The 119,450-nt window shown below is 30.9% G+C and overlaps 3 protein-coding genes and 2 long non-coding RNA genes across 8 annotated transcripts; 2 read left to right on the forward strand and 3 right to left on the reverse strand.

The window, feature by feature from the left end:
* Positions 1 to 19,141: 19,141 nt before the first annotated feature.
* LOC121121364 (uncharacterized) lies at positions 19,142 to 38,972 on the reverse strand. The gene is made up of 4 exons (XM_040716256.2): positions 38,791 to 38,972; positions 30,496 to 30,797; positions 20,034 to 21,810; positions 19,142 to 19,962 (listed from the first exon to the last, which is right to left on the reverse strand). The coding sequence occupies exons 2-4, from the start codon at positions 30,735 to 30,737 to the stop codon at positions 19,264 to 19,266; spliced, it is 2,718 nt and encodes a 905-aa protein (XP_040572190.1). The 5' UTR covers positions 30,738 to 30,797; positions 38,791 to 38,972; the 3' UTR covers positions 19,142 to 19,263.
* A 22,738-nt stretch (positions 38,973 to 61,710) lies between these two features.
* LOC121121387 (SET and MYND domain-containing protein 4) lies at positions 61,711 to 96,192 on the reverse strand. Its single transcript, XM_040716283.2, has 10 exons — positions 96,001 to 96,192; positions 94,255 to 94,376; positions 85,152 to 85,320; positions 83,400 to 83,626; positions 83,226 to 83,338; positions 71,760 to 71,862; positions 67,655 to 67,799; positions 64,499 to 64,888; positions 64,100 to 64,440; positions 61,711 to 62,214 (listed from the first exon to the last, which is right to left on the reverse strand). The coding sequence occupies exons 1-9, from the start codon at positions 96,061 to 96,063 to the stop codon at positions 64,132 to 64,134; spliced, it is 1,641 nt and encodes a 546-aa protein (XP_040572217.1). The 5' UTR covers positions 96,064 to 96,192; the 3' UTR covers positions 61,711 to 62,214; positions 64,100 to 64,131.
* A 169-nt stretch (positions 96,193 to 96,361) lies between these two features.
* LOC121121388 (uncharacterized) lies at positions 96,362 to 98,590 on the forward strand. Of its 2 annotated transcripts, none has more exons than XR_005865434.2 (3): positions 96,362 to 96,659; positions 96,896 to 98,037; positions 98,091 to 98,590. It is a non-coding gene; the product is annotated as an uncharacterized lncRNA (long non-coding RNA). The 2 variants fall into 2 exon arrangements; XR_005865433.2 differs by having other exon boundaries at positions 96,896 to 98,018; positions 98,091 to 98,589.
* A 132-nt stretch (positions 98,591 to 98,722) lies between these two features.
* LOC121121389 (uncharacterized) lies at positions 98,723 to 102,751 on the forward strand. Its single transcript, XR_005865435.2, has 3 exons — positions 98,723 to 101,106; positions 101,276 to 101,406; positions 101,468 to 102,751. It is a non-coding gene; the product is annotated as an uncharacterized lncRNA (long non-coding RNA).
* Positions 102,752 to 111,313: 8,562 nt separating this feature from the next.
* On the reverse strand, positions 111,314 to 118,036 carry LOC121121245 (uncharacterized). Of its 3 annotated transcripts, none has more exons than XM_071890238.1 (4): positions 117,891 to 118,036; positions 117,773 to 117,832; positions 112,075 to 112,862; positions 111,314 to 112,018 (listed from the first exon to the last, which is right to left on the reverse strand). In XM_071890238.1, exons 3-4 carry the CDS (start codon positions 112,858 to 112,860, stop codon positions 111,620 to 111,622), a joined length of 1,185 nt encoding a protein of 394 aa, XP_071746339.1. In that variant the 5' UTR covers positions 112,861 to 112,862; positions 117,773 to 117,832; positions 117,891 to 118,036; the 3' UTR covers positions 111,314 to 111,619. The 3 variants fall into 3 exon arrangements, with proteins under 3 accessions (XP_071746339.1, XP_071746340.1, XP_040572069.1); XM_071890239.1 differs by having other exon boundaries at positions 117,921 to 117,986; XM_040716135.2 differs by having other exon boundaries at positions 117,773 to 117,905.
* Between the last annotated feature and the right edge of the window lie 1,414 nt (positions 118,037 to 119,450).

The raw sequence follows: 119,450 nt of genomic DNA on the forward strand, positions 1-119,450 counted from the left end.
TAAGACACTCGTCATTTTGAGAGTTGAAGTATATAAAAATAATGCCACAAAATGAATAAAAAACTTTTCTTTATACCTAATATAAACTTATGACATGGTCTTATGCGATAAACTTGCATATTTTTTTTAATTTGTTGAATAACAATTACATCTTGTAATAAGTTATACAATTTAAATATCCTCACGTTCAAAACAAAAAGTTGGGTAGTTAATCAGAACTAAAAGATCAGTAACTATGATCAAGGGCGTCCACATAATTATATTGGTGCTTGGTTTTTTGACTCTTTTTTTAAATTCTAAAATTAAATTTATTTTGAAAAAAAAATTAAAAAATTAAATTTTTAGGAAAATTATTTCAAATTTTAAATTTTTGTGAAAAAAAAATCAAAAATTAAACTTCTGTACAAAAAAATTCCCAGTTATTCATAAAAATATTTATTTTTTAGGATTTTTTAAAAGAATTCATAGCTTAATAATATGACCAATATATATATATGGGCCAAGGGATCAACAAGAAGAAATACTATTCCTGTCCTTTTGGAAACTGAGTACTTTGTTTAACATTCAAACATTCACCAAAGTTTAGTACGATGAATAAGACTGTTATAATTACTATTTGTATGATTATAAAAGCGTTTTCATTGATTCTCTGTCTTTTTTCGTATTTGAAATATTTCCATTTTTTGGCTGAAAAATTATAGAAAACGAGACTCTTCTTTAAACCCTTATAGCTTATTCGTCATTCATAGTGATAAGGAATATTATAGCTAACATTATAAAACAATATTTAATTTTTATTTAGAAAAAAAAAAGAAAGCCCATTTAAAAAATATGTATATTCAAAGATTTTCGTTCAATTTAGTATTTTTTGATTGAACCTATTTTTTATGGAGGTGTACATGTAAAAAGATACCATCATCTTTTTTTCCCCAGTCAAATGCATAAAATTGTATAGTTGTTAAAAATTACAAAATAAATAAATAAATGGAGTGGAGAGTAAACCAATCAAATTGAATAAAAGCTGTATACAGGGATATCCTTCTGCTCCATTTCTTTTTATTGCTGCGATTGATGAGATTATAGTAGAGATTTCGAAAAAGTATGGCGGGTTTGGAGTATATGAGATAAGCATCTCATTGACTTATATACAGATGATGTTACTATGATAGTAAAAGCAAGTTTAGAGGCTCAATTAATAAGGAGGCTTGAGGTACTATTAAATTTCTTTGGACAATTTAGGAAGAGGTCTGGTCTGGAGTTGAATTTGAGTAAAACTGTTATTATGCCGATCGGTTCATAGAGTCCTGCTCAAGAGCTCAATGTTGGGAATTTAAAAAGAAAGATTTATATATTAGGCATCACATGGGAGAGTAATGGTATCAACGGAGGTAACTGGAACCAAATTAAGTCAACAGTAGATCAAAAAATAAACCTCTCGAAGAGGTTAAATATACAAAAAAGAATAGACCTATACAATTCTCGTGTTATTCCCGTAGTAATTTATAAAGTTACAACAAGTCCTTTAGTTGCAGAAAAGGCGATTATGGAGGAAGAGGTATGGCTTGGTAGACTCTTCTGTAAAAACATCATCAAGGCCATAAAAAGACCAAAATCTAAATGTAAATTTTTGTAGACATGTCAGAGAATCCCTCACTGGAATGGAGAAGGACAATTACTGAAACCAGAATATATATAAAAGGCTTATGATGGGAACCAATCTTACTAATGATGTCATCACGTCACTATCTCATGTAGTTGGTGCGGCTCAACGAGTTATCTGAACTTATGATCATGTCTTTAATGAAGACTCAACAGTAGATATTGTTTGGAAAAATCTGAGTAAGAAGTTTTTTTGTAGGAAATTAAAGTACCCATCTATTTTGGAAGGACATGCTATTAGCAATTTTATTTTAGCTAGGAATTATATTCACACCTCAGATCTATTCAATGACTGGAGATTCAATTTTCCTCTTGAGAGGAGTTCAGGTCTCTATATTATGCTATTCCCTTGGCATTTGAAAATGGTATTGCCTAATTTTGAAGGTGGAACAGATATACTATGTGATCTACATAGGAGACGATTGAGTCTCTCTGAAAACTGGAAGAGCAGAATCAAGTCATCGTTGAGAGGAATTAATGCCGGAAAAAAATTCATAGGCCAATTACAGATCTCTGCTAATTGTATTATTTTCTCGAGGCCATGTAAGGACTCTTGTAAGATATTCAATGACACAGTCCATGCGTTTGTAGATTGCTCGCCTATAATCATTCTCATGCAATTTATAAAATTAAATGTAAAAGGTTCGATGGGTGGAGATGAAAAGTTTCAGAAAGCAATTGTGATGTTTGAACTTACGCAGAGAAATAAAGGAGTTTCATCCGAAACCAAAGCAATTGACTTTGCTCTGCTAAACTCAAAAGTTTTTACTTATTGCGAGCATGCTGACGTTATATGAACCGATTGTTGAGGAAAAAGTGAGGGATATAATTTTGGCTGCATATGTGAGGTATGTGGCCTTATCACTGAAAATTCCAAACATAAAACCTTCTCATAGTATTGTAATTTTATCGTTCTAATTTTATAAATTACATTTAATTTGGAGATTTTATTTATATATATATATTAATATTAAGGAACCGAATAAAAAATAATAATAAATAATAAAAAATGGAGTTTTCTACAGTTATTTGAAAACTCGTTAAATATTTCAAAGTTGTTAAAAGATCGGAAGAAGTCCCCTTTATACAATAAAATATAAAATGTATTATCGTTAAAAGTTTTGTTTTCAGTCCATATATCTCACAATTGTTGTGTTCTTAAGAACTTGTTTTTAATCTGTAAGCATAAATTATCGTGAGAGTCTTAGCTTATATCGCCTCTACTTTAAAGTCCTTTTCTCCTCTCATTGTAGGAGCAATGAGCCAATCTTATGCCTTGAGACTTATACCAAACCTATCAGTAATAATACTCTCCACCATGGATAACAGATATCTTATACGATCACAAAAATTCCCAGGTTCGTTACCCAAAAAACATCCAAGGTTCGTTTTATTTGACTTGCTGGTGTATATCGAGGAAGTCGCCAGCCCTTACTGAAGCCTCTTCTCTGACCATGTAGTAAAGGGGTTTGAGAGTATTATTCATGTGATGATTGCTTATTCTTCCATATTTGGGTTCTTCCAGTGCCTTGCCGCCAACAAACTTATTGTTCTTTTTTTTTTTCGGTCATGATATTTTGTTTTTTCCTTTCCACTGAACCAATTCCAATAAAGAAGGGGATTGGCGGGCCTTGTTGTAGGAAATTAGCAGCATGATTCAAGGAAGTGACCCCTGCATGAAAAATCAAATTGGCAATGTTTTCTGTCAATCTTTTCAGCTTGCTTGTTGATGTTAGGGTATGTTCTTTCTGCTACTGACCGACAGTTATAAGGCGTGGGTTACAGTTGAGGGCTTCATCAGGACCTAAGGCAATAAGAGTACCAACCATTGAACTTTCCCCAAAAACTGTCATTCTATTCCAAAAATTACCCATGGTCCTTATCATTTTAAAAACTTCATAAGGTCCAGAAAATATTTTGTCCAGGTAATAATCATTCGAATGCGTATCTGATTTTTTTTTTTTTTGCCCAAATATCTTCCCTTTTCATGAGTTTTCTTAGCAAACTAAGGTTTAGATTTTTTCAGAATACTTTTTACGTGGACTGAACTCAGCCCCAGCTATTAAGTGAGGTAATAAGGTGGTAATTTTCGATAAATTGTCGTTTATTTCCCTCAAGAAGATATTTTTTTGCGACAATCAAATTAATTTGTTGCATTTTTGGAAAATCTTGTGTATCTACAGAGGTGGACAATTTTTGGGAATTACCAGTTTATCTCAGATTTGGAGTTTTTCTAATTTTTTAATTTTCAACGAAGTATATCCAATAACTATACTCGTCATTTTCTTTACAATTTTTTTCGTAATTCTCCATAATGGCATGTTCTTGGTAAAAGTTAGTAGAAATAGAGAGTTACTCCATAAAGCGTGTACACTTGATGTTTGACTTCCACCAATCTTTTTAATAGTGACGTCAAACAGCATGATTGTTTGCTTGTTTTTTCAAAATCTGTCTATCATGTCCAGCAGTAAGTACGATACATCAAATTGAAAATTCTAGCAAGCCCAATTACATGATGCCCTAACCTTGTATTTCAATAAACGTTGGGTATATCTTAGAGACTGCAGCACCAAGGAGAGTGCTTGAGGAAGGAGGATGCGTACCAAAACTTTGGAAATGACGTTTCAAGTTGGGTTTTTAGAGAGGTGACTAATTCTGTGTGAGTTATATTTATTTTCAACCCTTATGCTCTTTCGAATTCGGCAAGTTCATCCATAACGTTTTTTAATGAGCCTTGGATTCGCATTGTGATCTTGTTGTAAAAATTGTGAGATTATCTGCATATAAAAGAGTCTTAAATGATTTATGAGTCATTTTTAGACCTTCCACGGACGGGATGGTTCGAATTGAGTTTGAAATAAAGATCAAAGAACAAAGAAGGGAGGATCGCCATGTTTGAATCCCCTTTCTATTAAAATATTCCTATTGTATTTGGTAAATCAAGTCTAGTTAAATAGTATCTAAGAACACAAGATATCACACTGATGAATGTTGGAGGAAGACTGCTACTGTATAATTGACTTATTATGAACTCCTAACTAATTGAATCAAAGGCTTTTTTGAAATCGATTCAATTTGACTTACCTATTTCGATAGCCTCTTGAATGGATCTTGGAACGTCTTCTGCTAACCTGCCCTTCCTGAATCCCTGCTGTGCTGGAGGTATGATCAGTTGGATAGTCAATGTAATTATTTTGTTAAGGATTCTAGTGAGGATGTTATACAATTGAAAATAAGAGTTAGGATACCAGTATTCATGAATGGAGGCACAACCTCAGTTTGAAAAATTCCATAGTTGACTTTTTCTAAGACTTTGGATATTGGCTTATTAAAGAATGGATGTAAATCAAAAGGGAGACCGATGGTATAAGAGAAATACACTTTTTCTCATAATCTACAATATATTTACTTATTTCATTTTGTGAGATTTGTAGTTTAAGTTACTCCATAATTGTTTTTGTTTTTTTGTATTTTTAAAGAAGTTCCCTTTATTCTTCTTTGTGGTTCTAAGTCATTGCAAAACAAATAGAAGTCATCCTCAACACCAAGATTGGGCACCATCAAAAGGTTTTTTTTTACAAAATCGAAAAATTAAGAACATTTCTAGAAAATAAGAGCATCCGTAACTGATTGAAATAAATTTCGAGCAATTATTGTAGGAGACTTTCATAAGGCGTTTGATTTCATAAAACACAAATACATTCTTAGGGCTGTTAAAACGTTTCTCCCATAATGCTTCTTTAATCCAGTTGTAGCTTTGCTTTATAATGGATCATCCACTATTAATATCAAGGGTGACTCTAGTGAACTAATCATTCTCAAAAGAAGGTGTAGGCAAGGATGCCCTGCGCCACCTTTACTTTTATTTCGGCAATTGAATAACTTTTTCAGTACCTTCAAAGAAAATATGGTTGCTTTGGAATTTTTTTCAAAACCAACAACCACTAATTGGATGTGTATGCCAATGATATTACCCTATTAGTTGAAGCAAACTCAGATAGACAACTAATCAGGAAAGAAGTTCTTCTGGAAACGTCAGATCTGGACTAAAAATTAATTAAGATAAGACTGCTAAAGACTGACAAAATTTTAGTTTTGGGCATTGAATGGCAGAGAGACGGCGAAACACAAGATAACTGGATGTCACTAAATTCTACATCTACAAAAAGTAAAAGAATGGAGAAGTTTAAATATTCTCAGACGGATTGATTGTCTCAAATACAGATTTCTACAAAAAAAATTATAGGAACTACTCTATTTAATGAAGCTATTGGAACAATATCCGTATCATGGGGTGCTGCACATCGTATCCTTTGGCCTGTAACACATATACACCGATTGACATGATTCACCGGAACACATCAAATAAATATTTCTTCCCAAAATACAGAGAGACCCCGTTTCCTGGAGGATCTATTCTCCTGTTTAATTATTTGAACTAAATTTTATAGTTCTGTGCATCAACACGTAGTGAAAGGTTTTTCGGGTTTATTTATTTGATTATCTTTTTAATTTGATTCAATAATGAAAAGGTTTGCTTTATCAACTTTGCCCTTCTAAATTGAATAGAACAGACTCAAAGTGGTCTTTAGTAACAGTTTTTCTAACACTACCAGTTTTCTTGGCCTTTGGATTAACATCAACACATACATTTAAAAATTCCCTCCGTCCCACTACTTGCACTATCATAAAAAATGGTAGTTTAATTAACTTTAAGCCCTTCTAAATTGAATTTAACACAAAGGCAATACGCGTGACGTGATTATAGTATATATAGGTAAGTAGCAGTTTTAACATATTGTTTAACAATAGTTTTCCTTAGGAGATGAAAAGGACCTCTTCGTGCGTTTATTTTTAATTTGAGGTTTCTTGGTTGGAACTTCAGGATTCTTTTCTAGTACCATATTCCAGTCGTTTCTGAGTGGAGCATTTCTGTTGTGTCAGTTTCAATCTTTTGGTCGGCAGTAGGTGAGGTTGGTAAAAAAGAACTAACTCTCAGTCCTATCTTGCGTCCTCTTTTGTTGAGTCGATGAATCTTCTTCTCATTTTTGATTTTTATTCGGTGACAATCATTCCCCAGACAGTAGATTATCTTCTTCTTCTTCTTCTTTTTGGACTTCGTCACTTTGAAAGTGGCCGGCAGTTCGTTTCTTCTCTTTCTTCGTCAACATCTTCTTCTTCCTATAAAACTAACAATCCATAATACTTTCAATTCTTATATGAATACAAATTTCCAATCTAAATTCAGTTTCATATTCTTTGAATGTTGTTATATTAAGGACAGAACATTTACTTCCTATTTGTCCATACTTTAGACATTAGTAACCCTATATTTGTTAGAATGTGGCGGGTAACTCTTCCTATTCTATTCCTCCCTTATAGGTACAATTGATGGGAGTATCCTAGAATGTTTTATCTCATACGTTAGTCTCCAAGAAAGAAATTTATTGAATACTTTCGTAAGTTCTTCCTTCGCATATAGGTACCAACATTGTGCACCATTTCGATATTGCAAACTTTAGGTAGAATTTACGTAATTTATTAAGGCATCTTAAAACTTAGTCGGTTCTTTAACGTGCTCAAATCTAGATGTGATGTTTATCATAACCTTTCAGGGTGATGATAATGAACCTTACAGTCGTTGATTCTTAATATTTCATCTTCTTTTAAACGTAGTCCTACTAATATGTACTTTCATGTATTGTCGAACATTTGGAGTAAACATCTTTTGATGTCCTTCTAATTGGTAGAATTGATATTGTTACAGAAGTGTAAGTATTTATTGTTTTTAATCCGAAGTTAATGGTATTTCACTGAAATGCTTACGCAGAATTTAGCACGCACTTATTATCCCTTTTTATTATTATCCTTACTCCAAAAAAAAAATTAAAGTGAAGTGGAATAATAATAAAAAAACGTATAAATTATGCGTGTTGAATGAGTGCGTAAGGTCGTATGGTAGAAATACAGCAATCATATAATCCGGCTAGCCAGAATTTTCAATAGGATGTACCCTACCGACTAGAAGGTAAGACAGACAAATTTTGGTGTCATACAGTATAACAGCAGTACCAAAAAGCAGGTAAGGAAGGAAATATGTAGCTACTCTTGGTAACAGTTATACTCTTTGACGGCACTATTAAAAAGCGTGTGAAGGAAGTGAAGCATCAGTCGGAAAAGCGCTATGGTATAACCTTGTATTTCTATTAAACTTGATTGAACCCCCCTTCAGACTTATTAATCGTATATGAATATGACATTTTCACTTTTTTTATTATTTTCCGTGTTCCCTAAACGGTTTACCACATCTTTATTCGTTAATTATCTTTCCATATTCTTTGTACGTCTCGCTCCCCGCATCGTTTCCTCTGTACCTGCCACTATAATACTTCATTTAAGTTCATCTCAGAAAGGGCTTTAGCCCTCCTCAAGGAAATTTTGTTTAGAAAGTTTGTTCGTCAGGATGAAAAAATTTAGCAGAAAAATATATGTAAAAAAAAATTTAAAGATTTAAAAAAAAAATAAAGGTAATTTTACCCAAATTAAGTAGCAGAGGAAAACACATTATACCGGGGATTATTTTTTTCTCATATAAAACATTCTTCAAATTGTCAGGGTACCATATTGATTTTCAATTAATTTTTTTTTGAACATGCTAATTAGACCAGTTCAAATGTTTACTTTTTTTTCAAAACCTTTTAATATTTGACTTTTTGCCGTTCTCCAAGATTATAGTAACTAAACATGGCAGTCATTTGAATTTTGGACCGCGGCTATACCTGTCGCACGGGTCTTAAAAATTTATTGTTGGTGGCTCTAAACAAAGGCACAAAAAAAATGTGATTGCTTGTATTTTTGGAATATAGCTCTGTAATGGCTTATCGTATAGCATTGATATAGGTATCAAATCTAAGCCAATAAACTTTGCTTCAATTTGTATAAATATGTTAATAACTCTTTTATTTGTGCCCATGATATTATGCTTGCTTTTATTTTTCTATTTTTTCCCCGTTCTAATTAGGTATTCTCCAAAGTTATTATTATCTTGACGTATATGTATACAAAAATGGAATAAATACAAAAATAAATTTATTCTTGAACAAAGCAGTAAACAATATCTCTGCTCATGGTCGATGATAATCGTAGTTGCAAAGTCAATTATAAGTTTTATGCCTCTTTTAGCAATATCATTTGTCAATTTTACTGACTTTACAAACCCCCATGTTTCTCTATAGTTTCCATTATTTTCTCAGCTATCAACCGATGTAATAAGCCAGGCGCTTTCAACCCGAGAGTGTCAAAAAGAAAATGTAAGACAGGTCCTACAAAGTCAGTGACAGATGTAGCTGAAGTGATGACTGGAAAAACTGACTGGCATTTTCTATTATATTCCGGATTTTTGGTTTTTGATAGCTGGATTGCCAGCTTTTGTTCATAAGTGTTGTTATGCTCTCATGTGAACTGAGTAAGGTGAATGGTATTAATTCCTGAGTCAGATACCAACCATGATTTCTAATTTTCTACAGAACAGAGGTTGCAATAAGTTGATAGTGAAACATGTTCTTAATCAATTGCAAATTGGGGATAGGAGCAATGGTGGCAGATTTTGCTGTTATCCAGTGCTTTGTTTAATATAAAGGCTTAGCTTAATGATGATGCCTTTTTCATATTTTAGTCGATATGAAAATATTAACATTTTTATTGAAAAGATATTCTTAGCCATTCAACGGACTTGATGAACTGCACCGAGCTTGGTCCAATGAATATCTCAACTAGCTTTCTTACTGAGAATAATCATACACAGTTGTTTCTCTGAAGTCTGCCTTTGGAGATGTCTTCTCTAGAAAAAATTGTATGCCATGAATTGATTTTTTCATCATGGGGTCCAATTCTTTTTCATCTTTGGCTAAAACCTTTGGATTGTCATTATTAAATAAGGACTAAACTTCTTTTACTTTACCAAATATTGTATTGGTTAGAACCTGACTTTAGCCAAAAAATAGCCTCCAATGCTCCCCCAATTATCACCTCTGATATATGATGTCAGCAAGTGAAGTAGAAAACTTTTTGCCCAAGAATGTCTTCAATCAGTTTTGCTGTTCCATGTTTCCAATATGTCTAATGTAGCCTTACATTGTTGAAGTGCAGTGGAACTTGTTATCAAATGAACAACGACCAATTACCCTACTTAATACTGTGGATCACCTGAGACGTGTACAGTGAGATTATTAACAGAGCAATTCTTACGAAGAACGTCCCTTAAAAGTTTTCCATCCCAGTGTAATATACATTATTTTGGGGGATTTTCCTTCAAACTATTCATGTATTTTTGGATATATATACGTCCAGATAATAATAACTTAGGAGAATACCGAAAAAGACAAAGAAAAAATGGGAAAAATATAAACACTAGTATTTTTTTATATTGGGTAAAATTTACTCATGGGTACAAATAAAGGGTTAATAATATATTTATACAAATTGAAGCACAGTTTATTGGCTTTGATTGGATACCCATATCTATGCTATATGATAAGCCTTGTGAATCTATAGTTAAAAGAATACAGACAATCACGTATTTTTTCACTTTTTTTAGAGCCATCAACAATCAATTTTCAAGGCCCATGCGGCAGGTATAGCTGCGGTCCAAAATCCAAATGACTGGTACATTTAGTTTCTATAGACCTTGGAGAACGACAAAAAGTCCACTTCTAAAAGGCTTGAAAAAAAATAGAAATTGAACAGGTCTAATGTCCATTATTTACAGGATTTTCATCATAAAGGAATAGGATATGCCTTAGAACAAGTATGTTATATAATTCTAAAAAAAAATAGATTTGAAGGTAATATTTAACTGTACTTGAAGTAGCTTTTTTTTATGATTTCAGTGATACAGTTTTTATTTTAAGAATGGAGTAATTTTATATCTTCGATAGCCTCCATCCTCTCTACGTATCTAATTTAATATTATTATTTCTTTATTGTCTACGACTTACATCTTATCTTCATTTTATTTTTTCACGTTATGAGCAATGTTAATAGAAACGTTTTTGAGACGATAGGAAAAGAAGAAGAATATAAAAAAATGAGATAAGAAATAGAAAAATTTACGTAATGTTCATTTAAAAATAGCCATAAAAACTTGGATGAAGCCATTTAACTCGCATTGACCTATAAATTATAAAAAGATAGTAATGGAATAAATATCATAATGCACATTTTTCCTTATTCTATTAATAATCTTCTAGGTATGCGTCTATGAAATGAAACTTTCGGCTATTGGTCCCTAAGTGTCGCCATTTAGACATTATAAACCTTTCCGAAAATATAAATGCTTATTTCGACAAGTGTCAACAATATTAAATCCTTGTTTGTATAGTTTCATTCAATTTCATTGAATGAAAATCATTGATTTTCTGTTAACAATTGAAGAGAAACGCTTCTCAAGCCCATCAAATGCTTGTGGAAGCTTACAATGGACCTGCTCTAAGCAGAGGACAGTGCTTCATGTGGTCTGAAAAATTCCAAAGTGATGATTTTGACGTGAGAAATGAAGAGTACGGCCGGCCACCTAAAAGTTTGAAGACGCCGAATTCCATGCATTGACCTTCTACAATCCGGTCAAACTGTTAACAACAACAATTGAACAATTTGAGCCATGTTATACGCCAAAGACGCCCAAAATATGAAACCAGGCAACACAAGGTAATTTTTCTTGATGACAACACACCACCGTATTGCTCTATAGCCACCCGCCAGCTTGTTGAACCGTACAACTTAGTTATACGGTTTACTTCCCATACCTGGCGCCTTCTGATTATCGTTTGTTTGCATCGATGGGACATTCACTCAATGATTTACGCATCGATTCTCACGCTGAAGCCAAAAAATGGATATATGGCTGGTTTACAGCCAAAGACGAACAATTTTTTTTAGAAAGGCATCCATAAATTGTCTGAAAAAAAAATGTGTGCCTAGCGAAGGTGCATACATTGAAAATTAAATTTATAACCATTTTTCACAATAAACGTTCAATTTTTTTTTTTAAAGTCTTATTTCATAAGGAGTGCATTCTAGTTCATCAATAAATTATGAAACTTTAAGAAACTTTATTTATAGAGTAATTCAATAGTTATTATATTATTTTTCTTCCTTATATTTAACAATTATAATTTATAGAAATACATTCATAAAAATTTACCTTTATATTATATAAATAGAAATTTCCGTTTGTTAGTCGAATACGTTTATCTTAAATTTAAATAATGAATACTTTTCAATACTCGTTTTTGTGAATTACATGAATGCCTAGAAAAAAAAATATTGAATAGTTTCCCCTATAAGGACGAGTGTATAGAATTCTTCCTTACTTAGTGATGTTTCTGATTGGAATTATTTGCTAAATTGTGTCAATTTTTTTATTCAAAAAAAAATATTGAGTTGCTCGTTATTACCTAATCTTTAAATGATATTATTGTTTCATCTATTACTCAATTACTACTACTTTTTTAATAGAGTTTAAATTGTAAAATTTGGGATATTTTTGTATGTTTGAAGGTCTTTAGAGCTTATAAACACTCATTTTTTAAATTACCATATGGATAAATAGTATGATAATAAAGAACACCACAGAATAATTTAAGTGAAAATTGACAAAACTACATTTTATTCAGAAAAAAAAAAGTATTCAAGAAAAAATAAATGATTTTGAAGGGTCTGAGAGTTACGTTTTCGAAGATGAGGGATAAGTAAAACTATGAATAAATTTAAAGTGTAATGTAATTTTAAAACAAAACAACATCAGAGTATGATATCGAGACTGATAGGACCCTTCCAATATGGCTTGAGAATGATGCAAATATGGAAGAAGTTCTAATACTCAAATGCCAAAATTTGGAACAAAAAGCTATGATAAGCTGTATCAATATGCGTCCACATTTGGATTACCTCAAGAAAAAATTTGTGGAGGGACCCCTGTCTCAAATACTTTGTTTAATAAACAGTTTGCTCCATTTAAAGGGAAATCAAGTATAAGATATTACAAACCGATTAAGCCTCATAAATGAGGGATTAAAATATTTGCTTATAATATTTGATTATATATAGTTATAAACAAATAATTATAATTATTTGTATTGCAAAACATACTATATTTATTATTGAAAAATATATACGATTGAGGGGTAAATAACGCAAATATTATTAGTGTCAGCTTAATAAAATTTTGTCAGGTGAAAGATCATATCCTAAATAGCCCCCAATATTTAGCTGTATGGTGTTAAAAAAGTTCTTGGAATACCAGATCATGAATAAAATGTAATTACAAATAATTTAAAGGGCTTAGACCCTCATGAATAAAACAATACATCATTGATAGAAAACAAATAAATAATATAAAAAATAAAATAAAAAGTAAAAACAGGTATATTAAACTACATAATTTTATTATTCTCCTATTGAGATTTCATTGCAATTAATGGACAACAAGACCTTTATCCTATTATACCTTAGTTCAACTATAAAAATTGAACGTTTTAACCTATTTTTGTTTTTATATTATTAAATCAATATAAGGGTTAGCAATCCTCAGGTAAATAAATCAATTACCATTTTCAACAATCAAACCTAAATATAAAGAAATACTGTCATCTAAAGAAACTGTCATCTTCATACTTTATACTACGACACACAATGAACACTTTAACAAAAGATGCAATGTCTGAACCGACAACATCAGGTATTTGTTGTATCAATAAAACTTTAACATTCATACACAAGTAAATATAAATATCTTCAACAATCGACCTACTGAAAGGATGCGAAGGAAGAACAAAGACCCCACTTGTTCACTGCAACATAAAACTAGTGGATGAACCAAAATATCTAATAACCCCAATATACATAAAAAATTATTTAGTACAACCTTTCTAAGGTTCTCTATTGTTGAATAAAAGAAAATCCATTACAAAAAAAACATTAAGGGACATTGAGAGATATATATAAATCAGATTACACTTAAATAAATTAATCTAATATAGAAATCCTGTATGATCTGATTGTAGTAACGATTATCTTCATAATAGGTCTCCAAGCTGAAGTCATATGCTTGATTCACTTGCAACGAGAGAAATTTAAACAATTTGCCAAATTTTATGAATTAAGGAAATTTTTATCTAATGGTTCAGTCAATTCATACAGAAATAAATATATAAATGGTTTTTGTATTTATACATGTATAAAGAAATATCCTTTAAATACAGGGTAAGGCAGCAAAAATGTGGGCGCGAGAGATGGAATAAGAAATTCATCAATAAGTTCTGAATAATAAGCCAAATATAATCTTAACATAAGAAGAAGAAAAGGTTTTTTGAAAAAAACTTTTTTCACTCAATATTCACTTTACAAACTTATTTTTAAATAAAAAAACTTAATATCTACCATTCCATCTTAAATATTATAATATATGAGCAATTGAATGGTTACCTTATTTCTAATCATAAATTTCTGGAGGTTTATATCCCATTGATGGTTAATATGTGCTTAGTGAAATTCTGTTGGAGGATAGTTGAAACATTTCAGTATTTTGGCAAATTTTCAAAACAAAGTATTTCAAAAAATAAAAAAAGTTCAATTTAAAGAAATCACTTCCCCCTGCTTTACAGGCAAAATAATTGTAGCACATTCTATGTTTTTAACATACCTACATACATTAGCATCTTGGCTTCGTAAGACCCAGAATATGGTTTATCTTGTATATGATAGCAATTCACTATTCCACGATATTCTTACATATCCCATGATGTGAGCAATCCTTTTCGATTGACTCTATGTCAAACACAAATATATTTTTACACAGGAGCAACAGAAAGAACTTTTGAAAAAATTCATAGAAAACATTATCTGAATATTGTTTAAACTTTCAAAGTCATGATAATAACGTCATATTCCGTTATTATAATGAATATCATACCTCACCTGTTGTACAAGTTCAAATAAATTAATTACTAATTATATTTGAAATATTTAAATTCCATACTCATGGTAACTGGATCTTTTCATTGTTTTGATCCTGGAATCTCTTTCCCTAGGAAGGAGTCCCCTCTACTCCCGTATGACACCTGATAATTTTCATCGGATGAATTTTCATTCCGTATCCCTTTATGAAATACGTAATTCGAACATCTGAATGAATTATCAAGTATAGAAGTATATTCCTTCGATTCCCTTTTCTTATTTTAGTCCTAACCCTTGGAGGCATAGAAGCCAACTTCTATTGTCTTATTGAACAAATAATGATTTTAGGCCTTAGCAATTGTCAAATTAATTTAAAATTGTAATACATAATAGTTTTATGGTTATTATTTGATATGGTTGTAGTACCTAATTAACATATCTTTATTTTATGTTTCACATCCAGAGCATTTTAGCTTAATCTGAAAGTAAATTGCCTCCGTCCTATTTTTAAGCCTTTTAATACTTATTGTGAAATGGGGCCACCTGTTATCATTTACTTATCTATATTATGCAAATTTTGAGAGGTTAAGAGTCATTTTTTTATAATTATCCTACGTCCAATGTTGTAAAACACATCATTACAATTTATCCATGCATGAAAGACATTGTAAATTGTCTTCTTGACTTGACATTCCCTAATTCAACATATATATTTTATCCCTTATTAATAGCATTTACACAACAACATTTATCATTTTGTAAGTCATCTTTATTAATTATATTTTGAGTTAATTTGTACGAAAATATATCATATGAACACAAGGATATCTCAGATACAAAAATAGCAATACAAAATATGATTTTTACAAGAATAGATATATATTAATATGTATATATATTTCTAGTTAATAGTTTATGTTAAATTTTTCTTTATATTACATTCTTTGTGTATGTTGAACTTGAATATAATCTCATTTTATGCTCGAGCAATAACTTGTCATCATATGCACATCCCAACTTCCTCTGCCTCGTTTTTTCATCATTATTAAATTTTGATGATATGTCTTTCTTTAAATCACTGACATCACCAAGATTATGAAGAAAGCTTTCAATATGACTATGAATAAAATGAACTTTGTCACTCATTTTATATTACATTGCTTCCATCAGTATATGCTCTTAATCTTTGTAGCTTGTTTATTTGTGGTTTCCCAGGAAGTTATCAACATAATTGAAAAAAAAAATTAAAGTATTTATTTCCACATTTGTGATTTTATTAAACAAATCTTCATCTCTGATGAGTTTTATACTTTAAGCCCATCAAAAACAACGTATTCCAGGGAAAAACTTTTTATCTTTCGAATGTATAAGACATTAACTTTGGGCCTAGACAATATTTTTCATTTAACTGTGACGATTTCTGCTCCGATGTTGTTTATTTCTAATTCCAAATCAAGTTTCCAATCATTTAATTCTAGCTGATCAAATTCTTTAAGGTAATCTGATGTATCTTCTAAAAATTCGAAGTATAGATCGTTTCTTTCTTCAACGTCGACTTGATTTTCTAGAAGAGGTTCATATGTTTGTACCAGAATTTTATCAAAATGAGGGAAGATTCTCGTCAAGTTAATTCGTAAATCTAGATACAAATTAACTTAATTTACAACTACAAAAATCAGGGACAGTGTTTTTGATTAAACGAAAATACGAAAAAACGTCAGATATCTTATCCAAGAGATATGACTGAAGAAAGATAGAGGGAATCGAAGAAAGGTTCTTGATCATCTATCTCAAGAGATGTTCCAAGTCGGATTCTGTATTCTACGAAAGATTACGCGATAAAAATGTATCCTAGAAAAACTATTTAAAAGAGTAGAATTGATTATTTCTTTGGGAAGGAGATTCCAGGATTGAAAGCATAAAAAATATGAATATAATGTTTATTATTTGCTTGTACACAGCCATAAAAATAGGATCACTCAAAAAATACAAAATCCTTCAATATTCTTATTTTTTAAATTGATCAAAAATATGAGTACAATATCTTGACATATACGTTAATTGAAGTATATACTTATGTAAGCATCTTTAAAAAAAGATTGAGAAATAAAACTATAACAATAAAATAAACGATATACGTTGGTTCATTTAGAATACTTTTTATACTGTAAGAAACAATCGACGATTGAAATTTAAACTATAGTTCAAATAAGAGGGATACTATCAGCATTAACAAAGTTGAACCAGGTTTAGGGATCTTGATTGTTTTTTGTTTCATTATTGGTGCTTGTTTAGATATAATTTTTGGTCTATACATAATATGCACTGCGGCATAAACTTTATATCAAATGTATTCAACTTTTCATGGAACGAACTACAGAAAAGAAGCTAATATTATGAAATAATTAAAGACAAGATTTCCTGCAAAAAAATTTTTTTCCTCAGGAATTTTTTGTGGGAGTAAAACACCGAAAAATACAAGGTAAATGGGATCCCGGGAGATAAACTAAATTAACTACACTATGGGAAAAAATTAACTTAGGAATTAAACCAATGGATTGTTTTTTTCGAGATTAAATAAGAGTCATATGTTTAAACATTTTTTGAACAACTGTCAAATCTATTTATTGTCTCTATGTAGTTCACATACCTGCTTATTTTGAAATATTTGAGTTTAAAATTTATCACATTTTCATGTTGAAACGTTTAACAACTATAGTAATTTTTTTATTTACCTTTAAATAAGTGAACAACGGGTTGGATCACCAAGCTAATTTTTTTTTGCCATACTGTTGTTACTACTCAAAGATAAGTAGGATTTTTTTAATGTTATGCTCCGCCAAATGTCTGCAGTTACCTTTGTGTAAAAATTGAACAAGTTGACGATATTAAAATGCAAGTGTAGTAGTATTTCGGCGTCTAATTTTTGTAAAATAGATTTTTTTGCTTACTTTAGATATCTCTTAAATGAATAAATCAGTAGGGCATGAGCAAATTAAAATACATCATTTTCTGCAAGATGGCGTTACTATACTCGTGTTTTTAAACAACGATCATGCCCTATTGATCTGAAAGTTTTAAATCTAAGGGGTATACACAGTTATATCCAAAAAAAAATTAATTAGATCATTTTGAGAGAGATAATAAGTGGTCTATTAAAATCTGAACACTTTGAATTTTAAACTTCCATAAGACATAATTTATTAATTAGCAACAAAATTATTACTATAAGTAAAAGTGTGTCCGAGATCACTTAATCATTAATTTAGCAATGATGGCTTCAAGGTAGTAACAGAAGACCTGGCACCCGTAGTGCTCTGTCATGGTATCCCAGTGCTGGCTGGCAGTGGCTTTGACGGCTTCGGTCTTTGGATAAAGGACACTCCATATTTTCCTCTCAGGATACACCAAAAAGATGTAATCGAGGGGATTGCCATCAGGGGGGGGGAGTCAAAAAAGAGTTCGAAAGAACTCAAACTACTCATTCAAAAGAGTCTTGCAATGGAAGATATCGGTCTCTTCTTTTCTATTGTGAAAAGGCGCCTCTTTACCCTCTCAAGGCTCTTATCACCCACTTTTTGGTAGATCTCTATACACTCTCGTGTGAAACCACAATACCTTTTGCATGAGCTCCATGGACTTGAAGGACTGGCCTGGACTGTTGTTTCTTCAACTCTTCTAGGTCATTGAATACCTTTTTTTTAGAAATCAATATTTTTTTTTTTTTTTAATTGTAAATTTATTTATTTCAATTTTAAAGTTAAAAGAAAAAAACCACTTTCCTGCTCAAATAAGAAGTGACCTTTTCTCGTACTCAATTTTACTTTGAGTGTGAAATAAAACTTTTTATTTTGTAACCACATATCTATATGCAAAATCCTGACCTTCAATTTATGAAAAAGTTTGGATGTCAAATTAATGGTGGTGATGATAAGATCACCTCTTTTATTAAGACTCGTGAATATCTTACCATTTTTAAATTTGCTCCAACTAATAATGTGGACGTTAAACGATATTTTAGTTTGTGTAAAACGACTTACTTTAATTACTTTGAATGATCCCTATTAAATTGTAATATTGCTCAATTTTGAAATTGTGAGTGGCCATTTTCATAATTTTAGCGTCTTTTTGTTTTTTTTGCTGAAAAATTGCTTAAAAATCTTAAGTCTATTTATCATATCCTTCCTATGTCCAGTTTTTGGGATAGTCTTTCATTAGTTTCTAAATAATTCCCAGATTCTGGAATCAATTATCAATCTTTCAAATATTGTTCCTATTATTTATCTACAACAAAAAGAATATGAGCAAGGAAGATCTGTTTTTTTTTTTCTATGGAACATGTCCTTTTTGTATACAAATATATTTAATCTAAATAATCTATTCTACACAATGTTCAGTCTACAAATTTTGATATTCTGTTATACAATTACTTACTTTTTTAAATGATGAACAGTATTTGCACATACTCGAAATGAATACTCTATAATATATTTGTTAATTAGAAAAATAATGTTATATGACTAATTGATAGATTTCTACTTTTTTTATTTTACTCGAGAAAAACTTATCTATTTTTTTATACAAAATAATACAAATTTGGAAAAATAACTTTAGTCTATGGAATATTTAATAATAAAAGCGCTCATAGGATCAAGACTTCTTCGATATACCTTTGAGCGTATTAGAAGCGATCTCAGTGATTGATTTCTTGGATTTTTTATCCTTGCCTTTCTTTTTGGTTTCTTCCTTACCATTGACTCCTTCCTTCGATTCGGATTCTTCTTTCTTTTTTCCCATCCCTAAATTTGTGAGTGCTAAATAAGATTGGTGATTCTTGGGCTCTTGGATCCCTTCTTGATCCGTGCTTTGATCACTTTCGCTTGTAGCTGGTACTGCACCATTTGCTTTATTACTTTCAAGTTCCTCTAGCGGTGACTCAGTAATAACGGAATTTCTAGGTATTGAGGAATCATTTCGTTTAGGTGAGGCATCCTTGACTCCATTCCCCTTGGATTCGGGTATTCGTGTTGGTGAAACTGGGGATGTAGCCGTGTTGGGGGGAGGAGAAAACAGGAGTCTATTTCGACTTTTTCGGGATTTCCTAGAGCGAATACTACATTCTGCAACGGATTCATCTCCATCATCAACCAGCTCAGCATTTTCTGCGTCACACAGACGTCTTGAAAACGCATTTAGTGTGTCCATACTTGATCGGAGCAACATTCCAATGAACTGTGTGTAGCGACTGTTCTTATGGTCTGTGATTCCTGTTGACGTGTATGCATAGATTTGAATTCTATCTCCTTTACATACTTCAAGTACGATATTTTGTCCAATCATAGTTTTACCCTGTTTAAAGAGAAGACAAATAGTGAACGTAACTCTTGATATAAAATGAGATTAAAATTGGACTGACATACCTTATTTTCCATACCATCTTGATCAAATAAATTTGAAACATCCTTTCCATTCTTCCTAATGGACAAAAGACACTTCTTCATGTCATACGTGCAAACTGATATCAAAAACAGATACACTCCATCTTCGGGAACTAAAAATATCCCTGATTTTGGATCCATATGATGCCCAATATTTACATTCGTGCCTGTAAAAGTAATGTAGTCCTCTCCCCCCGCGGAGTAAGAGTCATCTCTATACGCATTAAAGAGAACTGAGCAAGGCTTTGTTGCAAGATCAAACAGCAATTGACATTCCTTGTAAATACTATGCTTCAAATTATCTATATGCCTTGATGCTGACTTTCCGAATAATGCCATTTTACCCTGTAGCTCATTTGTATCGTTCAAACGATCGCTATTTACTTTATCAAGCCTCTTATTCAGATCCAAATTCTCTCCATCAATTACTTCTCTCAATGCCTGTCGTTCCTTTATGATTTTTTCTTCGATAATGTTTCTGTCATTCTTCTGTATATTTAGCAATTCCGTATTATCCGACTCTCTAACATCCGCTTCTTTCTTGATCTTTTGATAAAGCTCTGTAATATCACTCTTTCCTTGTTTTTCTGCATTGTCGAGTCTTTGTTGCATTTCCATTTGTTCTAATCTTCGCATGTCATGCTCTTCATTTAACTTTCGAGTCAAATTATCTCTATCTTTATCAATTGATATTTGAAGCTCCTTCTTTTCGTTTGCCATTCGTTCCTTGATGATGTTTTGCTCCTTTTCTCTATCTGCCTTCTCACGTTTCATTAAAGCTATTATTTCATTGGAATCCTTTTCCAATTGATTTAATAAGGTTTTAGCGTCTGATTCCATTTGATCTCTCAAGTCATCTCTATCTTTTTTTATATGTGCAGTTATGAGCCTCAACTCTTTTCGCCTGTCGTCTTCATCCTCCTCCATCTTGGTTGTAAGAGACTTCTTTTCTATTTGTATTTTGTCTTCCAATCCATTTGTTTCCATATCAATCTTTTTCCGAATGTCTTTACTTTCATTGTCAATTTTCTCTCTCAACTCCTTTTTGGTAGCAATAATGGAGGCAGATAGATCCTCATCTGAAAGTTTAATTCTTTTAAGTACATCTTCCTTGTCATTTTTCATTGATTCGTTTATAGTCTGTACATTCACTTCTAGAGCATCCCGAACACCTTGGATTTCCTTCACACGATTTTCATTTTCTCGTACTAAAATGTCCTTTAATCCATGAATTTCTCCTCTACGAAGCTCATTTTCATTTTTAAGACGGTCAAACATTTGAGTAATTTCATTTCCCTGTTCTTTTTTCGATTCTTCTAAATTTTTTTGAATTTTTTCCGCCTCGATTTTTCGTTTTTCCTCCTCTTGTGCCATTTTTTCATCTAGTAATTGTGTTCCAACCTTCATTTGCTGTGCTAATAATTCCTTGTCCTGTTTCATTTTGTCTTGTAAGGCTTTAGTATCCTTTTGTCTCTCTTCATTATCTTTCAACATCTTCTCTTTGAGAGATTGAGCCTCTTTATCCAATTTTGCTTGAAGAGCTCGATTCTCGGCTTCAACCTTTTTTTTCATTTCTTGTGCATCATTTTCCAAATATGCCTGAAGTTCCTTTTTCTCCTTTTCCATTTTTTCCTTAAGGGCATTTGCCTCTTGAATTCTCTTTTCATTCTCAGCATTTAAATGCTCGTTGATTTTACCTATTTCAGCCTTGCGATTCGTATTTTCATTCTTCATGTTTGATTCAAGATCCTTCAGTTCCCTTAAAATGAAATTGAAGGATTACTTTTATGTAAATCTTTATATATTTTTACTTTATCTAAATTGATAATTAAACTCCCTTTTGAAGGGAGTTTAATTATCAATCTAAAATCAATTTAATCAATCTAATTTAATTTATCAATTTAAAATCAAATTCAATTTAAGCCCAACTTTTCGGATTGCAAATTGATTTTTTAAGCACCCCCCAAAAAAAAAAAAATACTTTTTCACCATTGAATGTGTTTTAATCTTTTGTCAAAGTAATAACAAAAAAATCACGAATGTTATGATCATTTAAGCCTTTTTATGCTTAAAGCAATCTTTTTAATTTAATAAAGTAGAGTTTTAAGATCATATTACAGGTCAAATTCATCTAAATTTTTATTTAAACGTGTATAATAGGGGTACAATTTTTAAGGTGACCTAAAAGTGTTAGCCTTTAAGGGCGTTTTTCGACTTGTATAGCCATTTAAAAATGACTTTTTTTAACAACATTCCATATTTGTAAAGGGATTTAAAAGTTTTCATTTTAAAGTTAGGTTGTTGAATTTCATAAGTTCAAAAAAGACGGATTTTTTATTTTCCAAGAGTGCTTAAAATTTCATTTTGCATCCTAAAAGTTGTAATTTAATTTGCTCATTTTTATGATTTAACATTGGGGGAGGGGGTCTACAGTCTAGTTACAGGTCTAGTAATAAATTATACAGTACTTATACTTTGTTTTCAAAAGGACATGATCTTGTTGTTCCCTTGTTGTATATATATATTGGCCATATTATTTTGTCTATTAATGAATTTTGGCTATCATATAGAAATGCAAATAAATTATAAAGCTACGCTTTGAATAAAGCATGACTAAACAATATTATAAGACAGTATCGAATAAAATACAAGGAGTTTAATATTATGAAATATATTTGTTTGATTCATTTTAAAAATTGGGAGGAAATATTATGGCAATAATAGTCAGAGAGTAAGTAAGTTATACAGTTGGTATGATTTACTTATTTGGCTAACTACCAAATTATTTAGGGGATTTGTTCTTAAGATTGTCCCCATCAGCCAAACGATGATTTCTGACCCGACAGACAGTGTTTTGTTAAAGAGAACAATAAAGGTGATTTTCATATTTTTTTCGGTTTTAGTATATGAAAAAAAACTATTTAAATCGTTTTAATCCCTTTTTTTGTTTCTTTTCGTTTGATCGTTTGAAATTTATTAGTGTAATGCGTAGATTGAGATACATAAATAAAGTTGTAAATCATCAGCATTTTTTTAGTGTGCAAACTTTGTTGTCTTTGGCAGCATGAGAATTTTTTTTTTTATATATATATAAATGTTATGATTATTCTTTCATTCTTGAGGAGAGATGATCTAGGTATAAAGTCAATACAGGTGCGTTTGCTCATAAATGATGGTGAGCAATCCTAATAAGTCTTTGGAACTCTTTTGGAATCAGAATATAATTGAGGATTGACAATTTAGTAATTCCTGCTTTGTCTTTGCCAAATACGTAATGGAATTTCATATTATTTCTTTCATCTTCTAGCTAATATAATGAAACGTCATCACAGTAGGACAATCTCCTTACAGGAGTGACACCACAGGGAAGGGCTGAAGGGGCTGTAGCCCCCCCCCCCCAAAAAAAAAGGAATTTTGTATTCTGCATAGAAAATGTAATATATTAAATTTAGATAGATTTTTTTCCAAAAAATATAATAATCTCTGAATAGCTATAAATTTTTGAATATTTGAAATATAAGTTTAGTATTTTTTTTTTTTAAATATTAAAGTTTTTTATAAAATCTGCATTTCTGTAAGATTTTGTGAATAACTATGCATTATAGAAATTTCTGACTGAAAAATTTAATATTTGAATTTTTCTTTTAAGCAATTTAATATTTCAATATTTTTTCGAAAAAATTTAATTTTGAAAAATAGTTATCTACTTTGGAGAAAATGTAATTTTTTGTGAATAGCAATGGATTTTTGAAATTATTTTTCGAAAAATATAATTTTTGATTTTTTTCCCCGAACAATATTATTTCATGAAAAAAGCTGTCTATTTTGGAAAAAACTTTTTCCATAAAAAATTTCATTTTTTATTAATGAATATGGATTTTTAAAATTTTTCATCAAAATTTTAACATTTGTAATATTTTTTTATCAAATTTTTACATTTGAATCTTTTTTTCATAAAATTGTGTGTTTAAGATTTAATTTTAGAACTTTTTTTTCAAAACATATTACAAGTTTTAATTTTTGTAATTTTTTTATTAATAGCTCTGCATTTTAGAAATTTTTCTCCAAAAGATATAAAAATTTTAACTTTTTTTTTTAATTTATACTTTGAAAGAAGCTCTCTCTCTCTATTTTAGAAAACAAAACTCAAAAAAAGTTAAATTTTTGGGAATAGGGATGGATTTTTGAATTTTTTGTTCATTAAATTTTATATTTGAAATTTTATTTTTTTTAAATTGCAGTTTCTTTTATTCATAGCTATGAATTTTAGAAAACTTTTAGAGAAAAAGTTTGATATTTAAACTTTTTTTCCAAAAATTTTATTTTTTGTGTACAGCTCTAGAATTTTGAAATGTTCTAAGAATAAGTCTAGATTTTTGAAATTTATTTCCTAAGAATTTAATTTTCCATTTTTTATTTTTTTAAATTTAATTTTTCAAATATTTGCCAAAATATTCTAATTTTTGGATTTTTTTTTTTTGCTACCCCCCCCCTCACACACACACATATAATCCTTGGGACGCCTATGTCTTTCAATTACCACTTCAATTTTTGTTTCTTATTTGGGTATAACAAAATTATGATTATGATTTACACGCCAATGCATGAGGACATAGCAGGCCATATATAAAGTGCAGTGAGTTAATAAAAAATGTATTTTCAATTCCTTCATATTATTTTTTTATAAATACAAAAATTCTAGTTTAGCTTAACTATGGTAAACAAGATTAAAAATTTTGAGAATACATTAGTATCCATAAAAAGCCATTTTGTCTTTGTTAATACCATTGTTGGGGACTTGCGACTCAAATTGATCACACAATCAAAAAGCCACAACTTGATAATATTCGAAAGCTACGACTCGTGACTCAACTTGGACTCGAAAACCACGACTCACAACTCGACTTGGACTTGAAAGCCAATCAATATATTGTTATCAAAGTTGTCAATATGTAATTCTCCTTTTGATTTACACTCAAGAGAATTTAGACTATTTTCGCATTCCTAATTATGGACTTGAAATGATTTCAAAATAAATATATCGACAAAACTGGAAAAATATTCTAGGACTTTTTTTTTTACTACGATCGTGTATATTGAAACAAACAAAACAAAATCGGATCAAATTTTTAAGATGATCAAATGAAATTAACAAAATATAATATAAAGAAATAAACAAAACGATGAATATGCATAAATATAAAGTTTTTTGATGGTTTAACAAAACAACAGGAGTTAAAAAAACAGACATTTACAAAAATACTAATAGACAACATAATTATATAGGCATTTAATTAGTATGGGCATCAATTGACAAAATATACATCTTCACAAAAACCAAATAAATAGGCTATTTAAAACAATTATTATAAAACCAAGCATCATGGGGTGTACTCAGATTAGCTATATCATGAGTATTAAAGCATATAGCCTCGTTTATATCTTTTAAAGCCAGATAAGTACTCAGGGATCCTTATGAAAGATGACTTTCATTTTTCAACTAGAGGATGAATAATAAAAACTTATTAGTAATGAACATGCTCCATACATGTTCCTTGGAAATTCTCTAACACATCAGAGAAACTCATTGTGACAGTCTATATTATAGTCTCGATACCATATTACTTCCTTTAATGCTGAACTATGTGCAAAAAAGTTTGCAGGAATATTGGTGATTAGATTGTTGGAAAATTTGCAAGTTTCTAAATTGGAGAGGGGCGTTAAAAGACCCTTGGTATTAAGTTATCTGACGTAAGAGAAATTAAAGTGAGATTTCGTAGTCCAAACAAGGATTTTCTCTCAACCTTTAAAAATGTAACTGAAGCAATTTTATGGTATTGAGATTCTGGAGATTTCTGAAATTAGGAAATTGTGGTAAGTCAATGCCAAATCCTTCGAAATTTATGAGATTCCTTAAATGTATAAATGCATCGAGTGAATTAAAGGTAAATCCAGGATTGCGGAGCATTAAGCACTTTAAATTTTCCATTAGGTAACATTTAGGTAGAATAGATGGACTTATATTTCGACTGGATTTAAAATAGTTGATTCCATTGCAAGGGCGTCGAGTTTAGTTATTTTGAGTATAATGAAGAAATGAGAGTAGGTCAACCCACAATTTCGAAGGTTTTACCAAGGGATCCTGCTTCATTGAAGAAACGAGTAACTCTGTCACTAACTTTTTTTAAAGTGATAGGACATAGGCTGAATACAATCGTATACCGATATCATCCAAATCAATTTATAGGGTGAAGAACGATTCATTTTTGTTCTTATAATGATTTAAAATCTTCTCATTTAGATAAAAACAGTTGTCTCGAGTATTTATTTAAAGCTTATGAGTAGTTTTAATAACTCCTATTATTTACAGATGATCACACCCGAAATGAACAACGTTGGTTGATATTTCAAAGACTATTTAAAGTAAAATAATGATTTTTGGAGTAGATAAATAACCCATTAAGCCCAATTAAACTATAACACAAATATAATTAGTGCTTATATACAAGAATATATACTCTGGGCCCAAGTGTATATGTACCTATACTGCTCTAGTACTATAAAAAGATATGTTTTTGTGGAGAAGAATCTGTATAAATATCTGAGGAATGAATAAAATCTACAATGTTCATCATTCTAATAAAACACACCCACAAAATTATTTGTTATAATAAATACTTATTTGAATTTAAAAAAGCTTTCTCATAAGACTTAAGATGAAATGAATGTAGTCATTATTTATAAGAATACCATTGAGCATAGATAATTTCTTCTGGAACAGTGGCAACAACAAAAGTCAGTAAATACATATGTATTGCTCTACCAGGAGGTATCTGTATATATTGGAGGGTATCATTCAATACGAAAATTGAGATAACAAAGTTTTAAGCCTGCTAAAAGTTGCGTCTTGGCAATAGAAATGAAAGCAGATAAATAGATTTTGGGTAGACCCCCTCTGACCCACTTTTTTTATCTTCTTCTTCTTCCACTTTACTATCAAGATATAAACACTTTACTTTTTTAATCAAATGGTGTGCACACAAGAATTTATGGCTCTTTGCACCCTCGGAAAATCCTTTGACATTTTTTTAGTAAAATAAGGTTATTCGTTATATGATAATACACATATTTAAAAAAAAGTTAGTTTTTTATAAGAAGCATGACAAAAAAGTTTTACTTCAAACGGAAACTCAGTTCTTGATGACGTCACTCAACTTTATTTCTTCTGTTCTTAGTCAGTTCTAGTACTGACACTCCAAAAGACGGACAGTTTTAAGGACTGGTTTAACGGGACTGACAAGAACTGTCCTAAGAACAACCAATAGTGGGTGACAACAAACCCTAGATTAAAACAAAAACTATCTGGACTACACCTGCATGATCCGGTTCCAACCGTCGGTCCTTTTGTATTTAATTATTTGGGTGTGAGATAAGGAGGGGAAAATTGGAGTTTTTTTTTTTTTATACTGTAAATTTTTGTTAGTTCTTCGATGGATTAGACGGTTTTTTTAAATGAACTATTCCTTGTTTAATACAACTATACTATAAGACAATTAATTTCTTACTACATTGAAACAAATAAAAGCGTATATTTTGTATCTTTTTTGAGATACAATATATAATTTAAATATTAGTGCTGCATGGTGATTTCGTGCATAAGCTATTTTAAGCCTTAATATGGTTTGTCCCAAAAATAGTACAAATGTTATTTTTTTTACAATACTGATATGAGTAACACATTAAAACTTCAACAAAATACTTTGGTACTAATGTGTTAAATATTGAAAAGTAGGTAATTTTTATGGTGTAAAGATAGAACCAGTATACAGTACAATATCGCCCGACAGTTTAGGCTGCTTCGTACACATTGACAACTGTCTTTCAAAGTAATGTGGTAAGAAAAACAAAAATTGTAGAAAAAATATATTTTTGTGATAATATATAACCATAAAGCTATTTTATTAAATATGGATCTACATCTAAAAGTTTAGCACATAAATAAATGTTATATTATCCAAGGAATGCTTAAATACACGGACTCTACTGATTCTGCCCAACATATTATTTTATGATTGCCAAACATTTGAGCATTTAGGATTCTTTACTCACAACAAATCATGTATTTCCCTTTTTTATGCTTTATACTTGTTTCATGTTGCCTTAAGAGACTCAAAGAAAAAAAACATACGTGTATTGTCTCAATGGGTGGGGGTGAGGGGGGTAGATATTTCAACTTTAATTCTGATAGGTTTAATTTTTTCACCGCGCCGTGTTAATTTTTATGTCCTGTGGCAGTTGTATTGTCTTTGCCCTATGTAAAAGTTCCATTTTTCTTTATTGAGGTTGCGTGGAAGGGTGAAAATAATTCAGATACAATGTTTTTTGGTCTCATTTTTATTTCAACTGCCTTGTCGCTTCTTTTCTTTATGTACCTTAAGGGGCATTCCACGTCAAATCGATCACTTGTCAGACAGCACCATCTACGATTTATTTGAAATTTTGCATAAATCTAAATATTGAATAGAAACTCAAAAATCTAAAATTTTAGTATTCTATGATCTCCATATCAGGAGTTAGAGGCTCCTAAAGTTCAAGCCTCGAGGCCAGCACCCATGGATTTAAACAGCTATTTCTCTTGTGTTTTTAATTATATCGATCTAATAATTTAAACAGAATTGCATAGATATTTACACATTCATTATTCTATATTTTATACTTTTACTCAATAAAATGACTCTTTGATCTTGGGGTCATGAGGTCAAATCTTTGAACTTGAAAATTTCAAACATGGTATAATTCAATTCTTTTCAAGTTTTCATGAAATGGCTGCCAACATGTATTAATTAATTTCAAAAAAGTTTTGGGGCTACTTTCAAATTTCGGCCAACGCTATAAGCGAAATACTAGAATGGGATGTACAAAACTTGGGTACAATATTCGAAAAAATGGTATAAATATAGAATAACCAATGTGTAAATATCTATCCAATCTTGTTTAAAATAGATCGATAGCTGTTTCAAAAAACATTGGTGCTGGCCTCGGGGCTGGAACTTTAGGAGCTTTTAACTCCTGATATGGAGGTAAAAGAAAACTAAAATTTTAAATTTTTGAATATCTATTCAATGTTAAGCTATATGCAAAATTTAAAAAAAAATTAGAGATGGGACCGTAAAATATGTCCCTTTTTTCCTTGATTTGGCATGGAATGATCCTTAAGTGTCAACGTACGTGCTTCAACTTGCCATATAGTTTATTTTTTGTTTTTTAATTATAACAATAATATATAACTAAACAATAAATCAATTATCATCATTTCACTCTCAAATGAACCACAATTTTTGATAAAATATAAAGTGTTTAAAAATGCATATTTGAATATTTAAAAAAAAAATGAATGAACTTGGAAAAAATTACTCCGAGATGGTAAATTCAGAAAATTTGTTATAAATCATGATAGGATGAACTGGCCATACTTCAATTGAAGTAATGTGTCAACTTACCCGGTGTTTCTCTTCACTCACATTTTATGATGATAAATATGGCCAAATATTCCGTTTAGGATAAGTTTGTTGTATATGCAGGACATGTGTATATAATTCGTATGTCTCTCTGACAGTTAAAAATAAAATAATTATATTTGGTCGATTGCCAAACAAATTACAAATATCCTTACCAATCTGAAGATATAATTGAAACGGCTTCCAATATCTATATTATTAGATCATAAGTTTCTTAGTAAATAAAATACTAATATTTAGAATTGGATTGGAGTATTACTCGAACTCAGAAAAGAATTGATATAATTAAAGACTTTTTTTTTTTTGTAAATTACTCAAACTTGTCCAAAATATCTTTTGAAAAACTTAAACTAGTTGTAACACAAACAAAAATATTTTTTTATGTAACGGACAATCTTAACTGTACAGACCATGGGTAAGGGTATATTTTTATCTTATTAACTTAATGTTTTATTTAAGAATCTAGTAAATATTTCGTGGAGCTTAGAGTTATTTCTTGATAGCAAACTCTTACTCGATTTTAGAAGCTCGAAGTAAAAGATGAGTTTAATCGCCAAACTCAAACTCAACTTCATATCAATCACATAAATATCCTACATGACCAAACTCCTTTACTTTCACTCGAATCCAACTCTATTAGTGTAAGAAGTAATATATTTTTTTAAATATCCTGATTACAAATGATTGATGTTTGTTTATTATTTTAAAGTACATTTTTTTTTTTGGAAATATATCTACTAGCTTCCTAATAATCGAATTCTTTCAATGAGCTCCAAATCATTCTGTATTTTTAACACTCATCACTTATATATGCCCCGAGAAATAGCTGAATCAATAAATGATTACTGATTTGTTGTATTACTTTCATTGTTATCTCCATGAAATGATTCCTTTATATGTAACTGCTGATAATTATAGCCTGTTACCTGATTCTTTCAGCATGTTCCTTCTTGAATCCCTCCTTAAGGTCATCTACATGTTTGTCAACTTTTGCATCCAGCTTTTCAATTTCTTTCGCAATGCTTTCCTCAATTCCTTTACATCTCTTCTCAGCCGCACTTTTTATGGATTCATTATCCTTCAATAGGTAATCAAATATCTCGAATAAGATATGAGAAAACTTATCCACCTCCTTAACACGGAGCTCAATGTCCTTAAGATTTAACATCCTTGGACAGGTTTTACGTTATTCGTCTTCAAATCCAATGTATTGTAATATTATGTCAACCTAAATGTGGGAGAAAATATAGAGGGATAATTGTGTAATATTTATATATCAATACATAGCCAACTAGTACAAAAATAAAATATAAGTTGGTATCTTCATTATTAACTCAATATGCTCCTAAAATATTGGGAAAAATTGGATCATAAATAAATAAATGTTCAAGTAGAGAAAATTGTTTATTTTAAACTTTGGAAAGTCATTGAGTTATTGTTTTGAGACTTTTCTAATTGGTGAGTGATTTTTGTCACAAAATTAGATTATTTAATCTCAGGGGATAAAATATGTCAATCGTATACAAAAACATGCATCTTACTGATCCTGAGAGGTTGTAATAAAGATATTTCGTTATTTTAGAAACAAAAATATCCTATTGGGACATTTCAAAATTGCATAAGAGAGGCAAAATAGTTTTTTTTTAATATTCAACTTTATGTTATAACATTTTTGTTAGGAAAAACACAGGTGAAGGAGAAGGCGAGAGTAAGACATATGATACTAATGAATTAAGACCCTTTTGTTAATATAAGCTGCCAGTTATATAGGATTTTGGAGGAAGAAAAATAATTATTGCTATAAAGAGAAGTACCTTCTACATTTTAATTCATTAATGCATGGAAAATATCTTAATTACATTTGAATTGACATATATTTATTTAAACCAAAGATAAGCGAGAATGCTTACTTGAGAGGGAGAAGAATTTATGACCACTGAGACATATTAAATAATGGACAAAGCAGGAGAAAGAGCACACGCAGCACCCGTTTTTCCTTACAAAAATGTCAACTCTAGTTACAACTCTCTGATTTATAAGCTTTCATCCCTGCAGTGTCCAATACGTATTAGTTTAGAGATCCTCCAATTTTGGCCGAATATCTTGCTCTAGTATTTTTGTATTTTAAAGTTGTTTTTTTAGGAACGACAATTCTTGGGGATTTCTGATGACTTTTTTTAGAAAATAAATTTCAAAATGACATGTAATTACCAAAAAGACATATCTTGAATTACTTGTAGAGCACTTCTGCATTGAATGGTCTCACTTAAGAGTCACTGTTATAACTAATTGATAAAAAGTTTACCAGATAGGACATTGTTAATTTTTTTTTGGCTATTCCTAGAATATCACATACATACCAGAACATTATAAGTTTACAATGACTAAAAGCGTCAATAAACAGTTAAAACCATAAAAATACTAAATGTTGAACCCAAGTTTGATAAAATTTACATTTAAGGTACTTGGCTTTATTTTTAGTGATATAATGATGTATACTGTTGCTGTATACTTCAGGATCAAAGCATTTTCTACCTTTGAACTTCTTATAATTACATTGATAAAAGTCGCAATAATGAGAGTAATTAATACAATATTTTTACGAACTATTCAAGATAAGTTGAGCTCTCTAGTGATAACTGAATTTGTGAAATTTGATAAAAGAAGATATTTTTATCAAAAAGCAGCGATATACAGAAAGAAAAAAAATGAAATGTGACCACTTTGGTTCATGTTGAAATAAAAGGTAACGTCTTCATTATAACGAACAATTCTATGTTATGCATTATAATAAGTTTCATATAATGATTTATAGAAAACTATATAATAGGAAAATACCCGTTCCTACCCTACATAAAAAACAATGCATGCAAAGCCGGTAACGTTATGTCTTAGAGCACGCTTATTAGCGTGCAAGTACTTTGTAAGCATTAGGTCGATCCAAGTTAGATATTTGGAAACGTTTCAAATTGAATACGTCATCCATACAACTGCAATATGCCGCATTTCTTGTTCTTTTTCATGATGTCAAAAAAAAAGAATATCTTAAGCTTACACCACTAATTATACTTAAAAAATAAGAATCCAATTTTACTTAAACGTACTTATACAATATTTTACGTAATTTTAAAAGCAGGGCTTGGAAAAATATGTTAAAAAAATTTACAAAAATATGTTATAAGGATTTCATGACCTATTTTTCATATATTAAAATCTGAATTTATAAACTTTGACGAAGAAGGATTTTTACTTTATCTCTCACAATAATTTTTGTGAATTCAAATACAAGTAAAATTTTATGGAGGTTGCATAGTTATTTATAGAGTAATTTGTTTCACCCCCAGTAGTCTTATTGGACAAAATAATATTATCGTTTATTTGGCTGGGTGTACTCAACCTACCAAGCATTCCCTTTCACAAATTGAAGGGGGTACTATTTAAAAAGATATTTAACATTTTATCGCAAAAAAGTAAAAATATTTACTTTTTCTCAAAAAGATAAGAAAATATGCTGTTTTTGAGCAAAATCAATAAATATGTTGTAAAACTTATGATCTCATAGTTTTACATATCCTGTTTATTAGAAGAAAAAAAACTTTATTCCAGATCAACTTGAGGAACATCTATTGAAAAGACGTTCTCCATCATCATCATCTTCTATGAAAAAATTATTGAAGTTATTGCAAAAAGGAAGGATTACTTGAGTATATTTTGCTCATGAAATATGTTTATGTATACAAAACAAAGCTTATAGAAGTTTAATTCAGGGTGTGCCAACATAACCTCCTTTTTCCAAAAGGCAATTAAACAAATTTTAAAAATGAAAGAAGTTCTATTTTTTGTTTCAAAATGTTAGTACAGACATAAAGTTATTTTTTTTTTTTTTTTTTTTTACACACACTTATAATAATAGTATTAGATATTTGACGTCCGCATTGCCCATACACCAAATTTCGGTATTTTAATACCCCGTAATTTTTTTTTTTTTTACAAATTTTAAATTATGAAAATGAATTTAAAAATTTGGATTTTCATATATTAGTAAATTGAAGCAATTAACTCATTGTCATAAATTGCACTAAGAAAACTCAGGAGATAATGGGAATTAATGCGATTTAAATAAATATTCTTTCAACCCACTTTTTAGAAATATTTATTTTCCACGGCAAATGCACTCCAACTCCAAATTATGATATCCTTTTTTAAATCCAAAACAAAAATCGTTTAGGTATAGATGGGCAATTTTGTCGATGTTTACCAAAAAGAGTGTAGATACCCCTGTGGATATGTGATTTTTAATTTACTTTCTTGAACAAAAAGAAGACATTGGATATTTATTAATCCTTAATTATATCCAGAGAGATAGCTGTTGAATATAAGTTGTGTACAAGTTGGGATTTTATACCAGATGGGTGTAGCATTGCCTTTAAGCGAGCAAACTCAATTTTCGTCTAGATTTTTTGATGCCTTTATGTCCTTGAAGTATTTTAGTGAAAAAAATCAAAATGGATTGCAAATCCTTCCTCGTACCACTACTCCCACAATTACCATTTCAAAAGTAGACGTGTCCTTTTTACCGACTTCCAAATTAAATAGGAAAAGCTCATATTATACAATTTTATACACAGGATACATCTCATAAAGTGACAGTAATTTTATAGCCTTAATTATGCATTATCTATTGGTCAACCGTAAAAAAAAGTTTGTATTCACAACATAAGTGACAAAGAGTTCTTGATTTAATCCTATCACATGACGATCTTAAGACGATGAAGGAGGTCATAGGCATCTCAAAAAGCACGATTTTCAAATCCAACAGAAAAGTGAGAGTATGGGATTATTAAACATGCTCCTGGGGGAAATTGTGCACATGCCAGGGGTGATGGGAAAGTAATGCCGCCTCATTTCTTTTTGGTAAATAAACCAAAACTCAATTCGGAGGTATACATTGCTGTTTTCCAGGATTTTGTTGTTCCTTAGATATGGAAGACCTATACCGATGGGAATTATGTATTGCACCGAGATAGATCCCTCCCGTCACACCTTCAATACCACCTAAAGATACTGTTTGGAGGCTATTGGAAATAACAGATTCTGACATAAGGAGAAATTGCATCCAAAATTAGATCCTTGGCTATTATTTTAGAAATGTTGTGGTGAGGAAGGCTTTTGGAGCACGTGATCCAAATGTTGAAACCTAGAAGGTCTACATTTTACTGGAATTTGCATAAATTGATTCAGTATAAATAATTTTTTGCATGGCATATATTCTGGTCTCATTTGGACAAATGTGTTGTAGCAGAAAGAGAAAAATTTCAATATCGATTATTTTTGTATATGTCTAAAATATATAATTAGTATTTATTAATTAATTACAATATACAAATGTTTTGTTTTGTTTTTCTGTCACTTTGTGATGCAGAACTTGTCTATTTGAAACAATATGTTTAACATACTTTAAAATCAGCAAATATATTTTTTAGGCCAATATGTTCTTTTACCTATTTTAAATATTAAAGAAATAAATAGATCATATCAGGGTTTTTATCCCGTTAAGAACCCGAAAATGTTGAATGATAAAAAATTATGAGATAAATAGTTTATTTCTTTAGTTGTAACGGTGAAATGTAGAAAAATATGTGTTTCACTCATATCCGGGTCATGTTCCAAACAAAATTAATCAAGAGTTAAATAGGTTGAATACAAGATATAATAAATGTTGAGAGCTGAAGGAAGTAATAATTTATCTTTACACATATCGGGAGGTAATACTATGGAACTTTAGACACGTTGATTAATCCCTGCATACAGCTTAACTTCATTTTCTTTGAAGAAATGGAGTGAAAAATGACGTTTTCAACCAATTTTGCCTTTTATAGTCTCCTCATGTGGAAATATAAATCATGTGTGAATATTCAAGGTCTCTAGAACTCTTTGGATAAAACCATATATGTAATTTTTTTAAATTCGTAAATATCATGAAAACAGGGATTTCGCGAGAAGAAATGGATATTCTAGATATATTACTTTCATGTAAAAATGTAAAGAAAACATCTATTCTCAGATAAACAAGCCATTAGGGTTTAACTCCACTTATCGTGTAATGATATCAGTAGCGTGTACCAATATTTTTTGGATTCTGAGACCTAAAGTTGTGTAGGACTCCAGTATTTTGAATATCACTGACTCCGAATCCAACACAAAAAAATTTAATAATATATTTTATAGCCTATATAAGTGATATTGTGTCATTTGAGTCTAGAGACTATCAATATAGATCTAATTTATAGTTATTAGTTAAATGTAGTCAATAATTGTGGCAGGTATTAAGAAAATCTTTGGAATATAAAATAGTCAATAGGATGAACAAATTAAATTAACTGTATCTAAATCAATCTATTGCTAATACATTCATCAGTTTCTGGACTTAATTTATGTTCTTGTAACTGAGGAACAACAATACAAAACAACCTCTCACTATAACGTTAATGTAGAAATACATAAAAAATATATATTTTCGTAATAGACAAAATAATAATGTTAACATAACATGTAGACAAGGATTTTCTAAAAACTTTTTCGCTCAATATGTCCACCTTCACCATCAATCACAGCCTGTACACGTCGCCTTAAGGCCATGCAAGATTATATGACAAACTCCTCTGACAAGTTATCCCGTGTAGCCACTATGGAGGACTTCAGTGAGTCCACATTTAGGCCTGAGGACCTGTTGGTTTCCCTCTCCGGGGTGCCCCGTATAGAAAAGTTAAGTGGGTTCAAATCTGGTGAGGATGGGGTCATATCTCTTTGGACCAGAACCGAGCCATGTTATCTGTACAGAAGTATTGGCACTTGGGAGACGTGTGAGAGGGGGCACCGTCCTGTGTTCCCACGTAGTTACCCTACATATAGTTGGTCTTTAGTCATGGCAAGATGGTACACCTAAGCAACTTATAGTAGGCCTTCTTTCTGATTTTCTGTCGAGGCTTGAAAAAGAACGGATGCATCATATTTCCATAAGAGGCCACAACGCCGACAAACATTACTTCGGCCGGATATTTGGTGTAGTAAACCTCTTCTTTTGTTTCGATAAGCCAGTAATCGTTCCAGCAGTTGTGGAATTGAGTACACCATTGCCCCATTTGCCTTGATCCAAGTAAGGATGTCTTGCACTCCGTCGGAATGGCGTGTAGTTTTTGTGAAATAAACTAATTCCAAGTTGTGCATTATACACCTCCAGATGGTCCTAGGAGACACAGAGAAGTCATTAGCGAGGCGAATCATCGACTTAGTGGGGTCCTCCTTTATATTCTTCTCCAAACTTAACAAGAAATTCGTATCTCTATTAAAATTATGCCCTCCCCTCCAGGAGAGATCCTCTCCATTTTTTCCCCATCTTAACCAACTTCAAAACCAGGCTCCTAGAACACTTAAAAATGTCTGTAATCTTCATCACATCAACTTGAGCATCTAGGAGATCTGAAATACATTACTCTTTTGTTTGTTGCTCGCTCATGATGATGAAATGACTGAATGATTAGTATAGTTTGTTTATGTAAAAAGGTAAGCGGTAACAGACTATCAAAAATATTCACAAAACATTTCATAATAATGAAAAAATAAACATTAATTACTAGTCCACGTTTCACTGCCCTATCCTGTACATTCCTATTTCTTTTCCCAAGGATACTCTTATACTTTTATAAATAGCACTGTCAATATATTACTATGTACATTATACAATTTTACTATGAACACGGTTGATATAAACCCACATATTAAAAGAATAACAATACAATACATACATTGAACTAGTCCTTTAAATGGATACCATATATAAACACATTTTGAATATATGTATATAGTAGACTGTTTTGTCTTCAAGGGAATACTTTTTCCCCTGCAAAAAGACTTTCCCTGCGGGAAGCAATCAAATAATTGACTTTGACAAAGTTTGAATTCTAGAAGGCCCTTTTTAGCGTGATACAGGTCGTGGAAACTTGAAAAACTGTGCCTGCTCTAATTGGTCGTTCCATATTAGAAAATTATTTTTCTGATAATTACAATAAAACTCAAATATCAATTTTTAAAAAATATATAACGCTAGTGATGTGATAAGTGATGTATATTGTGAAGTTTGCCTAGCGTACATTGAGGATGAAATATTAAGAAGTTTTTGTAAGATTTTATTTGATATTTTATTGGAACTGACTATGAATAGTTTTGTGAAAAATAATCTTAAGAAATTGGATATGGAAATTTATTCATGGAAATTATTAGAGAGACTATGAATATGAAAAAACGCCTAATGTCCAATTAGAAGTTTCCATAGACTTTCATGACAGAATCATCAATTTGATTGCATATATAAGTTTTGTGACAAAAAGTCTCACAAATATTACTTAGACGATCATTTATGATCTTGTTGGAATAGATTGAGACCAGGACTTGGCATATACTAGTTTGGCCTTACATAAATTTATATTTACTTAAATAATATATTAGTAAACGTTGTCAATAAGTTGATCACAAAATAAAAAGAGAAATTTAAGAATATTTATAAGTCTGTTTTTGGCGTTGTCACTGGCACAATTCAAAATGGTCGAACAGATCCATCTGCAATTTAGCAAGTGGACGTATAAAAGCAACAAGTATGTTCCTATTATATTTTCTTGGGCCTTTGAAGTTATGAAGAGGCTGTTTTTATTCGAAATAAGAACTCTAGATTATTTTTTTTGGAAAGGGTTATTACATGACAAAAATGTCACAATTTTTGACAAAATATTACAAAATTTAAGTCAAAGGGAGGGTGGGGGTTTCAGAACTGATAAACTTTATTTATAGGATCTAAATAATGTATTTGCCTCCCTGACTGAAAACTTAACAACGTCACAGGTGGACATTTTACAAAAAAAAACAAGAAAAAAAAGATTGAGTAATTAAGTTAAGAACATATTCACAATTATAATATTTTATGTGCAATAAAAATTTGTACACACTTGAGCCGGGCAAAAAAAAAAGAAATTATTTTTATACTGCAAAAATAATTGAGTGTTCAGGAATATGTGTGGTCAGTTTATGTGCTTTTAAAGATTGTAAATGCTATATATACAAAATACTTTTATCATTAAAACTACTCTAGCAGAAAAAAAAAATGCATGGCAATAAAATACAATAGCAGTAAATACCCCCCAATATAATTCAAAATGCTCGTATCTTACCTTAACAAATACTTTTTATATTCTTTTTCAGGGAAATGAAAAAGACAACTTTTTTATCCTTCTCTCTCTCTTTCATATGTATTCACTTGAGAAAATTTAAAGTAGAAGAGGGGAGGAAGGGAAAATGACAAAAAAGTTACTCTGACCACCGAGTCGCACACAACTAAGAAAATGTGTAGAATAGACATATTTAAAATTGTATTTATTATTAAAGCCGATCAAGAAAAGTAACAGGGATTGCCAAAAAATTACTAACAGGGGGCGCAACTTTCCTAGGAGTGAACAGGAAAGTTGTTGTTGTAGTAGTCGTAGTATTAGTAGTTATTATTATTGTTTTTGAAGGGGAAAAAGCTGGAGTCGGGAATGGGGGAAAATCCTAGAAATCAATAATTAGGAATCACAACAGGTGGCGCTTCTTTTGGCATAATCATCAAGTGGAAATTCGTAGTCAATACTACACTTCATGAAGTGTATGTACATAGAAAGAAAGTTTTTTTAAGGGGGGGGGGGATAATGAAGCAGGTGGTGGAATTTTTAATTTAATAGGGCATGTCAATAATTTCTTCCCTTTCTCCCTCCCTTATTAGTTTTCCTTTGCTTTTTAGGTAATCATCTATTCCGGGGAGACTTTTTTTTTCACATCCTTAAATACAAAAAGCATTCGGAAAAAAACGAAGAACTAAAAATAAATAACATAGTTGTGAAAGCAGTGTGCGGGTCAAGATTTATAAAGTGTTATTTGTAGTACTACGTATGAATGTACATATGGGGTTCGGCTTGAAAATCTTTTACCGGTCTGAGATCAAGTAAGTTTTCATTGGAGAGAAATCGGCCATTCCTATGCAGAAGTTGGACTTCATTTAAAATTCGGTTTAGAGCAATTCTTTAGAGTGATAACCTCATGTGCATTTGATAAAAGTAAACATTGACCTACAATAACGTCATATGAAGTTCAATGACTTACATCAATCATGTTTGGAGAACTCTTTAAATTGATCCAGGATTTGAAAAAAGTGTATTTTGGACCTACAGTCCAAAATGAAAATAACTGTCGAAATTTTTGTCGAAAAATTGACTTGAGACCAAACTGGAACAAAAATCGTCTCGGCCCTAATCTCAACACTAATTTATAAAATACCAATGCAATAGGAAATTGTAGAACTAATGTGAGGTTGACGTGTTTTTTTTTTTTTTCTTAAAAAACAGCAAAAAAATATTATCATTTTTAAAGCCATGAAATCTTTTAAGTGATCAATAAAATATGTACATATTTTATTGATCACTTATTCTCCATTGCATATTTTTTAAGCTTTTTTCAATTTTAGATATTCTTATACTTTTTTGAAAGTTCAATTATTGAACAATAATATCATTCAATAAATTAGACTTAGAACTACCTCAAAAATTATACATTTATTCAATGAATGGTGGGAGTATCCGGTATTTCTCAGAGTTATTAGATGTCGACGAACAAACAATATTTCCTTTGTTAATATAGATTGGCTTCATTACTATAAATAGAATATAACTCCCCAAAAAATCCTTAGTCTTACCGAGTGGTTCATTAAAATCTGAACTCTTTGAATTTTAAACTTGAACAGGATATAATCAATTCATTTATAATTGAATTTCAACAAAATGAATACTATAAATAGATTAATCATTAATATAGCAGCCATTAGGTGACGAGACAGGGTGGAAGGCCTGTGGGGATGACTGACACTGCAGGTCATCCTGTCGACATGAAACCAAATGATTTAGCCGAGGAAGTTAGCATTTGGGATGTAGGGGGCCCAAAAGTGTCAAAAACGAATTAAAAAAACTCCAAAAATAGTTCAAAAGAACTCAAAAAGAAAATTCGAAAGAACTCAAAAGAGTCTGGCAACGAAGAAGATTGGTTTCTTTCATTTAAGGTTTTAAAAAAGGCCCCTCCACCCACATAAGGATCTTACCACTCACTATTTCGATAACTTACAGGACAGTCTGGTTTGAAAACCTGAGATCTGTTACATGGGCTCTCATGGACTTGAAGAGATTTTTCTAGGCTGCTTCCTTTAACTCATTCGGGTCCAGTTTGACTTTTTTGACAGAGATCTTCTACATTTAAACGTTTCGGACTTACTCAGCTTTATCTACACACGCTCGTTGATAAACCTTGTACAAAGACATACATGTGTTGTATCAAATATGACCTAAAGTGCTGGATATACTTTTTTGTCGTTGAAACCTCAACTGTATTTTTATGATCTAAAACTGTTAATTTAAGTATTCCGTAATACTACTACGTGTGCTCATGAAAGATGAAGAGTAAAAATAAGGATTCGCTAGGACTTTGTGTCCTTGTTGGACTCAAGGTAGTAGTAATGATCGACATCTTAGGCATTCTAGGCTAAACGTTCTTGAAATATAATAATTGTGATTTTTGTATTTACTTTCCTCTCATGGCTGATTGCAGCTGATATTAACAAATGGCATGACGGCTTAGGCTGATCCTCTCCCAAATATTCTTCAAATTATCAGGATTACCACATAAATTTTCTGTTTTTCTCATTTTTACATACTGACGAGATATTTTTTATGCAACTTTGAGTATCACTCTTCTTTCCTTTTCTTTTTAAATATGACAGAATGAGCTATAGCGACACATGTTAGTTGTAAAAAATAATTCTTCCCATACGATCTTTATTAATTGCTTTATTAATATAATTAAGAAAGTAAAAATTCATAATATAATAAAATAGTTGTTCACAGATAAAAAAATTACATTTGGAAAAGGCTATTTTTATCAAATATAAAGGGCAAATACTCAAAAAGTTTTTTTTATACGTCCATATTTTTATTTCTCACATTTTTATGGCAAACTTTTCATGCAAAAGTTGCTAATTAAACCATTTTCTACACTTTTTATTGAATATGTCCCTCTCCATTTTGAATGATGGGGTCAATATGGGGACGAACAGAATCAAAGTAGGTCTTGATGAAGTACAGAAACAATTTTTTCTACTTCTCCGTGATCATTGTGTTCAGGGCATCGACATTTCGGGTCAGAAGTCTTGTTTGTCTTGCCCTCCAAGCCGCTCAAAAGAGCAAAGTCGAGAGTGTTGACGTGGGACGAAAAAGAAGGCCAGAATTCTGCCAGCCAGAAGGCAGCCATATAATTGTTCATTATTAATATTTTAAATTTTTTCACAGAAATTTTATATTTGAAATCAATTTTTACAATTTTTTTACCGAAGTTTTATATTTTAAATCAATTTTTACAACTTTTTTCTAAATAATTTGCAATTAGAAATTAATTTTTTTTAAATCTAATATTAAAAATGTAATATTTAGAAATTTTTTCAAAAAAAATTATAATTCAAAATATAATTTTTGGAATTTTTTTTTATCAATTTAATAATAGAAACTTGCTTTTTGGAAAAAAAAATTCCAAAAATTAATTAATTTTTTCTGAATAGCTACGGATTTTTTATTTTTTTCTCAAAAAAATTAATTTTATGATACATTTAAAAACAATTAAAAAACACACCTCACCCCCCTCCCACACACAAAAACCAAACAAAATATAATCCTTGGACGCCATTGATAATGATAAGAACTTTAAAAAATACTGTTTAGGTTGCCAGCAACAATAGACTCGAACCGTAAGTTTATTTATTTTTTTTTAATTCATAACCCTACTTCATACTTACATTTTCTTCTTATTATATTGCTCACCACAATTTAGACGATATTCCTATCTCTAAAATTAAATTATTTAAAACAATACTCAATGTAGGATGTATTTTTTCTTTTTTTGACCTGCTAAGAGATAATGTTTCTTTCTTTTATTATGTCAGGGGGGCCAAAGTTTCCTGGTTTTTTTGTCTAAAACTCCTATGTAACACAAAAAAAAAAAAAAATCAAACTTAAGTTCAAAAGACTAATAGCCGACTAAAAATAACAAAAAATTATTTTCACAGAAGTAGAATAGCTTTGTCTTTATTGATTCATATCAATCTCCTCTTACTCCCAAATGTAAATATGGATGAATTAAGTCATAATTAATTATTAAAATCTATTATATATAACTTATTACCAACTCTTAATAAATAAATAGAAATAATATTAACCTTGATTGCAACCAATAACGTTAAACATAATATATAACTCAAATATCCACTCAATGTGAAGCACATTAAATAAATATAAACAAAAAAATGTTAATGATGTTTTTGTTTTCTTATTTTTGACTGTAAAGTACTCTCTAAATAATTAAGAGCGTGATAATTTGTTTGATTGAGTACAAGAAAAAGTAAATTATTAATGCGTAAAAAGCACATAAATAATAATCATGTACTTTTTAGAGTTGTTATTTCACATTTACATGAATATTAATATTAGGGGCGTCTGCTGGGGCAGAGAGTTTAGGTTCCTCTTCAATTTCAAAAATTACCTCTGAATTTACATAGTCGTATTTCCAGGATACTAATCCCGTGGACAACTACATACTTTCCAAAATTACTATGACCTATTGGAGCTAAAATTTCATTTTTGACGTGCATCATTTTAAAAAAATCCGTTCTTTTCACAAGCCTGGATAAGAGCTCAATAAATACAGCTTACAAGATTGTATCAAAGCAAATAGAAAATCTTTGATATTTCCTACAAATTCCATTGCCGTGCAGCCATTTTTCTGTTCCTCCATGTCAAACGCCCGGTTAAGGACGCAAATAGCTTCATAAGTAATTATGTTAGAGCACATAAATTGATGTTAATAGATCTGGTGTTATGTTAGAATTTTAAATTTTGGCGATTTCACCCCATCAAGTAATTAGAACCACATTTATTCCAGAAAAGACAAAAGTTTCTAGAACTGTATTTTTTGAAGAAAGGAAATGTGGCCTCCTAGCTCGCTGGATCTGAACAGTTTCGACTACTATGTGTGGGACGTCTTGCAGAGAGAGTCCAATTAACTGTTGACTCCGTGCCAGCTTCCATTCTCGAGACAGTAGTGGGCAACATGATCAAGGAGTTTGTGAGGATTTAGGGCTCTCTCAATAACCAAGGATAATGAAATTAATGGACTGTATTACTAACTCTATAATAAAATACTAGACAATAATTTCATACGTGTTTCGGTACTGAGTTCTATATTTTGAATGAATAATGTAATAAAAAGAACAGAAAAAACTCTACATTCCTTTTTGGAGGAAAAAAAGGATTGGATATAATCAGGATTGCCAATAGTTTATTATATGGCCGGATATGCAAAAGGATCAAATTCCAAAATACACCCCAGAAAATGACGGTTTCGTCAGAAAATGACATTTATATCTTTCAAAGAAGTCTCACTAATTGAGTGAAGTGTAACGTCAGAGAAACAATACGCTAATGGCTGTTACATCTACATTATATTGACAAATTATACCCTAGATAACTATATAATTTGTGTCTAAGTTACTTTCTTTTCATACCATTACTCGGACCTTTAGTAGAAAAAGAAATAATCCAAAAAAAAATAACCATATGTTTATCCAGTATTTGTAACTCGGGTATGGAATAGAGAGACAAGTTGTAAGGTTGTCTGACACCCAAAACAGTTTTATGTTTAATCGTTGCCTTTTATTAATTGTATCCTATACATCGTCTTTTCTTCCTCAATTCTCTGATATCTCTTCTTAATTGTAAGGAACTATTTCTTCAGACATGGTAGCTGTTTCCCCAGGAATGGCTTTATACTCTTTGACTTCCTCTTTGTGTCAGGGTCAATCTCTAAGAGGAGATTAGCACTCCTGAGTTGAATGTACATTCAACTTAGAGACCGTCAACGTCTGTTCTTGATTTCCAGCACGTCCACATTGATTTTTCGATTTAGATATCGCCATTTCTTTTTCAGGAACATTTGACTCTAATAGTCTAACGTTCCTCAAAAACAGAAACGACAAATTGGCGAAAATTTTTACGCTCAATAAGACAAATTTTCTCCTATTTGTTAGATTTAGTGTCCTTGAAGTGAGAACCTCGTCTTTGTTTTTTTTTTGGACTTTAGTAATCCTTGCTAACTTCCATGATTTTTTCTCGAATGATTCAGGTTTTAGGATTGCTGTATCATTCTTTTTGATTGAGTTAGTATAAGACTTCAACCCTTTTTGCTAATAAATATACATTTAAATTTTATTGTCTTCATCTTTTCCAAAAACCTTTAATGAATTTTTTCCTTGACAATCATAATTTACCGTAGGGTGACGTGGACAAAATTGATTCATTTGGAGTGTATATCCCACCTTTTTTGACTACCGTGAATCAGGAGGATTGGAGTTAAAAGCTGAAGGTGATGGGGGATCCTAACCGGAAAATCCCAATTATTATTTATGATACTTTTAATTTCTATAATTAGAGTTTCTAAAAGAAATCTTAAGATAAACATATTTGATTCCAATTTTTTTTTTTTTTTTTATTCGAAATGGATATAAATATTTTTGTTTTATCTATTGTTGCAAAAAAAATGGAGCATTTTTGAATACAAAGTAAATCGTACAATTTGTGGAATTAAACAAAATGTTGGTTGGTGATTAGTTTTTTCTTTTAACTGCGTTGAAATTGTTCCTACGATTACGTTTTGAATAAATTCATTTTAATTATCCTCATGACAGCTTAGCTCCCAAAAATTCTTCAAATATTTAATATGCATCACAGGGAATAAGGCACCACACATTTCATTCTTCTTTCATTTTGTGTATCGAGAAAGAGAGAGAGAGAGGGGGAGCTAAAGAAATGCACTTCTTTTAGAAGATATTAAAGAAATTCAAAATATGTACATATTAAGAATTTAAAAAGATACATCGTTTTTTTTGTTATTGTGAAATTGTGGCTTTAATCAATCAAATTTAGTTATGAAATATTGAAAGGGATTCATAAATTATGTACATTGTATATATATATATATATATTTTTTTCAGTAAAAAAAAAAGCACAAATATTAATTATTTTCCTAAAACTATGTCATGGATAAATTGTATAATTAAAAATAAAATAAGTATATTACCGTATAAAATGTTGTTTTACTGAAGCACTATAACTGGTAGGGGGGAGGGTGGTAGGTGTGTTAATTTATGAAAATGACCAAATTTAATTTAAAAACAACTTTTCTAGTGACGACATAATACATATTTTGATAGTATTTTGGTCAAAAAAAAAAAAAAAAACGGGCGCCACACAATAATGCATGTCACGAGTCGATAAACTTAGAGAAAATCTATCCCCTCAAATGACAATACAAGTAAACCTCCTTCTCGTAGCTTTAATGTATTCACTTATATTGACAAATTTTTTCTTTTGTTTTGTCAGTTCCTCGGCCCATTTTTAACCCTATTAGAAGGCAGAATTTCATATTCAGTATAGGTAAGAGCTGTTGAAAAGCAACAAACCTTCGTCTTAGCAATTCAACAACTGACAAATTTATTATTTGCAGATGATTGCACTGTCATTTTGAGTAGAAAAAGCATCACTGAGAATGCTTCGAGGCTTCACAGGCTACTGGAAAACTTTCAAAAGAAGTCAAGCCTGAAAATAAAGCATGGGTCGCTGAGTCAAGCGTTTTCACGTAACGTCAATGTAGTTAACTCGGTCATCATTTCGAGCTCTTAATTAACCATGTTTTATACTAATAAAAACCCTTCTTGATTCATATTAAAAAAAAAAGTCAACTCTTGCTATGTATTTGTACGTCAAAATGGGACGAGAAATAAAATGAATTACACCTTACTGTCTATCAAATATTTATAGCTCTAACGCCTAGTATTAATATATATTAAAAATATGTTATTACATCGTTATACAATCTTATTTACATGTTGAAGGTAAAGATTAATTATTCCAATGGACAGAGTAATAAATTTTTCTTTAATGAGCCCACTTTTCTCGTCCCTAAGAACTTTCCAGAACCTTTAATTCACGCAAAAAAACCTACCAAATCAAAAAATCATTTTCTTGTTCATCTGTATTTACTCCTCAAAGACAAGATTCATCTAAGGCAGAGTCATTAATAGTCAGAAACATTGATCCTGCAATCCAAGGTTTAGTTTCACCTGCAAAAAAGGGATGACTGCTCTCAAGCAACAAGATTAGTTTTGGAAAATCAGCATCAATAGTTAATGTTATCATCACTCTGTACTCATTTTTAATAAACATTGGACCGATCTTAGCATCGACTCTTCAGGCTTAATCATTCTCCATGATCAACGCATAATAGTACCATAGAAATGCGAAAAACAAATTCTCTCTGAGCTTCAACTCTGGCTTGGCATTAATAGCGATATAAAACAAATGGTTTCCTCAGGTTCTAAATTTATAGAAGGATCATCTTCTCACACTGAATAACCTCTATAACAGCAATTATCTTTTTGTCCGTTTAAATCTGTATCCATGGATTTCTTAGAAGCTAAAAGAAAAAAATACATAACAATATTCGATCGTTATTCAGGATGGTGTTTAGTTTCTTAACTCCAAATTAATAAAACACAAAGCCCGTAATTAGGGTCTTAAATGATTGGTTTCAGGGTTACAGGACAATCTACATGAAACATCATCATCTTATTTTTTTCATCATTTTTGTTTCTAAATAGTGCGCATTCATCAATTCTTATTATTAACATGTCTTTTTCACTAGATTTGGATAAAGGTCTTTATTTTTTTTTTGCCAATATAAGCTAGATCCTAATCTGAACAATCATTGGAAACTTGAGATCATTGGTGATGGATGAGTATTGTTTCCTGTGATGGCAAGAATCCGTGAGAATACATTTTCTAGACAATCTTGATTTAGTCGAGTTGTGAGAATGAATTTCATTTCATCATTCATGAGTAACCTCGATTGAAATCCTTTAGGGGATTTATCATTCTTCTTACTTGGATGTTGGAGTGGCTCTTTTCTAGGTTAGTACATATTAAATTTTGTTTAAATTTCTTTGAGTTGAGTAAATTGCACTTTATTTTGCACTGACACAATTCACTTTTCGTCCAAGAAAGTTATTTTTGCAATTTTCACCTTTGCTCTCCCAAAATAAAGGTCATTTGCTTCCTCACATTGGACTCCTTTTTTGAATTTGTAAAAGTGAATCTGAGTGTTTTACATCATGGTCAAAGGCTCAGTGACCCTGCTACAAATTTACAAAAGCCCATCATTATCAGTCTCGATTTCCGAGTCCATACTGGTTTCTTGGACCTTAGTTGCTTACATTAGATGTTTCACAAGCTTTTTCCCATTTGGGTTCATCTGAACAGGGAAAAACAAAGGGAATGCGGAGTGAGGGGACTGCATCACTTTTTAATTTCTTCCTGGTCTTAAGTCAAGAAGCTCAGCCTGGAAATTCCTCTCAAAATCATTGGATGTTAAATGTCTATCACGAATCTTGGAATTCTTAATATTAATGGTGTCTCATATCCAAAATATTTGAAAAAAAATTCCAGGCACACGCCCACTGATATATTATTTTATGTCTTTCCTGGGATTTTTATGCTATTGAAAAACATGGAATTTGGAAAAATAATACTTTTGAAAATAGGCAAATGACTATCATAGAAGTTGATGAGAATATTGACATATAGGTTGTCTCGTGCTTCGAATTTTTTTTCAAATATTTTGGGCATGAGACGAGAGTCAGAGAAGTTTGTTCCGCACTGCTTATTGTTGACAAAAGTAATCGTTGTATGAGAATCGCTAATGAGCTTTTGACATTCGTCAATGATGATCCTGATTTGTTCAGAAGGGTCATAAAGGGTATATGGTTATGGTATCCAGCCCAGGACGTATAGAAAAATACGGTAAATACTTTTAACCATCATGCCTCCCATAAACAAACTAAAGATATTGTATATTTTTAATAATTAAATATATGTGTTCTTTTTCGAATCTACTATCAGGAAAAATTTAGTTTACCAAATATACCTTTCCTGCAAAATTTGAAAAGTCAGCTGACTATTTGATCAAACCTTATGTATACACAGTGATTTTGATTCTGTGAATTTTTAAGCTGACCATTTTTTTTCTTTTTTTTTTCAATTGGTAATCTGAAGTTTTTATCTAAAATTGTAAATTAAGAAATTGCCGTGACGTATCAAGTGAGACGAGGGAATCGATAGCTGACAGCAAAATACATAAATTAGTCATTTTAAAAACATAAAAGACAACACTACAAAAATTTTCACTATTGGATTAAGTTGTTTTATCATTTGATTGCTAATAATTGATTTGAATACTATTCTGTTTTAATAAAGTTTTGACCGATTTTGAATTTAAGCATAACATATTTAACGTATTCTTAAAGATCCCATCTACATCGCTGTCCAGCAAATTAATAAAATTCGTGAGTTATAAACACATCATTTCGTCATTAATATTGGGTTTTTAAATTCAAATGTAAGATATTTTTCAACTTCTGAGTCTCTCTGGTTGATTTGAGGAATATTTGAATATATTTGAGGTAAACTATATTTTTTACCTATTAAGTGGTAAAATTTTATCATGCTAGACTTAATTGCACTAGTCATAATTTCAACTGCAAGATAAATTATTTAGTATTAATAAGTATGCGTTGATATGTTTGTTATGACGATGTTTTGAAATTCGATGCACCCTCTAGTTTTCAAATAGACTACACAAACAATTACTCATCGATAATTATCTTACCTGGTTGGATAAAGACGGAAATATTTTAATTTTTTCCAAGAAAAATTGCAGTTATTCCGTTTATATCCAACCAGCTAAAATAACTTTTCCATCAATTTCATAGTTATATATAAAAAATACAAAATTATGATTTTTTGTTAACTTACCTACATAGGGTAATTTGGTGTTATGGAGGTAACGCCGTGTAAACGAACAACAATAAAGAACGTAATTATATCCATTGCTGTGGTTATCCTTATGAAGAACTGAAGACTACATTCCCTTACAGTTCAGCCTCAATCCAGTCTGAAAATCAGTCATAAAATTTTTAAAGTTCAATCCTAAATGTTGTTACACAACTTTATTTCTTTTTTTTCATCAATAATAGTACTTCCATCTCGAAGTACGGACAGTCTTAAGGACCAGTCCTAAGACTGGATCTAATAAAAAAGGACTAACACAACACTAAATGCATCAAAGTCCACTTTTAAACAACACACGAGGATTGCAGATACAAGGTTCGAAAAGCAGACTTTTAAAAGACCAATGGCATCCATAGCATGCGGATTTTAAAACGGTTTTTGAAATATCTTCTTTGTTTATTTTAGAGGATATTTGGACTATGTTGTGCGTGTGTTAACATATTAACATTTTTAGATAATGTTTTACGACTCCCCAAAGTCCAGAGAAAAAAGTATGTGTATTTTTTTAATTGAGAAAAAGAAGAGAATAGTAGAAAATTAATGAAAATTAATCAAATATCATTAAAAGATATCGAGTTTTAATTAGTTGCTGTCCTTTAAGGTATGGAATATATATCAATCTTAAATATCGTGAAAGGATTCCCCATAATTATTTCATTTTTAAGGGCTTATAAACGATAAAAAGTCAAGTAAATGGAAATAAGTAAATTCATGATTATATACTTTGAAAATTTAAACTTATTTTGTGCTTGAGTTTCATTAGCCGATAACACAAAAATGAAAAATTTAAATAAAAACTTTCCCTTTGGGATCTACTGATTTACTTTCTAATTTGTCGAGTGTCCAAGACCCTTATTAGTAGGGAGAGAAAGTTGTCAAATCTTCGTAACCTTTTCAAAAAGAGTATATCAAGTGTTGTTTGCCTCATTGTCGTAGCTCAAAAATTACAAATATATGTGTCTATATGTCATCCTAGAAGTACAATTTTTAATGTTGATATTTAAAAACAGATACATTCAAACTGTTGAAAAGAATTTCCTAGTTCTATTTTAATATAAAAATCGGGAAAAGACCATTATTCATAATCAAAGAAGAGAGCTTATAAGCTTAATTCTCTAAAGTAAATAGTTAAGTTACTACGATTTGGCTCTTACCCCTCGATATAATGGTAAACTTCAAGATATTTGTACTGTTATGTCGGTTCTTATCCATTCGGTCAAGTTGAGTCCTGTCTTAGTACTGACAACTTACAACCGCCGTTCTTTAGGACTGTCAGTACTAGACAAGAATAAATAAACGTAAGTGACGTCATCAAAAAAGACTGAACTTTATAAGCTCTATGCAGGACTGTGATCCTCAACCCTAAATATGGACTAACACAACAATAGATATTTGTGCTCGTATTAATCGTTTCTCTTTGAAAATTCTAACGTAAGAGGGGTCAAGAAGCATTCCAGACCGGATATTTTGTCCATCCGAGTTATCTACTTAAAATTTTTTTTTTTTGATTTACACGCATGAGGAGTGAGACTACTTATAAGTGATGCTCTTTTTCCCCGTAGCCAGGTATTTGAATTACTGTGCCCTCTCGGATGGAAATATTAAATGTTTTTATTAGATCAAAATCAATGTAAAATCTTAAAGACTCTGAATAAAATTTGCAGATTGCATGGCTTCACGCCGGTAACATATCCTTCTAAGTAAGTTGTGTTTCATGCAATTCTGTCACAAAAATTAAGCAAAGTAAAAAAAAAATAATTATAATAAACTTCAAAGTTAAAACTAAAAGTGTAAACAAAACTTTGTACTTCAACTTTTCAACCAAGAAGTATATTATTGTCAATGTCTTGTAATGAATTGTTTACTAATTTTGTCCTAAATGTCTGAAGTGTACATATATCCATACCTATAAATCATTTGAAAGCACAAAAATATTGAAAATTTCTAATTAAATCTCATAGAATCTATATGAATCAGAATTCAAGGTAATTATTTTAAAGTTTCCTCCTTTGATTTTGCCTTACAATTGACGAATTGAAGATTAATGGCTTTAAACCAATTTGTTTTATTAAATTTATTTATTTCTAACAAAACATAAAAATGAATTTTACAATAAGAAGTATTTTAATTGAATTAAATTGAATTGCTAAAAAATTGTATAATTATGTATTATATTTTTTCTAAGTTTGTTAATAGTACATACATTCTGTCAAAAAAGGTATCAGGAATTGTTAATTTAAATTGCCAATGCTGAAGGGATTTACAATTATTTTTTTTTCTAGACTTACAGTACAATTTTTCATTATGATGCCAAGTTTGAGCACAATCAGTAAACCAGTTTTCTTGCAACAGCTGGATAAGTAAGTCTACCTCTCTAATGCTCCACGATTTTTACAATAAACGAAATTATTGAACAAAGAGTTTGCCTTAAAATTTGTGTTGCGAATGAAATTTTATGTTCTGATACTTTAAAAGGTTAGAAAAAGTTTTTGGTAAATCATTTTTATCAAAAACCCGTGCATATGTGCGGTACAATGCGTTCAAGGAGGGATGTGAAATCATCGAAGACCGTTCTGTTCATTGTTTTCTTTGATATCTGCGGTCTGGTACATCATGAATTCCTTCAAAGGGGACAAACAAGGGAACTTGGAGAATCAGGAGTTCTAATTGGGCGTACAAAGGCGTTTGCGTGAGAGAATCCGTCAAAAACGGCCAGAGGTATTAAAGAACAGCTTGTGGATTTTACACGACGATAACAAAACATCGCACAGACCGAATTCAAAGCCAAACCCTCAAAATTACCATCAATCAACCACCATTTTCGCCTGGTTTAGCTCATTGTGACTTTTTTTTTTGTTCGCAAAACTTAAATTGCCACTCCGTGGAACCCGTTTTGAGTATATTGAATCCATAAAACAAAACTAGGGGAAGTAGCTAAAGCCCATGTCAAAAAGTGCCTTTAAAATTTATTTCGAGTACTGGAAAAAACGTTGGCATATGGTTATTGTATCCAATGAAAATTAATTTAAGGCCAACATTTTAACCATTATATGTGAGATTTGTGTTTTATTTAACAATTCCCGGTACTTTTTTTGACATAATGTACGTGTTAAATTAATGAATTACTGACTAATAATACAGTAGAATAATTAATATTAATAAATTAAAATATTTTTGCTCTCTGATATTGATATTATAGTTTATTGAAAGTATGTATATGAAATGTTACTCTCTATAGGCAAAAAACCATACATTTTGCGATAAAAAAGGTAATTTCATTTTTATCGAGGTAAAAACAATTTAGAACAGATCTTTTGAATCCAAGAGCAAAAATTTGTTGACTAGTGTAATCAAAGTTTGAGGCCTCGTTTTGATTTTGATTTATATTAACTTTGGGAAAAATTTCAAGTTTTTCTGAACAGCTCTGGATTTTTGAATTTTTTTCAAAAATTTTTTTTTTTAGAATAGTTATAGATTTTTAAAATTTTTGATTTTTATTACAAAATTTAATATTGTAAATTTCATCAAAAAATGTATTATTTAAAATTTAGAAAAAAATTAGATGGCTATGGATTTTTGAAATTTTTTTACAAAAACAAATAATTTTTTGAGGATAGCTATGGATTTTTGATATTTTCTCCCAAAACTTTAATGTTTGAAATTTATTTCCATAAGATTTTATATTTTGAAATTTAATTTTATAAATTTTTTCTGAACAGCTCAGGATTTTTGAAACTTTACGAGAAAAGCTATAGATTTTTGAAATCTTTGCCGAAATACTTAATTATTTGCGAATAGCCATAGATGTTAGTATTTTTTTTCTAAAAAATATTATATTTGAAATTTTATGACATAATTTTTATTCTAAAAGAAATCATTTTTTCTGAACAGCTCTGGACTTTTGAAATTTTTAGACCATAACTATGGATTTTTGACATTTTTCCCCAAAAAATTTTATATTAAAAATAGTTTACTAAAAATTTTATGTTTGAAATTTAATTTTATAAATTTTTAACTTATTTTGGAACACATCAGAATTTTTGACATTTTTTGCAATAATATACTCCCACAAAAAGCTGAATATATTATTTGCCTTGGAAATTGTTTATTTTCTGAGAAACAATAAAAACCTCTAATAATATAATAGGAAATTAAAAAATGTATCATCAATAGCCAATGCAAAATATAAAGTTGAACTATGTACAAAACAAAAAATTGTAGACAAGTGTTACAAAATAAGTAGTAAATATTACAACTGCACAATTGAATTCGGAGCAGTGGATTCAGGTCGAGTTGTAGCCGAAAATATAGACAAGTGATTCGAAAGAATCTTTTTCTTCTCGCACGGCAAGCACCTCCCACCCCAAAGTCTTGTAATAAGTTATCTCACAATAAATAATATTAAAAAAAAAAAAAAAAACAGAACCCACATCTCTGAAGAGGCTAATACTATCGATAAACAAAAACACTGCAGGTAAATTGGAGATGAGCACATAGGAGGAATTTACGGCGTTTTAAAAAAATCAACAAGCCATTCATAACCAATCAGCAGCCCATCCAAATAATTAGCCAGAAAAGAAAAAAATCAAACACAATTGAGCTTGACAATTAAAAATTAAAGCCCAACCAGGCCCAGGTGTTATGGGCCAACTTGGCCCAGCTATCATGTTTGAAAAATTGAGTTCAACCCTAAATGCGGGTAAGGTTTGGCTCACCTTTTTTTCCTTCGTACACATTATGGCACCCCCTAAATGAATGGTACCCTTACCATTTCCCTGTATTGTCTATGCCACAGGTCTCCCTTACAAGTAAACAAGGTGAGAAACTATGTCGGTCCTTTTAAGGAGGGAGGCTGTTTCAAAGAGATTTGAGGTTGCTTGAATAAAAGTACTGGCTCTTTACACTTTTCGAGGCTGCCCTAAAAATATTGCCTATAGTTAAAAACAAGTGAATAAACTGGACATCACTTTATAACCATTAAGAGAATCATTTTTATCAGTATATTGTAGCCATTTTCATTTCAGGACCCCTGTCATTGCCAGTTTTACTTTTAGTAAGCTACGCCCTTGAGGCTCATTTTTATGTATTGTGAAACAAAAAGGGATTAATATATTAATGAATATTTGGTAGTTAGGACTTTTTATACTGGATAAATACTTAACCTAAAAAAATGAACTATTCAACTGGAAAATGAAAGAATGAACAAACAAAAAAACGAACCAATGAACGTTAACTTTTTAAAAAATGAACAGAAAAAAGGTGAACAGGTACATCACCAGCCCCCAAAATTCGCCTAGTGTTATGGTCTGGGCCGGTATTAGATCTAACGGGAAGAAAATGCCCCTTATTTTCATGGAGGAGGGTGGGAAGATCAACCAACATGTCTGCAAGGTCAAAGCCCATCGCCAGTGCTATCCTGACTAGCAAAGACCCCTTGTAATATTCTATAATACACCCCAGCCCACAGTTTGTGCAAGTGAACCCCTGGTCATTTGTTACTTAAAGTCTTGTTCATTTCCATCCGACATACTTGATGCAGTCAGTCGCAATGTAACTTCTTTCCTCTCAGGGAACTTCATCAACACTGAGGAATTACTCCTTGCATGGCTCAAACTGTTTTCTTACATTGAGCTGTTTTAAGACATCATTTTTGGCCCTTAATCTATAATATCCGTTGTCTGCTACATGGATCACAACAGCCAAGACGTAGTGGGGATCTGTTTTTCAACGGTCAATACTTAGAACTTTGACGCACTGCCCAACCTCAGTCTCCTTAAATTGCCTTGAGGAGAGTTGCATCATCCTCTTTGCTTGTTCTTCTTCCTTGCTAATTAGCTCCTCTCTGTTGCATTTGGCCGTCCTCAGCAGATTGTAAATGTGAGCACTTTCAATAAGTCCAAACATCTTCATTTCCCCCCCATGGCAACGCTGGAAGGTTCCGAACCGTAACATTTAAGACCGCAGATGGAACAATTTTGTTCGACCGGATACAGATTATTGACAGAATACAGATTTATTGTGATCTACCGGTGTTCTCTCTATTCTCTCCACACCGGACTTTTTATGGTCTATATTTTCACACATCTCTAATAGATGCTACTACACGGTAATCTCACAATCTTTGGATAAATTTAAGGCCTCAAGTTCGACCCTTATCGGATGGTAATAAATTGCTTGTTAGGAAGGTCGCTCAATACCAGAGTGAAAGCAGTGATTCTTGGCATACCGAACAAACCACTAGCCATAAGTAAATTTACTTGTCTTGTTGCCACATCATTAGAATTTTTTGAATGTCTCCATTTGCTGTGTCATATGATTACTGAGATTGTTAGTTATGGGGAATCCCGTGCACAAGTTCACTTGCACAACCCGTGGCCTGGGGGAACTAATCGAAGGGATTCTTGATGATCAAGGAAGTGGTGGTGGTGAATAATAATCCCCCTCTTGAATCTGCGGGTCTTATGCACAGCCTGTGGGTGATGAGTTTTCTAGAATAGTAAAAAGGATCATTGGTACTTAATACCCAGGATAGTGGCGGCGACGGATTGTGATCCCCCTTGTAGACAAGCAGTTAAATAGTGTAACCCGTATAATATTTTTTTGAAGGGGTCCTTTATACTTACGATAGCGTAGCCGATGGGTTTTGATCCACCTGCAAAAACTGTTGGCCGAGGTATATTTTGCAAAATAAAATGGAATCTCTTTTGACAATTTCTGATTATACGATAGTTTGTCTGAATACAATTTCAATTTCAACAAAAATTGTACTAGATCAGGGATGTCTAACCTTTTAATACATTTGGCTTCGTTGCCACTTCAAATATTTTAATTGTCAGCACGTCATGGAAAAAATATATTGCTTCTCTATTACAGCTGAAAATATCGATCTTCGATCCGAAATCTTTGATGTCATTTTTATCTTATTTTTAAAATTTGGATGACGTTCTCATTTAGTCACTGAAAACTCAAGGAATTATTATGTATCTATCTCAGCTCTTCTTCTTTTTTTTTTTTACAAACTACGGCTATATTTTTAGACTTTCTATTTTTCTATTAGCTATGAAATGAAAAATAAAATTGAATTATAGCAATCACGTAATAAATAATTAATTCTAAATATATGTCATTATTCTAAACAGTATCTTTTGAATATATGTACATATATAATATCTTTAGAGTTGTGAAGCTCGATTTTGAATTAAGTCATTTATTTCAAAAACTTGAAATTCGACTTTTTAAAATATTAAAGGACTTTTCTTTTCTTTTCTTGAACAACTCCCAAAATTAACAGTCTATGATGTTGTTTTAACATATTTAGTAGTGATAAGGGAGTTTAAAAGAAGATTTTAAAGATTAAATTTCAAATATTAAATTTTTTGAAACAAAATTTCAAGGCAATGCACAAAAATTAAATTTTTTTGGCAAAAAATTTCACGCATTAAATTTTTTTGAAACAAAATTTCAAATATTAACAATGTGGGGAAAAAATTCAAATATTCTCAGCTGTTTACAAGAAAATTAAAATGATTGCAAAAAAATACAAATAGCCTGGGCATCAGTTCAGATTTTGTGTTGCAGGAGGATCTGTTGCTATGTTGCTTAAACTTGGCTTGTGGTCTGGTGAACTTGGAGTCCAAACACTGAGTCCAACAGAGTCAAAATGAAATAATTATGACAACCAGGTCAACGTTTTCTTTGCAGTAAGGCTTTACTTTTGATTCATATTTGAAATTCATAAACGTCCAAAGGTTTTATGTATCTGCACAATGAAGGATTCTTACATTAAAGGAGATGATATCTACTGAGTTATGCACAAAGAGGTAAGATTTCTTGAACCTGAAGAGACGATCAGAAGATGTATTGGATATCGAAATGGAAAAATATATATCTCTTAGTACGGGAAAGATGGGTGGATGCCGATCCATATATTCAAATGCTTTGTACGAAAGATCCATCCAAATTTTTATTAATTAAATGTATTTCCACGCAATTCCACCTCATCTCTTTTCTTGCAATTGTATTGCATCTATCTACTGAGTAAGAATATTTGAAATTCATACCTACACGTGTCCAAAGGTTTTGTGAATCAAAATAAGTTGTAAGTGCCCATTTATATGTTCAAAATATTGTATACATTTACAGTGATTAAAATCCGGTTTATTTTAGCTGGTCCATTTTTTTTGGAATGTTCTTATCGGAGGAATATATTTTCTTTTCCTTAACAATTGTCAGTATTATTTTATTCCTGAGTAGTAAACATCCTTTCCTAAATAGATTCAATTATATTCAAAACCTAATTGAACATTGGTGTGTGCTCGTAGAAGACAAAGCTTAACCCGAAGGATTTCTTCCGGAGTTATAATTGTAAGTCCTTGTTGGACATGGAGTAGTATTGGGGATCGCCATCAAAGTAATTCTAGTAAATGTCCTTGTTAATATCCTTTTTCCCTTCTTCCCTTGTCACAGCTGATTGTAGCTGATCTAATGAAACGTCATGAGCATTATTCTTTCTCCCCTCCAAAACATTCATCAAATTGTTAGAGTTAGTATGTTGATTTTCGGTTTCTTTTTTCTTTTAACATAATCACTTAACGTTTATTTGTAGTTATATATTAATAATAAACTACAACCTCTCTTCCTTCAAGTGTAAATAAACGAATAATTTAAATTAAAGTTATATTCTAAGCCAGGGTGTCCCAAACTTTTTCTGACTGGTGCCCCCTTGGCTCTAGTATAAACTTCGAGCGCTCCGCCTCCTAAAAACAAATAATTTTTTCTTCCAAAATGAAAATATCAGGTTTAAAATTATTAACAAGAAGAAGTAGATTCCCAGAGTCTGTAATACTAAGCCTGTCCATTTGATTGAAAAAACAAAACAAAGCAAGATAATTACACTGAAAGCCCGTTCTACCATGTTTAATTTTGGAAAGACAATAAAATATACTTTTACCATATTTCATTATAGTTGATGGAGGTCGGAGACTTACTTGTTTTTTTGTAACATGATTAGATGAGATCTTCCTCCGGCCTCATCCCTCTGTCCACGGATAACCTCCTCTACATAATGAGACATTCCATTTACTTCCATAATCCTCAAAAGCTCTAACTGTCTGAATATCGATAAATATAAATTTGTCGACATCCCTGTCCTCCTCTCCCAATAATATATTTTTCACTTTGCAAAATTATTTCCTTATTATTCATGATGTGCCACGGACAAAAATCATAAATTGCTACTCTTTTTTTTATAAAGTAAATAAAAAAGACACAAGAAACTCGACTCGACAAAACCTCGGAACTCGTCTAAAATTGGAATTCACATTTTTTCTTTTTCAAACCAATTATAACCTGTAAATCTTCGTAGACTGACTTCCTTTCTCTGTTAAATTTAGATTTTATATTTTCCCAGAGGCAAGACTATGTTGACTTTTGTAAAACTGGTACACTGAATCCCAGTTCGTTTTAATAGTAATCTTTGTTTGAATGTTTTAATTCTAGTGGAAGTACTCAACAAGGCATTGAATTACGCAGTCTATTAAGCACACGTACAAAAGTCCTCCTCAAACCGATAGTCTGTATCGATATCTAGATTAATGGATATTTTTTCATGCATGAGGGAGGGAGGGACCGCTATTAAATATAAATTTCAATATTCAAATCTTATTTTCACTTTTCTCTCTGTAAATTCGTTTTGTTCATCCTTTAAAATTTAAGTATAAACATAATTCCCTTTCATCTTGTAGAATTTCAGGATTAGGGTATTAAATATGTATCTCTCATTATCTCTTTTTTTAAATAGAAATGACATCTTGAAATGAATGAATAGACTAATTTTTTCATACGTAGCCGTGTAAGATAAATGATAATAATGAATTGGCCATAAATAATTTTAATGAGAAGGCAAGTAATGGTGAAGATGATGGATGACCTATGTGAGTCTCACAGACATGCGTATCTTTTTAAATTTCTATTGGAACTACTCGATTGGGATATTGACAACTTTGCATATCTTATCACAGTTATACCAGGTTTTAATTCAAATAATGGAAATCTACCCAGACACTTTCCAATTAGAAAAATAAGGTCTAATAGATCTAAGAAGGTTAAAATATTGGGATTTGAGGTCTACCTATATACAAAAGTTTATGGTGTCAACTTGGACAACATCCTTAAAGTCGCTTAAATTATTTTGACAAAAATAATACATTACAAGTACTTGTCTATGATTATGTGAGAAAAAAAATATATTCTTTTTTTAGAAGGGAGTTTCTTAGCGAGTAAATAGAGTTAAAGTAAGTAACGACTATTTAGGTGAATAACGGGTGTTCCATCGATTAACGACTATAGCTCGTAATTCATTGAGAGGTTTTTTTAGAAAATCGAAAATACTCATGCAGCAAAATTCAGCTCGCGGCACATCACTAAATATTATTAAAAGTTTGCAATAATTGCACTCCAATTTCAAGAATAGAAATAGAAGAAGAAAAGGAGAAAGCATTGTACTACTATATACTTGTTGTTCTTGATTAAAATTCATTACTTTTCCACCTCTCTTGTTCCCTCATTGCTGAAACCCAGTCTGGTACTGATAGTAAGTTGATCCTGGATGTTTTTTAGATCATCACAAACCCCAGTTTTAGAGTCGAACGATAAATAAAAAGTTTGATGAAGTTTGTTTTTGATATCCATGTAACTTTTGTGTGTAGTAATAAGAGTTAAAGCTATTAGCAATGCAAAGTTGTCAAAACAGTTTACAATTGAGGGAATGTGCCTGGATCTTATTTCCTCATGTAATAACAGTACTAATTGATTTGTGAAGTCGACCTCTAAGATTTTTATACTACTGAATCCTCCCTGTGGATTACACAAAGCATGGTGCACCATCCATTACATATATCACAAGAATATCAGCAAGTGGGTTGTTTTTCTCTTTGAAAAAATTATGAATGATATCAAATACCAACTCTCCTCTAGTATTTATATAATAAGATTTTTTACAAACATAATTTCAAAGAAATCTTATCATCAATACTAAAATAAACATAAGCAAGAAGCACATATTCATTTCCTAGAAAAATTGACTCATCTAACTGTAAGCTAAATTACGTTATTGCAAGAATTTTGTAAAATGTACTGTTGTGTATGTACAAAGGATCTTCTTCCTTTTTTATATTATCCTGTATGTGAAGCACCTAATTTATCTTTTATAGTATAAATAGGCTGACAACTTTGAAACGTCAGAGTAGTGTGAAATACGTATTTATTAATATTATATAAGTGGTCCTAGAAATAATTATAAATTGTCTAACTCCTCCATGATCCTCCTTCTCATTTCTTTCAGTCCTTCTGGATTCCTTATTATATAGTTTTTTTTTCTAGTAACCTCGTCAAGACACATTATTTATCTTGGATGTTCTCAGCCATTTCATACATTCTTCCTTGAACTGAGTTATTACTGGGAGACATAGACTTCATAAATTGGTCTGCTTCACACTCAATTTCTATTAATATATTTTTATATATGAATGGTTGTATTAATTTCGGCTTCAATCTCCGGGTATGATTAATCCATTAATGATAAAATCACCTCTCTTTTTTGATTTAATTTCTCAACAGGTTTCTTCATTGTCTCCCTCCTTCTTTTATTCTATATATCCTAAGTTATTGGGAGTTTTCTCCATTAATATAACCTTCACATATTTTGTTTGTGCATCAAATAATCTTATTGTGCTTCTCGAGACCACCGGACTTTGTTCAATTTGATCTCCTTTTTCGGCATCATCTTTGAATGCTCTTTTAAAAAGGAGTTATACTTGTATATCAGATCTCACAATGCTTGGATATACTTTTAAAGTACTACCGACTCCGCCACGTAATGATGGGGTTGATGTTATCTAATTAACTAAGAATATATTTTATCTTACATAATATTACAAACATTTTTATATAGTTATTTATAATATATAAATAATATACAACTGTCATTTGTTACAAAAGGATAAACAATATTAAAGAACAAAAAAAAAAAATTATTGTGGCTTGATTTATGTAATAAGAAAAAAAGTAAAATATTTTTATAGCACTTTTACAAAAATGCTACACTTTTATTATTTTTCAAACTATTTAAGAATTATGAGTTATTTGAAAAGTTGTATGCGTTGAATTAGCTTCTTTTATTTAATATAGCATATAAATATATAATATAGTATACTCAATATGTGTTGATAAATGATCAAATGCAAGCTAAATATTCTTATTCTATCAATGATATTTTGATAAAAAAAAAAATTAAACCAACAAATCATATCACATACGAAGGTGCCTTATTGCCTTTCATATATTTGACACTGAAGCCAAAGAGTTTTTGAAATTTATAGAGATGAGGATCTGGTTCTACAACTTTTGTTGCAAGGGTTTGTCCAATTTCTAGTAGAGCCTCTGGGCATAACTTGTTATCAAACCGATATTGAAGTTCATCTTGTAGTCCAACAACGTCGTTTTTTAAGTTTTCGTATAAGAACTTCTCTGAGCATTTGGAACAAACCAAATATTCATTAGATTCTTTTTCACTTTCTGTAAGAGAGGAGCACTATTAATAATAGAATAACATGGTCTGTTGTGATGCTTTCATACTCATTTTTATAATTTCACTATTGGATTTATTTACTTAATTTTACGTGAATAAGTTTACAAAAGAAAGAAAAAATACAGAGTATCATTGACTATATTAAAAGACGTATACCAATAGAAATAAGCCATTCAAAATGGATTAGATACACATTAAATTGCGTCATTTTGAGGTAGTTTCATGATCAACTTTGTCAAATTCTGAAATCGGGATATAGGGAAAAGATGTGTAATGGTATAAACATAATTTCTATAAAATATGAGCTCAAAGATAGGTGTTTCAGAGGTGACCCCAATACATTTACTCTTTTAAAAGGTCGATTTTTTTATAAATATATTTCTTTTGTGAGGACGACTAACCTCATTCATTCAATTGTAAAAAGAAGATTACTTTTCTAATCTATTTTGGAGGACTAACTTTTTGTTAGGTTTTGTCAATTATTATGCCAAAAAATAATTAAAATATGTTTGTTTCGCTCATAATGTATAAAAATAACACAATATTTAACTGAAAATATAAAATTTTGATTCGTGGAATGTATTTTCTTTACATGTAAGAATAAAACTTAACTCGCTTTTCTTAAGTATTATAATAAAATGATTCATGTTTATCCAGTAATCCATTTTCTCTCCAAAATTGGTAATAATGGAGAAAAAAGATAAAAAAGCTAAAAAACCACAAAATATAATAAATGAAATTTCGACTGAATTGGGGAACCTAAAAAATATGTTTTGGTATGGATTACTCTTTTATACAACTACAAATTGCCGAATACCCAACATCGATTCCAAAAAAAAAAAAATGATTTTCGACCTATTCTGATGCACATTTGTTATCAAAAAAGTTTAAGTTTACCTATCAATGCTAAAAATACATTTAGGATCAAATTTTAAATGCATATCTTTTAACTTCAATCTAATTCGTATTTATAATAGTTTTTTAATCTGTGTTCTTTCAACGATTAAAATAAACCATAAGAAAAGTGGTTTTTTTAAGATACACCAATAAATATACAAATTTCATTTAAATTTTCTTGCTTAAGTCGAATTACTGTAAATTTTATTTAAATAGTTTTCAAATTGCAATAATAATTCAAAATTATAAACAAAGACCTTTTGGCGCGTCTATCACATATACGACGACAAAGTATACAAAGTATAAAAAGGCCAAAAGTCATCAAATGTCTATAGAGAAAACGTACAAGAAGGTTCAAAAATAAAAAAACGGCCAGTAAGAGTATATTTAATGAATGTTTATTATCTGAGTTTTAAAATGATATGAATTTCTACAAAATTTGAAAAAATGGAGCATGTTCATCATTTATAGTTTTGATTCCCATTTTTGCATCTTAAATTTTTAGCTATGCTGGCCTTTTTTGACGTAGAGTTGACCAACTCTGGCAAGTCCCCTAGTATTAACGTTTCCACGAAAAGGATTGTGGACACCTTTTGGACAGTAGATATTAGGGGCTTGGGGGAAATAAATTGGCCAACTTTTCAAGAAAGTCCCCAAAAATACGTTTTCTCAAATGGACGATTTTTTGAAAATTAAGGTATTTCCTGTCCTTTTTTGAAAAGATATATAAAAAACTATATTAATAGAGTACATATATATAGTATTTATGTATAAAGCAAAGCTTTATTTTTTTTCGACCTCTAATAACTTTGAGGGATTCCAGGTACTTACTACTAGTTTCATATTATAAAACCCTTTAATATTGAAATTCAAGTATATATATGTAATTAAAGTTAAAGTTAATATACATCAATATGTCTTAATTCAATTGAAAGATTATCTCATTATATTTATATATTTGTAAAAAAAACTTACCTAGCACAACTTTACATTTTGAACACAAATAATTACGGGGGGCAGGTCTTCTGCATATCTGAAAGGAGGGGATAATTGGAAAAGCATGCAACACAGTTGCATTCGAAGCAGTAATGGTCCTTTAACCATGGCATTCGAGTATGTTTGTCCATAAATATATAGTACGGGAAGTAATTTTCCGATATTTCTGTTCCTTTGAGTATATAAGCGGATGCGAGGACATATACCTTATTACCACGAAAAAACTTGGTTACATTGGGGGCACAAGAATGGTTCAGCATAGCCAGGTTTGAATATATCCCATTCGCAAATACACGTGATCGGACATCCTTATACGAGAACTACAAACAAAAACCCATAAAAGAATTGGAAAAACGAAGAATAAATTACAATATGTACAGCTTCAAAAACTCCGTGAGTATTATATTTTAATATTTGAATGAAACGACGACAGAGATTAGCAATTATTCGTTCATCATTTGACAGACTTTTTGAATTTAGTTTCTTTGAATTTGATTCACCAAAATATCCTTTTTCTCTAAGTGAGCGAATGATAAAGCAGACGGAGATTTGAACCCATAGATTGTCCTTTTCATCATCTTTGTAGTTGTCAACAAGGCTTGAAAGACTTTTGTAATCTTTTTGGTCGAAAATTTGATCTTTTTCTAGTTGGGAGGAGGCGTTTATGAGTTCATTGTAAGATTTCCGGAAATATTCCATGGGTCTTTGTGATATAGAGCGAAACCCAAGTCTGTAATAGTCATCTATTTCTGATGATTTACCTTTCATCTATTTAAAATAACAAAAAAAGGTTACATCATTAATACATTAAGTTATTTGGTTCACACCATCACTTATAAAAGACAAATCTATATATACGAGAGAGTGAATAAATCTTGTACCACCATGTTAATTGGATTTTGGAAAGGTGAGCACATTAATGAAAACTGTTGTTAATATCTGTCAAACAAGATATAACAAACAAAATGTATATCTCACTTCTGCAGAAAGATGGGAAAAAAGCTCAAAGATTGCCACTTTGATAAGCAACAGGCTATCGTGTAGTTGTTCCTTGTCAACTATCACACCATCTACAGCTTTTAAAAATGCATGGAAGATAGGTCAAGCCTCAAGGATCTATCTAGAAGAGATAGGACAGTCAAGTTAACCCCTGAAGCTACCAAATATTTTTTTGAGCCAAACACGACCATGTCCAAAGATATCAGCACTTCCGATTTCAATTATGTTTTTCAAACTTCTTGCCAAAACCTCCACCCAGTAGATTACAGAATCTGATGGCAAAAGAAGTCCGAAGTCTGTAACAGCAACATTGCCGACCTCAAGTCCTCTAGGAGCAGTAGAAACTGAGGTGTGCAGCTACCTCTTCAGACCTGATTGAAAGCTGTTATTGCCATCTATGGTGTTCAACTTCATAATTAATGCTCCAGTATATGTATTAAAAAAATATCTTTTTGATGTCTACCATATCCGAGTCCGTTTAACTTCATTCAAATTAAAATGAAGTACAGCATAGTACAAGAAATATTCACTTCCCAGTATGTATATATGTATGTATGTATACCTATAGTAAGAACATTGCCGTATTCAATCTAATTTAATAAAATATTGATTGTGCCAGTATAGAATGGAATTTTATTTTTTTAAATTAATATCAAACTTTTCTTAATCTTTGAGGGGAAAAAATGTAAAAAGTAAGAAATATTTTGCAAAGTAATGAGAAGATTGATATATTTATAGAGAAACCATTAATATCCCAATACACTTTTATCACACTCGGTTACTACGTAAAAGTCCTATTTTATAATACATATAAGGTGTAGAAATCGAGTTATAAATTTGATATGAGATACTTAAAATTTAGAAACCAAAAAACCATGACCTTAAAATTTATTTTACAAGCATTTGCATTAAAAATATAGGGTATATGTAGGCTTATAATGAAGCATCAAAATATTCTGATTATCTACCAAGTGGCAAATTAAATTAATTTTTTAATAAATACAGTTAAGCCGGATTGGTTGATTTTTTTTAAAAAATATTATTTTGAAATTACACGTTATCTGACAGAAATGAAACGATTTCTTCCATTTCAAAAAGGCAGAAGATTTTTTTTTTTAATTCTGAGTGCACTCTGTATATCGCACACCAGTCTCAATGCTTTCGTATAATACATAACATTTATCAAATTAGAGGAAAATGAAAAAAAAACAAAAAAAACAATTGCAGCTTCAATATACAATTTGAACTTTGTTTTGAATATATATTTGTATTTTTAAGAATTATTATACATTTTTACCGATTTTGTATTTTAATATTTACACTTACTGAGATCCAAATTCACGCTCAGTCGTCTGAAATTATCCAAAGAGCCAACAAAATAAATTGATAAATTGCATTTTTTTTTTTTTTGAATCTATATCATGTAGACATTTAAATTCAATTAAAAAAAAATAATTATATTTTTAGTAAAAATAAGCTAGCGTTCATATAATTAATGAAAATATCTGAATGTTTTCTTCTTCCCATTCTCGTAAATATAATTGGATTTTTCTAGAAAATCATATTTTTTGGACTTAGGATAATATTTTTTCTTTGATTATATCCTAAAAACTACTTCTCTTTTGTGAAATATCTCAATCTATTTTCCCTCAATACCCAAAATTGATCAATCAATTTGAAAAATGATGCTTATCTATAGGTTTTTCATTCTAAAGCATAAAACTTAGAGTATAAAATAGGATTTTTCCTTTCCTGGTAAATTATACACAATGGACATGATACCTATATCATATAAATACATTGTAATTTCCATGCTTTAAAATTATATATTTGTTGATATGCAAATAAATGATATATGTATATATTAGTGTTGAGACTCGGTCCATCACCGAATTTTTTGTTCAGTTCGGTCTTAAGTAATTTTTTTAGACCGATTTTGCTGTACAGACCACAGTTGTTTTTTAGGTCTCAATTTATGGGCCAATTTTGATTCCGTATCACTTCATGGACCGATTTTTTTCGGTCTCACATATTATGAGAGATAATTTTTGATTTCTAGATCAACTGTCATTCATTTTTTTCAAAAAAATCTCAAAAGTACCCGATGAGTTCTAGAACAAATGCTGTAAAGATTTTTAGAGACGGCGGGATCAAAAATGAATCCGAGCTATTTCTGTTTAAACTTCGTATAACGTCATTGTAATTGAAAAAAACATATGACGTCATGTTATAAACAATTTATATGTAAAAACGATTTTTTTGGGACCCAACTAGACCGAATTTTTCCTTCGGACTGATCTAGACCAAATTTTTATATGAGAGCGGTACAGACCGAACTTTTTTGTTGGACTGAATTAATTCGGTCCAACAAAAAAAATTACGATCCCAGACCCGTTTAGGATTTCTAGACCGAAAACCAACATTAATATGTATATAAGTTTGTATGAATAAAATTAGACTAAGTAGAATCAAGTATAAGTTTTACGGATATATAATGGAATTTAACAATAAAATGTATAGGATAAATAATCTTACTTTAATCAATGCATCTTCTAGAAATGTGGAGAGGCCACATTCATATTTATGATATGATTCAAAAGATTTGGATCTGCAGACCAACGAACAATAATTTGCATCCTCGCAATGTAGGCATGGAAGAAAACAAGAGTCTTCAAGTGATCTGCAATAGGATTTTCATACATTAGTACTATATATTCATATAACATAAAGGTGCATACAATGTGTTTACAGTTAAATCCAGAGAAAAACATATATCTAAGTACACGTCATAGTGATAAATATTTTGTCACCGTTTCATCAGCTTGAAAATCTAAATATATATTCCTTTATTAGTCTACTTTGAAAATTTGTCAGTAAATTAATCAGAGTTTCCAGGGAGAGGAGGTCCCGTCTTATAACTCAGGTAAGTTGGGCACTCTGGTGAAGCAATTGTTGGGCTGACTAGATATAACAAGAGCCCAGTCTATGACGTCATAGAGATGTGCAAAATAACTGGAAGGGTTCAAAAGGCAGAATAACATTCCTGATTATATAAGAAACGGACACCGAGATTGCTGAGCCAAAAGATGTTTATCATCGATTACTCCAGAGTCCCTATAGTCGTTGAATCTGGAGCCAGTGAAGTTTGGACTTTATATTTCATATAATCAAAATTTGTCATAAGTGACCGGGTCAACTGTTGTTATTCACTCATTTCTATTATGCAAATTTTTTGAAGTTAAAAGTCCTTTTTTTACAATTTTCTTATGATAAATATTGTAGAACATATCAATAACTGTCCATTGCAAAAAAAAAAAATTGCATGGATGGCATTGTAAACTACTCCCTGATGTCCTTCTGGGATAATCCTGCACGGAGGAGCACTCCAATGTACTCTTCTTATACTGTGTGCTCATTGTGGCGACTACGACAATGTTTTTCTTAGCAATATATAGCTAATTATGTGTCCGACAACATTGCTCATACGAAATTGTAAAAAAGAAAAAGACTTTTAACCTCTCAAAATTTGGATAATAGACATGAGTAAATATTAATACAAATGTCCGGGTAATTAGATGATATTAAACAAAAAATACGAGTACATTTATGACTCATTTAAGCATAAACTTGTTTTTTCCGGAATTAACTGTAAGACCATGTTGATGTTATATCTACATTGAATCCTTAAAATTATCATGTGATCAATATTGAAATAACAAAGATAAAAGGTAGATATAATATTTTGAATTCATATATACAGTTTTTTCGGGGAATAAAAAGAATATATATAATACATGACGTCAGCAATATTAATGTCGACTATTTTTGAGGGATTTAAACCAAGTTTTATAAGAATAAAACTCTTGTTCAATTATATTAAGGATATAAATATACTATTTTTGTGTATTTGAATGTTAAAATGGGACCAATACATCAAATAACTTAAGTCTTACCGTCTATCAAAAAATCTAACCATCAAAGGCTTATATTTCATTTTATAAATCTGAACTTAATTATATGTATTAAAAATATTGTTATACAATCTTATTTTCATATTGCAGATAATAAAATTAAGTTGTTGTTTTTATTTTTACCCCTGAAGCATGTGCGACGACAAAGCCGCCCCAAGGTCAAAGAAACTCCAATTTAATGCAGCCACCCCCGCAATTAAGTTTTACAATGTTAGAAATATGATATTTTGTTCAATTATCCAAATTTATAGTTGGAAAATAAACAGAAAATACCTGTACAATCTAGATGTTTTTGTATATATAGGTTTATATATATATATTTATTTTATTTTTTTGACTTGGTTTGGTTATGGGAATTAATTTTTGTTAATATTTTATTTGAATATGTCAAAAATATTGTGTAAACCTTGCATGGTACTACTGAATTAAGAACCTTGTTCATTTCAGCTGCCTGTCATATGATTTTTGGGGGAAAAAATGAACTTTTGCTATTAACAGGAGAATTCTATTCATTTAAGATATAATTAGTGCAGGGAATATATTTTAATTATATTTAAATTCATATACCCAGTGTGTTCAAAAAGTTAGGTGACTTTGTATTTTTTGGAAAAATCCCCTTCAAAGAAATCCCCGTGAGATAAAATACACTTGTGGCAACGCTTTTTCCGATCATCAAATTACTTATCTTAAGCACTCTTCGATATAGCCTTAAGCATTTCCAGCGATGTAGTCTTTATCTCTTAATTGTTGCAAATCTACTTCCTTTCTTAGGTCTCTTCAGTTTTGGGGACAAGAAAAAGTCACATGGGGGTAAATCCGGTGAATATGGTGGCTGAGGCATGATCATGGTCTTGTTTTTGGCCAAAAATATCTCACAAGCAAAGACGTTATTGTGATGCCAAAACAATGTATTGTTCGTCCAAAATTCCGGAAGTTTTCCTCGTATTGCTTCTTGCAAGTGGTGCATAACTTCAAGATAATACTCTTCAAGCATATGCTAAGAATTCTTGGTGCACTACAGCACGGTAATAAAAAAAACAGTGAGCAAAAATTTTACACTTGATCGAACTTCACAGCCATCTTGGAAGAGTGTCTACCACTTGTAAATATTTTATTTTATTGCTCAGAATATTTTCACCGTATGCCACTGTCAACATTTCAAGTGGTTTTGGAGTACTTAATTTCATTTTATACACAAAATTTGATGCAAATTCTTTGATCCTTGTTTTTTTAAATCCATGTTTTTCAATAGGAAAAAGACGCCAAATACTAATAAACTCTACTTTTTTGAACACACCTCGTACATATTGATGTTATGATGAATTTTTAAAACAGTTTAAACCAAAGATGGGAGAGAATGCTTACTTCAGAAAGATATGTTAACACCACCGATACCTATTAAAAGATGAAAAATAATTTTTAAATGGATTTTTTTATAATATAAAACATGTCAACTGGATTGATAGGTCGCTATGGTGTTTGATTCAAAACGAGCGGTTTTTGGATTGTCGAAATAAAACACATAAAATATTATATTATGGTCAAAACTTTATAATTAACCGGAAAAACAATCTTTTACAATTATTTCTAGAAAATAATCCCCTTCATATGTTGGCCACAACTGGACTTTAAATGGTCCATTCTTTCGCACCAATTTTAGATGACGCGTTCGAGCATTGTGACCGGAATCTCACGAATAACTCGCTCAGTATTTGCTTCCAATGCTTCAATAATCGCTGGTTTATCCACATAGACTTTTTCTTTTACGTAGCACCAAAGAAAAAAGTCCAAAGTTGTGTTATCACACGATCTTGGTGCCCAATTCACCGGGCCAAAACGTGGAACTAATTGCTCACCAAAATGATGTCCCATTAAGTCCATTGTTACGCGCGCTGTGTGGCAAGTGGCACCGTCTTGTTGGAACCAAATATCGTGGAGACCATGTGCTCCAATTTGAGGTACCAAAAAGTCAAGTCAAGACAAGCCAAGTTGTTGAGAGCGGTAGCAAATCGATTCTTCATAATCTTTGGCTACACTCTCGGCTACGCCGCAATATTTTCTACGCTGCCAGCTATACGTGGCCTACCAGACGACGGGACATCAAAAAATCCCTAATGGAAAAAACTACTCGTTTTGAATCACCCTTTACTATCTTTCATGACAATATTTATATACGAAATAAATTAACCAATCAAAAAGTTTGATGTATTGATCCTCTGATTATTGATCTTGAATACTGCTCATAAGCTGTTACTAATTAATGATAAAAATTCAAAAGTAGAGTTAAATTGGCGATTATAAACATTGAAGGAAATTTTATTGGAATTATCTGCATATTGTCTTCTAAGATTTTTACAAGAGAGTACGTTTGGGTAAACTATTATCCTGAAAAGTTTCATCAAGATTTGAATGCTAAGGTTGTTGGGTCCCATTTTAGATAAATAAAATATCTTAAATAAATTATTTATACTAGCTTAAAAATAGATTCTTTGTTCTGATGTCAATAATTCTTTAAACGATTAAATGTGTTAAAAAGAGTCAGCAATTATATTTTTAAGAAGATTACTACTCTTTTATAATTAGTGTAAGAGTAATTAATACTATGTTGGCCCCTCTGACTACATATGGTATATTGGTTTATGGTTTTCTTACATTTTGATGTTACTTACTGCATACAACCATTGCAATGGCTTCCTTGATACATTTTTTTGATGCGGCTTACAACAGGCTCCTCAACTCCAATATATTCACCCACTTGAATATCCCGTGTAGCTAATTGGAAAAAAAAGAGTTTATTTTTATATTAATTAATTAACTTTAATTCAAATAAATGCAGAAGATGATATAAACGATAGAAAAATACTAAACTTTTAATCCTTAAAGTTTATCAAATTTTATCATTTGCATATACATATGTTACAAATAAAATAACATACTTTTAACAACAGAGACGGAGGCTTGGTGTACTTAGACAAGAATTGACGATCGATATTGAAGTCATTCCTGCCTTCATACCTACTAGATACAAAGTGGGTTGTGTGTTGATGTCTTTTTTTAACAAATTCACAAAACAAAATTTCTTTTTTTGTTGAAATTTGGATATTTGGGTATTGGGGGAGGGGGCACAGCCTCCTGTGGGTTCCTCTGCTCATTCATAGTGGTGGTTTTAGAGACAAGGCAGCAAATAATGTATTTTTTAAAATGAAATGTATAGGTATTGCCAGTATCTTTTGATAGTGTACGTCATAGACTATGATTAGTCGTATGTTTTGTCAAAATCTGCCTGTCTTCCTCAGCAGTCTAACCTTGTATTTCTATTAACCTTGCATCATCCTAATTCCATCATACATGTATTTCCTATGTACGGAGTGATATTTGTATTTATTTCTTTCCTCTCACAGGTGCTTGCAGCTGATATAATATACGTCATGACAACGAAGCTGCATTTCTGCAAAACATTTTTCAAATTGACAGGTGACCACGTTAATTCAAGCACTACACTTGAACACTAATTAGAGTAAGTAGTAGAGTTGGGGTTCGGTCTGCAAATCTTATACCGGTCCGAGATAGTTATATTTTTTGTTGGACCAAACTAATTCGGTACAACAAAAAGCTCGGTCTGGACTGGTCTCATATAAAAATTTGGTCTAGATTGGTCCAAAGGAAAAGCTTGGTCTAGATCGCCACAAAGGAACAATTCGGTATAGTTCAGTCCCGAAAAAATCGGTCTAGACCGATTTCACAGATAAGTTGTTTATAACATAACGTCATATGTTTTTTCAAGTGCATTGACGTTATACAAAGTTTAAACAGAGAAAGCTTGGATTAACTTTTTTCCCATCATCTTTTATATGTATATAGTATTTATTCTAGAACTTATCGTGAACTTTTGAGATTTTTTTGAAAAAAAATAATGACAGTTGATCTAGGAAAAAAAATTGTCGCTCATAATATATGAGACTGAGAAAAATAGGTCCATAAATTGAGACCGAAAAAAAAATCGGGCCATAGAGTAAGACCCAAAAAATGTTTTCATTTCTAAATGTCAATCCTAATTTTATGTTACGCTGACTTAGTAGGTACAAACATCGGTATTTAGCTATTTCTGAGACTCTCACTAATTAATTCATAAAAATGTAAAATATATTCACAATAGATATGTAGTTGATTCAGCACAGTCTATTTATCATAATATTCATTAAAAAATGATATAGATTTTGCCATTAATTTAATTAGTTTAATGTTCCAATAACCCGAGTTTAGTTTTTCTGTTATATATATATATAAATGAATCAAATTTTGCAGGCGTATTGATTGTGCCTCTCATATTAAAATAGAAAAGTGAGTTTATATATAGTATATAGTTGTATAAAATACGAGTTGAGTTAATCGCCGGCGAAATTTTATTGAATTTCACGTACAAACGTTTCGTATTTTAACAGCTCTTAACACATACTCTATATGAATTATGATATACCTCCGAGATCAATATATACAGTGCTCTTTGTATATTATACTAAAGAAAAGACGGATCCACAGTTTCTAGGATCCAGGTCAGTTCAGATCTTTATACATAAATATTCAGATAAGTTTTAGGTACCTAAACTTTTGGATCCGGGTCAGTTCGGATCTTTATACATAAATAAATACTCGGGATAATTTAGGTACCCAAATTTTTGGGATCCAGATCCAAAATTACAATTATACGGATACTTGTTTCGAATTTTATAAGCATTCTACCGAAAGTTCAGACTAAAATAAAATAGGATCAGGATTAAGGGTACATTTTTACTGATTACTGATGCCGAAACTACATCTAAACGAATGTTTTACCATTAAAACATACTTTTTGAAATGTAATATAGTAATGTCCAAAGTATGTAAATCAGGTTTATTTGCGTTCTTGGTTTTTATTTACATTTTTTTTTTTTTTTTGCATTTTCGACTTTTATTTGCATATTTAGGTAGAAAATATAAATTAGTGGAATCTTTCCATAGTAACAACCCTGATTACACATTCTCTAAGTTTTCCCCTCCAAAACAAGAGAGCCTTGGTTTCTGCAAACATCCCGTTGTCCAAGATCGACAACAAGATTTCAAAGACTTCATAGAGAATTACACTATGAAGACGACGCCCAGCACACCTCCAGGACAATGGAGAAAAAAGCAAGGAGATCTTGCAAATATTCAAGAAAAAACTGAAGAACAAGTTCTAGGTCGTTTCCATTGATAAAACGACTAACAGTCTTATTAGGCCTATGTGTGTAGTGATTTCAGTGCCTTTGGATGGTGCAACCCTGTAGAGGCTATTCTTGATTAACATGGTGAACCTAGGTACAGCCAACAGCTGTAACTTGCAGCAGTGTATCAACTCCTTGAAAATCACTTGGAGTATGATAAGGTAATACTTCTCCTTAGAGGTGCTGCATACTGTGTTCAGGTTGGCAAGGACCCACAGATCATGTACACTAATCTTATCCACTGTCTCATCCAAGGCATTAACCGTGTTGCCGAACTGGTAAGATACTCTTTCCCAAATGTAGAGAAGCTATAACAGAGGTGAAAAGGATTTTAATTATGTGTGCCCACCACAAGTTGAATTTGCTGCCTCTTGCAATTTTTCCCACCCTCCAGAGCCACTTCTTACAAGGTAAGAAACATGTCTTAAGGCAGGCTTTTACTACTTCAAAAACTTATATACAGTTAAGAAGTTTATACAGCAAATGCCTACCAACGAGAACAGGGGAATCGAGGAGTTCAAGAAGCTTTTTGAGGATGCCTCTCTTGCCCAAGACATCTCCTTAATAAAGTTAAACTTCAATGTCTTATAGGAAAGCATCCCTCAACTCGAGTAAAGATTGCATCTTGTCCATCATTAAGAAAATCGGTGAGAGCCTGACCATCCCCAAGTTTGTCCGCAAGCTAAAGGAGATTATCAAGAAGAATCTAGCATTTTAGAATATGAGTAATAGTGACTTAGTTTTTCTCTGGTGATAATTTGTCTGGCGTGAAGGAGAATTCCAACATCATAGTGAGCTTCAACTGCGCCCCCATGACATCCATGAACTGTGAAAGAGCCTTTAGCTTTTTTAAGGACCTTCTCACCAATTAGAGGATCAGGTTAACAGAGGAACGCCTTGGGGATCAGATGATTATTCAGTAGAGTAAGTACATGCTGGAAACAAAAGTTATAATTTGGTATAAATATTTAAAACCAAAAAATTTCCATTTTTCACTAGATGTATTTGCATTTTTGGCCTTTTTTCTACTTTTTTATTCGCATTTCCGGGTTTTTTTCTGCATTTTTATTTGTATATTTGTCATTACTTTTATGAATTATGTGGTCATCTTTACTTATTAGTGATTATTATAAATAATATTGGAGACATCATTATTTTTATTTTATTTCATAACTTCTCGTCCGAAATAAAACACAAAAAGGCCCAAAATCAGTTGGTAGTTAGTTGGAACAAACTTCAACAACTCACAATCAAACACAAGGTACATTTTAGTTTTTGTATGCATTACCTCGCTAACACAAAATGTATAGTATATTTTGTGGTAGCTGTTGATGTATGGGCTTCTTTTCTTAACGTTGATTGATTGAATTATAATTATCTTATTTTACACTTTGAACAATTCTAAGCAATCATTAGACAATATTTCAAACCAAACTGATGTCCCTCCAATCACTAATTAAGATAAATAAAGTGTATTGATAAAATCTTTTTTTTTATTACGAGGATTGAGTACTAAGCACAACTAACAGCTTTCCAGGATCTGGAAAATCCTTCAAATCTTTTTTATGAATCGTAAAAGTTCGGGTACCCAAAGTCGGTTTGTTTCTTGGATCTCGGATATTTATTGATAATACAAGCTTACTTCGAATCCGGGTCCAAAACCCATTCTATCTCTATATTAAACTCCTTTTGTTCTTCGTTATAGGTACAGTAATATAATACTAACTGGATAATATTATTTTATCGTCAACTGATAAAACTGAATTGAATGCCACGTTTATATTAATTTAGAAACTTAAAAAACAACTACTTAACATTTTTGTGGAGTAATATTATACCAAAAAAAAAAAAGTATTCCACTGTGTTATCATTTCACAAATACAGACATATATTAATCACTCATCAATCAAGAAGAAAATGATAATTATTATATATGGAATTACTTTTCAAGTTAAATAATGATGAGGTATTACTTATTAATGATATACATATGACGAGATTAAATTAATTATGAATTAGACAATATTCGATACTTTTGCAAGTGTACAATTTTATTTGTAAATTTATTATTACAAAGTTAATAACTATTTTGCTTCCCATACAACAACTTTTCTGTGAATGATAAGTATAGATAGATATAATTGGTACTGACTATATTTTATTTTTATTATATTTGAAAATCATTTTATTTATATTTCCTGGATTATAATTCTTTTTTCTTTACCCATTAGTGTCAATGGTGTGTTTAAATATTAAATTTATCCAAAAGTATTTTTTTAACTTTTTTATTTTTTTGCTAAATACGTTCATGATGGTATAGATGAGGGCTTACCAACTTTTTTTAAACTGAGAGGTGCTTTAAGATTCCCAAAAGGCCTGAGGCCTACCACCTCAAAAAATATGTATAAACGAATAGGGAACACAAAAACATACAATAAAATTGATATTTGTAGCTTTAATCATTGGATTTCATTAAAAAATATATTGGCCCTCACTACGTGAGGTTACTTTTTAATTTTCCTGTATTATTTTTTATTTTATTACATTTTATACAAGAGTAGTTAGGGAAAAGTTGTATTACTTATATTCGTTTGTAAACACATCACCAGTGTTGAAGTTAAAACATTTACAAAAAATTTAAAGTTCACATTGCGGATAAATAATAAACCTCCCTAAATAATAATTATGATTATCTGGCCAAAGAATAATAGCTACCAGATAGAGAATGACTTCAAACGAAGTTGAGTCACCTGATGACAAAAGTCCTTGAATTTTATTTACAAGACGATGGCATATGTATAAATTTGCAATTTGTCAAGATGAAGTGTTATTAATTAATACATAATATTAATATAAGTATAGCTATTAGCTATAAATCTTATAAGTTATTACTTATTATTTATTAATAGCTAAAGAATATATCGGCGTCATACAACGGTTGATGTAATCTTAGCCCATACTATAGCCCGAAATCAATCCATACTTATATTAGTGAGAGTGAGTCACATCCATAGCAGATAATACCAGGTGTCCGGAAAGTCCTAACTGATTTCTAACTTCCAACTTCATTAAGATCTACAAGGACTAAAAGTAGAGATACAGATAAATGTTTTTAATAAAAAACTTCGCTTGGTTATAATCTATAATATGTTTTTAACAATTTGGCCTTTAGATTCCATAACAGCCACAATACGGGGACGGAAGGAGGGGCAGGTGTTCTTGATGTAGGAGGGGTCCATCTTGTCCCAGGCCTTGGTGATACTGGCCTTGAGAGCTTTGGTACTGCTGTGGCGTTTTTTGCAAGCCTGCCTCTCAATGTGCGCTCAAATGCTGAAATCCAAGGGATTCAGGTCGGGGGAGGAGGGGGGCCAGAAGTCCTTAGGCCAGAATTCCACATTCTCATTCAACCACTTCTGAGTGTTCTTGGCTGTGTGTGCAGGTGCCCCATCCTGCTGGAAACACACCCTCTTACCAGGATACTCCTTCCTGATCCATGGGACCACCTTAGTCTTGAGCACCTTGATGTAGTCCTCCGAGGTGAGCCTGTAGCCCTCTCGGAAGAAGACTGGAGGCATGGCTTTACCATCTGAGCCAACAACTCTAAGCATCATGATACTGGCTGGGTGCTTGATCATGGACACATATTTCTCAGATCCCACATAACCATTAAGGCTAATGTAGCGATCATTTTTGCTGTTGAAGACTGGATCCACTGTAAAAGTTTTCTCATAGGAAAAAATGAGAATTCTGTCCCCATTGCTTTTCAGGTTGTTCAAAATCTTCTTGCATAGGATGTATCTGGCCTCTATATTGGCCATGGACAACATGGGACGGGTGGTGCGGACCAAGGACTTGCCCCCAATGTCCTTGAAAATGTTGGCAGCAGTAGTCTTACCCATGTTGTTCTTCTTGACAATTGTTCTTATGCTCAGAAGAGAGTTTATCTTGATCTGGGCCCTGATCTTATCTTATCGCAACATTTACGTAAAAAGTCTCTGAAACCTCAAAAAAGCCATCGAATGTACCGGTCAAGACTTTCGGGGACACCCGGTATATATTTTTTTTGTTTGCTCTTGCCCTATTTTTTTATTTATTTGAATAAAAAAGTTTTATCAAATTTTATATCTCTTTAACTACATTTTTTAAATTTTGTTTCCAAGGAATACTTTATTTTCTTGCTATTTACTACTATCAAAATAGCCAAGGAATATGCAAACAAACTTTTAGGCATATAAATTAATTTTTTTATTAAAATAAATTATCATTTTAATGGAAGGAGAAGTTGAAATGTGTAAATAATTTCTCGGTTCCAAAATTCATTCTCTTTTTTTGAAGTAGTACGATAGTTTATTAGTATTTTTACTCTTTAAAATACAGAAAAATATACCGAGTTACCATTGAGAATTAAAAGTTTTATATTATAAATTTGATATTAATTCCTATACACGCTTTTTAAAGAAGTGTTTTATTTTTGGGGTTTTTTTTTTTTTTTTTGTCAAAAACTTTTTAAAGCTGGTTGATATTCCCTTATGGGAATATTTAACGAATTTGAGAGTTAAAAGAATTCCTTATTTGAGAAAACTGATATTTAATGATCATTTTTATCTGTTTTTCTAAAAAGTTACAGCTGTACAAGGTTTACAACAACTCTATGTAAGTTTGAGAGATGTCTATTGAATTAAAAGTGTACTACTGTATAATTACTAAATGATCCTAAATTTTCCTAATATTTATTTTTATTCAAAATTATTTTTTTAAAGAAATTAAATTGACTTTTTGAAAAAATAAGTATTGCAAAACTAAACCTGTCATAAACATTTTCTATCTTATTTCTCAAAAAAGATACCAACTATGTAGATGATGTACATTTAACGAGTATAGAGCGTACTGATATGAAAAATCCTTCCTTATAACTTATGGTCATTGTTTTAAGATAAAATTAAAATTAATTTTTGTAAAACTATTTAACTATTTTTAGTGACATTTTTCTATTTTTAAAACAGTTTTTTTTTTTACTTTTTTCTTTTATTCACTTAAAAAATACAAAATCGAACAAATATATTTATTTAAATATGTCCTTTTTTTAAGTTAAACAAAGAATTTTTTTTTTTAATAAAAACCATGATATTCTTTATGATGAAAAAAATCCAAAGGAGAGTGTCATTTTTCACCATAAATAAGGAAATATAACGAGTTCTGAACAAGATACAGAATCAATAATAACACTTTTACAAAAGTTTTATTAATCGTACTTTTAACTTGGTGATTGTCTTATGGGTAAAAATGACTTAAATGATAATAATCCTGAATTACTATAATCCCAGATATTTTAGAATTTATATGACTTGAGAAAAACTGGCATGTGTTTTGGATTTTGAGGTCCAAGATAAGTTGCACCATTGCCTTTAATTCATTTGATGTAGCCTCCTCTTGGTAGCTGTGATAGCTTCCAGGTGGCCATGGAAGACCAATGGTATATATAGTCCTCAGACATGGCATCCCAGTGCTGGTTGAGAGTTTCCTTAAGGTTGTTGATATTTGGGTAACGGAGTGTGCAGGCCTCGGAGTCAACTTGTACTCAAAAAGTGACATCCAAATAGGTTTACATCTGTAAAGGCAACATTTTCTTTGGCCAGAAATACAAGTGGTCCTCCAACAACTTCTGGGCCTTTTTGGACGCGTGTGCAGGCGCACTATCCTATTAGAACACCACGTTCATATCTGGGTAGTTGGTCTGTACCCATGGTGAATTTGATTATCTGTTGGTTTCTTGCCAGCATCGACATAAATTTGTTGGTTACGTTCAGATGTCATTTCTTTTTATTTTATTTTTTGCTGCTAAGACACTTAGGAAGATCTAGTTTTTTTTTATTTCATTTTTCCGAATTTTTAATATTTGAGCGGAACAGTTTCACTGCATTCACGAAAACTATCATTTATGTAGCAAAAACGAAGACTAAAGATTTTTTTCACCGCACTCGGTATAAGCGTATGTTACGTTGGCCAATATTTGATTGTTTTGTAGTAAAGTAGGATTCATTGTGATCAGAACCTGTCTTTTTTAATCCATTTTCATTTTTCCATATAAATTATGTGTCTTAGTCTAAGTACTCATCAAAAAAAGCATTGTTAATTAAAGTATCAAATTTTATTAAGTTAAATAAAGGAGTTATATAAATTATCAGGTATAGAGTAGATATTTTTTTATAAAATATATATAACATAATTTATTAATTCATACACTCATGTGTAGGTTTGGATATATATCTTAAGTCTTTTGAAGAATGTTTTTGGATCATAAGTAGTTTATAAAAATCATGTTTGTATTTTGGGAATGTTAAAAAAATAGAAACTGAAAATCAATATCATAACCCTGAAAATTTGAAAATGTCTTAGAGGAGAGCAGTTCGGCTGTCATGACGTTTCATTAGAGCCTCTGAGGAAGGGAAGATGGAATTAAACAAGGACATAGGCAATAATTACTCCGATGTAGATCCTCAATCCTACTAGGAGTCCAACAAGGACTTACAAGTATAAGTCAGTCACAAATCTTCAGATTTACTCTCCGTCCTTTAAGAGCACACGCAAATGTTCAATCAGGGTTTTGAATATAATTGAATGTAGTAGAAAATAAAGTTTACTACTTAGCAATTAAATAATAATGACAACAGCTGATGAATAAAAAATTCATTCTATTACCATTTACAATTTGAATTTTCTTAAATAAGACAGCATTTTCGGACATTTTCCCATTTTGTTGACAACTCATGTAACGCCTAATTGAGGAAAATCTATGAAATTAAATTTGGAATCATGTATATTTATGAAATAGTATTCAAATGTCACTAATAATTATTTGAATTGTACATTTAATTACGTTTTTTGTTTGTATCTCATGCTAGAATTTGCAAAAACTATTTTTATAAATATAATAGAGTTAAAAATTTTTGAATTATGATTATAATTCAAAAATATGTTATTTTATCTCTTCTAAAAATTTTTACTTTCTATTTAAAAAAAAAAAGGATAAGAACTATAGAGAAAATCTGCAATGCATAGCGTATTTGGTACGTCCTAACCAACAGATTTCCTTCATAACCATTCCCATTTTTTGAATTAGTATTTCTATCTGAATATTTGAAATGTATACAAATCAAAATTATTTTAAAATGTATATATAAGCTAAAAATGATTCTAGAAAAATGAATGTTTTTTATATTTATATGAATAAAGCTCAGGCTGTCCATCAATTTGCTTGGTTACTTGATTGTCAGAAAAAACTTAATTGAACAACGAGCTAATATAAAAAAAGAAAAGAAGATTTAAGTACATAAATAAAATAAAAATGCTGAATGTGAATTGTATGTAATTAGTTTTAGGGAAGAGCGTGTGTGGGTAAAGCACGCCCACTGAGCGCTGTAGAGACTAAAGTACTCCTTGGCTCACCACATCACATTCAAAAACACCTTTAACTATTCATTCATTCTTGAGGAGTGAACATATAAGTAATGAGTGGCTACGCATGAGTGTGCTTATAGAAAACGGAGGGTAATACTGATGTTTTGTTGGGAGTTGTCTTCTATATTCTTTAAGCAAAATTGGTATCTTAGTCGATGTTTAATTACTCCAAGTTATGCCAGGAACTACTGTTCGTGTAACACATGGGCATTAATGTTGATTGAAAATAAATTATAATCCTTTCAAGTACCTTCAAGTGAGATTAATATTATTGCAAAACAATTTCCTTGAATTTTTTTAAATTCAATCCAATCTTCTAAGAAATGGATCGAGAGGATTAGTAAGGGGGGGTTTAAATAGCTTAGGCCTCTTAAAATATGATTGAAAACCTTCCATCCTCAGATTGGTCCGGGGGTAGTGTGGGATTGCTAAAAACCGCACTACTCTCATGTTTGACAAAAACTATTTTTTGGTATTAGAGGGGTTCCTTTGATTTATATGTTACTTCGGAGGTATTTTTAAAGGATCCAGGGGTACCTTCAAGCATCCTGCGCAACCTGAGAGCTTGGAACTATTTCTTGATATTAGAGGGGTTCCTTGGATGTATTTGATGCTTCTGTGGTGGTTTTTAAGAATCCAGTGGTACACTCAAGTACCCTACACAACCTGAGGGCTTGCAACTAGTTTACAGTGTTAGAAGAGTTCCTTGAATGTATTGGATGAATTAGTGGTAGTTTTTAACACTCCCACACTACCCACGGGACACAGGCCAATCCGAGGGCCTAGAGTATTCAACCGTATTTTAAGTATTGCAATAGTATTACTCACACTTGAAAGTACTCACTTGCGGGATGGAACAAACAAATATGTTTAGACGCTTATCATAAATAATATTAAGTGAATTTATAATGTGTTTTTATTCATCATGAAGTTTGAACAAAATACGAGAAATTTTCTCTGGGGCAGTTTTCTACATGCAATTTTCTCCATGGCAGTTTTTCGCGCACAGCCAAACTGTTCTTTAAATCTTGTTTTATAAAAATTCGTGGTTTTCCTTAGCAAAAATATATTTTTGGGGTTTTTTTATAATATTTTTCTAATAAAAAAGAATAGATTGTCTCTCCTTTCTTTGAAATGGGATTCTCTATGTCAAAAAATTATATGGTTTATAGCTCCATTTAAAAGTTTTCTTTACAGCATGTTTTATTCAAATTATCAAACTTATTATAATTCTTAAAAACAACTAAAAATATATCTTGGAATTTTTATAATTACTACGTTGCTACTACTTATTTCCAAAGAGAGATACAGAGAGTTTGAACTAAGTGCCAATATATTCATCGTATGTTAGGTCATTAATATTCACTATGTTAGTTATTATAATATTTTGTACAAGTAGAAGTCTGGAAGAAAAAGATATAATGAAGTTTTAATTACCTACTCCAAATCTTCCTTTAGTATCTTCATACACGATATTGACAGCATTACTCAATCCTGGGAAATTAGTATTCGGAGTAAATGATATAGCATCCAGTCCCTTGTCTTTTGCACTATTATCAATAGAGAGAAAATTGTAGATCATAATACTCATATATACTTGAGTGGTCTTACTTTTCAGGTACAATAATCTCTTTTTCAAATGTATCGAAACTTTTTTCTGACAAAGTTATAAATTCTGAGGCTTTGGTAGGATCTTGGACTAATTTTGAAGCCCTTAGATACTCTGACGAAGCTTCTTCTTTCTTACCCATATGTACATAAATCTTTGCTCGACGTTCGTGTAGTTTATAAAGGTTTTCTGGAGGATAGCTATTTATATGTATAGCTAATTCTACGTTCTACTATAAAAATGAGGTAAAAATATGACAAATTTACAAGTTGTCTTTACTAAATGACTTCAAAATAGCCAAAATACATCTTCCTGCATCAAAGACTACCAATAAAATATAATTATCATTATATTAATCTAATATTAATTATATCTTCTATATTAATAAAGCAATTTTTTTATTTTTGTCTGTCTGTTAACGCCTCATGTTTGAGTGTTCACGTATGGCCGGCCGTTTACTTGATTCAAGAAATATCAAGGTATCAATGAGCATGGGTAGCTAAAGCTCAGGGCGTCATATTAAAAAAAGCAGGGAAAAGGGGAGTGTGTATTTACTAGTGAGCGGACGATTAAAAAAAATCCGATGCCGATTTTTTAATATTTAAAAAAAAATCAAAAACCCACAAATATTCACAAAAAAATTTCCAAAAAACCATTATTATTCTAAATAAATTAAATTGTTTGAAAAAAAAAATCAAAAATCCACAGCTGCTTTCAAAAAAATTTTGAATATCTGCAGCTGTTCTCAAAAAAAAAAAAAAAATTTGGAAACAATTTTAAAAATTAAATTTGTAGTGTAACTTTTTGGGAAAAAATAATATATATATATATATGAAAATACATAGTTATTCACAGAAAATTCGATTTTTAAAAAAAATTAGAAAAATTATTTTAAATTTTCTAGTAAAAAACAAAAATTTATTTACTTTGGGGGGGGCGCTATTTTGTATAACTTTTTTATAATACCATTAATAAATAAGAATCGGTATTGCAAATTAAGCATTATTTTCCATATTCCAGAAAAAAAATACAATTCTCATATTCCAATTTTGATTAATCGTCCATCAATAATATTTACTAGTGTTGGGTTTTGGTCTGAAATCTTAGACCCTCCTAAAACCTTTATGATTTTTACCACAGACTTAACAAATTTCATTCTGAAAAGAAGTTCAGTCTGGATTGGTCACAAATAAAATTTGGTCTTAATCAGTCCCAAAGAAAAATTTGGTCTGAATCCTTCTCATAAAATCTGTCTCATGTAAAATTTGGTCTAGGCCGATTCTATAGATGAATTGTTAATGACACCATGTGTGTTTCAAGATTGATAACATTCCCAAAATAACGTCAAATAAATTTCAATCTATTGCATCAATCATTTTTGTAGAAAATTATAAATTGGAATGTGTGGGGTAGATTGAGAACGAAAAAATCCGTCTATATGTTCAGACAGAAAACATCTGTTCGCATATTTGCACAACAATTTCATTTACCTCTACAGTCTGAGATCGATGTGTAGACCAAAACATCGGTCCACGTCGGCCCATAAAAAATCACTTAGGACAGAACCCGAAAAAAAAATTGAGTCGTAATCCGAGTCTCAATACTAATGTCTATCTAGGTACATGTATTATTAAGACAAAGTTTGTCTTTTGTTTGTCTGTTTGTCGTCGCCTAATAACTTTGAGCAAATCGAGGTACTCCACCTAGTATATATTTCATTAAGTTAATTTGTCATATTTTCATGTTTTTCATTCCTGTAGTGCAGTTGTCCACTTTCCCAGTCTAAGTGCAGCTGCAGATCGGTTAGCTAGAGCTAAAGCGAGCTCATTATCGTTCGTAGAAGTTTGGCAGCTCCTACTGTACAACTCCAATGCTTTGATATCCTGAGAACTTTTGTAAGCTTCATTTCCAAGATCCCGAAATCTAATTAAATAATACAAGGTGACATTTTTTAACAATACAAAAAAGAAATAGGTATATGATTTTATAGTACTAACTGCATGTGATTGAAAGAGTAGACATTAATCAATTAAATTTATACATCCATATGAAGAAAATTATTCTTTTCACTCTTCGAAAGAAAAATGCAATATGAATTATTGAGGTACTTTAGTAATTAAACACGAGTAAGTAGGTAACATATATATACCCTCCCCATTTGTTTGTGAATAGTATTTTAATTGAATATTAATAATAGGAAATTATCAATATGTTGTTTTTTTATTAAGAATATATGAAGTATCATAAAATGGAGTATAATATGTCATTTTTTGAGGTCATAAACTTTACGAAACTTATACTATATGTGTATCGTGCATAAAACGCTTCATTTATCAAACTTTTTAGCATTAGTTCAAGAAAGCACTACAAAAAACATTGGTGATATGTTAATCATGATTATCACAGCAAACGAAGTTGAAGAGAGGTTATGTTTTCGCCTCGGTTTGTTTGTTTGTAGCAGGATTACAAAAAAAGTTACACATCGATTTTGGTATATTTATATGTTATGGGTAAAAGGCCATTACATTTTGAGAGGTCAAAATGTTAAATAAGCAAAATTGACCATAACTTTTGAAAAAAATGATATACATCACTGAATTTAAATTTTGAGAGGTTCAGGTCATGCAAAGCGTTAAAAATGGGAAATCTATCATAACTTTTTGATTAAGATACTTAACTCCAATGTTGTTGTTTTGTTTTTTTTGAAGAAAGGATTTTAGGGGGAAGTTTTTTCTATTTTAAACGAGCAATTGTAAATAGAGTCAAACCTGTATTATACAGTGAGTTAAAGGAAACTGAAAAAGTGATCGCTTAGTGCAAAGGACCTCTTAAACCAGTATTGGTATTTTTGAACCATTCAAAAGCTGAATATACTAGATAAAATCATACAATAAAGGATAAAACTCACGTCTGGCCAGAGCAAGGTATAGACACAAATTTTATTAACTCGCCAACAGAGGATCCTTAATTCTCTATTCGACCACTGCTTCTTTGTTTTGTAATCAACAGTCAATGCAGATTTTTAAAAATGACCGCTAAAAGCAGGTGCACCTGATGTAATAGCTATGTTATAATTTGCGTGACAGCAAGCCTGGGATTCTAGGAACACGCTTAAATAAGATGACCGTTAGACAAAGTTTGACTTTATATCAATTTTACGATTAATTTTAAATTAATTCGATCTAGATCATAAATATTACAAAAAATGATTTTTTTAACCATTTTATCTCTGGGGCCTGATATTTTAAAAGATTACCCAAAGATTTATTTATTATTTTTCAATTTTACTTTTACATTTTAATATATGAAATACACATTTTTCAAAGAAATATGAGATAATCCTGACGCTAAAAAAACCCTTCACATTTGAGAAAATTCTACACTTTGAAATACTTTTAAGCTTTAATTGAAACTAAATTTAGGATGCGTCATGTTACTTTAATAACGTGGATAAATCATTTAGTTCGAAATGTTATTCTTAATGTGGAAAAAGTCAGTCTCTTGACATGTCCCGTAAAAAGGGGGAGGAGTATCAATACACGACATAAAATATGATCCAAACATAATAATATAGACTTTTCAATTTGATGTATCGTACCCACTCACAGTACTTTACTTTCCTAAAAAAGCGGTCAATGCTATAAAAGTTTATATTATACATTCATTTTTACAATTCCAGTAGTAATTTAAGTTGTATATATCTTATTTATCAAAAATATATATTAAATTCAACTGACTTCATATAAATTTTAAAACTTTTATCCTTACATTTATAAAAAAAAAATTAAATATAATTTATTTGTTGATACAACCCAAATAAACGAACAACATAAATGTAATCGATCTCATCAGATTTATCGCTTACTTTCTCAATATAAGTATTGATTTATTATCTGCCAATAGCTCTTGTTTATTTTCCTTAGAAATATATTTTCTAAGATGAGACATTTAGGGGTCACTGCTTATTAGAGGATGCTGAGTCTGATCTGTAAGGGTTTTACTTCTTGAGTGATTAAGTCTGGAGTTTATAATTTCTCAATTGAATGATTCTCCAGCTTCTTCAGAATACACCCAAATTTTAAAAACGGATGACTCAATTACTTGTTTTTTATGCACAAAGACTTTATTGATAGATGGAGGCATAATGTATATAGAAATATTGGTTGACTGACTAGAGAAGGGGAATATGTTCATTATAGAGGGCATCGTCCCAATATAAATATTGAGATAGGAAAGATATAACCATGACGAAGGTTGCGTCAAGTTACGTCTTGGCAATAGAAATAAACATAGATGCATATATTTTTTGGGCACCTAGATTATATATCAAACAGTGATGGAACATCCCCTGCATAATTTTTTATAGCATAAGATATTCATTATATGATATTACACATATATTTTATAAAATAGAATTTTTTAAATGATGCATAACAAAAAAAATTAATTCATATGGAAACCATTGAGCACCAAAGGGGGGGGGGATTCGAGGGGATATCCCCCTCAATATATTTATCTACGTTCATTTTTAGGGTCAAAACGCAAATTTCGCCGGGGACCAATCCTTGCTATCTCAATTTTTGTTTTGGATGATAGCCTCTAGATCAGTGATTCTTAACCTTATTGGAGGTACTGAACCCTTCAAGCTTCATCAGTGCATTCACCGAACCCCTTATTGATTCGAAAAATACAAATTGACTTCTTCAATGAACATAGGTATATATTTTATGAGTGCACAAAATGAACCACTATTTTCGAAGAACAAGACCAACAAAACATGAATTTCACAAAAAAACTAAATCATTGAAAGTTAGTTGAAAAGTAATGTATTTTTTGCTGTTCCCTTTCAGACACAAGTTCAGAAATACATGGCTTCCCCTTGGCAAGTGCCACTCTTACTTCGTCTTCGCAACAGAGGCGGTTCATTTTCTTTATTTTTATGTCCCCGGACGGATTTCTCAAAAAAAATATCTTGTTACAAACGGTGTAAGTATATCCAGGGGTTTCCTTACAATAAGAGAGTATGGTTCGATTTCCTGACACCAAAACGTTGACAGTGTTGATGTTCTGAAGAGTTGCCGTTGAAGCTGTCTCTCCTGAGGTTCAATTACTTTATCCAGATATTCATCGTTCACGTTTGCCGTCGCAACACTAAACGTGAAAGGATGTCTCACCCATACTGGATTTGTAAGATCTTCTAAGTGCATGGTAATTACTTGCTTCAGCTCTACAGAAGTACCTCGAATTCTGAGGTACATTTCCTTACACAGCTCTTTGAAGATGGAGTGCTTCATAGCACTATTTCGCACGTAGTTCACACATTCAACAACAACTTTTAATGCTTGCACTACTTTTAGAGGCAAGTTTTATGTTGCCAACGAATGCCTGTTGCGTAATAAAGATGGGGGGTACATTGGATTTCACAAGCGCTTCAAAACTAGAGATTCACACCTGCATGGCTGGAGCTTCGTCCGAACAAACTGCAGAAACTATATTCCATGAAATATTGTTGCCACTGAAGAAGTCATACACGAGTTTCTTCACATTTACTTCCCTGGTTGTTGTTGTGAGAGGCTTACAAAATAGAAAAAATCTTCTTGTATCACATTATCTTTCATATAGCGCACAAATACGACAAGCTGGCTTAGATTAGAAATCTCAGTGGTCTCATCTACTTGGAGGCTGAATTGTACAGGGCTTGAAATAAGATCTGCAACTACTTGAGCCAAGATGTTATTCCTCATGTCGTTGATTCTCTTGCTGATAGTGTCATTTGAAAGAGGAATTTAAGATAACTAATCTTCAGCAGCTTTTCCCATCATTATAATCGCCATCTTCAACGCGGTTGGTTTTACAAGTAGTTCACCAATTGTGTATGGTTTGCTCTGCTTTGCGATGAGGTAGGCAACTTCGTACGATGCTGTGAGGATTGGTTTGTCGATGGGTATAAAGCGAACAATAGGCAGAGTAGACTTTTCATCAAATTTAGATCTGTTCACCTGGAATTTAGCAAGTGTTGTGTTCTTTCATTTCCCATCTCCATGCAGCTTTAGAAAGTGTTCCTTCATTTTTGCAGGTGCTAGACTAGAATTACTAAACTTGGCAGTGCAAATCATACATTGAGGACTCTTACTCCCATCACGTTCCTTTGCACACGTGAAACCATATTTTGTGTCTTCATCAAACCACTTTATTTTTGCTGGACATAGTATGAAGGGATTGAAAGATTATCCATTAAGATGGAACTGAAAATTTTTCTACAAAGCTATTTATACATATTTGAATATGTAATATCTCCATGAAAGTTTAATTTATTTGAACTTTGGTTTTTGCAAAGAACAGTCACGACGATTGAGATAATACCTTATTATTATATATTTTAGATATGAAATACTTTTAAAAAAAACATGCAACCATTCATTCACTATGACGTTAATATTTAAAGAGTTTTGGAAATCAAAGATCAGACGTACATGGTATAACCTTGTATTTTTATTAACCTTGGATTATTACAGTTTCAATTATTACAAAGATTTGATATTAAATCAATAACATCGCTTTTAGCTTAGACCAAACGTTCAGAACGTCCTAGAAACGTCCTTATTCCAGCTCACAGGGATCTTGTAGTGCAAATGGGCTTTCATTGGAAACCTATTTAACATTGACCCAAAAAAATTATAAAGGGTTTAAAGGATTTTTGGAGACTTAAGAGGCCAAGAACTTGGCGGGACATCACATTCTCAGAATCAAGAAAATCGAGTGTTCTTTTGCTGGTGTGACAGAGCGGCCCATCTGGCTGCTTGAGAAAGACTTTGGTGCACACAACACTTATGTAGTCCTTGGCGTTGGCGTTCAATCCCTGCTTGAAGGGTGTCATAACATGACCCTTGCCTCTCTTTGCACTTGGCGTTCATTATCCTTAGGGCGTTATAAGGACTTTTTGCCAACCATCTATTTTGTCCTTGAGTTATGTTTCTGGGTTTTACAGAAATTTTTCTCATCCAAGAAGAACCAGACAAGATTTTTTACTGGAGACTTCTCTTTTAACTTGATCAAAGGCTTGGTTCAGGAAAACCCTTTTCTCCCTGTTTGAGATGGTTAAACTCACAATCCTGCTCGACAAGTTTTCTGAATTGTTGGACGAATTGAGTAGCCCACCCGACCCCTTTAGCCAAAAAAAGCTTTTCTATTTTACCCTCTAACTGCACAAAAGTGCAAAATGGTTTTGTTCTAAATGAAATGAAAACGGGGCTATGTTGTCGTAAGGAAATGAGTCACATTCGTACTGGACTTACTCCCAATTAGTCTGTGTTTAGATTAAAACTTGTTAGTAGAGGGATAGGATGAGGCTAGAAAAAATTGCAAATGTATAAAAGAACTATGCTTTATAGCAAAATCTAAAGTCTAAAGCAGTAAGAAATTTGCCCTTCGCTTCGTATTAAAGAAACTTTTATTTCTAACCAATACCAAACATATATAAAATGTTTAATATGGTTTATAAATTTTTTTACATAATAATATTAATCAAAAGGATTAATTATTATATACTTAATGTTGCATATTTAAGTAGTATACTACCTCAAAGCCATAGTATTTTAAAATACATTTTTCTTATCTCCTTATATATATTTTTAAACATATTATACTATATTCAATACATGTTTATGATTAATATTTAGGGATATGCCCATATAAAGAGATGAGAGATCAGTACAAGAAGGACCTCAAGAGCCCGTCAATGGAACAAAAGTGTTGAATTACGTCATTATAAATTTATCAATAGGTATAAACGTATAGTGTTTCAATAAATACTTGAATAAATCCTACACTAAGAATCATTAATTATTGTGTATGAAAGCTTTAATGACCTAATTCCATGGGTTAAGAAATAAATTACCTTTATATTAGTGAAAAAAATGTATCAATAGTTGGGACTTTTTCAAGAGCCAATAATAGGAAGGAGACTTGGGACTAGGCCAATTTTAAGTGTCACGTAAACAACCAACACAACCCTGTTAATATGTAAATTTACATAAATGCAAAACGATTCATGTACTAATACATTCCATGCTTCATCTTTAGGTTTACGCTGAAGATTGTTTTTCAAACTTTATTAAAAAATAGTTTGTGAAGACTGTGAAAAACAAAATTATGTTTATTTCCAGTGAATAATAAGTGAAATACACATTTTTTACTCAAAATGACCTCCCTCAGCCTCAATGACGGCATACACCTTCTTCCTGAAGGCCAGACAACCCTTACAGTCTTCTGATAAGCTTGTTGCACACAGCTCCCTCGACCTTTGCCTAGACTGAGTAATCCAAAGGATTGAGCTGGGAGATCGCATGGTCTTGGACACAAACAAAAGAAGCTTGGCTCCAGAGAACCTCTTCTCCAAAAGTATCCGTCGAAATAATATTTTTCTGCATCTTTACTCTTGATTTTCCTCCCAAGTCATCCTTAATGATTAATGAGCTATTCCAAGCACATATTTATATTCCATGAATGCCATCTTGCAAATCATCCTCACTGGAATTCTAGCAAGGCAGTTTGTAAAAGTTATAATCATGGACTTTGTTCTTAGAATTCGTTTTTTACCTTGCCAGGACTTTACGACGACTGTTCCTCGGGTTTCAAATCGTTTTTTAATGACATATTTAATGTCCAGCTGATCCTAAGGTCAGCAGTAATCTCGGTTGAGGTCTTCTAGAGTCCGAGCATTTCCAACACAAGAATTCTTTGGCGTACATTTTGTCGTCTTTCATGATACAACCAATATTTATAATTAAAAATAATTGCAAATTTAAAAAAATGTTTATTTTGTCCTTTACTCGTAACTCAAATCACTGTATCGTAAAGATCAGTAGTCTCTAACTCACGTATATATCATTGGTTAATGCACAGCTCAGACCTCTCCAACGAGTACTTAAGCTCACTTTCTCCCTCATGGACTGAGGTGCAAAGGATTATATGGTACCTATATATGACTCGATTTCAACGGTGGATATAATTAGACATAACTTTTCAAAGTGAGCTTCTTTCGCAGGCTAGAATATGCCAAAGGTTTGGAGAAAGAAGGAATGGAGTTTAAAACTCTTACTCTGCATGACCTGCATCAAAATTTTGACTCTTTATTAAATCAAGGAAAATTTTGATTTCCTCTATGAGATCCAGAAGCAATCATAAACATCCCAGCCCTTGGCACTTGAAAATGAGAGCTTCGTTGTTTTCATATAGTGGAGAGGCATCCAAGGTGTGCAAAAATTATTTTACATCCTGAAAGTTGTGGGACACTTGGCTAATAAGAATAAGAGAATCCCTCCGAGGAGTTGTGGAAGGAAGTAAATTCACTTCACAATTCCAGATATCCCCGGGACTGCCTCTTTTTTAATAGTCCCTGTAAAGATTTCGCGAAGTTTTTTAAGTGTGTTCTTCATTCATTCGTGGAGTGCTCTTTTGTGGCAATACTTCAAGAGTTATTTGCTTTGAACATAAATATAACAGAACACGATAATGGAGAAATTAAAGCCACAAGTTTATTTGGTTTTTCGAGAAAACGATCAGAGGAAAGTCAAGCAATGTATTTTGCCATTTTAAGTGGCAAAACTTTCATCGCTGCAAAGCTGACTAATAATGAAGCAGTTTGGAGGCAAGATTTGAGGGCAATAATTATATCTGCATGTGCAAGATTTGCTGTTTTTTCTCTCAAAATTCATAAAATGGTAGGTAGCTCCTGGGACTATGATCTGGATCTAATACGATACGGGTTATCCGATTGCCTTCGTTACCATTCAACGTTGAGAAGGATCGTCAAGCAATATGAACTTTTCATACAGAAAGGGAAGTCCTAGATTAGAGTTGTATTTTTATTTTAATGTGTTGTTATTACATTATTTTATCCGTGTTGAATTTTATTTAGTTAATTGTATTTTTATATTTCAATTGTTATTAGGTCTTTGGTTAGGTGGTCTAATTTTAAACTATGATGTGTATTTATGTTTTAAAGATCGCAATTCTTCCTAACTTTTTGTATCGTATTTTTGTATTTACATATACTATAAATATATCAACAACATTAATAAAGACCTTTAAAAAATAAAATAAAAGTTTATTTTGTCGTATACTCGTAACTCAAATCACTGTATTGTAAAGATAATATTACTATAAATATTTATGGGAGGATTAACTATTAATTAGGCGTTGACGACTATTAATTATAATTATCATATACAAAAATAGACATATTAAGAAATTCCTTCTTGATGTATTAAAGATGAAACTAACACAATATTTAATAGAAAATTAGATTTGTTAAGCCCAACTTTTTTTCCAGTAAGACAACAAATTGAACCATTTGATTATATGTAATAGTTTATAAAATACCTCGCAATTTTTTCAAGAAATTAGATGTCTGACCATAATTCGCAATAATAAAAAATTAAAAAAATTTTAAATCCACAAAATCAGAATAAATGAAGTCGTAATTGAATTGAGGAACCTTCAAAATAAGTTCAATAGTCCTAAAATTTGACAGAAATAGTCTTTGGGGTATTACAAATTTTTATTTTTAATTTTTTATTTTCAAACCCCTCTAATGTAAATGCACATGACTGATCTTTTAATTGGCATTTTTAATTCTTCAATTTAGATAATAAAAGACTATGGTAAGTTATACAATGACATACCATTAATGTGGACAATGATTTACAGCACTACATTAATGCATTTTATTACGTGTTTGTATGTATTGAACTAATATTGACTTAATATAATACTTTTTTTTTTTTCTAAAGTATAATATAATAAATTACTCTTTTTTTGTCTCGTAAGTAATTTATTTATGACAAATGAACTAACCTTTTGGCATCCAACGTTGATTTTTTCTTGGTAAATTGTTCTTTTTTGAAAAGGTCTTGTATGGTTTTGGATTCAAATAATATTTGAATCTGATCTCCATGCTCCAAACGGTTCTTTTTTGACTGAAAATGACATAAGTATTATAACGAAATTGAGTTTCAAAATTTAAGTTGTATTATTAATTTGTATTAAACGAATCTATTTTATTATTCTAAAGTATGTTTTAAAGAAATAAAAATTCAGAAAATCAATTAGCTATAATGATATGTATTTATATCAACAATATCAATTGAATTCATAGTTCATATTTGAGACAATGAGATAAATAATACTAAAGTTGTGGCCTCAAATAATGGAAAAAAAATGTGCTAAGATCGGATGTCATGTGGCGTATATCAAAAAATTTCAACCAAAGGATTATATGTATATATATATAATTATTTGGATATATACTAGTATTCAGGGAGCGGGGATCAAATTGTCGACAAAATATTTTTCTACAAAAAACAACACAAAATATACATTTTTTAACTTTTTTATTGAAAATCAAAACTATGACGAGCATATAAGTATAGAGTAGCCATTCATTCAATATAATCACCGTTGGCCTCAATAACGGCCTCAATACGGCCTCTGAACCGGCCACAGGCTCTTTTGACCATCTCATTGTCCATGTTGTCGAATACCACCTCCTTGATGAAGTCCATCAGGCTGGCCTTGGTGCTATGGGGATGTCTGTTGGTATGTCTCTCGACATAGTCCCAGACAAAATAGTCCAAAGGATTAAGGTTGGGAGAGTTAGGAGCCCACAAATCCTTGGTTACGACTCATAACAGTTCTCGGTTAACCACTGCATGTGGATTTTAGACACATGGCAGGGTGCAGAGTCCTGTTGCCACACCCAGGACCTGTCTCCGGCCACGCCATGGCCTTCATGGACCTGGTAGGGTCATCCTAAACCATCTTCTTCACCATGTCGACAAAGTCAGTGTCCCTGACCTTCCTGTCGGCGCCCTCCTCCTTGGGTGCCCTCTTTATGGTGGCATCAACATCCCAGGTGTCCTCTAGCTTCTTACGGATACGCTGAACAGTCCGTAAATTCACTCCTAAGGTTGAAGCAATCGTTGAATTGGAGATTTGACCTCCATTATTAACCAATGCTATGACTACGGCGGACCTCGAAAGCTCCTTGTTCCACTTATAGCTCTTTATCTCCTCATATGATGATGAAATGATGCTAACTGAACTATATATCGTCAGTTGACGAGAATAGCTTTCCTATTTGGTAACCGGTTTTTTATTTGATAATGTCGTCTTCATGTTATCAAGGTTTAAAGTAGGCGACAATCTGATCCCGCTCCCTGTATGTATTTATTTTTTTTTAGTTTGTTCAATAAATGTTCTTTCGTTAAATAAAATAATATTATGCGAGGTCTTTGATGTTCACAAAATGGACCCCAAACTTAATTAATAAATTAAACTTAAAATAGCTCTTAAATATTCTTTTGATAAAAATTTGTAAGCAATCAATCAAATTTAAAATATATTATTAATTTTAAATTAATCATATTTTGTCCCCTTCCCCCCTCCAAAAAAAAAAAAAAAAGCTTTCTTATCAGTTAAAATAAGATTTATATATTGATTCTTGAATAACAGCATTATTTACTTCATAAACATTTAAATAATTGAATATACCAAAATAAACCTACAATATTTAAGAGATGGCAAAATCCACAGTAATCATACCTCGTATTTTTTTGCTGCATCCTTCGAACCCAAAAAGTCTTCCAATTTATTCAAAAAACTCATGCTTTCACTCACTTATTCTGATTAAAGTAGTATGAATTACACAATATGTGTTAAAATACACAAAAAATAACTTGTTTTGGATTTTAAGAATATAAAGTTAATTATAGAACTTCCTTTGGCCGAACTGAATACAAAAGAGAGATGGAAAGAAAGAAGGTGCTCATTCATAAGTGCATACTTATTTAGCAGACCTGATTCAGTGACATCATCAAAATAGGAGGAGAAAAATATATGTATCCGTACAAAGTATTAGAAAGCACATATGTAGGTATTTATGGCCGGCTGTTTCTTGATATTCATTGTATTTTGTCTTGTGCGTTACTTCAAAACTTACACTATCTCTTATATAATATAAGCGCATTGAGATGTTTTTTATCATCAAGTGTCCCATTTAAGTGAATAGGAAAAAAATCCAAGAACAAAAGGGCGTTTGATCTACCCCAGGGGTCATCAAATTTTTTTTTACTACGGGCCTCATAACTGAAAGAATGACAAGCTCAGGTTGTTTAATCATTCTGTTCAATACCTGCAAGCCAGAACGAAAGCTCTGTTAAAACAGACGAAAAACCAAGTTTAGCATTCCATGTTAATCATAGGTGAGTAGTGTGCAATGAACCAAAAACAAAAATAATCAACATGAAACTCATTGAAAGGCATCCATGATGTCCGGAAGTTCATCTTCCAATTTCAGATATCAACTAGTTTGAATAGTTTTTCACTATATTTTCAAGACTATGGACGAATATAAAACGATATCAAACACACTTTTCTTTGCTGTCCAGTTCTGAAAATTATAAAAGATTTTATATAACTAATTCTATGTATATTTTAGAATTTATGCCAATGTATTGGGAAGCGTTTCTACTATTTGGTATTCCGTCTAACATGAAGTGGAGTAGACATGAGGAATAACCATTCGGTGCGGCTATCAGTAACTGTTAAGCATTTCTTGTTCCAAAGCTTGCAGATAATAGCCTGATTGGGAGAAGAAATGTAAGGACTATCTTTATATCAGGTGTCGATAGATATGCCAATTTATCCCTGAGGATTCTCCAACTGCAAGACTCATCGTTGAATTATGCTGCCGAATTAATTAAATATTTTCCATCGATATCACTTGGGTATGAAAGTACTCTTAGGTTGATTATACGGCAATATAAGAAGTATAAGAAAGAAAATACAGATTGAGTTGTTTAGCTGTTGTTTTTGTTAAGTACATTAAGTTTTTAAAATATTTATTAGGGATGCGTTAAAATGTGCGTGAAGTTTTGTATTTATTACTTTATGATAGTTTGATTGTTTTTGTTTTTAGGTCTTTAGAAGGAAATTAATGTTAATTAATATTGTTAAATGATGTTTTTATACAAATGCAAATTTCCTTTCAAGTGTTTATCTTTATTTTAGTACATCTAATAGTTATAAATGTTTAGAACAAATATATGTAGTTACATTAGATATTGTGTTCACAGATCCAAATCTTAAAAGCTAAGCAACAAAAAAAAGTTAGTGAGATTTGTCAAAATAACGTTTGGCTTTCAAGATATCATAAATTTTTGGTTAGGAATTACTGCATCCAATCTAGAGAACTACTTTCAAAAATTTCATCTGTCAATCGTGTTCGATGGGCGGACTTCACATAACTCATTTTTGAACATGTTTGCTCATAGACATAATTTGTTCCACAAGCGATGCCATACCATTGGCAAAGTTCTTCAGTTCATCAAACATGCAGCTGTAAAATGTAACAAGTTTCTCTTCTCTGTGATTCTCTTTCAAAAAGTAATTTGCATGCAAATCAATGAGCTCCAAATGTAGTTCTACTGGAACCTCATCAAGGTTACAGTAGAAAAGGATCCTGGAACACAATAATGTCTCTCTCAATTCTGTCAAGATCTGAAAATCTGCTCAAAAATTGTTCCTTCAAGTCACAAATAATCTTTTTTTGGAAAATAGAGGTTGACATCTTCTGCAATTGTAGTGCAAAACTCTTTGAAACAGTAAAAATGATAATAGTTTTTTCTTTCCAGATGTGCTTCAAACAATGACAGTTTTTTGCCAAATTCCCCTAATGATTCCTGAAGATCACGGACGAGGTTATTCTTTCACGGAAGTTTCATTTTTAATTCATTCATGTGGGAAGTAATGTCCACCAAAAATGACAACTTTGACAGCCAGGTAGAATCTGACAGCAGTGGATCAGTTCTTTATTTTTCAGTGGGAAAAAAATCTATTTCATTTCAGAGGGTGTAAAAACAAAATGGGAGTTTACCGCAGCTGAGCCGCCTCACTGTTAAGGCAAATCACAGAAATCAGTCTAAATAATTCACGATATTTCACGACTGAACCGAGCAATCGAGCGTTTTTAGTATATATTGACACCTTTACAACGTCTTATCGTATTATCCGAAGTGATCAATAATGAACAAAATATACTTAGTTTTAAAAAAGGCGGGAAATACGAAATTACTTTTTCTCCAATCTAAATTAACATCTACGGCCATTAGTATCTGTCAAAAAAGTTTTTACAAATTTTCATTAAGGTACATACAATAATTAATCCTTTAAAAAAGATGTATATCAAGTTATAATTAACTATATTAAAAAAATAATATTCTCCTTCATACTTAATTAATAGATTTAATACGTATGTCCACTTTTGCATGAGCATTAAAAGAAAAATTATCTTCATCTTCAAATTGATGGTAATTTAATTATGAAAGATTGAACAGAAGAAATACATTATTATTCCACTTTAATTGATTTGAAATATTCTGTGATTATTTACTTAGTTACTATAAGTTCCTATAAAATTACATATGTTGCTCATCAACACAAATGCAAGCCAGTAGGGTTTTTTCTCGAAATTGAGTTTGGATGACTTTTTTATTCTTCGACAAATTATAGTTACTTTCTATCAACAAATTATTCAGACTAACTCTTTTGAAGTGCCTCAAATTGCATACAAATTAAACAAAATTGATAGTCGCAATGAAAGAATGAGTAATAGATAGATTTTATTTGTAAGGATATATGTTGACCAATATATTTTTTTATATCAAATAAAGGTTTCAAACTATAACTGAAATTCTGAGTTATCTTAACTTATCCCAAAAATTGGAATACAAACCCTATAATGTACAGAAATATGTCCATGGAATACAGCCTTGTTGATAATTAATCTTTCAAAAGTGCTAATCGTTTATAGCTCAAAAAATCGTTCATGAACGAATTCAAAAAAGTTAACAATAAAAGTTGAAAACATTCATTTACATGGTTCTCGTTTATTTTACAATACATTATCGTAGATCCCTATTTTTTCAATATCTTTTGATAATCTAATTATTTACTGATTTTTTTTTAATGAAGTACTTCGATTTCTACATACACTTTCTATAAATTAATTATCACTTTAATACAAACATCAAGTGAGGGTAATATATCAAGTATAATTAAATTGATACGTTTTTTTTAAACCCAATAGGCATGCCTTTACTTATAACTCTGACAAACAAAAACAAATAAACTTTTTAACTGAATATAACACAATCCTTACACATATCTGGTGTAAAATCAAAATAAGAAGAAAAACGACTATAAAAATCACAGGGTTTTTTTATACTAGTACCTTAAAGTCCGAATTAACGACCATTAATGGAAAAATTAGCTAAAACGTTGAGTTATTTCTCTATTAAACCTTCCAAATTTGGTGGTATGGATTTCTTGTTACATTCGTGACAATATATTATAATCTGCATGTTTCTTATGAATGATTCCACCTTTAAAGCCCTCGGAAGATTCGGATCTGTGGCCACTACGCAATCAGTTACTGACGTCGAGACTTGTAGTTTTTCTTTTAATTTTACTTCACACATTCTTACCAAAGGACTCACCCTATTAGGCTCGTCGTAGAACATATGGGCTGACTTTTATATTTACGTGCTACATAATGTGCAGTTCATACTCTCATCCTCGTTATTCGACTTACTCGATTAAATTGATGAGGTAGCGATTCTGTAGCGGTGCCTTTTTTGCTTTGATGAAGTGAAAGGGTTATTAAATAGTATTTTTGTATCGAAGTCAACACTCGAGAGACTTAGCTTGTCGAACTGTTAAATTAATACATTAATATCCACTAAAAAATGGTTTATGAGCATATCTATAATATAAAAGGCTTACAAAGATAATATGATCAAATTTATCTCTACTGGACAGTTTACACCGTAATTATATTTTACGTGAACTTTAATCAATCGCACTTTTTTTTTTAAATTGAATTCTTTTTGAGTGAGGAATATCTTCTAGGAGCCTTGATTTAATTAAACTTTTTTGGGCTGGATAGATGAAGACTTTTCTATTTTTAAAACACTCGTAAAAATTTTGTAAGAGGTATTTAGAAGAGATATAAGTCTGTAATTTTGTATTTCTTCCCCCGAACGATGTTTCTTTAGTATATAGTGTATTGGACCCTACAAGGGGGGTTGCGTTTATTTATTTTATTAATTGTTCAGTGGTCGGCGTTCCTTGTTTTGCTTGTAATTATGCTACCTATATGTGATGGTTATTTTTTCTCTTCTTATTAGTATTGTTAATAAAAACCTTATCTTGAATACACATGTGTTTCAACTGTGAAAAGAGGTTAGCCCAGACACAAATTAGGATGAGAAAATTGTGTTCTTTCAGCATCAATACCAGAGGTCTGGTGCTGTTTAAATCTGAAAAATATTTCTTTTTAAATATATCTTCATAGACCGCGTTAGCTGGGTATTAAAAGGTGTATAAAATTCAAAGGGCAGACCTGAGGCCCCTGGACACTTGTATTTTTTATTATAGTTTCCAATAAAGTTAATAATCTCAGTTTGTGTAATTGGGTTGTCTATACCCTTAAATTTATAACTAACTTGATTATCAGTCTCTTCATATTTAGGAACCAAGAAGCGTTGTAAATATGGTTTCCATTTTAAAGGATCATTGATGGGGCGCCAATTGTTACAAAATTCGCACAGAGAGTCTGCAGAAAAATCAGAAGTAGCCGTATAACTTGGAGTATGAATCTGCAGTTCTTTTGTTTAATGTTTTGATTCTTTCTCGAATGTTTTTCGTTTCTTTTGCATTTATCTTCCTTTCTGTGCAAAAATTAATTTCGATTGTTTTTCTTTGATGTCATATTTTGTATTAATTTTAAAATTTTATTATAGATTTCCTTTGATTCCAGAAGGAAGATTTCAAGTTTCCAGAAGGATTTTTTGGGTTTTGTTGGACTCTGAAAAGATGTTTAGTAGGATAGTGGTCTGAAATATGTGAAATCTAAAGCAACACTTTTCCAGTTGTGTTGTATTTCCTCAGGTAGGAAAATATAGTGTAGTCTTCCATGTATTTGTTACCAGATTTCGTTTTTCCATCATAGGTCATTTTTGGTGATACATTCTTAAACACTACCCCGGCCTCGTTAAGATTAAGTTTGTTGACTAATTTTTCAAGATTTTTAGCGTTCTTAATATTTTTGCAACCTTTATATCCAAGAGCATCTCTGCATGATTTTCTGGGGAGATTAAAGTCTCCAACTAAGATGCATGTATTACTTTTTGTAGGGGGATACTTTTCTACAACTTTAGAGAACCAAAATGTTGAGTCATAATTGGGCCCATATATTGGGTGGAGTGTCAAACAGTTATAATAAATGATGCACGACAAAAAAGAAACATTAACATGGTTTTCGTTTATTTAGAATAAATTATCTCAGATCCCTATTTTTCAATATCTCTTTATAATCCAATTATATATGTATTTTAATTTTTTTTTTGAAGTACTTTGATTTATCTCAATCAATATATATTATATAATAGACGTAGAAGAGTATTCATGACTTTATTTGAGATATTTGGGAGTACTTTACACGTCACAGTATTTTAATAATTTGTATATTGTACGGATCTGGTGCAAGCTCTGGGCATAAAGGACTCATATTTTAGGAAGAAATAATATATTTTAAGCTTGTTTTACCCACACATTTATACTCAATTTTCATTTTCTTTACTTTATCAAGATCACTAATCGTGCGTGGGTTGTTTTTCTTATGATAATTAGTCCACGTTTTTAGAATTTCTGAAAGCAGATAAGAACTGCAACAAAAATACTAAATAGTATGTTATAAATAAACTAATTTTTGTTAGAACTGGGATTTGTGTAATTGTCATATACAGAGCCTGAATTGCTGGCTAAATGGAACCCTTTGTATCACAAAAAGCTATGTGATCCAAAATATAAATATTAAAAACTATAAATAAGCTAATATGTGTATAATGTTTCATTTAATGAGCTATATTAAGATTATCTTATTCAATAAGATAATGCAGGATTTCCTGGGAATTTCATTCAGGTGTAAAATAAGGCTTGTAAGCGTTTTGCTATTTTGACGTTCCATTCAGAGTTCCGTTCAAATTTTTTTTTTCGTTCAGCTTTCATCGTTCACCCATTATTTTCGTTCCGTTCCGTTCCGCCTTACAATTATTAGGTAATACCAGGCTTTTACAGTATACATACATTCACTAGCCCACTCGTTAAAGGAAACTTATAGTTTTTGAGGTATGAAATAGTCGGATACTCCAAAAGAATTTGCTAAATTAAATTGAATGTATAAAAACGAGAACGCTTTCATGTATGACTGGAAGGCCCAAGCTCTTGTTTTGTTTTTTGTCAGAAATGTCAATGGGAATCATTAAAAAAAAAAAAATCAAACCAAAGTTTATAAGACAAAATCTTTTATTTCCACAGAAGTAGAATAGCTATGCCCGTTGTGATTCATATCGATCTCCTTTTAATCCCATATGAAAATATAAATGCATTAAGTCATCATTAAATATTAAAATATATTATATTTAACTAATGACCAACTCTTAATAATACTGAGTCATTCCAATAAAATTGCATATTTGTAGCACGTCAACCCAAATGGACATTAGAATAATGTATCTCAAAATTGAACATGAAATAAATTTTGCAACAAATTATAGTTAATTTCAACGAACAAATGATTCTAATCCTTTTAAGGTGCCGCTAATTGTAGTTATAGTACCCAAAACTCACCGCCACATTTATAGAATTAGGAAATTAATAAATTATATTTTTAAGACAACATTAGGCCAAAATAAGTGAGGTAGAGAAAAGGGAGTTGTTAAACTACAGTGCCTATAATTGCCCCTAATATCTTTTTGGAATATTGCCTGTTATTTTATTAACATAAATGATTGAACCTTTGTATATATGATTTGTGTATTTTTGGTAAAAATAAATAGTGTTTTTTTTTTTCAAACTAAGCTCCAACATGTAGGCGACATTGAAAAAATACATTGCAGCCAAAATTAATAGAAATACGATTACCCTTGATTGCAGCCAGTAACGTTAAGCATGATATTTAACTCAAATATCCACTCTATGTGATGTACTTTAAATCCCTACGAAAAATTACAACAAAAAATAAAAAACTAAGAGCGTGAGAATTCGTTTCATTGATTACAAGAGAAATTAAATTATTATTGCATAAAAGGGACATAAATAATAATTATGTACTTTTTAGAGTAGGTAGTTCACATTTACACGAATATTAATATCAGGGGCGTCTGCAGGGGTGGAGGCTTTAGATACCTCCCCCATTTCAAAAATTGCCCCTGAATTTGCATAGCATCTAGAATACTTATCCTTTGGACAACTACACCACTTCCGAAATTATTATTGGAACAGAACGCTAAAATCTAATTTTTGCCTTTCAGCATTCATCGTTAAAAAACAAATGCGTTCCGTTCACAACCCAGTGTAAAACCCCAGAAAATTTCTGGAAACAGGATTTCACAAAAGAACCCCTAATATGTATTTAAGTTAAACTGTCAGGTTTTTGGTTTAATATTTTTTTACCTTGCACAAAGACTTTTATTAAAAATTTATTCTCCGTTGGCATGATAAATGTTGAACTTTGAGGAAGAGCAGCTATCATTGAGCACATTCTTGAGCCCTTAAATTGTTTAAAGCAAAGTACATCATATTTTTAACTCATTATATTTCAATTGGTACAATATGTCAATAAGTTTGTAATTACGTGTAAATCACATTAAAGTAAGAGAAAAAGTTTAAATTTTTAATAACCATGGCCTTAGTGACCTTTTAATGGTTTTTTCACAGAAAACTACAATTTTATTTCAATTTTAACAAATAAAACCAGCCCTTCCTTCAGCAATATTATTGCATTCGTGGAGCAAAGCAACTTTTTCTGATGCCTCGATGTAGTCTTCCCTACCATTCCAAATTGTTCGGTCGACTTCTAAAAACTATAAGGCAATTCCAAAATTTCCTGATTTTTTGTTTTTGTTTTTTTGAACTTCTTCGTGAGAAAGTATTAAATATTTTTATGTATAAAATCATTTCTTAAGTTTTTGTCCTCCTTTGCTTAACGTCGAGAGAGCTAATCATTTTTCTTTTTGTAGTTAAGCTTACTACATCATCCAAAAAAGTGAGCCGAACGAGGTCTTCCGACAAATACCATAAATATTTAGAAAATTTTCAAGAGGTGGATTTATAAATATGTCTATTAATGGAAGAATATTTTATTAACAACTTGATTAGATCGTTGAAAAGAGAATTGGAGGCCTGAAATGCATTGACTCAAGTTTCGATCCATACTCTTACTATGAAAACACAAACATCACGTAATCCACGTTCTTCCCTTGGAGTCAATTTGAATTATATATCTTAATATCCAAATTTTGAGACTAAATATCACTTTTGAAAGCCAACAGATAAGGTGGATTGTGCTAAGTGATATGAACTTAACTCCAAACTCAGGGGCATCGCCAAGAAATATAAATAATAGTTTTAATATTGATCTATTTTTGTCTATTTAACACCTTTTTTTAAAGATTTTCTCTTGGAAATTCAATAGTACAATGCCATATGCCCTCCAAAAGACTGCCCACCTCTTCATCTGCAGTTCCAGGCTTATAGTTAGTTTTGTTGATCAACAAGGAATTTTGTTTGAATATTTTGAATAAAGGAACATTTGGTGACAATGTAACACCCATACACTCTTGGAAACAGTTTGAATAACTCATTACATTATATGGGGTCTTCAAGCAAATGATACAAGTGTTTTTCCAAGTAATTTTTCAAGTAAAGCACAAGTTCCATTATTTTTGCCCGTATATGAACTTATAGTATAAAAAAAAAGTTGCTTTGTTCTAATAAATATGTATGTACTCTTTTTTTTAAATTTAAAACTCACTCATAATATATTTGATACATCATAAAGAAAAAAAACAGAAATGTATTCAAATTATATATTCTTTTGCAGGTACCGTCTTCAAATAGAATGACTTAGATTTTTATTTCTTATTTTATGTGTTAAATTTAATTAAATGGTCAATTTCCGAGAAAAGGTCATAAAATAGGTCACTAAGGCCATGGTCATGAAAAATTTAAACTTTTTCCTAGAATTTAATATGATATAAACGTAATTACAATTTTTCATATTGATCAGACCAATAATTGGGTTACAATATGATAAATAAATGAAAAAAGGGTCTTGAGTTAAATTTCAATCCACTTTAATTGACGTTGTTTTGAACATATAGATATTATTTTTGTTGAAATAATTATAAAATATATTTATTGTACATTAAGTAAGCTCAATTTGTTGTTTTTACAAAAAAGCTTTAATTTGAAGTATATGAACAGTATTTAAGAAAATACTCCATTTTTTCGTTGAAAAGTTAAATTTTGAATACTTTAGGGCCGTTGAGCTACTTCTAAATATTTTTCCAAACTTTTGAAACATTTTTTTAAATCTTTTTTGTACAATTAGGAACCGTTTTTCAACCTAAAACATTTACTTTTCTAAAGAAGTTGATTTTATTGTCATCATATTGTAATAGGTATGTAAGAAAATGTCGATTTACGGAGAGAAAAAACTTGCAAGAGGTGTGTGCGGAAGCTTAGAAATGTTTTGGGCTTTTCCATAGAAATATTGAATTTTTATTATTTAAATGGGCGAAATCAATTTCACGTCATTTATACTTTATGTAGATAAATTTTATCTCTTTCACCCAGTTTAAAAGTTATTTCGCTCTGTTATTTCGTTTCACCGCATCATTTGCTGGAAAATAAGTTATCTCAAAATAGTCTTCAAAATCAAAATATAATGTAATGTATCAAATAAACGCTACAATGGACGTTATAACATCTATTTATCTAGCGTTTTGTAAAGTTTTCAACCAACTTTTTTTATGTATAGTAACTAGATTTTAACCCGACGTTAGCACCTTCAATCTTTATTACTATAAAATATGAAAGTACTTACTTTTAGGTAATTTTTCACCTCTCTCTTTTTTTTTCTTCAATAATTATCATTTATTGTCTAAAGAGCGTGGGAATATATTCATTTACTCGAATTTGATATTATACAATTCAAATGCAGGTATTTAAAAGTATCCTCTTTTGCACAATACCGTACTCTGTAATTCCAGAAAATTTCATTCAATTCTCTTGATGTTTAAGAAAATTATGTTAGTTTATTTAAATATCATATTTTATTAGATCACATATTTTGGCGTAGGATTAAATAAATTGGATTAATCTCACTTGCTATTATTCTGGAGCATTATATACATGGAGAGTGCACGTCTTTTCGGAAAATACATTGGTTGACATAAACAATCATCTTTGGTATATCTACGTTGCAAGGAAAACTACTTCATTTGATAAATGATTATAAGTAATAATTTAATTAATTATTCGACTAAACGACTTTTCATTTCTGAATCTATCTCATGTATTCATGAACAACGTTCTTTTGCCAAGAGGAATCCATATATTCGTCTCCTTGACTCTTTATTCGTTAAGGACTCCAAAAAGAGGTTCGACTGGCTCTCATCCTCATTTAATATTTTAGATGATAATCGTAAAGAAGTTCAACCCTGGGAGTATGTCTCCTTAGTGACCAAGGACTGACTCACAAGGAAATGGATGAGCTCCTATTGTTTTGTATAGTGTTCTTTCAAGTCTCACGTGAATCCATATAATATAAACTTTGAATTAGTTCTTGATCTTAGAGTGATACTGATGGATGATGAACTAAAGGGATGTTCGATAAAGTCTCAAATAAATAATAATTGTTTCCTCTGCTCAAGGATTTGATTAAGGATTATGTGCTTACTATTATTCAAAATATATTACATTTTATAATTCTACTTCAATTAAAGAATAATAATCACGTTACATACAAAAAATGTAGTTATTATGTGTATTTCAGAATTTAAAAACATACTTAAATCATTATTCTATTTTTATCTTATACCCTATTATTTTAATATATAACTTTAAGGAATATAGAACCATATGTATATATTTAGTTTTAAGGCTAACGATTAAATTTTTGGGTTATGAGTGTTGTTAAATTTTTAATTGGCTATTATAATAGAAAAGTTTTATTTGAAACTATAAAGATTTCTTCTTTTCTTATTAGATAGAAATTCAAATACGTAAAAGAAAAAAAAGAGAGAGGATTTCTTGAGCGGAATCACATAAATGAAAATTTTAGCTTTCGAATGAGAACACACAAAATAATAAGGTTTTTGCAAGGTTAATAGGAATACAAGGTTAGACCATCATGTAATTGGGCTTTCTAGAATTTTCAATCTGATGTATCGCACCGACTGCTGGGTAGGAAAAACAGATTTTCACATAACACGTAACCACTCATCTACTATGACGTCAATATTAAATGTGTGATGGACGTCAAGCATAAGTTGACACGCATTATGGTAGAACCTAGTATATCTATTAACCTTGGGGTTTTGAATAAAAAGCGGGTCCCAAAAACAACAGAAAAACTTTTAGTCCTTTATTTTATCCATTTCTTGCCATTAAAAAGGATATTTCACTATCCAGATCCAAATCCCCGAACGGAAAGGCAAAAGAAAAATATAAACTAATCAAAGCAATAATTAATTATGGAGCTCAGTTCCTTCACTTGCAAAGTTAAGTAAAGGAAGGTCGTAAAAAAATTAAAAATTAACTGTATTAAATTTGAGTCTATTAAGAAGAAGTCTTCAGTAACTCAACCTCAATTAAGAGGAAATATATTTGAAGAGCTTGACAGCATCTTAACGACTGACGATTCAATATGATTTTTGAAGTTAATACATCCCCTTCCTTCCCCGTAATTTGTACAAAACCTCTCCTGAGATCTCATCACTATTATTCATAAATAAATATGGTAATACCAAGATTAATAGAAGTACAAAGTTATGCCATAATGCTTTTCCAACTGATGATTGACTTCTACCCCACTTTTTAATAGTGACGTCAAAGAGTACATACAATTACTATCAATCATATAATATGATGTTAATAAGCCGTTGTTATACTCTATGACGTCAAAATCAGTCTGTCTTGAAAATTCCTGTAAGCCCGATTACATGAGGATCTAAACTTGTATTCTTATTAACATTGGTAACTACTTACTAGTGAGTTGTAGTAAATACACTCGCAAGCAATTATGCTTATTTATTTTCTTAGTTATCAATTTCGACCAGTGGTGATAATCAAAGCCTATAAAGGCTGACTTATATTTGGTGTTTATAAGATATAAAAATTATCATTCTTAGTAAAAGTAATACATTTAAGATACAAATATTAAAATCTTAGAATAACGTGAAAGTGCAAAGAAAAAATTAACATCTAAACGTGACTGTTTTTTCTAGACGTGAAATATGCCTTTAACTTCTCTAGTTTCTTGTTGCCACTTTGGTAATGTGTCTGGTTGAAAACTCAAGGATAATGAAGTAATAATAACTTTTCGCATAAATTTCCAACACCAAACATTGAAATTCTGAATAAATGGAAATCTCTTATACCAATTAATTAGATATCTGGTAAAAAATATTATATATTTATTCTAATGAGCGTTTATTTACACTTATTATTTGCTAAATAAATAGTAAATCTATTGATAGCTCAAAAAAAAGTAGTTCCCAATGTTCATTTTAAACATTTTGAAATGGTGTACTATCGTTAGTTTTAAAAACAGAAGTGATAATTAAACAAAGAGCTAGTATTATCTCACTATTCCCCATGTCCTCAACGAATTTTTTGTAAATTCCTTGACTTAGCTATTATGCTAAGGAGAAACGTATGTTCAATATAGAAAAAATAAATAAACACCCCAGCGAAAAATAATGAATTATAAATCTATGTATCAATAATATACCCTCTTTGGGATTAAAAATACAAGTAACAATTAAACAAAGGACTAAGGCCCAAAAGTTTTTGAGAGTAGAATTTGTCGGAGCTCAAACAAAAATTAGATATAAATTGTGTACTTCCAAAAATATAAGTAGATTGGATGAACGATGAAGATTGTATTAAGCATCATAATGATATATTATTAATTTATCTGTGACCTCAACGCCTCTTTTTTTTTATATCTATTGACTCAGTTATTTTTTCTAGCCCTACATCTTGTCAAATATTTTCAATGTCCCGTAAATCAGGCCATTTTTTTTTTATTATTTTTATTCATACTATCAAATAAATTTTACATTATTATCATGAAAATCTTTGTAGCAGCACAAAAAGAAAAAAATAAGAGAAATATCTGTTCAATCAGAAAAATAAAAACTCAATATCCCAGAAAAAAATAATGAAATATAAATCTATGATCTGATTTATATCACTAAGTATCAATATTTATAATAAATAGGATCATAGATTACTCAAGAGTGAAGTTGAGTAATCCATGATAGAATTTTCAAATAAAAATAATAATTATAGAATAAAAAATTGATGTTATTTGTAGGTAAATGTGTATACAGCGAGTGATGATTGATCAATGTTATTATGAGTTAATGCAATTAAAGAAGGTTCATAGGAGTCATATCTTAATATAATTGAATACATAAATATGAAGAAGTAAAAGTTGAACTTATTCTAACAATAAATTATCAAAATAAATTTGAAACGAAGGAAGAAACTTCATTATGTACCGTGTCTTTAGTTTGAATCGTGGCAATAATAACGATATGCTGCTTTTAAATAGGCAAAATATGGAATAAAGAATTGAGATAGTATGAGAGACATTGTAAATTACCTTCCTCGAGGCTGCTCCACGATGGTATTTTAGGACAATTCCGCGCGGAGGAGCGCTGCTAACTCAATTCTCTTCTCGTTCTGTGTGCTCATGGTGGCGACTCAGACAAAAAATTTCTTAGCAATCGACAGCTAATTATGTGTCTAATTATTGTTTATCGGAAAATTGTAAAAAAGTATTACTCTGAACCTCTCAAAATTTGTATAATAGAGATGAGTTAATAATTAAGTATGAGTATATGTATATTTCATTTAATAAAACGAACTCACGTTTAGTAGCACACAAAGGAAGTTATTTCAAAAAGTTGAGACATCAGCTTTGATAATTTTTGAATGATCTACACTCTGATACTATATTAATCGAGGTTATCATGAAGGGTAATAAACCTATCTGTTACATTGTAATTAATGATGTAATTCTTCTTAGAAACTATTTCCCTAGCAGTTGAGAAGACCTTATCACTAAGAACAGCAGTTGAGGTGATAAATAACTAATGGCTAACTTAAACTGTAAGAGTGGGTTGGGCCTTAGAATTAGTTATAAGTTGTATAACTTGTAGGCCATGGCTCCATTCCGGTCCTTTGTTATGAATAATTACATAAAAATATTTGTAAATTTGGCGCCTTCAGTTTGTCCTTTACCTTGAATAATTATTTATAAATTTGTATTTCGCAGGAGCAATTAGATATTCCTTAAGTAGCTAGATACTTGATTGCTCAAGACTCATATAGATATTTCATGTTTCCATGGTTCGGTTTTAAACTATGCCCAGTTTTTTAAAAGATATTTTGGATGAGTTTGAGTAATTTACAAAAAAATGGTCTGTACTTATGTGGAGTAATACTCGAATCCAACTCTAGTATTTTGTAACAATTTTGAATTTTAAAACTGTGTGTGACGTCTTGGTGTACTGACACACTTAAAACAGTTGGTTTTTAGATCACTAAGATCGTTGAGATTCAAGGAAGAGATACAAAACAAAGTATATTCAGATGAACAATGTACGAGTTTAACATTTTTTGATATTAGAAAATGATATGGAATATCACTTTCATTTTTTTTCTACAGAGTTTTTTCTTACAAAATAGTAATTTCTAAATAAATACTTCTTAAACAATATTATAAGCAAAAATATCTAATATCATGTAAAGCATTTATACAAGTTTTATATATTCTTAAATAAAGGATAAATTAACAAATAAATTACACAAAACAATCTAAAGTATTTTATTCGATTTATATTGAATGGTAATATGTATATATATAAAGGATATTACAGAAAGAATGAGGATATCCTAGACATCAATAAGTAATGGCAGAAAATATTGAGATATGATTTGAATAACTCTTTCTATGAACATTTTTTTAAAGTATAACATGTATGAAACACATTTTAATCCATTATTTCCTTTTGTATGAGTTTGTTTAATTAGCAGGTACTTCCTCAAAATTTCCTTCCTCAGCTGAATCCCGGAATTCTTGAATTGCTTCTTCAGAGGGTTTGAGTAGGAGGCCTACCCAGTGAGTATAGTGATTCATGGGGAAATCTGCGAGCCATGTTCCTGTGTACGCGTATACAACAACCTCATCTCCCTTCTTGAGACTAAGTAGAATAGTAGTTCCAGCCATTGAGTTTTTGTGATTATCCTTATGGTTTTGATCAAAGATAGAAGCCACTTCTTCACCATTGTGACGGATAGACAAAAGAGCTTTTTTGTTGTCATGAGTAGCAACATGGAAAATAAATATATAAGCACCGCCAATAGGAGCAATGAACACTCCAGATTCAGGATCTAATCCTCCGCCCACATTACAGCTTACACCCTATAAGTTAAAGAAAAATAAATATACAAATATCCTTTTGTTTTGTTTTAGCTTACATTGAAAGTAAGGTTCTCTTCGCCGCCTCCATCATAGGCCTTAGTTCTGTATGCATCAAAGTAAACAGAAAGGGGTTTACCGGCCAAAGACTTTAGGAAAGCGTTTTCTTTCATCATTCGTGTTCTGAGCTCATCCATTTCTTTATTACGATCGTCATTTTGAGAATCCATGCGGTTTTGTAAATCTTTGAGAGCTTCTTCCCTATCTTTGATTTCCTTATCAACTCTTTCGTTCAGATTCTTGTCTTCCTCAGATCTTTGTTTGTTCTCAGAATCCATTCTTGAGTTAAGAGCTGCAATATCTGAAATACGCCCATCGTTTTCAGTCTTGGCAAAGTTGTTTAGATCAGCAATTTCCGCCTTGCGAGCATCATTCTCAGATTTAGCAAAGTTATCCAAGTTAGCAATTTCTGTCTTGCGGGCATCGTTCTCCCCCTTTGCCCATTTGTCCAAATCTTGGATTTCTGACTTTCTTGCACTATTTTCTGTATCAAGTTTTCCTTCCAATTTGGAAATGTCTACGATACGAGCTTGATTATCCTTTTGTTGCCTTTCTTCAAGAGATTTGACTTCATTCTTTCTCAAGTCATTCTCTCTCTCTGCAGATACAACAAAAGCATCGTGGTCCTTTCGTAGTTGCTCGTGATCCCCTCTTAAGGCATCAATTTCATCCTTGCGATCCTTGTTAGCAGTGATGAGACCACGAAGAGTATCTGTTAACTTGTTGTTGAAGTTATTGCAACTCTCGGTTGTAGCATTTAAATCTTGCTCCAAATTGTCAGCCATTTCTAGAAGATAAGATGAGTATAAAATTTACATGCATCTACACGTACAACTCTACAAAATTGACCTTTTTTACATTCATAAGCTCAAATTAAGACAGGAATAAGCATATATTAAATATAATTGTCAAAAAGTACATTTATTTATAATTTTAGATTTATTTTTTTGGAATTACAAAACACTCTAAAATGGTTACTTCTGACAAAGTTAATTTGAATCGCTATTTTCATAGAACAATATTTGGACTAACTGCTATGACTTTGGGTTGTGTATACTATGCCTCACTGTTTAAAAGAAAACAAAGGTCTTACCAAAGCCTTGGGGATGTGTTGAGTGATGACATGAAACGCATAAAATCTACATTTGTAAAAGAACCAACACTGGGGGATATGGCAAAAGATACTTATAATGATGTTAAAAATTCTGTGACTGAATCAACAAAAAAAATGGAAAAAGCCACTGATAAAACACTCAACGATATAAAAGACAATTTAAAGTCCGGCAAAGACTCTAAATAGTTATGATATACATTATGTACATATATGGTTTTAGCAACGAATTTGTATAATAAAATAATTTGTTCTGAATATAAATCTTTGAATATCTCATTTCAAATTAATTTATCATCAATCACATTTATCTTTGAGTTGTAAATAAAATAATTTTATTTGATATACTTTTGTATTGTTAAAATGATTTTAGATAAATTATGACAGAAAATCAGATGATCTAAATGTAGCTCCCTAAAATAGTTCATATTTTTGAATTAAAGAGCTGCTTATCCGAGATCTAAGAAATGGTGATTTGGGAAATTAACTTCTATATGAACTCCGACTTGGTATTGTGTTAGTCTTGAATATAATAAATTTAATGTGTACAATTCCATTTGAAAACCAGCCAATGATTATTCTTCAGTTCATAGAAGGAGCTATTTACTTTCGTCCTCATATTTATACATCAATTTATTTGTCGTTTATTGTACGCATTCATACTTAATAGAAATGCCTTTTAAGTAAATTTACTCCACTGTTTTTATATACATATTATTGAGAGTGAGAAATGGATCAATGTTAGAAAAAGTTTAATAGTAGTAACGTTAAGTAAAAACGGAAAGTGAATAAAAAATTTCATAAAATGAAACCTTTGATATAGCAATTGCTTTTTTGTTTGCTTTTAAAACAAGAAAAAGAACAATCTCGAGATCTTTATGAGTAGTTACTTCTAACTTGCATGCTTAATTTATTCCTCTGATTTCGCAATCTATTAGAAATTATCTTTTCCAAAAATCTTATTTTAGTTAACTTTTTTTTTTTTTTTTTTGGGAGATTTTTGGAAAAGATAATTAGTTTAAATTAGATTGACTGAGCTAACCATTAATAGTTAATACTCATAAGCTATATAAATTTACATCCATTGAAAACCCTTGTGTATTGCCAGGTAGCTTTACAAAGTATAAACTGCACATCTAAAGCAAAAATATTAATAAAATATCATCTGAAGTAGATGGAAAGAGCTAGTTGTTTAATATCGGAAATATCTATCTTCATGTATATGTATACCGCAACCTCTCTTCATTTTACAATTTCAGTAAACGCTCGACTGAGATCAATGATTTATAAGCAACATTATATTACATTAAAAATGATTTATTTCCTTGTTATTAAGCGTCTTAATACACTCCGTGTATATTGATTATCCTTCATTGCTTTCATCAAGCATCTAGGTCAAAGTGCGCAAAAATTAGAAAAGAGTATATGTCTAAATATATTTCTTTTTGACTTTTACCCCTTTCTCCTTCTTTGACATGGAGTTTTGCCAATCTTTTGGTGTTAGCTTATTTCCAATACTTTTTGTATATAAAATCTTTGTAAATATGATTTTTTCTTTTGATATATTTCGCATTACACTCTCGTAAACAATAAAAATAATAATATTAGCATTTTGCATAATGTATTAATACTTCTGCATTTAAAAGCATATACATAATCAATTTATAAATAAAAGTAAACATAAATATTTATAATGAAAGAGATTTTCAACACATCCATCCGATATACTATTATTTTATTGACTTGTAACCTGTCCAAGTAAAGAGAAGAATTGCAGAATATGTATGTATATAGTTGACATAACGTATTCCATACTTAAAATAATACACTCAACTGACGATATTAATAGCTTTTCCTCATATATTATCACTGTGGAATTCATAATTCATCTTTCATCATAACTCTACAAATGACATCAAAGTATCCCTTTCAGATTGAATAATAATCCTCTAATGTTATAGGAATGTATTTGGACTTTATCCAGGTCGAGACATTTGACAAAATTCGTCGTAAGAGAATTTAAAAAAGAATGACCGTGTAATTCAAGATTATCAAATATTCTAAACATTTGTATGTACTTCAATGACGTACATACCCCCTGGCCTATTTTGTTGAAACGAAATGAAGTTTTGAATAAAACTTTATTTCGTTAGTAACTTAAATATATGTAAATACTTTATTGAATATTTATTTGCTATCTGTTATTTGGATAGCATGAAGTTTCTTAGGTCATTCTTTTAAATCTACTTTTATTGATTAATTTCCTGTAAATAAAATATCTAATAACAATTATTCAGATTTTTTTTTTAAATGACAAGATAATCAAAAAAACTTTAATTGCAAACTGTAGTATCACAACACCTTACATAATATTTTCGTCCATATACAAATTGATATTTTTAAAAATAAACAGGAAGTTTTTGTAGGTCCGTCTTTATAGATAAAATCAGTATGTTTAGATAGTAGTATTTCTAAAACGAAATTTCAAATGATTTTAACTACAAATAATATGAATTCAAGACAATGCAACGAAATTCAAAATATGTTAGCGGACTCTTGTATGGAAAAAGTTTTTGTATACATTTTGGATATCAAACGGAAATTTTGAAAGTAATAAAAACACACAATCATGAATGCTAGCATTAAAGAATGAAAACAGGATATCAAAAAAATGTCAAGGTCAACAATAGGTTTATCAATTAGTTACTTGGATATCTTAATTTATATGTTTCACATAAGTAAAACTGTGTGTATGAACCGGGAGGAAACTTGAAACTTACACACTAAAAAAAGAAAATTGCCTCCCATTCTTTAAAAAAATCTGTATTAATCTTTTTCAGATACAAACCCAATTTCTAATTGATTTATTTTATTTGGCCGCCATTGGCCTTGCAAATGACGACAAGCCTCTTGCAAAAAGAATTGCAAGTATTGCATATAATGTTTGGGTCCATGGTATCCCACTCCTCGTCGACAGAGACCTTCGGGGCTTTAACATTCGGGTGACGAATACTAGAGGCCCTCCTCTCTATCTGCATCCAGAAAAAAAAGTCGAGGTGATTGAAATCCAGATTATATAGGGGCCACATGTCCCAGAAAGCGATATTGTTAGCTGAGAAGGTCTGAGTAATTTTTGCAGTGTGAGCGAGGAAGAAGAGTTGATACCCTAAGCCTTGAATCTCTCTTGCACTAACCTTCCTCGTCCGATTTAAAAACTTCAAAAAGCAGCAGATGCTTCAGATAAATGGCTACTTATACAATTACAGACAGTTCTAATTTCCAGACACACAACCTCTCAAATCAATATAATACATGTGTGTAAGTTTCAAGTTTCCAGCCGGTACATAATTTTTTTTTTTTTTAAATAAAAATTCTGGGAAATCTTGTCATAATAAAAAAATACTTTCTTTATAAAAGTTGATGTGACTGAATTTTTCTGCATATACTTAGAGATTAAATAAATGGAAAATATATATCATTAAATTGAATAGAATAGCTTTTGTGTTTAATTCATTAATCATTTGTTATTTCGACAGATCCATTTTTTAGAATCTATGCACTTATGTATATTTGTTTAAAATGTGTTCACAGCACTTTTTGAGACATAGATATAACCAAAGAGCTATGAGAACTGAGATTGACCTACTTTAAATATACGATGGGAATAGAAAGAGCTTTAATGGTTTGCAAAATATATCTTATGAGAGTAGCATCACGATCAGAAACATTTCATTATGGCAACAACTATATTTTACTTTATCATGAGCAAAATAGGTTTACAGGTAGGCTTTAATTTAAAATTATTTTGATTTTTGATTAATGTCTTCTTTTTTTTTTATAATACGACGATAATTTAACATTTGATTTATTTATCGGAACTTTTCGTAATTAATTACACTTCGTTGAAAAAAGATCAAATACTTTTTTTTTAAATATTGATACTAAAATAATGTAAATATATACATTCTTACATCATCAAAAAGTGAATCCGAATTATGTTAAAAAATGTTTTAATCCAACAAAGATGAATAAACAAAGCGTCAAATAGCAAGTCTATGAAAAAAATGTATTTGTATTGAGTTAGAGTATATTTTTTGACTATGAGAGATTTTTGCATTTCGCTAGGGCATGAATAGAGCATGATGCTCTTGATTTTCTGCAATAAATATTTAGAACTACATGAGTGTAGTTATTTACTAATACATATTTAACTTATAATTGATAGATAATTTTCCAATCATTGCTTTCTATGAATGTTTATGAGTCTCAATAGCTGTATATTAGTATGCATTAAAACAATAGAAGATCTATCGAAAAGAACATGGAGTTAAACATTTATAAAAACTATTCTAAGGGGGCTGGAAAAAAGTAAAAAATAGTTTTATATGGAGGGAAAAACAAGAAAAGGCTTATGAATCTTTGCCTCATGTATTATTCTACATATATTCCTAATGATCCATATTTCCATTTGTAAGTCCATCCGTCAAACATTGAAAAGTACTTTATTCATTTTTATTTTTAGTAGGGGGTCATGGGAGGTACAAGATGATTCAGAAGTTGAACATATCGTATTAATCTTCTCTTACCTAAATTTTCTCTCTTCACCTTTTGAGTCCAACACCATCAACAACAATTATTTACAAGAACTGGATTAAGAAAAAATAATAATAGGTATTAAGAAAAAAAACCTTAAGCGGGTCACACTTTTTTTTCTTTTAATATTCCAATTTATACTTTTTTTTTCGAGAGCGTTATATACACTTATTTTTGGCAAGAACTTGCACGCCCAAGGGATGAATTTGAGTGAAAGGGAGGTCGTAGAAATGACTGATAATAAGACTATATTGACTGCTACCTATTACTATGAGATAGGTTTATTTTTCATGCCCCTCTTTTATTGTACGCCATTAGCCATAATATCGATCTTAGAAGAAGAAAGCTATATTTTGTATACGAAAAGTCCTATGATGTCAAAAGAGACAGGCTCTGTGACATTTCAAATACTTGAAAATCATGAATGAATGCCCTCAGAGAAAACGAGGGTCTTATTTCAATATCATATTGGAATGTAACTGGAAATAGTTGGGAAAATGGTGAGTGAGATTCTGTGAAGTATAAAATAAATATAAAACTTCTTAGCAGAAGACAAATTTTAAAAAAATATATAAGAAAAAAAAATTTTTTTTTTTTTTTCAACCAAAAATGTGTGAAGGTAGAAGTTATCTATGAGTTTCAATTTCATTTTAGAAAGCTTTTCACAAATCCAACTTGAGGGAAAATACATTTTGAAAAGTTATTTTTAGAAATAACAGTTTGTGAGAAAAAAAAAACACTCATTATAAGATGTCTGCATATTTTACCAAGTGTCATTGTGATCTGACAAGGTCATGAGTTGACCCCTACAGCTATTTCCTCTCCCCTCCCCCCTTTCAAAACATTATCCCCCTAATTTATGTCAGGGTTTCATCATTATCATATCTACCTACTTACAAATAAAAATAATATTGTAATATCTCGAGACAACTTTTAAAATATTTAAAATATTTTCTCAGACCTTTTTGAATTGGATTTGTATGTTTTGCATCTAACCCTGGGGATATGATTGAGCAATTACTTATTCATGCATGTATCTGCATGTGTATGTACTTAATACTCATTAGGCGTTGGAATATAGCATTTCATGCATGCAAGGACATGTACCTTGAAGATATGAGTGAAAAATAAATATCAATCAAAGAATTTGAATACACGTATGTATCTGGATTGGACATAGCCCAATAAATTATTTTTTATCCCGTAGATGTATTCGGGTCATGGATAATTGATATAATTCGTATTATATGAAAGGAATGTTATCATAAGTGCAACTAATGGGATTTAGCTTATTTAAATGTTTATTTATCGTTTGAAAGAATCAAAATTGTGAAATAAAGATTGTGTATAACGAATATTAAAAATTATTCAATCAATAAAAACTTTTTATTTGTATGCAGTGTTCGAGTTGTAGGGAGGATTGGGGGTGATGTAATCACAACCTACAAATGTTCTAAAATCATACCTTTCTAAAACAGGCATCTCTTCACTCAACCTTTTGTGTAATTTAAATAATGAATAATGGCACGCCTTCTGTAGAAGGTGAAACCCCATAGAACTCAATGGACAACGTGCTCGGAAGAAATTATTCTCTTGAACTCAATGTGCGAAGATTCGCGCCCAGGTCATTCCTAGAGAAGGAAATATATTTTTTTATGTATATGGACTTCA

Source organism: Lepeophtheirus salmonis, chromosome 7 (assembly GCF_016086655.4).
Source record: "Lepeophtheirus salmonis chromosome 7, UVic_Lsal_1.4, whole genome shotgun sequence".
Taxonomy (NCBI): domain Eukaryota; kingdom Metazoa; phylum Arthropoda; class Copepoda; order Siphonostomatoida; family Caligidae; genus Lepeophtheirus; species Lepeophtheirus salmonis.

What these genes read in the sequence shown, in the direction of transcription:
- LOC121121364 (XM_040716256.2), bottom strand. Translation starts at nt 30,737, where the DNA reads ATGTTAAATCTTAAGGACATTGAGCTCCGTGTTAAGGAGGTGGATAAG. An exon ending in GAACATGCTGAAAGAATCAG is followed by an intron (nt 21,811 to 30,495) that starts GTAACAGGCTAT and finishes TTTCATTTTAAG; the next exon opens with GGAACTGAAGGATCTTGAAT. An exon ending in AAGATGGTATGGAAAATAAG is followed by an intron (nt 19,963 to 20,033) that starts GTATGTCAGTCC and finishes CTCTTTAAACAG; the next exon opens with GGTAAAACTATGATTGGACA.
- LOC121121387 (XM_040716283.2), bottom strand. Translation starts at nt 96,063, where the DNA reads ATGAGTTTTTTGAATAAATTGGAAGACTTTTTGGGTTCGAAGGATGCA. An exon ending in TAAAGGAAGATTTGGAGTAG is followed by an intron (nt 71,863 to 83,225) that starts GTAATTAAAACT and finishes TTTTCCAATTAG; the next exon opens with CTACACGGGATATTCAAGTG. An exon ending in CTCACGGAGTTTTTGAAGCT is followed by an intron (nt 64,441 to 64,498) that starts GTACATATTGTA and finishes TTTTGTTTGTAG; the next exon opens with TTCTCGTATAAGGATGTCCG.
- LOC121121245 (XM_071890238.1), bottom strand. Translation starts at nt 112,860, where the DNA reads ATGGCTGACAATTTGGAGCAAGATTTAAATGCTACAACCGAGAGTTGC. An exon ending in AAGAGAACCTTACTTTCAAT is followed by an intron (nt 112,019 to 112,074) that starts GTAAGCTAAAAC and finishes TTTAACTTATAG; the next exon opens with GGTGTAAGCTGTAATGTGGG.